Source organism: Elephas maximus, chromosome 22, assembly GCF_024166365.1.
Source record: "Elephas maximus indicus isolate mEleMax1 chromosome 22, mEleMax1 primary haplotype, whole genome shotgun sequence".
NCBI classification, from domain to species: domain Eukaryota; kingdom Metazoa; phylum Chordata; class Mammalia; order Proboscidea; family Elephantidae; genus Elephas; species Elephas maximus.
Window position 1 is genome coordinate 12,227,143 of NC_064840.1, and position 144,179 is coordinate 12,371,321.

The 144,179-nt window shown below is 46.4% G+C and overlaps 1 protein-coding gene across 10 annotated transcripts; it reads right to left on the reverse strand.

Annotated features, from left to right (window-relative positions):
* Positions 1–11,221: 11,221 nt before the first annotated feature.
* TBX5 (T-box transcription factor 5) lies at positions 11,222–120,620 on the reverse strand. 10 transcript variants are annotated; one of them, XM_049865239.1, is made up of 10 exons: positions 70,465–71,135; positions 69,031–69,087; positions 68,623–68,807; positions 66,818–66,912; positions 64,542–64,661; positions 63,585–63,732; positions 59,493–59,645; positions 45,250–45,341; positions 25,453–25,679; positions 11,222–13,885 (listed from the first exon to the last, which is right to left on the reverse strand). In XM_049865239.1, exons 3-10 carry the CDS (start codon positions 68,767–68,769, stop codon positions 13,308–13,310), a joined length of 1,560 nt encoding a protein of 519 aa, XP_049721196.1. In that variant the 5' UTR covers positions 68,770–68,807; positions 69,031–69,087; positions 70,465–71,135; the 3' UTR covers positions 11,222–13,307. The 10 variants fall into 10 exon arrangements, with proteins under 10 accessions (XP_049721196.1, XP_049721191.1, XP_049721198.1 ...); XM_049865234.1 differs by having other exon boundaries at positions 69,031–69,344; XM_049865241.1 differs by lacking the exons at positions 69,031–69,087; positions 70,465–71,135 and adding an exon at positions 120,550–120,620.
* Between the last annotated feature and the right edge of the window lie 23,559 nt (positions 120,621–144,179).

Consider the following 144,179-nt stretch of genomic DNA (forward strand, 5'->3'; position numbering starts at 1 on the left):
AATTAGTGACCAGCCCTCTCCCACCCTCCCACCCTCCCTCCTCTCGTAACCACAAAAGAATATTTTCTTCTCAATTTAAACTATTTCTCAAGTTCTTATAATAGTGGTCTTATACAATATTTGTCCTTTTGCAACTAATTTCACTCAGCATAATGCCTTCCAGGTTCCTCCATGTTATGAAATGTTTCACAGATTCCTCACTGTTCTTTATCGATGCGTAGTATTCCATTGTGTGAATATACCATAATTTATTTAACCATTCATCCGTTGATGGGCACCTTGATTGCTTCCATCTTTTTGCTATTGTAAACAGTGCTGCAATAAACATGGGTGTGCATATATCTGTTCGTGTAAAGGCTCTTATTTCCCTAGGATATATTCCAAGGAGTGGGATTCCTGGATCGTATGGTAGTTCCATTTCTAACTTTTTAAGGAAGCGCCAAATAGATTTCCAAAGTGGTTGTACCATTTGACATTCCCATCAGCAGTGTAGAAGTGTTCCAATCTCTCCACAGTCCCAGGGCACTCTTTACTTTCGATAATTCATTGCAGTGGTCACATAGAACTCACAGACATTACTCACCATTAAGGGGTTTATTAGGGAAGTAACAGGTTACAACTGGGGGTCAGGATCAACAGGCCACAACTCGGGGTCAGGATCAGGAAGCATGTAGACAAAGCCTCCTACATGCAGGACAGCTCTCTCCGCTCCCTTTGTAGGGCTCCCCTCAGCGCCCTGAAGAGAAGATTCTCTCACTCACCTCAGGACAGGCCTCCTCTCTCGGCCTTCAGCCCTCGGCCCTTGGCCCTGCTTAGGCCTGGCCTCGGCGCTGTTTGAGCAAGCATTATGAAGCTCTTGAGCTCCACCGATTAGTGTCCAGAGGTACCCCACTTTGCCAGCAAGCCTTCTGCCTTAAGGCACTCAGCTATCCTGCTCCATGGGTTGCCATACCCACTGTAGCTGGCTCTCTCAGTGGGCCGACTCATATCTGTCTTCTGGCTCTGCCGTTTCTCGCTGCTGGATTCTGCCACGCTTGCTGCTGCTTCTCGCTGTCTCCAGTGTTACAGCTCTCTCTGTCTCCTGGGTCTAGAAGGTTCTCAGTGCAGGACCCTGGGTCCAGAGGACATGCTCCACTCCTGGCTATTCTTCTTGATGGTAGCAAGGTTCCACCTTTCCACCTCTGGGATGGCTCATTTTAAGCCTAGTGGGATGGCAAAACTGACCAATTCCCTTATTAAGGTTCCATACACTTTATTTGCATGGTCCCACCCCTTCAAGGGTGTCATGCACCTTATTTGCATTATTAGTAAGTTCTCTACCCCCGTTGGTGGGCCACAAGCACCTTATTTGCATAGCCCCACCCAATCATTTGGTGGGAATTACTAGACCATGGCGAGAAAGGCCATATAAAAGCCATCCACGGCACCCCAATCACCCATGGTGCACGGGTTTCAGCAGAGCTTCCAGACTCGGACTAGGAAGAAAGGCCTGGCTACCTACTGCCAAAAATTAACTGCTGAAAACCCTGAGTCAGAGAATATTGCCCAAGACCTCACTTGCTTGCTTAGGATGTGTCATCAGGACTAACTGATCACTGGAAAAGGACATCATGTTTGGTAAAGTGGAGGGCCAGCAAAGATGAGAGAATCCTCAGTGAGATAGATTGACACATGGCTGCAACAGCAAACCCAAACATACCAACGATCGTGGAGATGGAACAGGACCAGGCAACATTTCATTCTGTTGTACGTGGGGCTGCCATGAGTTGGAGCCAACTCCATTGCAACTAACCACAACAATGATAATCATATAAAGTGACTATCACATAATCTGCCCTCACTAAGTGAGACTACGGAAGCAGTCTGGACCTTGAATCCCAAACTCAACTGAAGTTCATGGCAAAGGAGGAGCAGGGTGAATGAAGTCTTTGACCTTCTCCCTTCCCCACTTCTGAAGTGGCTGCCTTGATGCAATGGGATAGAAATTGGTTGGGAGGTTTGGCACTTCAAAAACAAATGGAGATCTCCTAAAAACTTTTTTTGGAAACCCTTGATCCCCCAAGCCAAGGTCTTTGGGCCAAACATCTGAGGTAGTGGATCTAATCGAATGCAATCAATGACCTTCAGACTTTGCAATGTCATTAGTGTATGCCTAGTAGAGGAAGGAAAATGGAGGCCTGTTGGGAGAATATAAAAAATCAGTCCAAATGAGCAGGTGCCACTTTATCTCTCTTGGCCCAGTTAGCACTGACATCTATTTTTTATTTTTTATGTGGGGTGCGGCTGGTGAGTCGGGAAGAAAAGAGAGCTTCATTATTTGCTCTTTTCTAGCTCTTGGAAATATCAAGAATACTTGGCCCTTGAGACAAATCCCAGCTCTGGGCTGAAAAGCTAAATCCAGATATGTTATATATTTATTCAAGGCAGCAATTGGCCAGGAAACGACTATAAAACACACATTTTGAATAAAAGAGGGAGATTTATGGTGCATTTGCGAATCTGAGTCATATCTCTCTGCCTCCCTGAGGCCAGGATCCCTTAATCACTAACATACCCCCAGCTTGTACACTCGGTGGGCACAGAATTGCTTCCTTCTGGTCCCATCCCAGCAAAAGATGTGTTGGGAATTGTGCTACTTTATCTGACAGTCAGTAAATGAATTGCCAATTCATTCTGAGCTGAGATGGGGGCTGGTTTTTTCCTTGGGAAGGGAAAAAAAGTAGGGGGGGGGTCCTTTCATATGTATCTTTGATCAGTTGGGGCTTGACAAATTATTTTCCTAGGAATTTCTCTATCCTTAATGCCACGGGGAATAAATGGATTTACTCTAAAAGAATAGCTTTTATGTTTCAGAAATTAGAGCAATGTAAAAGCTTTCCGTGAGTCCTTTTATCTCCTTTCCTTCTCTCCCTTCCACCCTATTTTTCTCCAGGGAAAGGAGGCAGGTAGCAGATAGAATAGAGAAAAGCCACTGGCCTTGGTAGGGTTTCTCGTTAGTTATTTCAAGTCTTATACAAGCAGCTAAGGAGCCGGCTCTGTGGTTAAGCGCTCAGCAGTTAACCGAACGGTTGGTGGTTCGAACCCATCCAGCAGCTCCATGGGAGAAAGACCAGGTGATCTGACTGGTAAAGATTACAGTCTAGGAAACCCTATGGGGCAGTTCTACTCTGTTACGTGGGGTCGCTATGAGTTGGAATCAACTCCACGACACCTAACGACAACAACAACACACAAGTAGCAGAAAAACAGCTCAACCCCTGTATAGAACTGATATTGAAAAAGCAAAGGCGGTCTTCTGCTCCATGTTGCCCTTGTGGATACCTGGTTTTTGTCCTCTGGAATCATGTTTTAGGGGCCAACTTTAACCTAAAGAGTATCCGAATTGTGTTTCAGCAGGATTCAGCTACACTGCAACGATCTCATCCCTGGGGAGTTAGACGTTCACCTACCTGAAGGCAGAGGGCTGGACTAGGACACCTCTAAGTTATTTCCACATCAAGGTTATCAGTTATGGTACAATCCTGAAGAAATTGAATGTCTTGAAGAGATAATGGTACAGGACTGCCATGAACAGTTGGACAGGATGTGTACTGCCCAACTCCAAGGGGCACCATTCCGATAGATTATCAATGTGAATGATGCGCCCTATGGTTGTGCAGTGGGCAGCCTATATAACTGTGCATGCAAGCTCTGAAAGGGAGAGGTGACGGGAAGATTAGAGAAGCATAATTATAACAAAAGGATAACCTTGGGGGTTGCCATGAATTGAATTGTGTCCCCCAGAAATGTGTGTCAACTTGGTTAGGCCATGATTCCCAGCATTGTGTGGTTGTCCTCCATTTTGTGATTTTCCTAGGTGTTATAAATCCTAATCTCTGCCTGTGGTTAAAGAGGATTAGGGTAGGATATAACACCCTCGCTCAAGTCACATCCCTGATCCAAGGTAAAGGGAGTTTCCCTGGGGTGTGGCCTGCACCACCTTTTATCTCAAAGAGATAAAAGGAAAGGGAAGCAAGCAGAGTGTGGGGACTTCGTACCACCAAGAAAGAAGCACCAGGAGCAGAGTGCGTCCTTTGGACCTGGGGTTCCTGTGAGGGGAAGCTCCTAGTCCAGAGGAAGGTTGACGAGAAGGACCTTCCTCCAGAGCCAACACAGAGAGAAAGACTTCCCCCGGAGCTGACGCCCTAAATTTGGACCTCTAGCCTATTAGACTGTGAGAAAATAAATTTCTCTTTTGTTAAAGCCATCCGCTTGTGGTATTTCTGTTATAGCAGCACTAGATAACTAAGACAGGTTTCTAAGTGGAAAGAACTACAACAAGGTTTCGTTAGGGGCTAGACAGAATGAGCACCAGTAGCTTGTCTGTTTATTTCTCTGTTCAAGATTCTCTCTCTGGAGGGAAGAGTCATTTAGCCTTTGCTGGGTCAAGGGCTCGTACCCCCTTGTCTGACGGAGGGATAACTCTTGGATTAACAGCTTCACTCTCTTAGTTTGGGTTTCCCCAAAGCAGACCCTGAGACAAGGATTTGGATACAGTGGGGTATTTGAGTGATGAAGTAGGAAGTGAGATGAGGAGGGGAAGAAAGCCAAGAAAGTGTATGCTAGTGAGTGGGTCACCTCTGTGGGCAAATGGGGCTCTATCCTGCTGAAGACCCTCTAGGAGACTATGTAGCGCACACTCAAAATTGTCCCGCCAAGCAGAGAGGAAGCTGAGGTATTTATACACCAACTTCTGTCCCTCATTGCTAAAAAGGCATTCCCCCAAAATGCACTGCTGTCAAGTCAAGTCAAGTCAATTCCGACTCATAGCCACCCCGCAGAGCAAAGCAGAACTGCCCCATAGGGTCTCCTAGTCTGTTATCTTTATGGAAGCAGGCTGCCACATCTTTCTCCCTCTGAGCAGCTGGTGGGTTTGAACCACCGACCTTTCAGTTAGCAGCCAAGTGCTTTAACGGCTGTGCCACTGGGGCTCCGAGAGACACGCCAGGGGACGTTAATTTCTTGGCATGTATAACCTACCACCCACACAGGCCAAGAACACACCTGAAGCCAGACAAAGACCTTAGGCAGAGAGACACAAATGCTTGAAACAGAAAGCATATGTGTGTATACAGGAACTATCTACTGAAGTTGCAGGAGACCTCAGGATGGGCCCAGAGGATAAAGCCAGGACTCTGCCAGCATCTGCTATACCCACCATGACCACACATGATGAAGTAGAGATAAGGCCCCAAAAGGAAGTTGGGTTTCCTTCTCCAAAAGAAGGAGGAATGGATACAGGGACACAAGACAACAAATATCCAACACGTGAGGGTTACAAAACACAAATAATTTTGTCCAGGTTTTTGCCCCAGATCTACCACTAAGTAACCCCTGGCCAAGTCACTATTCCTGCTTTGGAGACACCCAGGCCTCAGTTTCCTCTTCTTGAAAGAGTACTTACATCCGGCATTCCCAGGACTTCAGAGATAAAAACGGGGGCTCCTCTCATGTGGTCCAGGGTGACCAAGTAAAGCAGAAGATTTTGTGAGCTGATCTTAGGCACAATATGCCCACTGAGTGTCTGATAAACTCTATCAGATTGGGACTCAGAGTCCAGGTACGCCTGAGCTTAGAGTTCACCTGAAAAGAGGAGTTGAAAAAGACAAAGAAGGAAGCCAAAGACTCAAGGAAGAAACTATTTGTCTATAGGACAAATAGTCTATACAAAACCACAGCCTCATCTACCCTGAGACCAGATGAACTAGATGGTGCCCGGCTACCACCACCAATCATTCTTGTCAGGGCCGCAATAGATGAACCTTGATAGAATGGGAGAAAAATGTGGAACAGAACCTCAAACTCCTTTAAAAAAAAAAAATCAGACCTGCTGGACTGGTTGAGACTAGAGGACTCCCCAAAACTATTGCCCTGAAATACTCTTCAAACCTTGAACCGAAACTAACTCCTGAAGTCACCTCGTAGCTAAAAAACAAATTGGTTCAAAAAATGAGTAACACCCACAAGTACTGTGCTCCTTTAAAAAATCACCTATATGAGACTAAATGGCCAACAATTACCTTAAAACAATGATGAGAAGGTAAGGGGAAAGGGAAACTAGATTAATGGAAATGGAACAACCAGAATGGAAGTAATGAGAACGCTCACCCATTGTGAAGAATGTAACCAATGTCACTGAACAACTTGTGTATGTAGAAGTTGTTGAATGGGAACCTAAACTGCTATGTAAACCTTCACCAAAAACACAATAAAATATTATTTTTAAAAGAGAGAGAGAGAGAAGGAGCTCTGATGTGAGTGTTGGTGTGGAGCCAGGAGACACAGGGTGGGTAAGGAGCGAGTTCTGGCTTCCTGATGGTCCACCCAACAGGCATTTCCCTTGCCTTATCCAATGAGCACAACCATGGAGTCATTTATTAATTCATTCATTCAAGACACAGTTGGTGAACACCTTCCAGGATGAAAATATAAGCAAACAAGACTGGAAAGTTCTCTGCCCTCACAAAACTCCCCTGGCCCCAGGAGAAGACCTCCAGGAATAAACTTCAACCAACACACCAGGCTTTTTCCCTAGAATTGCAGTTCTAGGAACAGGGACCAAGTAAGCCTAAGAACCCTAAAGCTAGCATATTTAGAAGGGTTAAAATGCATGACTGCGTTTACCAAGTGATAGAAAAATGCATTCTGAGGGCCAAAAGAGAAGGCGCTAAATCACCAGCTTTTTGGCATGATGGATATCACTATGGCCTATCTGTTGTCACGGAGGATGCAGGGTTGATAACCACTTACAAAGTCAGCTATTTAAGTTATGTTTGAGATGATGTCTGAGAGGGTCGTGTGTGGGACAGCTGTGTTTTAACTGTTGTTGAAGGTGATGATGATGATGGTGATTTCCTAGCCCCTACTGAGCTTTTGGGTTTTTTTAACCGAGCTTAAGGAGCCCTGGTGGCACAGTGGTTAAGTGCTCAGCTGCTAACCAAAAGGCCATGAGTGTGAATCTAGAAGCCACTCCTTGGAAACCCTATGCAGCAGCTCTACTCTGTCCTATAGGGTTGCTATGAATCAGAATCAACTCTATGGCCAAGGGTTTGTCTATTTTTATTTTTTTTTACTGAGCTCAAGGCTAAGGAGGAGATTTTGCTAACAAAATAGGAGGAGGAGTGGAAAAGAAAGAGGAAGAAGAATTAATACCAATAATAGTAATTCATCTATTTAAAAGCTAACATTTATTGAGCACATCCTCCGTGCCAGGCACTGTGTTAAGTACTTTACGCTCAGTGTCTCACGGAATCCTCACTGGGACCCTCTGGGGCAAGTACTGCATTAATTTCACAGGTGATTAAATGGAAGGCTGAAGAGGTTAAGTGAGCCACCCAAGGTCACAGAAGCAGTAAGTGACAGATAAGTTTATAACTCAGGTTGGTTAGATGTCAAAGGTGAGGTTCTTACCAGTGCCTGATTCAATGTGTGTGTGTATTATATATATATTTAACAATTCGACCCAGGACAATGGCCTAACGCACCAAGAGAAAGCAAGCAGTAATCCCAGGAATTGCAGCTAGAAGCATCCAGGCTTCTCCTTGTTTCTGAGGCAGAGTATCCTGTGATTAGCAACCTGCTGAAGGATTGGTACCCAGCTGTCACTGACCAGGCCAATGTCACCTGTCATTGGATCTCTATCCCTTCATCCTCAAAGTAGACAGGAGTATCCCCACCTTCCTTACAAACTCGTTTTGTTTGCCAGAAAAAACCATTGCCATCGAGTTGATTCCAACTCATAGTGACCCTATAGGACAGAGCAGAACTGCCCCATAGGGTTTCCAAAGAGCGGCTGGTGAATTCAAACTGTCGACCTTTTGGTTAGCAGCCGAGCCCTCAACCACTGCGCCACCAGGGTTTCCATCCTCATTTTGTTTAGTAACCAAAATATAAACTAGATTTGATTATATATAACCTCATATGCTTGCAAAAGCTGGACAATGAAAAAAAGAGTCTGAAGAAGAACTGATACATCCGAATTACGGTGTTGGCAAAGAATACTGAGTATACCTGGGTTGCCAGAAGAATGAACAAATCTATCTTGGGGAAAGTACAGCCAGAACGTTCCTTAGAAGCCAGGAAAGAGAGACTTTTTCTCCCTTAATTAGGACACGTCATCAGGAAAGATCAACCACTAGAAAAGGACGTTATGTTCAGTAACGTAGAGGGCCAGTGAAAAAGAGGGAACCCCTCAATGAGATGTGCTGACTCCATAGCTGCAACGATGGGTTCAAACACCCCGATGATTGTGAGGACGGCGCGAGACCCGGCAACATTTTGTTCTGGTGTACATAAGGTCACCCTGAGTCGGAGCCGACTCCATGGCGACTAACGACGTAACAACATTCCTACTTACAAACAGAATCCAGCTTCGTCACAGAAAATTTGGCAACTATCCAAAAGCATAAAGACAATTTAAGCGCCCGGAATCCTGCCACCGTTACCATTCTTATGTACCCTAACGGTGTGTTTCTGCTCTCTAAGCATGAAGGGATGAAGGTGTCGTTAATAAAACTGAGAAGCTGAGTGTATCTTCAACTATCTTCACAAAGGTGTTTTTGAATGGCCCCGTGGCATTTCATTGTATGTGCGTACCCTAATTTTTTAAACCAACCCCATATTTTGGGAGTATTAAGGTTGTTCCCAATAAGTATGCATGATTTTAAAAATCCATGATCTAAAAAATCATGAGGAACTTCTCAGTCAATTAATCTTTATGCATATCTCCGATTACCTCTTTAGGGCCAGTTCCTCAAGGTGGAATTACCAGATAAATGATTAGCACATTTCTAAGGCTTTTGATATGCTTTGCCAAACTCTCCTCCTGAAAAGTTGAGATTATTTTCATTCCGATCATCAGTTTATGAGATTTCCTATTTTCTCGATCTCTCGTGATCAGCAGGTATTATTATCCTCAAATATACATTTGCTAAACCAACAAATAAAAAACGATATTTAACTAGGCTTTCATTGCTTACGGTCTTTCAAGCGTTTTATAGAATATCTACTGTGTTAGGGACTTTACTGGACACTCCCACTGATACTGTCTCATTTAAACCTCACAACGGTTCTTTGAAACAGGTAGAATATTTCCTTCAATTAGAGGAGGAAGCTAAGGCTTGAACAAACTTAGGTTTCTTGTTGAGCTCTGCCATACACCAGCTGTGTGATCTTGGGAGAATTCTCAAACTCTCTGAGCCCAAGAATACCCTGGGGATCTCCCTCTAAAAGTCTTGGTGATCCTTCTGCCCCATAACTTCAAGGCCTATACTCAAGTGGCCAGTATTGGATGAGGAATCTGGAAGTACTCAGTAACATCCCTCTCTCAGGTGCCAAGAAACCTACCAGTTCAACCATCAGCATCTGTTCTCTCCAGCTACAGGAACTAACTGGAAAGGAGCCCAACACGCTTCACAGGTGCTCAACAAATAAAGGGTAAGACCTTGATACGTGTTTGTTGAATAAATGAATGAATGCAGACTAGGTGATTTCAACCCACTCATGGACCTGCAACTCATTCCTTCCCCACAGTTTCTGCCTCAGGGCCTTTGCACATGCTGTTCCCTATGCCTGGAATGCTCTTCCTCCCAACTGCTCACCTGGCTTATTCCTATTCATTATTCAAGGCTCAGAAGATACCATCCCAGATCAGGTTCGGACCTTGTCTTATCTCTTCATGGCACTGTGCATGCTTAGTTCATTGTTCTTCCCACCACTGCAATCCAGTGACTATGCAGGTGATTACCTAAGGGTTGTTTCTCCCACTAGCACCTGGGTGGCACAAACAGTTTGCGTTTGCCTACTAACCAAAAGGTTGGTGGTTCGAACCCACCCAGCAGTGCCATGGAATAAAGGCCTGACAATCTGCTTCCATAAAGATTATAGCCAAGAAAACCCTATGGAACTCAGTCTACTCTATATCATGTGAGTCAGAATTGACTCAGTGGCAACGAGTTTGGTTTTGGTTTTTGGCTCCTCCCCCTAAACCATGAGCTGCACGAACGCACAGCCCCTATCGACTTGTTCACCACTGTGTCCCTAATATTTACCACGTCCCCAGCCCAGAGCAAGCACCTACTAAATATATTACAGAAATATAGTAATTTATGTTTTACTTCTTGGCATCTACACATGACAAACCTACACAAACCTTTGGATATTACATCCTTAAACCTACCAAGTCAGGGAAACGATCCATTACAACCACTGTTTGAAACCCAGAGAGGCTAACCTGTGCCTGCCCATGGGATGAGAATGTCCCTTTTCTGATTTATTTGTGCAACTTGCTGTGAATGTTTTTGATGGTTTTCCAATGGCAGCAACTATTTCAGTTGCGGGGGGGGTAGGTACTAATTTGTTATTTGGATGATGTTTTTCTGAAAGAACAATGCTGATGAACTGTCTTGGATAGGTGGTAAATTAGTTCAAGAGGTAATTTCTTCAAAGGCAATTTTTTTTTTTTAAACTGAACCCATGAGAATAAATGTGTATTTAGAGTACAATCAGCCCCCATTTGGTGAAACTTGACTAATTCAGTCTCTGAGGGGACAGAAAGACCATTGACCTAGTTTCTCCCCTGTACTTGAAAGAAGTGGAATTACCATTTCTTTATAATTAATTCACACTTCTAGGGATATTCTTCACTGAGGAAAGGTCCCGGGAGGACCTGATGAAATGAATAATTTGCCATCAGTAAGCCAAGTGTCCCCATTTCAAGGGTATGTGGCATATTTGATGGTTCCTGATTATCCGAGGGGTGTGCAAATGGAAATTATAAAAATCATTTCTCATTTGCTCACCAATTTGCTGCTCTGTTCTGCCTCATATGTGTTACTGACGACAAACTCACAAATCCTAGATGTGTGGGTTTTAAATAAATATCTGGTCCATTGGTAAACCATAAAGTTGTTTGCATTGGGACCTCAAAACACTAGATTCCAGCCATTGATTCAAAGAAGGAGACCCTTCAGAAAATCAAGAGTTAGGTGCTAGATACAATATGACCAACCTTGTCTTTTCAGTCAGTTGGGGTTCCTAGTGATATTTTTCTTTTCAAAGGCCACCACATTGTCAGCTAAAACAAATCACTTCATTCGGGGGATAAAACCCAGTGGATAAATATATTCAGCTCCATCACACCCAAGTACAATGGATTCTAAATACCCCTGAGTTCAGCAGGAGAAGGCAAACAGGGTGAAGAATTCATGTGCAAGACAACAGCCCCATGACATCTCCTCAGCCAAGCAGTACCGGCTGCTGTCAAGTTGACTCTGACTCACGAACACCCCATGTGTGTCAAAGTAGAACTGTGCTCCAGAGGGTTTTCGATGGCTGATTTTTCAGAAGTAGATTGCCAGGCCTTTCTTCCAAGGCACCTCTGGGTGGATTGGAACTGCCAGCCTTTTGGTTAACAGCCAAGAACCTTAACCTTTGTACCACCTCTATCTAATTTCCCCTCTATTCAGTCTAGAAAGAACAGGAAGAAAAAAAGGGGAGGGTATTCAAGGCCCTGGTACTTTTTTAAGCACATGGTCTTTATTAGGCATTAATTGGCACACAAATATATGGAACGAGTACTTAATTCTCACCCTCCCCCCTTAGCAACATACAAGAAGACATGGTTGCATAAAGACACTCACGTACAAACATACACTCTCTCACATACTTGGACGTACGCAGCCTCGCATATTACCCTGTTCTCTTTATTAGGGTGAGTTTAAAATTAAAATGAAAAAAGAAAGAAAGAAAGCAAAGCACAATTTGAAAGAAAAAAAACGCAAACTTGGTTTTGAGTACCAATAAAATTAAAAGCTCTTGGCCAGCTCCCTTGCTGGATTTCATCTCGTGTTATTACTTAATTAGAACTCCTTATTTATAAATAAATAGTACCAGTAAAATATTACATCTGAAGAACCCTGCAATAACGTTTCACTTACACACTTTTTTTTTTTTAATACTGCTTACTGCTTTCAATAAACACAGCTTTGTGTCAGCATTTGGCGTCCACGTGAGTTTTTGGAGAGAAGCCGTCAGTGAGTGGGTCTCGCCTCTTCTTTTGGAGTTTGCGTTGCATCCAGGTTGGGTCTTCGGTGATGGAGAATTGGAAGCTTGGGGCTGGCTTTGTGTTTTATCAGAAAGAATATTTATTTTGGCTTTTTCACAACTCTTTTCAACACAAGGCTTGCTCCCCGCTTATCACAGTTCAGCCCCCATGTAACCCGGGGCTTTTTAAGTTTTTCAAAGCAGGCTTTCCGGTCAGGAAGCTATAGGCCACATCTTAGCAACAGACGGGTGGAAAGACACAGAGCTGAGGAGACGGGCTGAATAAGATACGGGGCCAGATGGAGTCCAGTGTTATCCTGACTCCATCGGGGAATAGAGGGCCAAACAGAGAGCCATGTTGACGGTGAAGGCAGGGCAAAAACGAAAAGAAGCTGGGGCGTAGGGGACCTTTTCAGAAACATTCCACGGCAGAGGTAGGTACTTACTTCTCTTAGTCAAGGGAAAACCAGCTGCCGTCCAGTCAACGGCAACTCAGGGCAACCCCATGTGGGTCAGAGTAGAACCGGGCTCCACGGGGTTTTCAATGGCTGAGTTTTTGGAAGTAGATCACCAGGCCTTTCTTCCAAGGTGTCTCTGAGTGGACGCGAACCTCCAACCTTTTGGTTAGTTAGCAGCTGAGTGTGTTTCATCATTTGTACCACCCAGATGCTCCAAATCAAGGGGAGGGTAGAGAATTTAGGCTATAGGGGTAGTTTATTGGGGGAGGGGGAGCCCCACAAGTACATATTTTGAAACACACTTGCCTCAGACCTCCCCCGAAATAAGGGACTGGGTCCCATTAAGATAATTGAAAGAAAAAAATATATTATTATTTATTATATAACAATGTCAACATTAACACCAAGACAGGCAAAAGAATCCAACTATGAGCTGGGAGGAAGCACTCGATGAGGCAAGACTCTGGAGATCAAAGGAAGGAGGCGGGAAGGGCGTCTCCGGTGGTAGGAACGTGGCTGGTGACGAGTGCGGTGGTCACAGGGGGTGAGAGCCATCTCCTTTTTGTTTGTTTTTTTAAGTTTTGAGACAAAACAGCAAAGTCATATTTTCTGAATTGTGGTTTCAAGCGACTGATTAGATCAGCGTCCAGGGGTCTGGAGTGCAGACGTGAACATGGGGTGACATGAAAAATCTTGTCCGTGGGGTTCTCCGTGCTACTGTCTCTGTCTCTTTCTCTGGCAAATGTCTGTGGTGGAGCAAGACTCGCTCTAGCTGCTGTCACTCCACTCTGGCACCATGCCAACTCCGTGCACAGAGTGATACTGGTGTGGGGACAGTGTCCTCGGCACGCTGTGAGAGTAGAGGAACTCGGGAGGCTGAAGGCCGCTGGGGGACTGGAGGCCAGTCTGCGGCCCACACTGCCTGACCACAGGCTGGTGGGCCACGGAGGTCTGGTGCTGGAACATACCCTCCCCGAGCTGTGGGGAGCCGTGGTTGGCCACGCCAGCCAGCCGGGGGACCAGGGGCCCCGAGGTGAAGTGAGCGGAGAAGTGCTGGTACGGCAGCCTGTCCATGGGCTGCACCGTGGTGACGGTGCAGCTGCTGTAGGAAGGCATGCCTGGCCATGTGTTGCAGCTGATGTCCTCCAGGCTGGGCACCGGCTCGCTGGGCGGTGCCGAGCTGGCGTACATGCAGGCCTGCCGCTGGGCCGACTCAGTCCTGTAGGAGGCGCCCAGGCCCTGTTGCTGGGGGTAACTGGTACGGTAAAAGGGGTCCTCGTCACTGGGCGACGTCTCCATGTAGGGCTTCTTATAGGGATGCTCTGTGGTGGAACATTCTTCATCTGCTAAGACAGGAAGAAAGAGACCAGTGAGGCCAGGTTCAGCCGCCAGAAAGCTCGAGGCTGGGAAGGCCATTTGGCGAAAGAACTGGAGAATAAAGTCTGGGAGAACAGCTCCAACCTCCAGTCAGATAAAAAGGGGTAGACCGTAATGGTTAAGGTCCTGGACTATGGAGTTCTAGGCAAACAATTTGACCTTTCTGAGCTCAAACTCTTCATGTGTGAAATGGAAAGGATAATTACAGTCCAGGGCCCAGGTGCATGAAAACATTCAAAGAATACTAATTATTATAATTCTCTTCCCTCCTCCTCAGAATGTAAATTCCATAAAGGCAAGACCTCGTCTGTCTTCCAGTTCCAGGTGCTGCTGAGCTGACTCCGACTCATGGAGGTCCCATGCGTGTCAGAGTAGAACTATGCTCCACAGGGTTTTCGAGGGCTGATTTTTCGGAAGTAGATCGCCAGGCCTTTCTTCCGAGACGCCGAACCTCCAACCTTTAGTTAGTCAGCAGCCAAGCATGTTTACTGTTTGTACCACCCAGGGACTCCTTGTCTGCCTTATCCATCATTATATTCCCAGACCCTGGAACACACTATACATAGTAATAATAATAATAATAGCAATAATAACTGTAAATGCAAACACTTACATGGTGTTTACTCTGCCTGGCACTATTCTAAGCACTCTGTATAAGGTAACTCATTTAATCCTCACCACAACCCTATGAGGTAGGACCTATTATTATCCCCATTTTACAGATGAAAGAAGTGAGGCACAGAGAGCTTAAGGAACTTGCCCAAGGTCTTACATGGCTGATAAACTGTGGAGTCAGAATTAGAACCTAAATAGTCTAGGTACAAAGTCCTTGCTCCTCAGAGAAGATGTCCTTGCTACACAGATAAGAAATGCAATAAATATCTGTGGGATAGATGGATGGGGTGGGTGGGCCGGTAGAAGGATGGGTGGGTGGGTAAGTGGATGGTTGGACGGGTAGGTGGGTGGGTGGATGGATGGATGGATGGACGGATGGATGGATGGGGGGGTGGGTAGGTGGGTGTGTGGATGGGTGGATGGGTAGATGGATGAATATATGGATGGATGGATGGACGGACGGATGGGTGGGTGGGGGGATGAATGGATGAGTGGACGGATGGGTGGGAGTTTAAATGAATTCCCAAAGCCCCTCCTAATACCCAGTACACAGTTAATGTTTGTTGAATCAGTACAAATTAATGCATTGCTGCTTCCTGGCTAAGCAAGTTACTTCCCTTTTCTATGCACTAGTTAAGCCCTGTCCAAAACAGTAGTGTAGGACAGTGGAGATAGTTCTGTCCCTGAAAGAGGGTCTTCCTTAACCGTTTTGACATCACTGACTCCTTTGTTGCTGTTCTTAGGTGCCATCAAGTCAGTTCTGACTCACAGCAACCCCATGTACAACAGTGCACATCGTCCTTGTCCCAGTCCATCTTTGCAAGCCTCTGTATCAGGCTTTTTATTGGGAACCTGAGCTGTAAGCAAGGGAGGCTGACACTGCGACTAGAAGAAGCCCCTTGAGGATGTACCGTATTTTTACGCAAATAACGCCTGTATTGTATTTTTGCCATCCGCACAATCCCCTTGCCCTGGGCTGTTTTCATAGGAAAGCTATGCCACGCATTATGTATGTGGGCGCATTGTTTGCAAAAATATGGTAAAGCTAAGATGTCATTTACTCCACAGTAAATCTTATGGTTTTGGATTGGATCCCCAACCTGGATAGGGTAGCTTGGGGTGCATTCCACCAAACACCACCTTCATCTGCATCATTCTCCAAGTATGATTACCCTCACAGGTAAGTCAAAAACCTCCCCAAACCAAACAGCAGGAAGCAAATCAATTTTCAGCTAGACTCTTTCTGGGACACATCTGGGACCCACAGGATACCTACACATCTGAAAAAAAAAAAATGAAAAATGCAGTCACTCTCCCAGGTGTCATGCCAACCATCCAGATGTTTGAAAACATCCAGATGAGCGAGTGGTCACATTTTCCACCCTTGAACTGGGCAGTTTTGGGGGGATCTTGGATACATAGCCACACTCAACTTGTTTTTTGTCCTCGCTATCACCTCCCTTGGTTCCTCTCCTCCTAGTCTTCTTCCCACCCCCTAAATTCATAAATCTGAATTTTTCCATTGTTGCCGGAATCATAACCTTTGGGTTTTCCATTTAACCAGGGCGTTCCCCTTTTCAATAATAGAAAGTACAGCTGCAGGGTACCCTTGGCAAGAGGAAAAGAAAAAAAAAAGGGGGGCAAACTAATTTGGAGTTTCAGATTCCCTTCCAGATTTGTTACAAGTTTAAAAGGAAAAGAATAACATGAAAAAGGCCAGAGCACATTTTGGAAAATCGTAAAATTACACATTCCAGTCTTTAATACCCCAACAAACTGACGCAGGGCCCTAAGAGAAACTGGAGCCTACTTATTGATAAAAGTGGGTTCTGAGCCATCTCAAATTCCTCTCGGGCCTCATCACCTCGTAAAGAAATTCCAGAACAAGGACCCAAATTTCAGGTCGTTCTTGATACATGCTCTGGATGTAATCTCTCTGTGTTGTTTATCTGGCTTTGCTTTAATTTCTTTCTTTTTATTAGCGGCCCGGTAATGTTCAAAAGCAGAGACTTCTCTCTTCAGCCAAGTCATATTGGACTTCTGTGGCTGGGGAATGGGTTGTAGTCAAGCACCAAGCCTTCTAACAAGATGAGCATACAACTCAGTTTCAGAAAGCTGTATGTTAAGAGCGATTTGTTATATTCCAACTCTCCTGAACCCAACCGAGTCTCTTTGATGGCAGTAAAGCTCTTTCCTGATTCCAACCACTGATGACTGCATAAACCAAACACCAGTTGCTATCAAGTCAACTGTGACTCATGGCAACCCCATGTGTGTCTGAGAACTTTGCTCCATAAGGTTTCCAATGGCTGATTTTTTAAGAAGTAGATCATCAGGCCTTACTTTGAGGCACCTCTGGGTAGACTTGAACCTTCAACCTTTCAGTTGGCAGCTGAGCAGGTTAATCGTCTACACCACCCAGGGACTCCAATCATCCAATCATTGTACAGCACTGTGAAAAACCCTGGTTCCTTGCATTTTTCTAGATGCTTTTGATTCTGGATAAAGTGGCCTTGACGATGAGTTCAGAGCACAGGTTTTAGAGCAAGAGCTATGGCTCTGACGCTCACTGCCCTTGGGTGAATCACTGGACCCTCCAATCTCAGCGGTCTTGACTATTAAGTGGGAATAATATCAACATTTCTTGTGAGAATAATGAGATGATAATAAGTTCAGTCTAGTTTCTTCCATCTTCCTTGCACATAAAGTGAGTGTTCAAGTCTTATCTGTCCAAATAACCCTGGTCTACTATCCTTTGCTGCTTTTCCCTCTTGGGTGACTTGACAGATTGCTCCGAGAAAGCCATCTGGTACTTGAAGTTTTTTGGGGTGGATAACCGGAAAACTCACACAACTGCTTTCTAATCATTCATCCCATTGAGCAAATGTTTTCACACTTCCAAAATGGGTCACTTCCCTTGCTGGTTGAGTTAGAAGAAAGACTGTGGTCTTGGCTTCATGGAGACTCTGGCGCCCAGAGTGGTGAACGGTCACTCCCTAGCTGAGTGACCTTCAGCAAGTCAGAATCGGGACTGGAATTCAGGTCTCCTGACTCTCAAAACAGTGGTCTTCCTGACAGATGCCCCTAGCCTTTCAGCTTTCATGCAGCCCATTGTGTTCAGGGGACATAAAAAGGTGGTGACCTTTGACCCTTATGGATTGGCTAATTGATTGATTGCTTGATTTTGTGTGTGTGTGTGTGCGTGTCCCCATGCCCTTAGTTTAAATGGCAATGGGAAAGACTGGAACGGTATTGTAGGCAGATTCTCGACTGAGACTCAAAAGACAAAAGACACTGCTTCAAATCTCAGTTAGCCACTATCTGAAATCAGTAACTTTATTTATTTGCTTATTATCTGTCTCCCTCAATTAAAATACAACTTTCATGAGAGCAGGAGCCTTTTCCATCTGGTCCTACATTGTATCCCAAGCACCCAGCACAGCGCCCAGTACAAAGTGGTTGCTGTTGAGTCAACTCTGATTCCTGGGGACCCATACGTGTCAGAATAGAACTGTGCTCCATAAGGTTTTCGATGGCTGGGTTTTGGGAAGTAGATCACCACGCCTTTCTTCCAAGGCACCTCTAGGGGGACTCGAACCTCCAAACTTTCAGTTAGCAGCCAAGCACGTGAAGCATTTGTACCACCCAGGGACTACAGCACATAGTAAATACTCAATAAATATCTCTTTGGTGGATGAATCCTAGATCTGCCACTCACCAGCCACATAACCTTGAGAATCGAACTCATTCTCTTAGTCCTCTGTTTGCTCCCAGCAAAATAGGGGTGAAGGACATCCCCGCAGCTCAAAGACTGCGGTGAGCATGTCGTAAAGGAAAAGATGTAAAACTGCTCTAAAAAGGCAAACAGCGATGAGAAAATGCACCCTGCAAAACCCTTTACGATACAAAATTCCCCTTTCCCCTCCCCATCTCTGACTTCCCTTTGAAAATCCAACTCAGTATATGGCTTTGCCCTATAATCTTTATTTGAGTTGCCTTTGGTTTCAAAAGTGGGGAGTCAGGCTGGGAGGGGTGAAAGACAGACAGACAAGCGCACTCCCAGGACCCTGGATCCGGATTTGATTGAGTGGCATTGATAAAAGCCCTTCCCGGCTTTTTTGGCTCCATCCATCGGCAGAGATAGTTTGGAGACAGCCAGCTGCAAACACAAGAGAGCCCTCTGGCCTGCCTGGCCCTTTGACATTTCAGTGGGCCTGACTCCTAGACACGCTGGACAGGAGGCAGACAATGAGGGGAAGTCAGATAGTGGAGCAGGCAGGGGCCAGGGGGAAACCACCCAAGGAGTTATCACTTAGCGGGAATCCCAAACTGGAAGGAAACCTCCGCTGATTCCTTATCACTTTACAGTGTGGAGGCTGATGATGAATTGCTTTTTGTTGTCTCTGAGGCGGGACAGACGGAGCTTGGCTGGAATGTTCCCTGTCCCCAAGAGCTCCCTTTTGCGGGTGGAGGGAGGTGAGAAGGGCAGAGGTTTGGGGATGGCTGAAAGAAATTCTGCAGGGTGCACAGCCTTAGTGTGAATTTGGGACCAGGCCCCGCAGTAGCTGGATGACTTTGGGCAAGTTACGCAATCTCTCCCAGGCTCAGTTTCTGCGTCTGTGAAAAGGGTTAGTTCTTCACCTCCTTATCTCCAACCAGGCGCTAAGGCCCAATTCCGTCCACATCCCTGTCTTCTCCCCACACGCTGGTCTGAATCATCATCACCTCACGCCTCTGACTCCCCAACAGTCACACATCAGGGTTCTGGCATCAATATTCGTCTCCTCCAATCACAGCATAAAAACAAAACCCGAATTACAGCACTCACATGTTTAAAACCCTCAGCCCTCCAATGGCTGTCTACTGGTGTTCAGATAAAATCTGAAGTCCTTCAGGTGGTCTGCAAGGGCTGGCAGGATGCTGGCCCTGCCTTCTTTTATTGTTGCTGTTAGCTGCTATTGAGTGGCCCCAAGTCACGGTGACCCTGTGAACAGCGGAACTAAATGCTGCCCAGTCTTGCGCCGTCCCCACGATTGCGTACAGATTGGACCATTGTTATTCACAGGGTTTTCAGGGTTGATTTTTGGAGGTAGATCACCAGGTCTTTCTAACTAGTCTGTCTTAGTTTAGAAGCTCCGCTGAAACCTGCTCAGCATCGTGGCAACACTCAAGCCTCCACTGACAGCGGGGTGGTGGCTGCACTTGAGGTACCTCCCTCAAGTCTTGTTTCCCACCTCTTCCCCCTTGCTCTGGGCTCAAAGCACCCCATACTTTTGTTCCTTCCCCAAAGGCAGAAAGTTCCCCCTTTGCCCGAGGGGATCCTTTCTTCTATGCCTGAAAACCTACTCACTGGTATCTGCAAGACCTTACGCAGAGTGAGATTAGTCAGTTGCAAAAGGACAAATATTGTATGAGACCACTATTATAAGAACTCTAATTAAAGTTTAAACACAGAAGAAAATATTCTTTGATGGTTACAAGGGTGGAGAGGGAGGAAGAGGGATACTCACTAACTAGGTAGTAGACAAAAATTTTTTTAGGTGAAGAGAAGGGCAACACATAACACAGGGATAGTCAGTCCAACTGGACTAAACCAAAAGCAAAGAAGTTTCCTGAATACAGCCATATGCTTCAAAGGCCAGAGTAGCAGGGATGGGGGTCTGGGGACCATGGTTTCAGGGGACTTCTAGGACAATTGGCATAACAAAATGTATTAAGAAAATGGTCTGCATTCCACTTTGGTGAGAGGCATCTGGGGTCTTAAACGTAAGCAAGTGGCCGTCTAAGATGCGTAAGTTGTTCTCAGCCCACCTGGAGCAAAGGAGAATGAAGAACACCCAAGACACAAGGTAAATATGAGCCCAAGGGACAGAAAGGGCCACATAAACCAGAGACTACATCAGCCTGAGATCAGAAGAACTAGATGGCGCCCGGCTACCACCAATCACTGCCCTGACAGGGAACACAACAGAGAATCCCTGATGGAGCAGGAGAACAGTGGGAAGCAGATCTCAAATTCTCATAAAAAGACCAGGCTTAAATGGTCTGGCTGAGACCAGAGGGACTCTGATGGTCATGGTCCCCGGACCCTTTGGTAGCCCAAGATTGGAACCATTCCCAAAACCAACTCTACAGACAGGGATTGGCCTGGACTATAAGACAGACAATGATGCTGGTGAGGATTGAACTTTGTGGCTCAGGTAGACACATGAGACTATGTGGGCAACTCCTAGCTGGTGGTGAGATGAGAAGGAAGAGGGGGATAGGAGCTGGTTGAATGGACACAGGGAATACAGGGTGGAGAGGAGGAATGTGCTGTCTCATTAAGGGGAGAGCAGCTGGGGGTGCACGACGGGGTGTGTATGGCTTTTTGTATGAGAGACTGATTTGATTGGTAAATTCTCACCTAAAGCACAATAAATAAATTTTAAAAAAGAAAAACATGCCAAAAAAAAAAAAGCTACTCACCTCCCCTCTTTTCCTACTCAAATCCAGCTCTTTTTGGATTTCAGCTTAAATTCTTCCCCGACCCCAGGCCCCAATCTGACACCCTAGTTTGATATTTGTTAGCCCTTTGAACACCTCCTTTAAAGCATTCAATCACAGTTTTAATTAAATGGCTACAGTTAGTTAAGGGGCAGTGGTGGCTCAGTGGTAGAATTCTCACCTTCCATGCAGGAGACCCAGGTTCGATTCCCTCCAATGCACCAGCTACCACCCATCTGCCAGTGGAGGTTTGTGTGTTGCTATGATGCTGAACAGGTTTCAGCCGAGCTTCCAGACTAAGACAGACTAGGAAGAAAGGCCTGGCAATCTACGTCCAAAAACTCAGCCAATGAAAACCCTACAGATTACAACGGTCCAATCCACAGCTGATTGTGGGAATGGTGCAGGACCGAACAGCGTTTTGGTCCATTGTGCATGGGGTTGCCATGAGTCATGGTAACTTGATGGCAGCTAACAATAGCAACAACATAGTTCGTTGTTTGCAATGGTGGGAGCTTCATAAGGGCAGAGGAGGTGGCTACCTAACGTTCTCCGGGCACTTAGACGTGCGAGGCACTATTCAAGGTGCTTTACATGGATTATCTCATTCCCTCTCGTAACAACCTTATAGTTTCGGTGCTATTGTTATCCCCATTTTGCAGAAAAGCTAGTTGAGGCCCAGAAAGGTGAAGCCATTTGCTCATGGTCACATAGCTAAAAAGTGTCAGCTATTGGAATTACTACTGCACTGAACCAGTCTGCCCTCTATCCCCGACTCCAGCATCCCCAGTGGCCACGCCATGTTGATCTCATGTTCTCCTGACACTCCTGCTAAGTGACCCATGAAAGTCAACAGCTCACAGAATCAAAAGACATTCATTAGCCTTTCGTTCAGAGCCTTCCACCGCATCCTTCAGGAATGCGTTTTCAAAAATGCCACTGTAAGTATCAAATCTAAAAAGCGCCTTGAAGCTTTTTAACTTTTTCCTCTCCTTCTTTTGGTCTGGCATTAATTTCATCAACAGAGCTCCCTAATGCAAAACTTGTGAGGCTTGACATGGCCCCCAGAGCAGACTCTCGAGTGAAGGATGGTATTTTGAGATAGTAGCTGATAACCAAAAACAAACAAAAAAAACCAAACCCATTGCTGTTGAGTCGAGTCTGACTCATAGCGACCCTATAGGACACAGAATGGGATGCCCCATAGGGTTTCCAAGGAGCAGCTGCTGGATTTGAACTGCCGGCCTGTTGGTTAGCAGCTAAGCTCTTAACTACTGCACCACCAGGGCTCCTAGTAGCTGACAAGCCAAGGTAACAGGCAGTATAGGGTGATGGTTAAGGGTACAGGCTATGGAGTCCACAGACCAGGCTTAGTTTTGAATCCCACCTTCAAGACCTACCATGAGTCATTTCACCTTCCTCAGCTTCCCTATTTGTAAAGTGGATTAATACAGTCTTACAAGAAATACAGCCAGAATGCTCCTTAGAAGCGAAGATGGCGAGACTTCGTCTTACTTACTTTGGACAGGTCATCAGGAAAGACCAATCGCTAGAAAATCCTTTTCTATCAGGATTGACATCCTGTCAATGTTTGGTAAAGCTGAGGGTCAGTGAAAACGAGAGAAACCCTCCATGAAACGACGCAAAAGCCACAACCACGGATTCAAACATACCAACAATCATGAAAATGGCGCAGGACCAGGCGATGTTTTGTTCTGCTATACGTAAGGTCACCATGAGTCTGGGCTGACCTGACAGCAAGCAGCTAACAACAGCAGGAGCAGGAGGGCTATTAACAGCGTTGTTGAGAAGGTTTTTTTAAATATAATATTAATAAATAAATATAACATAAAACAGAACCTGTGAGCAGAGACCCATGTTCCATGGGCCGTTCTTAACCCCTGCTTGAGTCTGAAGAGGCAGCCATGTTTGCTGGCATCTGGTCCCCAGCCCATCCTGCAGCAAATATGCTGGGACTCAGGCCAGGGAGCCTATTCAAGTGATATTGTTCAGGCCCTCAAGCTCCAGGGAGTTTGAATGGGCTTCAGGCAAGTCTGGAAACCTCCGCCTCTCCCAGGTCAGTGCCCCAGCCCCATGCTTGGGCTTGAAAGCACAAGCTCAGTAAATGTCAGGTTGTCAAACTGTGACTTTCCCCGTGTGACTCCAGCTGCATGCTGGGAAGGCCACGAAGCATCCATTTCTATTGGTTCTTATTAATGATGTGTGTGTGTGTGCGTGTGTGTGTGTGTGTATTTTTAAATAAGGTCCAGGTGCCAGGCACTGAACTCACAAATTAGTCACTTTAACTACTGAAGTGGTAAGATACAATACCAAAAACCAAAAAACCAAACCTGTTGCCGTCGAGTCGATTGTAACTCACAGCGACCCTATAAGACAGGGTGGAACTGCCCCATAGGTGGATTTGAACAGCTGACCTCTTGGTTAGCAGCTGTAACTCTTAACCACTGTGCCACCAGGGCTCCTGAGGTATAATAGGACACTCTGAAGATGAAAGTCTGGGCCTTTTAGAACAATAACAGCTATTACTTATGAGTCGTCCTTGTACTAAATACCTAAAAACCAGCTGCCGTTGGGTCCACTCTGACTCATGGTGACCCCATGTTGGTGTCAGAGTGGAACTGTGCTCCACAGGGTTTTCAATGGCTGATTTTTTTCAGAAGTAGACCGTCAGGCCTTTCTTCTGAGGTGCATCTGGGTAGACTTGAATCTCCGACTTTTCGGTTAGCAGCCGAGCATGTTAATCCTTTGCACCACCCAGGGCCTCCATGCTAGCCACACAACAAGCACAATTTCATGGCATCAGCACACCAAGACTATGAGATGAGTCCTACCACGAGCCCTAATTTACAGGTTAAAACGCACACACACCACGGAGGCTTAGAGACGTTCAGTATCTTGCCCCCATCACGGAAGTTTGCAAATGGCGAAGGCAGGATTCAACCCATTTGTCTGACTCTGGAGATCATGGGTATAAGCACTAGGCTACACAGTCCCCTCTGTGTCTGTCTTCTTGAGCCCTCTCTCAGGTGAGTAGCCTTCTCCTCGTTTTCCCAGAGACTAGCTTTCTGGAACTAGACCTGTCACTTACCTGATCATAACCAGTTATCAGTTCCCACTGAGTCGACTGTGACTAATAGCCACCCGTGTATATCGGAGTAGAACTCTGCTCCATAGGGTTTTCAGTGGCTGACCTTTTGGACGTAGATTGCCAGGCCTTTCTTCTGAGGCACTTCTGAGAGGGCACTAACCTCCAACCTTCCAGTTAGCAACCGAGCAGGTTGACCATTTGTATCACGCAGGGACTCCTAACCAATCATAGCTACTACTTACAGGGTACTACCAATACCAGGTGCTCTAGGAACTCATCGCCATTTACAGAGCAGGAAATGGAGGCTTAGAGAGGCTAAGACACTTTCCTGAGGTTTCACAAGAAGCTGGTAACAGAGTCAAGATTCGAACCCAGCCCTGCCTGGCCCCCATCACTCACACCCTCCCCACTGCACCAGTCTGCAGCTCACACCAGGCAATTGCTCTACGAGCTGAACTCAAGCAAACACCCATGCCAACCCCTTCAATTCTGGCTCACAAAACAGTCCCCAGAGATTTCCCTTTTTTAAGGCAGTTCCTTTGGACTCAGATGACTTAGGAAAAAGTCACTAGTTCCTTATTTGGCAACGGAAATCACGGAGTGCCCCAGACACCAGCACAGTCTATTTAAAGAGGGGATGGGAGGGAAAATTTCAGTAGTAATTTTTTTTGGAGGGGGGGCAGTTGATCTGGAAAGGAAAGAAGAGTTCAGAGTCCATCCCGGGAGAAACGCAGGCACGTATGCCAAGGAGGTGTGTACAATTACAAGGAGGTTCCTCGTGGTATGGCTTGTAACACAGCCAGGGACTGCTGGGAGCCACCTCCCTGTCCACTAGCAGGAGGTGACAAAGTAAACTCCCCTTCAGCCTTCTAGGTGATACTCACTCGTCAGCAATTAAAAAGAATGAGATAAGTCTAGGTCCGAGAAAAGCTATCTAAAACATATTCTAAGTGAAAAAAAAAAAAAGCAAGTTGCAAACCATATACATCATGATGTCCTTTATATCTAAAGAAAGAACAAAATAATGTGTGCCTGTGTGTGCATGTGTGTGTGTATGTGTGCATGTGCATGGGTGTGCACATGAATAAAATGGGCCTGGACATTTCAAATACATTTCCTCTAAGGAAGGGGCTGCAATTGGCGGCAGACATATCAAGGGAGCTTTAGTTTTACCTGCAGAGTTTGCATTTCTTACCATCTCTATGTAGTCTTGGGCTGCTTCCATTTTTTAAATAAATTAGTGTAGTCCTGCATACTTATTTTCTTTAACCAAAAGAAGGAAGAGAGAAAGGAAGACGCAAGACAGGCAGGGGCTGTCACACCCACCTTTTCTCTTGGTGCAATGGTAAATTTGGCTGTGCTCCTGGGACAAAGGGTATGGGTTGGGTGGGGGCAGAAGGTCCTGGGAGGTGCCGGAGACGCCATTCTCGCACTGATACTGGCTCCCCAAGTTGGATGAGGTGGACAGAGCCCGGGACTCGCTGCTGAAAGGACTATGGTTGGAGGCCACTTTTTGCCTCACTGTGCTCCTGGGAACCACAGGGTATTCTTTACTGAAAGAGAGAAGATGCGAAAGGAAGTTTATCAATGCCCTGACACAGATCCACCCACTAGCCAAACCTTGGCTCAAAGAATCCACCAGAAAAGTCACAGGAGAAGAAACAAAAAGGTCTTTGATAAGCAATGCACTCCAGTTATATTCATGTACACAAAATGCCATGGACATAATATTTGGGAACTAACTTTTCATGTCTTATGCATTAGGCAAGTAGGTTTATGAATAGTTCTATACGTATGCAGAAAGGTGAATGTGCACTCCCAGCTAAAAACCCCTCTTAACATTAAATAAACATATGTGGCATTTTGGGTTATTTCAACTTATTCTATAGATACTTGGACCCGCTAGTTCCCTTTCTGGCGTAAAAACTGAAGTTGTCAATGATTTCGTTCTACTTGGATCAACAATCCATGTCCATGGAAACAGCTCTCAAGAAATCAAACGATGTATTGCCATTGGGAAAATTTGTTGCAAAAAACTTTTTTAAAGTTTTAAAAAGCAAAGACGTCACTTTGAAGACTAAAGTGTGCCTGATCCAAGCCATGGTCTTTTCAATTGCCTCATATTCATGAGGAAGTTGGACAGAAGAATTCACGCGTTCGGAGAATAACTGTTACCGTGTGCAGGGCTGATGGAAGGGTGATTTGGCTCATTCTTTCTGGAAGGCAATTTGACAGCATCCGTTTTCACAATATACAACAATTTGGACCTTGCAAACTGATTACTATGAATTTGCCTAATAAGCTGTCCTAGTCAGTGTGTAAAGACATACTTGTAAGGATTTCCTCTGAAGCACTGTCTGTAACAGGGAAAAGTTAGAAATGACCTAGATGTCATCATCCATAATTCAGTAAACTGTGATAGAGCTAAACAATGAAATATTATGCGGCCTTAAAAAAGAATGAAAAGGCTGTATATGCATGGATATAGGAAGTTGTAGAAGCTAAGTTAAGTGGAAGAGGCAGGACGCATAACTTGACCTAAACTATGAAATGATTGCCACTGGCTACTTTTGGTAAGTAGAACTATGGTAAAACTTTTAGATCACTATTTACTTTGTGTCTATCTGTATTGTGGTTGTGGATGTTGTGTGCCATCCAGCTGATTCCAACTCGTAGAGACTCCATGTGACAGAGCAGAGCTGCCCCATAGGGCTTCCTAGACTGTAATCTTAACAGGAGCAGGCTGCCAGGTCTTTTCTCCCTTGGGGCCTCTGGGTAGGTTCAAACCATTGACCTTTTGGCTAGCAACCAAATGCTTAACCATCGTGTCACCAAAAAACCAGTTGCCGCTGAGTCAATTTCAACTCATAGTCAATTTTAGCTATAAGTCAAAGTAGAATTGTCCCCATAGGGCTTCCAAGGAGCAGCTGATGGACTCAAACTGCCAACCTTTTGGTTAGCAGCCGAGCTCTTAACCACTGAACCACCAGGGCACCACTGTGTCACCAGGGCTCCTTATATCTGTATTACTTGACTTCTTTTTTTTTCCACAGTGGGAGTTTATGAAGTCGATACAAACATTTCCATGTTGAATAATAATAATAATAAAGATGGATGGGGAGGACTAGGCATTTGGTGGAATATACCCACAAGTAGAGCAAATAGTTACAGGGTCCTGGAGTGACATGTGGCTCCCTCCAGTGTCCCCATTCATCCTCCCATGCCCCTCACCACCATGGCCCCTTGGGTGAAAAAGGCAATAGAAACAGAGCTGAAAACCACACAGCAGCCCTGCTTGAAAGAAAAGCAAAAAAAAAAAAAACAAAACAAAGATGAGGATACTCAAAGCACCCCCTCTCCCCCCAGGGGGAGTTACTACTTTAAAGTGTTAAAAAACAAAGATGTTACTTTGAAGACTAAGGCACAGAAACGGGCAGAACAAGATTTGAACCTGCTCTCAGGTCGTGTGTAGACCCAGAAAAGCTGCTGCCTCTGGGGAAATACGCATTCTTCATAAAACCTCAGAAATGAGTTCTCTACCCCCATCAGCCCATGGCACGTGCAGCTCAATATCCACTCAAATCCTGTGAGCTCAGATAAGGCTGGTTGCCTAGTTAAGCCTCAGTTTCCCCATCTGTAATATGGGAAAATACAGAAAGCATTTAGAGAAGCCACAGGGTTCTTCCCTGAGACCCCCAGAGACCGTCTCTTCTCTGAACAACCCACCAGATTCTGATTTCCACTTAAGCATCTAAGAATCAGGGTTCAGTAAAAAGAAGAAAGGCGTTGGAATCAGGAAGTTACATGTTCTACACCAGATCTGCTGTCTACTAGCTGTGTGACCTTGGGCAAGGCACTTAACCTCTCTGAACTTCAATTTCCTCATCTGTAAATTGGGAAGCTCACAAGACTGTTGAAAACAATCCAATAGAAAGTTGCACCTGGCACGCAGTAAAACTATTGTTATTGCCTTAACAAAACGATATGTGATGGTTTCAGCCCATAAAATTTCTCAGCAAGAAACAGTTCTCTAAGCCTCTCTCCTTGACTTGGAGATCTTAACTGGGGGTGGGGGGGGGGTGGGGGGGTGGGGGGGGTTTAAAGGTGTGAACTTGAATTTGAATTTTCATTAACCTCTAATTGAAATTTAGCATCTCCTTCCATTATGCAGTTAATCAACAAGCCACAGTGATATTAACAGCCCTAGTGACTGTTGAGCCTAGTGGCACAGTGGTTAAGTGTTCAGATGTTAATTAAAAGGTCGGTGGTTCAAACCCACCAGCTGCTCCATGTGAAACAAATATGGCAGTCTGCTTCCATAAAGATTTACAGCCTTGGAAACCCTATGGGGCAGTTCTACTCTGTCTTATAGGGTGACTATGAGTCAGAATTGACTTGACGGCAATAGGTTTTTAGTGATTGTCAATAAATAGAAATCGAATAATTTCTTATCACATTGCAGTGGTTGCACACATCTACAAATACCATTTATGCTCATTGCTACTTCCAAATTACAGTAGTTTTAGGCCTGCCACTAATTCCTGTTGCATAAGGAAGTTACAAAGTACACATATCATTATATCTCCATTTAAAAAAATACTTCGATAACTATATTGAATATGGAGCCCTGGTGGCACAGCAGTTAAGGGCTTGGCTGCTAACCAAAAAGTCAGCAGTTCGAATCCACTAGTCATTCCTCGGAAACACTATGGGGCAGTTCTACTCCGTCCTTTAGGGTGGCTGTGAGTTGGAATCAACTTGACGGCAATGGGTTTAGTTTCTTTTTTTTAATTCTGAGAAGGGGTCCATAGGCTTCACCAAACTGCCAGAGGAGCCCATGGTACAAAACAGGGTAAGAAGCCCTGCCTTCGAATGAATATATATATCAATAAATTCCAAACTTCAGTCGGTCACAATTTTTGCCATGACCCAGACCATCTATTCTTCAACAATACATTTTTTTAAACTGACTTTTTTACCCAGATACATTCAGCCTCACTCTAAGCAATAATATCTGTGCAATTATGGGCTTGTGGTGCTAATTACAGTTCTTCTAATGTAACGGAAATAAATACTTAGGTTTTAAAATCAAAGAGCACACCCAAAGTCATCCCAAATACATACAGCTGTACTTATCAGTCACTGTCAGTGACCCTATGAAAGAGATACTGTTGTGGTTCCCATTTCACAGATTAGGAAACTGAGGCCCAGGGTCACAGAGCTGGAAAGAGACACAACCAGAATTCTAACTTTGACAGTCTTCTAAAAAAAAAAACAAAAAAACTTCTATACAATCTCCTAATTGGTTGTTCCGTTTTTTTTCAAAAGTAATATGCTTTTCAAAGACGAGAAGGCAGGAAGGGACAGGAAAACTGAATGAATGGAAATGGGGAACTCCAGGTCATGAAGGGGAGAGTGTTGACACATCAAGGGGTTGGCAACCAATGTCAGAAAACAATATGCGCATTGTTTAACGAGAAACTAATTTGCTCCGTAAATTTTCACCTAAAAAAAAACAACCAAAGCCAAACCCGTTGCTGTCGAGTCGATTCCAACTCATAGCAACCCTATAGGACAGAGTAGAACTGCCCCACAGAGTTTCCAAGGAGCGCCTGGTGGATTTGAACTGCCGACCTTTTGGTTGGCAGCCGAACTCTTAACCACTATGCCACCAGGGTTTCACCTAAAGCACAATTCAAATACATATATATGTATGTATATATATATGCTTTTAGCCCACAAGCAGCCATCCAAGATACAACTATTGGTCTCTATTTGTATGGAACAAAAGAGAAAGAAGGAAACCCAAGAGTCAGAGGAGGAACAGAACTACACAGCTGATTGTCTCCATGAACCACACCTCCTCTACCTTGAAACCAGAAACACCAGACGATGCCTAGCTACCACTACCGAATGTTTTGATCAAGAATGCACTAGATGGATCCCAATAGAAAAGCAGGAAAATGTGGAACAGATCTTCAAATTCTTGAAGAATCCAGACTTCCTGGGCCTATGGAGGCTGGAGGAGTCCCCGAGACCACTACCCTGCATTACTCTTCAAACCTTGAAGCAAAATTATCCCCTGAAGTCACCTTTAAACTAAGCTACAGCTCAGCCCCCAAAATAAAGATTGTCACCCTTGAGTATTACGTTCTTTTTTAAAAAATTATCTGTATAAGGCCAAATGGACAACAGCTATTTTAAAGCATAGACGAGAAGGTCCAAGGGCTGGGAGTTTAAGTCAATGGAAGTGAAGCAACTAGGACAGAAACAACGCGAATATTGGCACAATGTGAAGAATGTAACCAATGTCACTAGTCATTATGTTCAGAAACTGAGGAATGGGAGCGGGTTTTGCTGTGTATATTTTCACCAAAAAGAAAATAAAATATCGATTAAAAATAACAATAATAATATTCTCTTAGGGGACAAGGATTTGGGGCCCAAGGCTCCCTCCCCACTTCCTCTCCCGCTCAGGGGTGTGATGACCTCCACCCTGCATCCCTGCCTTTGCCTGTCATGTGGAAACACGTCATAGTGGTCAGGCAGGGGACGCAGAGTGTCTGCCAAGTTTCCGTGAGGCCACAGACACCCTCACGACACCCTGGAGTCTCCTCGTGGAGTTTTGCCCTGGCATGTGACATCTCAGAACTCAAGCTGGAGCCACCCTAAGCAGCCACACCAGTCAGGCTATTCCCCTGGGGCGGGGAGGCTGAATGCAATGAATTAGCTTTATAGCTCTTGCTCTGTGGTTCAGGATATGTAATGGAAAAAAAAAGAAAGAAAGAAAAATAATAATAAAACGTAAATGTTGTCAAATCTCTGGCCATTCTATTAAGGTCCGCTGACTTCTGGTCTGTCAGAGTTCCCAGAGGAAGGGAGAAATCTCTTTTATTTTTATATTTTTAATCGGGAATGTTTTGTTTTGTTTTAATTAAAGAAAATAACACCAGGAAAAAAAAAAACTGTTGGCAGAGGGAATTTACAAGAGAATGTATCAATGGACTCCGTGGAATTAGCTCCAGCACTGCCAAATTGCAAAATTACTTCCGAGCAAGGCCAAATCCTGCTTTTGATTACTAACACTCACAGAAGTGACAAGACAGTAATAGTCTAATAATCACTTGCCCTTTACAGCTTGTCCCTCTCTAAAGAGCTCAAAACATCATCACCAGTCATCAACGTCTTTCTTACCAAAAACCAAACCCATTGCCATCAAGTCAATTCCAACTCATAGTGATCCTATAGGACAGAGTCGAACTGCCCCATAGAGTTTCCTAGGTTGTAATCTTCATGGGAGCAAATCTCCACATCACTCTCCCAAGGAGCCGATGGTGGGTTTGACCCGCCGACCTTTTGGTTAGCAGCCGAGTGCATAACCATTGCGCCAACAGGGCTCCTCTTAAAGTCTCTCTTAGGAACTGAATGTCCACCAGCCCATTTCAGAGGTGTAGAAATAGGGGTGTGGGAGTGTGACATGACTTCTCCAATGGTATGGGGTTATAGAGGCAATGGGAAGAAATGTTAGAGCCGAACAACGGTGGGGTAATTTCCACTGGGGTCATTGATGGAAGTGAGACATATGAGGTCAATATGGCAGAGATCTCTAAAGTCTTTGTGATGAGAAGATCCAGTATGTTCCTCTACATCTTTAAGAGCATCGGTGAAGAAGGTAGGGCACAAGTGAATTAAAGTCAAAGTTGAGAAGCACCTTGTGTGTCTGGGAAGAGGGGCAGCAACAGAGGACTGCTGCTGCTTCTTCCTCTTCATCATCATCATCATCCATAATTTTCTTGAAGTGCCTCTTCATGTTCCAGACAAGCAGCCCTAGTAGCACAACAGTTAAGCACTCAGCTGCTAACCCCAAGGTTTACAGTTTGAACTCACCCGGGGGCTCCACGGGAGAAAGACCTGGCTGTCTGCTCCTGTAAAGATTACAGCCTGAAAGAACGAAGAAAACTAAAGATACAAGGGAAAGACTAGTCCAAAGGACTAATGGGCCACATCTACCACGGTCTCCACCAGACTAAGTCCAGTACAACCAGATGGTGCCCGGCCACCACCACTGACTGCTCTGACAGGGATCACAATAGTCAGTCCTGGACAGAGCTGGAGAAAAATGTAGAACAAATTCTAACTCAGGAAGAAAGACTAGACTTGCAGGCCTGACAGAGCCCGGAGAAACCCTAAAAATATGGCCTTGGGACACCTTTTAGCTCAGTAATGAAGTCACTCCTGAGGTTCACCCTTCAGCCAAAGACTGGACATAGGCATAAAACAAAACGAGACTAAAGGGGCACACCAGTCCTGGGGCAGGGGCTGGAAGGCAGGAGGCGACAGGAAAGCTGGTAATAAGGAACCCAAGGTTGAGAAGGGAAAGCGTTGACATGTCATGGGGTTGTTAACCAGTGTCATAAACAATGTGTGTACTGTTTAACGAGAAGCTAGTTTGTTCTGCAAACCTTCATCTAAAGTACAATTAAAAAAAAAAAAAAAGATTATAGCCCAGAAAACCCTATGGGGCAGTTCTACTCTGTCACATGGGGTCACTATGAGTTAAAATCAACTCAGTGGCACCTAACAATAACAATATTCCAGGCACAGTACTAAATGCCTTATATAGCATTCCCTTATTTGATCCTGGCAAGAGCCCCACTTCATTGGAATGATTAAACTTAGAGATGCAGAAATTGAGGCTCAGAGAGGTTAATCAACTTGCCCAGATCACACAGCCAAGAAGAGGTACAGCTGAGCTTTAAACCCAGGTCAATCCTATCCTAAAGTTCTTGCCAGCTAACTTATATTTGACAGTAAGGGACTGTTGCCACCATCTGTTCAGGCAACACAACCATCCTGTTGCATATAAAGCATCCTGTTGACAACAGACTTGGACCTTTCCCAGGCAATGTCAAGATCAGCCCATCAATCGACTGTATGTAGAATCCCGCTGCTCCCTGCAGAAACAACCAGCTCCCCGCACGCTGTGGACACAGTTGGGAGGCCAGGCTCTCCAGACACACACAAGCAGGGATCCTGATTACCCCGGCTCGCTCTGGGTGTTGGAGCCCTCGGACCAGCTTCTCCCCGGCTTGCCCCCCCCCCCAACCCACATTCTGATCCACATGAGCCAGTGCAATGAATGACGCCATTGTCGCCGGGTCTGGGTTGTAAAACGTTACAAGGGAATATTGAAATCCATGGCCAAACTGCATCCTCAAGCGGCCGCCAGCTAACGAACGCCCCCGAGAACGTTTTCAACCACAGCAGACTGAATTGGCCTTTTCACGGGAGCAGGTGGCAGGGGTGCTGGTGGGTTGGGGGGGGTTGTTTTGTTTTGTTTTCCCTTAGCGATGCTTACCCAATTTCTGGCAGCCTTTTTCAAACAACTAAGGCAAGGCTAGCGACTGTAAAACCCTGTTCTCATGGAGCAAATGTCTCCTCTCGCTCGCTCTTTAATCTGTGATTAAAATTTAAAAAGGGGCCCTGTGCTCCCTCAAGGGCTTTCTCGATTTATTAACCTCCTAATACACTTGGGGAAGTTATTCTAATCTAACGTGCAGGGACCCAGCAGGGCTGAAGAGGGCACAGGCCGGCAGTATTTGGCCCAGTGCAAATAATAAATAATGGCTCACTCCTTCATGTCTGTGAAGAGCTTTCCAACGTTACGCAGCTCACACCCCACCAGCAAGCTGGGGAGGAACACAGTGAATGCTCTCTGTTCCATCTCTGGTGAGAATATAAGGGCACAAAGAGGTTACATAAATTTCCCACCATTGATTCAACCAGGTCTGTATGATTTGAGGGACACCAAGAAACCCAAAGACATCTCCCTCCTCTGGCCTTGAGCACACATTCTTTGTGATAACCTTGGTTTGTGGCCTTGGGTCCCGTTGTTAAAGTGCTTGTTGTTATCAGTTACTGTTAAGTCGGCCCCCGACTCACGGTGACCCCGTGCACAATGGATTAAAACACCACCTGGTCCTGTGTCATCCCCATGAATGGTTGTGGATTGGACCATTGAGATCTATTACAGTTTTCATTGGCTGATTTTTGGAAGTAGATCAGCAGGCCTTTCTTCCTAGGCTCTCTTAGTCTGGAAGCCCTGCTGAAACCTGTTCAGCATCATGGTAACACACAAGTCTCCAAGGACGGATGGGTGGTGGCTGCACCTGAAGTGCACTGGCCGGGGATTGAACCCAAGTCTCCACATGGAAGGTGAGAATTCTACCACTGAATAACCAATGAGTGGGTCTCAAATTGGCTGCACCTGGGAAACTTTAAAAGCTCCTGATACCTGTGCCCACCCCCCAGAAAGCCTGATATCATTGTTCTGGGTGCAGCCTGGACATTGTTTTTGTTAGGTGCCGTTGAGTCAGTTCTGACTCATGGCGACCCTAGAACATAGCGACAACAGAACAAACATTGCTGTGTTTGAGCCATTGTTGCAGCCACTGTACCAACCCATCTCATCGAAGATCTTCCTCTTCTTCGCTGAGCCTGGACATTAGAAGTTTCAAAACCTTCCCAGAAGGACGAAGCCTTACCCAAAAGAGTACACACTGCTTAATTCCATTTTTATAAAAGTCTATAACAGACAAAACTACTCTATGGTGGAAAATATCAGAACCTTGATCACATCTGATGGGGAGGCGGAGGCAGGGATTAACCGGAAAGGTATGAGGGGATTTTCTGGGGTGATGGAAATGGATATTTAGATAGGGGTTCAGGTTTCATGGGTATATGGATTTGTCAAAAAGAGAGTGGTGTACTTAATATTTGAACACTTCACTGTATGTAATTTTTATGTAAAATAAAGAATCATAAAGAAAAATTGAATTTTAGTTAATGATGTGCTTGCTAGAGTGTTTAGGAGGTGAAATGTAATGTCTGCAACTTATTTTGAAATGCATTAAAAAAATAGGATGGATGGATGGATGGATGGATGGATGGGTGGGCGGGTAGATGGGTGAGTGGATGGGTGGGTGTATGGGTGAGTGGGTGGGTGGATGGACGGATGGGTGGATGGATGGATGGATGGATGGATGGATGGATGGATGGATGGATGGATGGATGGATGGATGGATGGATGGATGGATGGATGGATGGATGGATGGATGGATGGATGGATGGATGGATGGATGGATGGATGGATGGATGGATGGATGATGGTTGGATGTACAAAGGCATGGATAGATATGCGATAGAGCAAATATATAGCAAAATATTAATTGTAGAATCTAAGCAGTGGGTATATGAGCTTCCCTCTAGTATTCTTCCAAATTTTCTATGTGTCTTAAATTTTATAATAAAATATTGTGGGTATTTCTCTGGATAATTGTAATGTTCAGCCAAAGTTGGGCATTATGTAAACAGTTGTCTTTCTATGCAAACCACTCAGAAGAGGGGCTCTATGTGCAGAAAATAAGGTCATGTGCTCACATACATGTCCTTGCTCATTTTCTGGGGCCATGGGATTATCCAAGTGTGACCAGGAGATACCTCCACCAGAATCACCTCAGGGGACTTATAAATGCATAGTTCCTGGCCCCCACTAAAGCCACTGTCTTAGAATCTCTAAGAGTGAGACCACCAAATCTTCCCTTTTAACAAGCTCCCCCCAGGTAACAGTGACAGCTACCGAAAGACAGAATTCTGATTAAACTTGGATGAATAAGTGGTTTGCTCATAGGCATGTCCCTGAACAACACATGCCAAGGGAGTGAGTGGGGGGAGTAAGGGATAGGGACAGTATTGCAGGTGAGTAGGGAAGGAGGCGCCGTTCTGAGTATCCATGTCCTTGCAGACAACCATGATCAAAGATGGAAGGGAGGAACCTTCAGACAAGCCTCTGCTTCACAGCTTCACCTATGTGGGTTCAGCCTCCCAAACTCAACCCCTCTCTTGTGTGACATACACACAGACTGCCATGGAGGAGACCATGTGGCTAGCCAGAACGACAGCAATAAGTGGGAAGTCCATGCCATCTCCAGAACATTGTCTTAGAAATCAGCTCTCAGTAACTGGATGTTAGTGAGACTGCCTTTAACCACCATCATGAGACTACAGAGCCTTCAGTTTGAAAAAAATGATCACTTGCAGTTATGAGCTAAAAATTCTTTTAAAATCAGGAAGTAAGGGATAGAGACAGAGAAGGTTCAAACCAAAGGATTTTAACCTTTCAGGGGAACAAGAAAAGCCCTGGTGGCATACTGGTTAAGTGCTCAACTGGTAGGCGAAAGGCTGATGGTTCGAACCCACAAGTGGCTCCATGGGAGAAAAGACCAGGCGATCTGCTCCCATAAAGATTATAGCTTAGGAAACCCTATGGGGCAGTTCTACTCTGCCCTATAGGGTTGCTATGAGTCAAAATCGACTCAATGGCACCTAACAACAACAACAGGGATCCAAGATGCCATGAATCCCTTGAAATTGTTGGAATTTTTTAAATCTCTTTATTGTGTGCTGTTCAGAAGTGAGCATCCCTTGCTTTACTTGGATTTTCAAAAGGAAGTCTTAGACCAGATCAAGAAGCCCCTCCTTAGAAGGGCTCTAGTTGAGTGGCTCAAAATCAAGGCCAGCCAAAGCAAGGTATCAGGGTAGCACTTTCTCCCAGTACATCAGCGGCCCACTAAAGGAAAGAGGAAATGCAGGCAGCCCCAGTATTTCCATAAAGATCTCTGAACCCATCACAGTTCCCTGAAAGAGATACAGCCACCAAAAGGTAGCCTCCAGTAAAACCAAACTCATTGCCATCGAGTCAATTCTGACTCATAGCAACCCTACAGGACAGGGTAGAACTGCCCCATAGGGTTTCCAAGGAGCAGCGGGTGGATCCGAACAGCCAACCTTTTGGTTAGCAGCTGTAGCTCTTAAACACTGTGCTACCAGGGCTCCGGTAAAAACCAAAAACCAAACCCATTGCCGCTGAGTCAATTCCAACTCATAGTGGCCCTAGAAAACAAAGTAGAATTGCCCCCACAGGGTCTCTAAGGAGCAGCTGGTGGATTCGAACTGCCGACTGTTTGGTTAGCAGCCAACTCTTAACCATTGCGCCACCAGGGGTCCCAGTAACGCTCCATAAATACTGCTCATAGCCAGAGGATCAGGCATTGTTCATTGCCACTCAGTGCAAAGGGAAGAAATAACTGCCAAGAAGACCTTTGCTGCTCCTTGTTGGAATTCTGGGATTTGTCTGCTGTTACAAGAAGACAAGTGGCAGCCTAGTAGGGGGAAGGGATCTTCTCCATCCTAAAGAAACCAACTTGCAGCCACACCTCTGTCCCTTAACTATCTGTGTGGCCCTGGACAAGCCAGCCTGGCCTCTGGTTTCATGAGGGCAGGGGCTTGGTCTCAACACCTAACAGCAGTCGAGCATCACTCGGGGCCAGACATTGTACTGAGGCCTTCCCTGTGTGCAGTTTTAAAACATGTCTGCACGCTTTTTGGCACTCCTTCTATTTTTTTTTTTTTTTTTCTATTGAGAAGAAGGGTTCTTGTCCCTTCTCACTGAACCTGGGCCGACCTTAGTGAGTCACTTTTAGCCGATAGAACATGGCAGAGGTGATTCGGCATGATACTTGGATCCACGATCAATGCCCATGGAAGCAGCAGTCAAGAAATCGAGTGACGTATTGCACTGGGAAAATCTGCTGCAAAAGACCTCTCTAAAGTGTTAAAAAGCAAAGATGTCATTTTGAGGACTAAGGTGCACCTGGCCCAAGCCATGGTATTTTCAATCACCTCATCTGCGTGTGAAAGCTGGACAAAGAATAAAGAAGACCAAAGAAGAATTGATGCCTTTGAATTATAGTGTTGGTGAAGAATATTGAATATACCACGGACAGCCAGAAAATGGACAAATCTGTCCTGGAAGAAGTACTGCCAGAACTTAGAGGCGAGGATGGTGAGACTTTGTCTCACGTACTTTGGACACGTTATCAGGAGAGACAAGTCCCTGGAGAAGGATATCATGCTTGGTAAATTAGAGGGTCAGCGAAAAAGAGGAAGACCTTCAATGAGATGCACTGACACACTGGCTGCAACGATGGGCTCAAGTATAACAATGATTGTGAAGATGGTGCAGGACCGGGCAGTGTTTCATTCTGTTGTACATAGGGTCACTGTGAATCGCAACCGACTTGGCGGCACCTAACAACAGCAAGGCGGGCCAGAAAGAAAGTCCTGGTGATCTACTTCCGAAAACCAGCCAGTAAAAACCTTAGAGATCACAATAATCTGATCCACAACCCATCTTGGGGATGGCGCAAGACGGGGCAGCATTTTGTTCCATGGTGCGCGGGGCTGCCACGAGTCTGTGGGCGACTTAACGGCAGCTTCAACGACAACAACAGACTATTTTCAGCAGCAGTGAAGCTCCTAAACACTTGTGACTAGAATGCACTTTCCTGTGTCATTTCTCAAACTTCTTTCAAGTACACATTACCTTGATGATCACCAAATCTTCATACCAGCTTACTTCTGTTCAGTTCATATCTCCCCTTTAATTAACTCTCTTCCCTCTTGCCTGCCTTCTTTCCTCCCTTCTGTCCTTCCTTCGAATTTAGTCTCCTTCTAAGCAATTACATCTACGAAATCACACATCTCGTGTGTTCATGTGTCCAGGTACCAGGTAAAATCATCTCATTTGTCGCCAGTGTAGTAGTACTGAAACTTGGGAAACATTGGCTTGGGAGTAAGATTGTTTTAATCTACATATTACCCTTTCTAAATAACCCTGACACATACTTTGATCAGTCTGCTAAAAACCAAAGAAACCAAACCCATTGCCTTTGGGTCGATTCCCATTCATGGCAACCCCATCTGTTATAAAGTAGAATTGCTCCATAGGGTTTTATTAGCTGTAATCCTAAAAAAGCAGATCATTGGGCCTTTCTTCTGTGGACCCACTGGGTAGGGTCAAACCATCAACCTTTAGATTAGTAGCCAAGTGCAGACAGTTTGCGCCACCGGAGATAGAATTTTTAAATTATTTTGTTTTGTTTTCTTCTCTGTGCTTTTCTGTACCTCTCTCGGTTTTACGATAAACACTTACTTGCTTTTGTAACTAGAAACCATAAATGAATGTTGGAAAATAACTAAAACATCATCTGCATTTTCTAAACATGGAGAGTGGGGTGAAGAGAGATTGTGGGGAGCATGCCCAGACATTCCCCAAGCTAATCCATGAGTGGGAACCATGGTGGCGTAGTGGTTAAGAGCTATGGCTGCTAACCAAAAAGTCGGCAGTTTGAATCCCCCAGGCTCTCCTTGGAAACTCTATGGGGCAGTTCTACTCTGTCCTATAGGGTCACGAGTTATGTCCGTGGATAACTGTGAGTTAATGCTTAGCTACTCTGTAACCCCACCCTCCCCTCCTTCTTCCGTTTGTTGGAGACGAAGGAAACTTCATCCCCACCCCTCCATCCCCACTTTTCTCCCCAAGCCAGCTGTCACGGGGTGTGTGTAGGACAGGAAACAGGATTACAAGATTGACAGTGAGTCTGCCGTTTCAGCCTGGCTGTTATCACAGCAGACCCCTGAGAGCCATGGTCCTCACTTGTCACTACTGACTGCAACCTGGTGGCTGAGGACATGGTCCAGAATATTCTGAACTAGGGCCACAGTGGAAATAATAGGCAGTTTTCCCCCAAATCAGGTAAATTTTATTGTGCATGTACTAGGAACCAAGCCCTCTTCAGGCATTTGCTCATGTAATTTTTACCACAACCCTAGAAAGTAGAGGCTAGTTTTATGCCCATTCTACAAATGGGGATACTGAGTATCCATAAGGGTAAGTCACTTGCCCAAGGTCACATGCCAAAAGATGGCCAAGCTAGGATGGAAACCCACGTTTGTCTGACTCCAGAGCCTTCTATCTGAGCCACTCAGGTTCACTTCTACTACTGCCCAAAGGTCATTTCTAGAAAAGGGGGCAGATGACCCCGTCCACTCCCCTCACCTGGCCAGTGGCTAAGTTCAGGCTTCTGGTTCCTTAATGCAACCTTAACATGGCTACGAAGATACAAGTGGTTCTAAAGCTGGAAGTTTTGATCCAACATGTCACTTGCTGAGTGCCTACTGATTACCAGGAGTCCCCGAGGGTAGCACAGATGGTTAAGCACTCAACTACTACTCGAAAAGTTGGTGGCTCGAACCAACCCAGAGGCACCTCAGAAGACAGTCCTAGCGATCTGCTTCCAAAAGGTCACAGCCTTGAAAACCCTCTGGAACACCGTTCTACTCTGACACACAGGTTAGGAAGTAGAATCAATAGGACGTGGCAACTGATTAAGTTGGAGGTAGAGGGAAGTGATCCGTGATACCTTAAATGCATTATCCCATCTGCTCTTGACCTTGTGGGGAGAAAACCAAAAACCAAACCCAGTGCCGTCGAGTCAATTCCGACTCATAGTGACCCTATAGGACAGAGTAGAAATGCCCCATAGAGTTTCCAAGGAGCACCTGGCGGATTTGAACTGACGACCCTTTGGTTAGCAGATGTAGCACTTAACCACTACGCCACCAGGGTTTATGTGGGGAGAAGCAGGCATGAATAAATAAACTCATGGACACCAGGCTTGAAAAGCGTGATTTGCCTCCTGCTCCTTTACCTATAGAAGGATGTGACCTTTACCTGCAGAAACTGAACAGACTGGAGCTTTAACAATGACTAAGCTGACGAGGTTATAAATAACCATCGAAATCAGAATGGGATGGAATTTTGAACACTGCAGGAATAAAACTTGGTGCTCCGAGCCTAGGGCCACAAATAATTTGACCCTTCTCAGCTAAGATGTGATGTTTGCTTCTGCTGACGATACGGCTAAATCAAACTCCAACTTAATAAGCCGAAAGCCAACATTTTTTTAAAATAATAATTTAAGAACTTGGTTATTTTAGCCACAAGAGCGTCTTAGGTATGAACTGAATTGTGCTTGCCCAAAATATGTGCTGGAATCCCAATCCCTATTTTAATTAAATGCAATGTAGTCACCTTCCATAAAGCAAACTAATGTAACGTAATCAATCAGTTGAGGTCACACCAGTGTAAGGTGGATCCTAAACCTAATCACTTCTGAATTATAAAAAGAACAGCATAGACACAGAGATGCACACTGAGATGGGGAAGACAGAGACCCTCTGAGGACTACAGAGCCAGATGAATCTAAAAGCCCAGGAAAGCCAAGGACTGCTGGCTACCGGAAGCTGAAATAGACAAAGAAGGACCTCTCCCTAGAGCCACATTCTGAATACGGACTTCTAGACTCCTAAACTGTGAGAAAATAAGTTTCTGTTCTTTACAGCCATCACTTGTGGTATTTCTCTCATAGCACCCTAGGAACAGACCATCAATTGCTCATATGCAAGTTCAAGGTTCAAGTTGAAGCTGAAGAAAATCAGAGCAAGTCCAAAAAAAGAAAACCAAACCCATCATTCCTGAGTCAATTCCGTCTCATAGCAACCCTACAGAACAGGGTAGAGCTGCCCCATAGGGTTTCCAAGGAGCAGCTGGTGAATTCGAACTGCCGACCGTATGGTTAGCAGCTGAACGCCTAATCACAGCACCACCAGGGCTCCGGAGCAAGTCCACAAGACCCAAAATATGACCTTGAGTATATCCCACCTGAAGTTAGAGACATCTCAAGACTAGATCTGACACACTGAACACTAATGACTGAAAACCAGACGAATTGTGGAATGACATCAAGGACATGATGTATGAAGAAAGCAAAAAGTCATTAAAAAGACAGGAAAGAAAGAAAAGACCAAAATGGATGTCAGAAGAGACTCTGAAACTAACTTGCTGTTGAACATTGAGTAGCTAAAGCGAAAAGAAGAAATGATGAAATAAAAGAACTGAACAGAAGATTTCAAAGGGCGGCTTGATAAGACAAAGTAAAGTATCATAATGAAATATGCAAAGACCTGGAATTAGAAAACCGAAACGGAAGAACATGCTTGGCATTTCTGAAGCTGAAAGATCTGAAGGGGAAATTCAACCTTCAAGTTGCAATACTGAAGAATCCTATGGGCAAAAACATTAAATGATGCAGGAAGCGTCAAAAGAAGACGGAAGGAATACACAATCACTGTACCCAAAAGAATTGGTCGACATTCAGCCATTTCAGGAGGGAGCATATGATCAAGAACCAATGATACTGAAGGAAGAAGTCCAAGATGCACTGAAGGCACTGGCAGAAAACAAGGCTCCGGGAATAGAAGGAATACCAGTTGAAATGTTTCAACAAACGGATGCAGCGCTTGAGGCACTCGCTCATCTATGCCAAAGAAAGGTGATCCAACAGGATGTGGAAATTATCGAACAATGTCATTAATATCATACATAAGTAAAATTTTGCTGAAGATCATTCAAAAGCTGTTGCAGCAGTACATTGACAGGAAACTGCCAGATATTCCAGCCTGATTCAGGAGAGGATGTGGACAAGGGTTATCATTGCTGACGTCAGATGGATCTTGCCTCAGAGCAGAGAATACCTGTGTTTTATTGACTATGCAAAGGCATTCGACTGTGTGGATCACAACAAATTATGGATACCATTGTGAAGAATGGGAATTTCAGAACACTTAATCGTGCTTATGAGGAAACAGTACACAGACCAAGAGGCAGTTGTTTGAGCAGAACAAGGGGATACAGGATGGTTTAAGGTCAGGAAAGGTGTGCATCAGGGTTGTATCCTTTTACCACAGTTATTCAATCTGTCTGCTGAGCAAATAATCCAAGAAGATGGACTATGTGAAGAAGAATGCAGCATCAGGATTGGAGGAAAGACTCATTAACAACCTATGATATGCAGATGACACAACCTTGCTTGCTGAAAGTGAAGAGGACTTGAAGCACTTACTGATAAAGATCAAAGTTACAGACCTCAATATAAAGAAAACAAAAATCCTCACAACTGGACCAATAAACAACATGATAAACACACCTGAAGAGTGCCGGTACGTGCACACACCTGAAGAGAACGTCACAGTTATTTTTAACAAGCATGCCAAATTAGATCTGGTAACCCTGCTGTCTAAAAACAATTTCCACCGCAAGTATTTCTAAAAATTTCTAAAGCCACTGTTAAAACCACAAAACTGCTGCCTTTCTCTCTTCTTCTTTCTTCCATCTCTTGTCTTTTTTGGAATGATTATGTCCATCTGCTTGAGTCTCCCTTTTCATGCCTTCCAGAAAGGCCAAAGGAAAACATCCTAAATAACCTGTCTTTATTTGGAAACACTAAACTCACCAAAAGGATCCCTGGTGGGGCAGTGGTTAAGTGCTCAGCTGCTAATCAAAAGGTCAGCAGTTTAAACCCACCAGCCGCTCCGCTCCACGGGAGAAAGATGTGGCAGGCAGTCTGCCTCTGTAAAGATTACCGCCTCGGAAACCCTATAGGGCAGTTTTACTCTGCCCTATAGGGTTGCTATGAGTCGGAACCCACTTGAAGGCAATGGTTTTTTTGTTTTGTTTTGTTTTTGGATTAAACCCACCAAAAGGGGGGAAAAAAAATGAAAAGGGATCAAGATGTATTTCTAATTCTCTTGCCATCTGGTAAATTATTTTGGAAGCCTGTGAAGAGACAGAGAGGATGCCTGACAAAATTGGCAATGCTTGTACAATCCTGTCCAATCGGACCAAATTCCCATTTGCTAGAGTCCCTTCTATTCATCATATCAGCGACTGTGACCACAGGATATGTAAAAATACCAAGGAGTTTTTAGCACCCACTTCCAATCTCCCAGTGCCCTGGAAAACACATGGTGTTACGTCTGTCTGTATTTTACCCCCACGAAATCAAGTCATTAACTTCCTTTTCATTTACCAAGAGCAGTTGCCAAAAAAAAAAACCTTTCATCACTTGTGGCTCTGGGGAAGAAAGAGAGGGGGACTTCAAGAGGAAGAGAGAAGGGGCTTGACAAAGACAAAGGAAGAGAGAGGAGGCTTCACTGAAGGCAAAGGAATAGAGAGTTGGTTTCATGAAGATAAAGGAAGAAAGAAGGGGCTTGACAAAAGGAAAGGAAGAGAAGAAGCAAAGAAAAAAGAGAGAGTGGTAAATTTTGTGGTCTGGGCAGGCGGAGGAAACCCTGGTGTCGTAGTGGTTAAGTGCTACGGCTGCTAACCAAACGGTCGGCAGTTCAAATCCACCAGGCACTCCTTGGAAACTCTATGGGGCAGTTCTACTCTGTCCTATAGGGTCGCTATGAGTCTGAATTGACTCAACGGCACTGGGTTCGATTTGGTTTGGACAGGTGGAGATCACCAAACTCCCTTGCACCTTTCTCATTCCTAGAAGATATACTCTCCAGGTTGTCTGATAGGGCAAACCCCAGGTGACGATTATCAGAAAGTTGGCTTGGAATGAGATCTTCATCCTCAACTGCCTCTTTCTTGATGGGTAACAGGGCCCCTTGCTCTGATGCCTGGCGTTCTACAGCCAAGAAGGCTGATGGATGGAGGCACTAGATTGTTACTGGTTCACCTGCCCTGTGTGAACAGGAGTGGGGGATGGGAAGGACCCCTGGTGCTGCAACAGTTAAGCACTTGGCTCCTAACCAAATCCTGGCTGTTTAAACCCGCCCAATGGTTCTCTGGGGGAAAGACTTGGTGATCTGCTTCCATAAAGCCTAGAAAACCCTATGGGGCAGTCCTACTCTGTCACTATGAGTTGAAAATTGACTTGATGGCAACTAACAACAATAAAGATGTTCCAGGTTCTACACTAGGTGTCTTATACGCGTTCCCTCATTTGATCCTGGCAAGAACCCCATTTCACTGGAACGATTAAACTTACTCGTTGCCATTGAGTCCATCCCAACTCATATCCACCTTATAGGACAGAACAGAACTGCCCCATAGGATCTCCAAGGAGTGGCTGGTGGATTTTGAACTGTCAATCTTTTGGTTAGCAGCCAAGTTCTTAACCACTGCTTGAACTTAGAGATGAGCACATTGAGGCTCAGAGAGGTTAATCAACTTGCCCCAGATCACATAGCCAAGAAGAAGTAAAGCTGAGCTTTAAACCCAGGTCGACCCTATCGTAAAGCTCTCGCCAACTAACTTATACTTGACAATAGGGAGTGATACGGAGCGGGGAGTCTAGGAACCCATTTTCTTACCTCTGCATTCGTGACATTCTGTGTAACTCCATGTCATCGCTGCCCCGGAATCCTTTGGCAAAGGGATTATTCTCGATCTTTAATTGGGTGATCTGAAGGAAGAAGAGAACAATGATGTTCACTTGATTGCTACAAGATGACCCCGGGACATGAGTACGTAATAGCGGTCACAGAAACCCAACTTCTGGCAACCCAAAGAAGCAAATTAAGCCAGTCACGTCAACAGGATTCACCACTTCACTGGAGTGAAGGCTTTGAAAAATGTCCTTCATCAGACTGCTTTTAAAAGGGGAGGGGGGGAAAGCTGGATTTGGTTTGCTCGTTAATTGGATGCGTGCACTTGAATCACTCCAGCCATGTTAGGTATTTTGGTTTTTTCTTTAATCCTGGCATTTTGTGTTTCAAACACAACGAGGCCTCCACACTTGGTCCCTCCTCCCCTTTGGAAAGTTGTGTATGTTGGCGTGGTGGTTTCATGTCTGAAGTGTGGTAATGTCCATTGGAAAGGGTCAGTCTAGCCACCTATTTCTGGAGAAAACACGTTCTGGTTATTGTTTCCAAATACCCCGGCTTGTCTCATAGCTCACTTCATAGTTTCATAGATAGTCTGCCAGCTCAGGTGGGAAATGGAGCCTAATAAACACCAGGAAATGCATATATATATGTCCTTGTCAGGTGCCGTTGAGTCGGTTCCAACTCACAGCTACCCCATGTACAACAGGACAAAACACTACCCGGTCCTGCCCATCCTTACAATCGTTGCTACGTTTGAGCCCATTGTTGCAGCCACCGTGTCAGTCCATCTGGTTGAGGGTCTTCCTCTTTTTCACTGACTCTACTTAACCAAGCATGGTTAATACTCGCATGAGTACTTAATGTAGAAATATTCGTGTAGTATTTCTAAACCCATTTTTAAAACCAGGGCTCCATATAAAGCCAAAATCCAAAAAATAATAATAATAATTTAAGAACTTAGTTATTTTAGCCACAAAAGTAACTTACTAACCCACTGCTATGGATTGAATTGTGTACCCCCAAAATATGGTGGCACAATGGTTAAGCGCTTGACTGCCAACCGAAAATCAACTTGATGGCATCTAACGACGACAACTATATGTATGCATACACACATACATACATATATACACATAGCTATAGATTGAAAAAACAAACCCACTGCCATCGAGTAGATTCCAATTCATAGCGACCCTATAGGACAGAGAAAAACTGCCCCATACCGTTTCCAAGGAGCAGCTGGTGGATTCGAACTGCTGACCCTCACTCACACACTCTCTCTCTCTCTATATACAATTATAACATATATAATAGCTATCACCCAACTCCCAAACTCTACAATTTCCTAAACAAGGAAGATCAAACCCTCTCCTTGGGACATCTGCATTGCAATGAACAAAGCTTAGGAACAGAACAGGGGTTTCTGAATCTTTTGGTTTAAGACTCAGACCTTTAACAGAAACCACCAGCACACATGGTATTAGCAGGAGTGTGCAGGAGCAGACCCAGGTGACAGAATGCATCCACATGGAGTTCGTACACCATGTATGTACTGTGAACTTCATGTGCTACAAGTGTTCCCTAAAAGTCAAGTGTAAATGGAATTTTCGTATATTGAATCGCTTTAGAGGCCCAGGACAGCATTAATCATGTTTTAGTCATTCAAGACTCATCTTTTCAATCACTGTTATATCTATCTAGCACCTGTGCACTGATTTGCTTAGCACTACTGTTGAAATCAAACTACTTTTTACTTAAACTCTTTCACACAGAAATATTGTATCATCTCTATATTGGACAACCTAGAATCACTTGCTATTCAATAAAAAGAAAATGATACCAAATTTTCAAATATGGAAATCTTGGACATTTTAAGTATATTAAATTTTCTCTACTGGTCTCTGGAGGAAGCTCTACACCCAAAACTTGCTTTTTCTTTGTGGCAAAGGGAGATGAGAAGCTTTTAGGAAGGTATTTAACACAATGGAGCACAAACAGTTAACGTGTTTACTGCTAATCAAAAGGTTGGAGGTTCAAGTCCACCCAGAGGTGCCTTGGAAGAAAGGCCTGGCAATCTGCTTCTGAAAGATCAGCCACTGAAAACCCTACGGAGCACAGTTCTACTCTGACACACATGGGGTTTCCAAGAGTAAGAGTCAATTCGATGGCAACTGCATGTAGTACTGAGTTAAGACCCCTGAGAGAAGAATAAAAAGATAATTGAAAAGAGAATCACTTTCTCTCTGCGATTCCACCATATTCGAGTACCCCCAAAGTCATCTCATTGACCACCAGCAGTACAGTTCTAGACTTTGAGAACCTGTGTAGAATGGGAGTTAATGCATGTACCCCATAAACTTGTCCATTTGTGAGGGAGGCGTTCCAGCATATTCTGTGTTTTGGAAGAGATGGCTGAGAAGGTTTCCTTCTAACCCCAAGATTCCATGATAAACATAAAATTACTATATGTACGCATATGTGTGTATATTCACAATAGAAATACATGTATAATTAACTTTTTAAAAAATACATCTGTGGGTATGCGTGTATACATACACCCTCTCTCTGTTCATTTAGTTTTATGGACTCATTCCTGCAGGTTTGAGTCTGTCTGGGCTCTTCAGAATGAATAGAAAAGTCTTTAAAATTCTTCTGAAAGACAGTCTTAATAATGCATATTCCTGAGTCCAGTTCTATTTTAAGAGTCTAAAAGTCTATCACCTAATGGAATCTGCCTTTCCCACTAGGGTTTCTGGGGAAATAAAATACAACTCAATTAACCATAAGTCTTTTTTAATAAAATTCTCAAAATTTAGGTAAAAATTCTCAAATTTTAAGTAAAAATTAGATCACGTAAAAAGGGGTGGATGTTACTTCGCCACAAAGAGAAATGAAGTCCTGCTACATGACACAACATGGACGAACCTTGAAAACGTTACGCTGAGTGAAATGAGTTGGTCACGGGGGCAAATATTGTATGATCCCATTTATATGAAATAGGCAACTGCATAAACAGCAAAGCCTATTAATGGTTAATGGGAGGCAGGAAGGGGTAGAAGTGGACTCATTGATTAGGGGGCACTAAATTCTGTGGAAACCCCCATGGTGGTTAAGACCTACGGCTGCTAACCAAAAGGTCAGCAGTTCAAATCCACCAGGAGCTTCTTGGAAACTCTATGGGGCAGTTCTACTCTGTTCTATAGGGCCGCGATGAGTCGGAATTGGCTCAATGGCAATGGATTTTTTTTTTTTAAGTTTCTGTTGGAGCCCTGGTGGTGCAGTGTTAAGAGCTATGGCCACTAACCAAAAGGTTGGCAGTTTGAATCCACCAGCCGCTCCTCAGAAGTGCTATGGGTTTCTGTTAACACTGATAACATGATAAATATAATCCATGTCATGGAATTATACACATAAAAATTGTTGAACTGGCAAATGTTTTGTTATATATTTTTACTACAATAAAAAAAAGAGCAGGAACCCGGCCCTTCCCCCCACCCCGCCACAGTCACTGAAGCAGGTCCCCAGAAACATTAAAGAGAATGAAGGTGAGGCATCAGGCTGAATTATCACCTTGTTTTTTCATGATGTCACTGCCCCACCAGGAGTTCATGACAAAAAACTGCCCCAAGGAAAAAACAAAAAGAATGTAGGCTTTGACAGATGTTTTTTATCAGCTAAAACCATTTGCTCAAACCCATTGCTTATACCTCAGACAAGTTTTCTACTACCTACCTAGTTCTCGCGCTTATCACCATAGCTTTCAAAAATTGGATTGGATATGATAAGCACAGTTTGCTATATACTCTATTTTTACACAAATAATATGCACCTTCTACATTTGTTTACCAGCCACACCCTCCTCCCCACGAGATATTTTCATCATCACCGCTATGCCAATTTTTTTAACATGTTGCTGTAAAAAAAAAAAAAAAGCATAGCGAGTTTACAAAAACACCTCAAGGGGGGAAGCTGTGGTTAGCAAACAAACGTAGAAAGCGTGCATTATTTGTGTAAACACAGGAAAACACTTAGCTGAGCTGATCTTCCATATATCTTACTGTGTAGACTGAGCATATATGTTTACAACCAAAAAGCTACGTGTTGTCAAGTCAACCTCAGCCTATGGACACGGAGTAGAACTGTGCTCCATAGGGTTTTCAAATGGCTGATTTTTTTGGAAATAGATGACCATGGCTTTTTTCCAAGGTGCCTCTGTGTAGGCTTGAGCCTCCAAACTTTAATTATATGCACCACCCAGGGACTCCACATATGTCTACAGGACATAAGAATCACCCTTGAGAAATGTTAACATACAAGCTTATCTGCAGGTAAAAAAGTCAGTTTGACTTTGTTTACACCCAGTCACATACGAAAACCCTGTCTATGGAATTCCCTCTTAACATGCTGTGTGTTAGCTCATAAGTACCCAAACTGATACACCTGGGTGTCGAAGTTCTTCCAAAGGGCCCCACTGAAGCCACCTCTATGTGCCATACAAATATACTCCCCTCAAATCACCACAAAACTGGATATCCGGAAGTGGGGGAAGGGAGAGCTAGGGGTGGGAGAAAGCAAATATAAATACCAGTTCCAACCGGTGAGACAGAGGTTGTAAAAATTAATGAGAATAATTGTTGTGAATTCTTGCTTTTGGGGGGGAAAAAAACCTCTCATGAGGGCCAAAAATCTTAATTATTTCTCTCTATTAGGGGTTCATTTCCTGGTCCCAACCAGAAAGCTCATACCTCATAAATATAGGCTCCCTCCACAATGATTTAAGCAGGAGTAAAATGCCATTTAATGGCAATGTCAGCTAATACCGGGGGACAGACATGTTCGCATACACAGCCATTGTTGCAAGAGCAGAGAAATGCAATGCCCACGTGACCTTTTTTATAACACCTAAATATTTCTAGGGATTTCTATGGGAGCTGCTGACAACCGCAGCGTCAACCTCACAAAAACGTGTTTCACAGAGTGAGCATCGCTGGGGAAGATTTGGAGTTTTCAAATATCTTTTTCAAGCTGTCAACCATCTGGGGAAATAACTCCCAAATCCAGCTCAGGATCACAGCTGGGCTGAGGAAATATGTCGCGTCATCAGGAGTCCTGTGGTATACGGGCTTATGACTACAGGGTATGGGTAAGAAATGAACTCAGCCACATACCTGCCTCCACCTGGTACCTGCATCCATCCAAGTGAAGAAAGATAACCCTGAAGGCATGGAGCCTTTCTGACCAAAAATTCTTGGCTTGTATTTTCCCAAACTGCCCTGGCCAATGTATCCCATCAACTGCTTTCCTTTCCCACTTCATTTGTCCACAGCGTGATGCTAGACAAATAGAGTCCTTCCTGAACTGAAGACCTGAACAGGGAATGAGCTAGCTAAACCACGAAGACTGGCATCTGTAGTTGTGTTTCAAACACAGTAATAAGAATTTATTTAAAGCCCATCCCTTCAGATACTGAAATAGTCAAGGAGTTCCATTTGGTAGGTAAAGAGATTTCCATCTTCTGCACCTTTGATGGAGTTGGCCTGTTAGTAAATGGATCAGTTAAGTAATCAATCAATGGAATGATTACTCATAGGCTTGGTACTTACTCTGGGCCAGGCATAGCACAACACACTTTCTATGATCTTTCCCATTTAATCCTTACAATGCCCCTCTGAGATGGGTTCTATTATTATCCCCATTTTACAGATGGGGAAACTGAGCTAAGTAATTTGTCCAAAGTCAAATGGATTTGAACCAGGCAGTTTGCCTCCAGAGTCCATACGCCTAACCCCACAAAGTGGTGCATAAGAGCTTGGCTGGGTTCTGCACATGAAGTCATGAGTCTAAACACCAGACCAGGTGGGACAATAAAGTAAGGAGACTGATTCCACAAATCACATACAATCCTGGCTGCTTATTTCAATCACACATCATATATCCATGAGGGGAATGTTTGCAGGGGCCTTGGACTTGACTGCTTCAGACTTGCCCTTGACAAAGAAAAAAAGGTGCCTTTTGGTACTCTACAAATAAGAAATGGGGTAAATTCCATATGGGGTGTGTGACAGACAGGTGTCTCCCATGTCTCCCCTCTTCTGGGTTTCAAGAAAGCTGTCAAGCTAGCTGAAAAGACCTTTATGAACAGTCCAGCTGGGCGCCCTGACACAACTGAGAAAAAAAAAAAAACACACACACACAATTTCTGTGTGTGAACCCTTTATGTGGTCCTCAAACCCACACACACCCAAACGAGTATTTGGTGACATGCATTTTCAGACCCATGTGCATTTGGGCACAATCCGCTAAATGTTCCCCATGCTCACGTACAGACTGTATGAAGCAGGCAATCATTCATGCACAATTATCATTAAATATACTGACCGGGGAGATAGTGTTTTTTAATAGAGATTTTCGGGGGTGTTGGGTATGATCATGAGTGACTGATGACAGTTTTATAGGTAAATACATATGTCAGATTTATCAAATTGTATACTTCAAGTACATGCTGCTGCTGTTGTTGTGTGCCGTTAAATCAATTCCAACTCATAGCGACCCCATATGAAGGAGCAGAACTGCCCCAGAGCGTTTCCTAGGCTGGAATCTTTATAGAAGCAGATCGCCAGGTCTTTTCTTCTGCAGAACAGCTGGTGGGTTCAAACTACTGACCTTTTTGTTTGCAGCTGAGTGCTTAACTGTTGCACCACCAAGGCTCCTTCAAATATGTGCAGTTTATTTTATATCAATTATGTCTCAGTAAAGCTGTGGAGTGGGGGAAGGAAGAAAGAAGAGAGAGGAAAGGAAGGAGGAGAGAGACAAAGGGAGGGAGAAAGAGGGGGGAGAGAGACAGAAGAAAAGAGGGAGGGAGAGAGAAAGGAAAAGAAGAAAGAGAATACCTAAGAGTGTGCTCCTGGGACCTAGCCACCCCTAATGGCCGCTGTCTAAGACCACAGCTACACAGAACCCAGGAATTTCCCCTCGCAAAAGGCCTGAGCACCCACAAGTTTCTTGGCAGCTCACATTCACATTTCCATCCCTTCCTGACTTTCCTATATGAACCTGGGCTTCCCTGGGGGAAAAAAAGAAAAGGATCTGATATATTTTTGGCCCCTCTGTCAGGTCTGGGAGCCTCTAAGCATATATATATGGGGAACTGAACTTCCTTATTGCTATTTTTTTCCTGTGACCGTCACCACAAAGTTAAACATAGGTTTACAGCAGACACAGGGAAACAGGTTTCCAGCAGCCAGACTCAAATCAGCCGGGAATATTTTTACAACTTGCAGGGCGTTTGACCTTAGCTTTTTTCTCAACAAGTCAGGGGATGGGGGGTTGTGGGGAGAGCCTCAGAAAAATCCTCCTTCCCGTTCAAAGAGGAATTGGGAAAAATATCAACGAGGAAACAAAGAACCTGAATGACACTATAAACCAACTAGACTCAACAGACATATATAACACTCTTCCCCCAAGCAGTACAATATACATTCTATTCCAGTGCACATTGATCATTCTCCAGGCTAGACCACATTTTAGGTCGCAAATCAAATCTTGATAAATTTAAAAAGATTGAAATCATACAAAGTATTTTCTCTGGCCACAACAGAGTGAAGCTAAAAATCAATAACAGAAAAAAACCTGGAAAATACACAAACGTATGGAAATTAAACAACACACTATTAAACTATCAATGGGTCATGGAAGAAATCAAAAGAGAAATCACAAATTTCTTAGAGCCAAGTGAAAATGAAAAGTACGACATACCAAAACTTATGGGATGCAGCAAAGGCAGTACTCAGAGGGAAACTTATAGCAATAAATGCCTACATAAAAAAAGAAGATCTCAAGCTAACAGCCTAACTCAACAACTCCAAGAACTAGAAACAGAAGAGCAAACTAAGCCCAAACCTACCAGAGGAAAGGAAATAACAAAGATCAGAGCAGAAATGAATAAAATCAAAACCAGAAAAACAATAGAATCAATAAAACCAGAAATTGATTCTTTTGAAAAGATCAATAAAATTGACAAACCTTTAGCAAGACTGACAATGAAAGATACAAACAACCAAAATATAAAAAAGGAAGAGGAGACGTTACAACTGACCTGACAGAAATAAAGAGAATTATGGCAGAATATTATGAGTGACAGTATAGCAACAAACTGGATAAGCTAGATGAAATGGACAAATTCTTAGAAATACACAACCTACCCAAACTGACTCAGGGAAATAGAAAGTCTCAACAGACCCATAACAAGTGAAGAGATCAAATTAGTGATCAAAAACCTTACAACAACAAAAAAAGTCCTGAACCAGATGGGCAATTCAACCAGACATGTAAAGAAAAATGGACACCAATACTGCTTAAACTCTTCCAAAAGATAGGGAAGGAATACTCCAATTCATTCTATGAAGCAAACATAACCTTGATACCCAAACCAGACAAAGACACCACAAGAAAAGAAAACTACAGACCAATATCTCTTATAAATACAGATTTTAAAATCCTCAACAAAATACTAGTGAACAGAATCCAACAGCATATTAAAAAAGTCACATACCATGACCAAGTGGGATTTATTTCAGAAATGCAGGGATGGATCAACTTAGAAAATCAATCAACATAATACGCCACATCAACAGGACGAAAGAAAAGAACCACATGATCATCTTTATGTATGCAGAAAAAAGCATTTGATAAAATCCAACGCCCTTTCTTGGTGAAAACTCTAAAGAAGACTGGAATAGGGTAGAAAACCAGAACAAAAAGAAACAAGGAACTGAGAGCAGAATGGGGAGAGTGCTGACACATTGTGGGGAATGAAGCCAAGGCCGTGAAACACCATGTACAAACTATAAAACGAGAATGTAATTTGCCCTGTAAACTTTCACTTAATGCACAATTTAAAAAGAAGAAGAAGATTGGAATAGAAGGGAAATTCCTCAATATGATTCAGGGCATATGTGAAAAGTCAACAACCAACGTTATACTTAATGGAGAAAGACTGAGAGCTTTCCCGGTGAAATCGGGAAGAAGACAAGGGTGCCCACTCTCGCCACTTCTATTCAATATTGTATTAGAAGTCCTAGCCAGAGCAGTAAGACAAGAAAAAGAAATAAAATGTATCCAGATTGGAAAAGAAATAAAATGATCTCTATTTGTGGATGATATGCTCATATATATAGAAAATCCCAAAGAGTCCACAAGAAAACTTCCAGAGTTAATAGAGGTATTTAGCAAAGTTGCAGGGTACAAGGTCAACAAACAAAAATCAGTTGGGTTTCTACACACCAGAAATGAGAAATCTGAAAGGGAAATTAGGGAAACAATTCCATTTACAACAGTGTCTAAGAGAATAAAACACCTAGGAATAAATCTAAGCAGGGACGTGAAGGACTTATACAGTGAAAACTAGAAAACACTGCTGAGAGAGATTAAGGAAGATTTAAATAAATGGAAAGATGTTCCCTATTCATGGATTAGAAGACTTACTATTGTTAAGATGTCAATACTACGCAAAGCGATCTATAGATTCGAGGAAATTCTAATCAAAATTACAACAGCCTTCTTTACAGAAATAGAAAAACCAATCCTCAATCCTCTGCTTTACATGGAATGGCAAGAGGCCCTGAATATCTAAAACAACGTTGAAAGAGAAGAACAAAGTAGGAAGACTCACACTTCCTGATTTTAAAACAGTACTATATAGCTACAGTAATCAAAATAGCCTGGTACTGGTATAACAATAGACACGTAGACCAATGGGATAGAATTGAGAGTCTAGAAATAAATCTACACATCTATGATTTTTGACAAGGGTGCTAAGTCAATTCTATGAGGAAAGACAAGTCTGTACAACAAATGATGCTGGGAAAATTGGATTTCCACGTGCAGAAAAATGAAACAGGATCCATGCATCACACCATACACAGAAACAAATTCAACGCCCAAGAGTACGGGCCCTGGACACCATTCTAACTCAGAACTGAAGCCGCTCCTGAAGTTCACCTTTCAGCCAAATATTAGACAGGCCTATCAAACAAACAATAACACATATGAGGAATGTGCTTCTTAGTTCAATCAAGTATACGAGACCAAATGGCAACACATGCCAAAAGCAAAGACAAGTAGACAGGGAGGGATAAGAAAACTGGATGAATGGACACAGGGAACCCAGGGTGGAAAGGGGGAGACTGCTGACACATTGCACAGATTGCAACCGATGTCACAAAATAATTTGTGCATAGATTTTTTATGCACAAATTAATTTTCTCTGTATACTTTCACCTAAAGCACAAAAAAATTTAAAAGAGTTGTTGTAAAAAAAAATTCAAAATTGATTAAGGACCATATGTGCAAACTAAAACCATAAAATTCTTAGAAGAAAAAGCAAGGGCAATGCTGTTAGGCCTAGCTTTCAACAATGGATTATCTAATATAATAACAAAAGCACAAATAGCAAAAGACAGAATAAATAAATAGGACCTCATAAAAATTAAAAACTTTTGTTCGTCAAAAGACTTTACAAAAAAAGTAAAGACAAACTACCTACTGAGAGAATATCTTCGGAAACCATATATCCAACAGGAATCTAAAAACCAATATATATATAAAACTTTGACAACTTAACAACAAAAAGACAATCGTCATAAAATAGGCAGAAGACTTGAATAGATGTTTCACCAAAAAGTACATTAAAATGGCCACCAAACACATGAATAGATGCTCAATGTCATTAGTCATTAGAGAGAAGCAAATCAAAACCACAATGAGATACCATTTCACTCCCACCAGGATGGGTAAGACTGAAAAAACAGAAAATAAAAAATGCTGGCAAGAATGTGGGGAAGCTAGAATCCTTATTCATTGCTTGTTGGAATACAAAACATTACGGCCATTGTGGAAAACAGTGTGGCAGTTCCTCAAAAAACTCTCAGTAGAGCTACCATCTGACCCAGCAATTCCACTCCTGGGTATATACCCGAAAGACTTGAAAGCAGAGACTCAAAAAGAGACTTGTACACCAATGCTCACTGCAGCACTATTCGCGATAGCCAAAAGGTGGAAATAACCTAAGGATGCCCATCAACAGATGAATGAATAGACAAAACGTAGTACAGACACACAATGGAATCCTACTCCACCAGTAGAAGTGATCCATGCTACAATACAGATGGAGCTTGAAGACATTACGCTGAGTGAAATAAGCCAATCACAAAAGGACAAATATTGTATGACTTCACTTATATAAAAGGACAAAAAAAGGCAAATGTATAGAGACCAAAGTTTATTAGTAGTTACCGGGGTGGGTGGGACATGGAAAAGGGAGGGTTAACAGTGATGGAAAAATCATTTTGATTAAGCGTAGGGTTACACAATTATTGTACTTGCTGTCAATAAGCTGCATGCCTGTAAAAAGGTATGAATTGAATTGGCAAAAATTGTGTGATAGATATGTTTACAACAATAACCAAAAAAAAAAAAAAAAAACCAGACTAGCTGCTGAAGCTGCTTATGTACAAGCAAACACCTCATGGGATTTGGTTCCTTGATTTGGAGGTTTAGGGTCATGGTTTCATGGGACATCTCAGTTAATCAGCCTAATAACGTGTTTAGTGCTTCAGTTCTAGCTCCTGGCTCACTGCGCAGTGCCTGGAGTCTTGAAAGCTTGCAAGCGGCCATCCAAGGCACAACAATTGCTCTTTATTCACCTGAGCAACACAGGAAGCAGGAGGGTCAGGGACAGAAGGAGGATATGGAATGTGTGGCTAATTGCCTCCATGAACAGCAGCATCTTTTGCCACGAGACCGGAAGAATTGGATGGTGCCCGGCTACCATTACCGAACATTTTGAGCCAAGATTCCATAAAAGAACCCTGGACAAAAGGGAGAAAATGTAGAACACAACTTCAAATACTCAGGGACTCTACACTTTCTGGAGCCATGGAGGGTGGATGAATCCCTGAAACTACTGTCCTGAGATAATAGTTAAACCTTAAACCAATAATAACCCCTGAAATCATCTTAAAACTCAACAACAGTTTAGCTTAACTAGTAACGTCTGCCTTGAGCATTGTGCTATTTTAAGAACTATCTCTATGGGATCAAATTGACATCAGCGGCTAAAAGATTAAATAGGAAACTTAGGGGGCGGTGAGTTTATGTTAACGGGGGAGGAACAATTCCGAAAAGGAGAGTGAAAATGGAGGCATAACTCGAAGAATGCAATCAATATCACCAACTGTACTGCTGAATTGGTGTATGTTTTGCTGTGTATACCCTCAGTAACAACAACAAAATAAAATTTAGGAAAAAGGAAAAAGGGATTGTGTTTGGGGTAGTGGGTTTTCTTCTGGAAGGAAGTGTTTTCAAGACCCAGGTTCCCTACCAGGCTGAGAGTGACTTAGGAAACATCATCCATCATGGCTTGGCCTGGTCACTGACAACCTGAATTTGGAGATTACCCACAGCATTTGGTAACAGTCCAACTTCATGGGGGCCTTGTCTGCCACCCACCCTGCATTGCAATGACCTCCATGGAGGGACTGGTAGTTTTGGGGTGCTAAGCTTGCCTCTCCCCCTTCCCTAGTCTCTCCTGCCTGGCTCCCTAGCTCCTGCAGCTCCCCTGCCCTTACCTTGCAGATGGGAATATGAACTGTGGAGGGAGAAGGGCGCTCCCATCCCCCACATCCATCTCTGTAAGTTGTCCACATGACCTGCACTCACTGACCCTATAGGGACCCCTTCCTTTCGTCTCCCATTGCCATCTAGCCCAAAATCACTGCCTATTACTCCTATATAGTCTACAACCCCACAGAGCCAGCAGCTCCTCCCCAGCCCCTATTTCCAGTTCACTTTATAACAAGACTTAAGAATTGTTTGATGACTCCTCCTCTCCAATAAAACAAATCCACACGCACGCAAGTTTCTTGAAGGACAGAACAGAACCCTGACAAGTCAAGGCAAGCCATTTCTCCTGCCAGAAAAAAGAAAAGATAAGCCCCTAACCTGCAGTTTGTCTTTTAATCGTCTAAACCAGGGCCTGAATTTTGAACAGCCTGGGTCTGCCATTTACACAATCCATCTGGCACCATGCACCTCTGCACCATGTTCTCCCAAATAACGCACGTGTGCCCCGTCACAGGACTCCTGTGGCGTTTGTGCCTCCGTGCTCCATGCTGTGGTTTGCAGGGTTTTGTTTAAGCACCGGTGGCATAATGGCTAAGAGCTCATCTGTTAAACAAAAGATCAGCAGTTCGAATGCACCAGCCGTTCCTTGGAAACCCTAGAGGGCGGTTCTACTCTGTACTATAGAGTTGCTATGAGTCGGAATTTATTTGATGGCAGCAGGTTTGGCTTTGGTTGGGTTGGGTTTAAGTCCTGGGGGCAGCGTTCTAGGCTGCTCGCTTTTTTAGGCTTTGTTTTACAATGCAAACCTCGTTTTAGTATGTGGTTTGGGGTCAGTAATAACTGAACTGAGCCCTGGTGGTGCAATGGTTAAGAGCTCAGCTGCTAACCAAAAGGTTGGTGTTTCGAACCCACCCAGCAGCTCCACAGGAGAAAGACCTGGACATCTGTTTCTGTAAAGATAACAAAAAAAAAACAACCCAGTGCCTAGAAAATCTTCCGGGGCAGTTTTGCTCGGTAACATGAAGTCACTATAAATTAGAATCGACTCAACAGCACCCAACAACAACAACTGAACCAACTGGTGAAGCATCGGGACAGCCCAACACAAGGTTTCTTGTCCCTTTGCCACCTGCCAGTTGTGAGTCGAGGTGCACCCAGGTGGAAGGGAGTAGAGGGGAGGAAGAGACTGAGCCCCAACAGAAAAGGGTAGACCCACAAGGGGTGGCACTGGGGCCACTCTTTCCCCTGACGAGGACACGGAGTCAGGCAATAAGGTGATTTTTTCCTTACTGACCATGTCATGAATGCAATGAAATTCAGTCTTATTGCACTTGGATGTGCGGGCATCTGTAGTTGGACCAGTTCACTTTCTAACTGTGGAGTGTGTGTGTGTGTGTATGTGTGTGTGTGTGCAAAACAGTTGTGCCAAGCCCATGAATGTAATACAAACGGCTGCAGTTCTGTCCCTACCCAAGTGCCCTCGGTGCCTGCTGCTTAGCAAGAATGAAGCCACCATTAAGACATAAAGTTTCAGGCAGACACCCCTGCAGACACAAGCAAATGAGCAGGCCAGCCCCAGGTACACGGTTCCCGGGCGTCCAGCTTACCTTGTGGTTCTGGTATGACGTTACAGCTATAAACGCAGTCTCAGGAAAGACATGGGTGCAGAACGCTGTGTTTTTTGAGCCAAATCCATTATTTTCATCCGCTTTCACGATGTGTAGTCTGGGCTGGTATTTGTGCATGGAATTCAGAATAATCTAAAAATAATCACATAAAAAGAAAATGAGATTGTCAGAAACTCAAAACCCCAACCCCCAAATTAGCCTCGTTACAGGCTTTCAAAAATAGCCAGATTTTTTTTTTTCTCTCCTGTTTGGAAAAGGGGCCCGTGATTTCATTAAAAAGAAACATTTCAAAAATGACAATTTCCAACCAAAAAAGCCAGGGTAATATTCCAGGAATCTACCCAAGGCACACAGGGCAGTAAATCAGGAGTCTTAATAAAGTTTGCTTAATAAATTAACTCCCTGCATACGGCACTTCCCGCCCCGACGGGAGGGAAACAAGTCTTTAAAGGAACCAGAGACCCCAGGAAACCTGGCTGGCAATTTTGGAATGGAAAGAAACAAACACATAAATAAACATACAAATAAAGCCTACAAATAAACCCCCAAAACTCTAACTAAAGGCTTCAAGGAAAGGGACCCAGCATTTGCAGAACTGGGCTAAAAAAAAAAAACCACGGGCTCTCTGCACAGCCTTTTCCGGGGACTCCAAATGTCCAAGTAGACTCGGATTCTTGGCCCTTTGTTCAGGGAACAGGCAAAGAGAAGTCAATGGAAAAAGAAGATACAGGTGCGGGGTGGGATGCAGGACTCAACAAACTTGCCCTGGTCCCTAAAGATGGGGAGCAGTGGGAAGGAGGCACCCACCCCCCACCTCCACCATCAAAGGAGAAGGGGTTGGCTACCCTCAACTGAGACTTCCTTCCTCCAAGTTTGTCAACATTTCAGGACCTTCCACTAGAACTGTATCAGGGCTGGCCCCAGCCAGAATTGCTCCAAACGGTTTGGGGGGAATTTTCCGTTTCTCCTTTCTTTAGGGGTGCTCCCAGGCAAAGTGGCATCTTAGCTGCTGTGTTTGAGCTGTTGTTACTACAACCACTATTTTTATTATTCTGGAGTCCCTGGGTGGTGTAAACGTGTAAGCGCTAGACTACTAGCCTTGACTACTAAGTAGCCTTGGTGACTAGCTGAAAGGTTGGCCGTTCGAATCCACCCAGAGTCGCCTTGAAAGACAGGCCTGGAGATCTGATTCTGAAAGGTCAGTCTTGAAAACTCTATGGGGCCGTTCTATTCTGCACACATATGGTCACTGTGAATCCAAATCAACTGGAAGGCGGGCAGCTAACAACAACTATTATTATTATGTTATCAGGAACTCCAAGCCCCACATCTTTGCTGAAACCAGAGCTATTTACAGGCGATGCGACTCTTTCCTAATAAAACCAGGCCTGTTGGTCTAATGACGTCTCCGTTTTGATAGCCCCAGCAGGCTGTTAACCCTAATATTTATCCAAACGCTCCGACGCAAACCCACCGAATGGGCAAATAGCCCCGTTTAACCGCCTGGAAATCTGGCCTGCTTTTTCCCCAGGACCCTAAAATGAAGCGGTGGAGGTCATCTCCTTGTCTTTGATTATTTGCATTGATGACCCGGGGGCAAGACTCTTGGGTCGACCCTTGAGACGGGCGGGGGAAGGGGAGGGGAGCCGCGGCCCGGCCGGGGGAGGGGCGACAAACTCGCCGCCCCCGGCTCCTGGACCCCGGGCTGCGCGCTCTAATCTCCGGCCGCCGGGGCCGGCCGCCTCCCTGGCCGATAGCGACGCCGGCCGGGGCGGCGTGGCGACAGAGAGACGCAGCGGGGCCCCGCGGGCCGCCGCAGCCCCCGGCCGGGGCAGCCATCGCCCGAGCTTAGCCAAATTGCTTTGACGGCCAGGGACGGTGTGGAGGCATTAGCGCGAGGGCGATCTAATGGCTCCTAATTCCATGAGGGCGGCTTCGAGTGAAAAGTCCGAGGTTTGGGGCGGGAATGCGTGGCGGTTGGGAAGTCAGGTCAGCTCAGAGCACCTCGCCCCCTTCCCTGGGCTTGGAAGAGTCTGAAACTGGCAGGGATGGGAGCTCCCCAAACAGAACTGGGTTAGGGGGATGAGCACCTTCTCCAGGTGTCTTCCCTAGGAGTCCCAGCCCAGCCCGACCCCAAAGGCACACCCAGAGCAGCGGCAGAGAGACAGCTAGGAGCTGAAATGGAGCTGGAGGACGTCTCTCCCGGCCACTTACACCTAGGGTGCAGGTTCAATACTGACAGGTACCCAGCATGCCACCAGTCAGCCAACCCCACACAAGCTGAGGTAGTTTCTGCTCCTGGATGCACTGGCTAGAAGGAGCTGCCGGCAACCTGGTATGGGGAAGGAAGCCCTGCGTTTTCCCAAGTGTGCCCTTTCTGCCCTTTGGGCACCCTCGCGGTCCACAGAAACGGAATGGGCTGTCTCTCTTCCCCAGCTAAGCAGCAAGCAGCAGTTCAGCCTCCGAGAAAGCCAGGTGTAAGACTGACATCAGACACAGGGTGGAGAGCCACACAGTCCTCCTCCCACCCCAGGTACCTTGAACCCAGGGCATTAGCCCTGAGGCCCTGCTTTTGCAGATTTCTTATTTGTACCTTCACAAACCATCCTGCCCAGGGGTCAAATCCCTTGCCACCCAGCCTTCGCCTTTCCCCAGTTTGGGAACTGTTGCTTCTCTCTGAAAAGATGGCCTCCTGAGACAGGGAGCAAATTTGGAACCAGATTTAGTCTCAAATTCCTGTTCCCACCTACATGCTGTATGACCCTGGGCAAGTCCCCTTCCATGCTCCCATTTACAAGAGCCGCGTGCTTCTGTCCTCCCCTCCAGGCTGCTGCAAGGAGCCAACAAAAAGGTGAATGGGCCGACAGACATGGTGGGATCTGCACGCTAAGTAGGCTCTAGACGGTGAATTCCAGGAGACAGTGCTCTGTCCTGAGAATCAACTGTCTTCAAGAAAGTGATTTAGGAACATTTTCCAAAAATCAAACCAGCTAATTGCTGTTGAGGAGCTAGCCCAACTTTTTGTTAAAATTTTTGGGAGGGTGTGAGGGGAGGCAGGCAAGATGGGACCCTAAAAGCTACACATTCTCTCCCCTTGGGCCGGGGCTGCACACTTATCCTCACCGCTACACCAATGTGGATGCAGCTCCTGGGGGTGTCTCTCCTGAGGCCAGTCTAGACCCCAGGTTTAGGGTCCTGGTCCAGGTGTGCCTACTCTGGGCATGGTGCTGGAATGGGGAAGTCTGGAAGTTGGAGAAAACGGTATCAAACTAAAAGGGGGCACTGGGAGCAGAGCTCTCTTCGCATGGGCTGATGTAAAAGAGGGGACAGGTGACCTGGGGTCTCCCTCACAGCTGGTGTACCCCAATAATAAGGCAGTTTGGAAGAAGGTAGGGGAAATTTGTGACTCCCTCCTGGCCCATCCTCTGTGTGGAGTCTGTGCTGACCACCTGCTGGGCTAGAGGGTCCATGTTTTCTGTAAGACTGAAAAGAGCCCTCCGCCCCTAATCCCAGATAGAGCTGGAGTGCAGACCTGGGTTCACAGGTCCCAGCGTCTGACTGGAGTGGGCAGCCCAAGTCACCCCACGAGCCTCCTCCCTCAGCAGAGGGTTAGGGTGCTGGCATGAGGGACATAGGGTGAGCCAGGAGAACCAGGTATCCTATCTCCAGCCACCAGAGCAAGAGAGAATGAAAGCATCGTGGGACAGCGAGTCACAGGAAGGGCTGCCAAGGGACGGTGACTGAGTGGGAGAGAGGTGGAGACAGGGAGGAGAAGTAGTAAGAAGAGAAAGTGAAGGGAAAGCTGAATTCCAAGGTGAGAGAAATAAGAGAAAAAGGGAAGACAGAATTGATGAGAAAGGAGAGGGAAAAGGGGAGAGAGGGAAGGCTAGATCAAGACGGTAGAGAAACAGACCAAGGAGGGAAAATGGAGTTAGGAAAAGGAGAAAGGCGGGCTCAAGGAACAAAGAGAAAAAAAAAAAAAACCAGGAGAAAAAAGGAAAGGAAGAGGAGAGGGGCTAGAGGGAGAAGGCGTGGACCCCGGACCGCGGGTCCGCAATGTGCGGTACTTACGTGCCCAAACGGGTCCAGGTGGTTGTTGGTGAGCTTGAGTTTCTGGAAGGAGACAAGCTGCCGCATCCAATGCGCCCCGGTGGCGGGCGAGTCCGGGTGTACATAGAGGCGGCCGGGCATGGCAGGCTCCGCTTTGCCGGTCACAGACCTAGACCAAGGAGAGGTGTGACCCGCCAGTCAGAGCGACCCAGAGTTAGTGCACAGCGGTGTGGCTGGTGAGGGCTGCCGAGTAGCCGCCGAGAATGATCTGGAAATGGCCTGACCATCGGGTCTTGCCTGGGCATGTGTCTCCGGCAATCCCAGGGGCCACAGGGCGCCTGGCGCCGGTGTTCAGGCAGCCCGTACCTCGCACTTTTTTCTTCCACCTAATTCTTCCCCCAGAAGCAGGGGCGCTGCGGGGCCTTGCAGTTTCTCACTGCATAGGAACAACCAGCGGGTTCTGGAAGCCCGGACTTGCAAAAAGTCTCAAAAAACTCCTTCAGGGCTTTCAAAGGGGACGTCTGCACTCCTGGCAGCCACAAGAGCAGTCTAACCGAGGAATGGGCCTCTCCTCTCTTGCCTGTTTAATTCGAATTCCACGGGCGATTTTGCAATTTCATAAAAAGGCGTCTTCAAAGCAGGTAACTCATAAAAAATAACTATAAATGGCTTTATGCCCCCAGAAATACCTCCAGCACTTGGTAACAATCCCCCTTTTTAAAAACCCACAACCCATAGATACAGCAACTTGTGTAAGCACCTCACTTCCTCTGAGCCTCAGTTTTCTCATCTGTAAAATGGAAGCTAATGGGTGTGTTGTTCCTTCTTCTTGCAGTTGTCAGGAGGATGCTATAGATAGGCACACAAAAGCCTCTAGCACACAGTAGGAGCTCCCAACATGTTCATCGGTTGCATAGAAGGGGATAGTTTGGTTTCCACTTTGCTCCCTGCCCTTCCCACCTGCCACTGCGGGCCTACCATTTATTATCCGCGAACTTGTATCTGTGGTCATCGGCGGGAACGATGTCCATGAGGAGAATGTACTTCGTTTTGGGGTTCAGGCCAGTCACCTTCACTTTATAGCTGGGAAACATCCGCCTAGGGAAGAGGAGGAGGGAAAGGGACAGAAAGATGGAGAGAGGGAGATTGATTGCATTAATACCAAAATTCTGACAAGTGCGTCCACAAATTTTAATGAGAGGGGCGATTCCTTGCGGAACATGGAAGACAAACTGGTCCCCGCTCCGCTATCGTCAAGATCCATCCCAGGTTTCCCTTGGAGTTAGGGGAGGAAGAAGGCAAAGGTATGAGAAACAAGAAGGCAGGCAAACGGGTGTATCTGGGAGGAAAATAGAAACCAGGAGGCAAGCGCTTTGAAAGAACTGGTTTTGAAGAAGGCCTCACTCTTGCTCTTTTCAGAGCCAGGCACTTATTTTGGGGGGCGGGGGGGGGGACGCAGGGGCTATTAGGTACAGAGCTGCCTCCTCCTCGGCTCCGCCAGGTGTTTTTGCCCGTCCAGCGCTGCGGTGTCACGTGGACACCAAGTTGTTCGCTCCCTGGACATGCACGCGTGGCTTCACGTCCGTGGGTGCGCACCTGCCTCCTGCCCTGGCTTTGGTCCCCCGGAAGTGGGGGACTTTTGCTTCCCGGAACAGCTCAGTGGCTGACCTCTACCAGGAGTCTCAGGCATTAGTTTCTTTCTAAATGTCTCAACCACTCCATGGAGCCTGGCACTCTTCCTCGGAGAATTTAAACTTCTTCGCCCTCCGCAAAGGATTTGGTTTCAGACAGGATTCGGTGGTTAGAAAGACCGCGCGCGCCACGGAATTACGCTGAATCCGCGACCTGTCCGCGCGCACCGGCGCACTCCAAAATTCCCATCCCGCCTCGAGGGATCCCAGAAAGCAAGGCTGGCCTGGGGCGGAAGAACAGGTCACCGGGTCGTGACTCACTCCGGGATGGCGGGAAGAGGTGCGTGGAGGCCTCTCCCCTCAAGCCACGGAACCCAAGCCTTGCGGTGTTTGCCCGGCACGCCTGGAGGCGGAGGCGCAGGCGGCTTCGCAGGCCTTTTATAGTTAAATTCTCTCCGCTCAGGCTGGGAGGGGGGGAGGGTGTAGGAAGCACCGACCGTGTCTTTCCTTCCTCGGCGAAAGGGGAAGAAGCCCTCATTCGCTGGTGTAAACAGACGCGCCTCCTGGTTCATCAGGCCTTGGGGCGGGGGAAGGGGGTGGGGGGAGCAGACATTGTTTAATTTCAAATAATAATAAATGTCACTGTTGCCAGTTTACTGCTGGAGGCTTCAGCTGGAGACCTGGGGGCGTCTGGTGAGGCGGCTCCACCCTCCCCTTTCACACACCCGGTGGCTTGGGCCTACCGGCCTCTTTCCGGAGCTTCATAAGCCTGCTCAGAGCGAACACAGGGTTCTCAGACTTTCGGGACGCAGAGGACCAGATAGGACAAATAGAGATGTGGCAGGGATGTCCTCAGACCTGAGTGCACACGCACGCGCACACTCGCACACACATTTACAGAGCAGCAGGACTTGGCCACCCCGCCCCCATCAGTCTAGCATTTTCAGCTAAGACTCCTCGAGCTTTTAAGAGGAACTCCGGGGTGAGTGTCCCGGCGAAGCTGCCGTGTTTATCGGTGTCTGTATATAGAGCCCGGCCGAGCCCCAGTTCAGTTTCAAAGGCTTCGCCTGCTTTCTATAAACAATGAAAGAGGTAGCGAATACATTCAACGATTCGGTATTTGGCCATCGGGTGGGACCTTGGAACCACTCCAAGGTCACGAAGGGTGGGAAGCGGGAGCAAAGAATCAAGTCCGAGACCGGGTGAAACCCAAAGCCAGTGGCATCTACAGGTCTCCTCTGTGCCTCTGTATTTTTCCTTTCTCTCCCCACTTATCCTTCTCTCTTTCTCTCATTACTAATCCGTCCAGATAGCATGGCCTCCCAAGCTCTTTATTCTTCCTAAATATAAGGTGGAAGAGATGCCCAGTTTCCAGAGTTGAGGGTTTCAGCCATTTCCCCCACCTGCTTCAGATCAGTGGAGAAGTCTCCTACGCCTTTCTTAACAGAATTGGGTCAAAGAAAATGTTATCCCGTCCACCACCACCCCCTTCTACCCCCTTCTCTTCTTTCTCTCTGTTCCCTCTCCTTTCCCCCTTCTGCTTTGCTCGCCTCTACCATCCACCTTCATCTTTGTCTCTCCCACAGTGTCCCAGTGTCGCCTCCACGAGAGTGACCACCTCACCTTCCAGCCTTGGTTATGATCATTTCCGTTCCCACTTCGTGGAATTTCAGCCACAGCTCTCGTTCGTGGAGAAATACCTTGATTCCTTCCATGCCCTGTCGGAAGGAGAGACAAGTCAGGCCTGGACAAAGAGGGGCAGCTGAGGGCCTTCCCTTGCCGATGCGGGAGCCCCGATTGCCCTGGAAACACAGAGCCCTGCTCCTTCTTTCCTCTGGAGTGGTGTCAGCTGGAAGGCTGCAAAAGGGCCCAGCCCTGCAAGGCAAGGGGGCTCTGGAGCCAGCAGCAGACTTCCTCAGAGTCCCTGTGTCCGCTTAGCCTGGGAGGAGGTCTGCAACCACTACTTGATGTCCTCAGGGTACTCTCCTTCTAAGCCACCCACAGAATGCTAGAGAGTAATTCCCTCCATCATCCAGGGTTCTCTGGAATGGCCGTGGGGAGGATGGGGCTGAGAAAAACTCCAGGCCAGTTTCCATTCGCTTTAGCTGAGAAGCAAGGGGTAAAAAAAAAAAAACTCCACCTAGAAAAAAAAAAAAAAACCCCACTCAGGATATCTTATGTAGACACCCAGGTACCTATACAAACATTGTATATATGCGTGTTTATTCACCACGGTGGGTGAAAATATGAGCATCTGTGAAATCTTTTTTAAAAACTAAGAACATTTATATACTATGATAGAGTCTCTAAGGCCAGGACAAAATTATTCTCAGTGTCTATACTAAAAAGCTTTCCAGTCCTCCTCTATACAGCTCTGTTCACTCGGAGCTGTTTTGCTTATGCAGCACTAGCCGAAACCATTTAACTATTCCACTTTCAACTAAAAGTTATTTTACAAAACCAACGCAAAAAACATTACATACAACGTCTCCGTTTTGAAATGGTGTCTAACCGCCTAATAAGTGGGTTTGCTTTTCCTTAAAAAAAAAAATCTGTTCGTTTCCCAAATATGTGCCCACACTCTCGCTGCTTCTATACAAAAATATACACACATTTCCCCAAGGTGTGAAGGGCAAAGAGAGAGAACAGGAAACAACCAAGAAGGACATGGAATTCCCACCAATGAAAGGTTTTCGCTATACCCAAGTACCTCTTCTGGTCAATTCATTCCACTTAGCGCCATCTGACACCCTATCTAAAAATCATCAGCGTCTACAAGGCCACCCCCGAGCACCAAGTGTGCAGGAGTTGAGGGGGCAGAGCATGCGGGAGGCTCCACGCTCCGCTTGGGCCCAGCGCCCAGCCAGGCGAGCCCGCGGCTGCGCGGTCCTCCCCACGCAGCCTCACGCGCTCCCAGCCGCCGGGAAGGACGTGCCAGCCGGCCAGGCCCCAACCTCAAGACAAATGGTGGGCCGCGCAGGGCTGGGCCAAGGCGCGGGGGAGGCGGGTGCAGGCGAAGGCTACCAAAGATCTGAAGAGGGGTCAAACCATCGCTCACGCCGCCCTGAAGCGGCCGCTGACCCGGCCCTTAATGAGCTGCTTAGGGCCGAGTCTACACGGAGTGCCCCGGGAAGGAAATTATCCGGGCGATTGTTAGCTAGCCCCAAATAGCTGAATAATTGAGGTTTCTCAAAAATAATTAAATATATCTCCCGAATCCCCTTGCCATCAGAATAATTGCCACAATAAGGTAGATTTGGTATTGGTTTTGGGAAGGCAGGGCCGGGAACAGTGGGAATAAAAACAAAAGGAGATAATAAGAGGCCACGGGCTTCCTCCCCGCCCTCCCCCACATCCCCAGAAGGGGCTGTGCTCCTCCACAGGCTTCAGTCTCTGTAAAAGGACTCCGAGGCTCAAGGTCTTCTTACCTGCTGGGTGAAGGCGGCCTGCGGGGACGAGGGGGACTTGCTGGCGGCCCCTAGAGTGCTCTCGGGTTTCGAGTCACAGGGCAAGTCCTTCGACTCTGGCTCCAGAGGTGTGTGTGCCAGGCCAAACCCCTCGTCTGCGTCGGCCATAGTGCGCCCGGGGCCCTGTGCCCGCGCCGGGTTCTGCTCTGAGGGCAGGGAGGAGAGAGAAGCAGAGAAAGGGTTGGAGAGCGTCGTTCTAGCGGCAGGAGGGACAGTTTGGTCCCCGGTTACCAGCGACCAGTACCTCCGTACTCTGCTAAAGGAGACTGCGGAAAGGCCTGTTGCTGTTATCATTACTACTATTTTATGACCACGCACAATCTCTTGCAAAAAGCCCCGCGTCAGACCCGGAGGAGGCAAGGCCCGCACCTCTGCTGCGCAGGCTCCCCGCGATAAGAGAGCTGTCCGTCAAATTTGTCTGGACTTCTGGAAGAGCCAATAAAGATAAGGCGTCGGTATTTTTGGAAACCATTGGGTACGAACCAAACACAAAACAAAACAAAAACCCAATGTCCTTTGGAGATTTTTTTTTCTCTTCTTCGAATTACAGGAGGCCGTCGGAGCTCTCTTTGTTAAACCCGGCTAGAGGAATATTTTTCTGAAGGAGGCAAAACGCCTGAAATAACCCGCCTCTTGCAAAACCGAAAACATACGCTGGGAAAGATGTGCCCTGTCCGGAGCCCCTGTGCAAAAGAGAACGGGCGTTCATTGTTTCTCAGTTACAGGCCTTAAATTTAAGTCCTTTAAAATTAAAAGCCCTCCCTTTCCCCCAACCTTAAGCAAGAAAGGTTAAAAAATTAAAATCAGCCAAACAGAAAGCCGGGCGAGGAAAGGAAAACATCTTCACAGAAGATGGCAAAGAGACGCGCGTCTGGCCCGCGCTCTGCAGCCAGCCGAAGCTGTGCGTTCTCTCTGCTTCCTAGGCTCTCTAAGCCCGGGGCGGGCATTTTGTCGAGCGGCCAGGCCTGGAAGAGCTTCTCCGAGTTTCGGCCAGGCCTGGTTCACTGGGGCTGTAGAGACCTGGTTACAGGTTGGCAGGACAAAATCAGGTCTCAGACATGTTATCTGGATCCGATGCAACGCGTAGAACCGCCAGGGTTTGCGGGCACCCGGAGTTGGAATAAGCGAAATAACAGTTACAGAAATGTTTAAGCCCGGATGAGCTTGCCTCCTCTCTGATCTCCTTCCAATCTCCTCCACACTCCCAAGTAGGGATTTTCCTTCCGAAAAACCCAGGAATGCCGTGAAGAGGGTGCAAAGGATGGTCCCCCAAATCTTAAATGTCGCCTAAGAGAAAGCCTGGACCCCGCCCCCCGATTCTGAAGACCCAGAAATGGGGCCAAGGAGAAAGCCAGCTTCTGCGGCCCAAGCCTCAGGCAGCTTGCCTCACCTCGACTTGGGGATTGGGGAGGTGGTGACCAGAGCCCAGCAGTCTGCTGGCAAAAAGAAAGAAAGCGGGGGGCTAGCGCCCCCACATGAGCTCCCATTCACTGCTGGCCCCAGGGAGACTTCCACCCCCGGCCGTCTCCAGGATCCCGGGGAGCTCGAGGCTGGCGGGGGAGCTAACAAGATGCGTTGACAGAACCAGGCCGCGCGTCCTGCAAACCTCCACGCTGCTAGCCCAGCCGCGGCGGCCTCTCGGCTCCATGCGCTAGGGAGCTCCCGGCCGCCTGAAAGCTCTGCCAGCCAGGCACCCCTATAATCCAGGACCAGGCTGGAGTCCCCCCATTTCGCGCCTCCCGGAGCCGATCCAGCAGGCGGGCTCCATCCTGAGCCTCCCGTGCCAGCCGCGGGGCGGGTTACCTCACTCGGTGAAGCCGGCTCATTCACCGCATCCACGCTTGCTCCTAGCAGGGAAGCCGGCGGCGAGGCGGGGGCGCGGGCATGGTGGCTGCTGGGTTATGCTGGGGACTGCTGGCCCAGGCTAGCGGCTACTGCCGCCTACAAAGGAACACCCACCGCTGGAGCCTCCGCGGCGACTGCCCACCTCCAACACACCTCTTCTGCGCTCGCGCTCCCTGAATACTTCCAAGAGGTCAGGCGCCAGAAAGGTTCCAGAGGACGCGAAACAGCAGCCTCCAGGACACCCGCAAGGGCAGAATCTCAGGGCCCCCCTCCTCCCTTGCACGCCCAGGGAGGGAAAGTTGGGAGACGGGAGGAAGCCGCGGGAATGGTAGAAGTCGTTTCTGAACGCCGCTTTCAGGGTTAAAAGTTCTGGAATCCGAGATCGCGGTAAGAGGCTCTCTCTCTCTCTCTTTCTCTCTCTCTCTCTCTACACACACACACTCTCTCTCTGTCACTCTCTCTCTCTCTCTCTCTCTCTCTCTGAGAAATACAAGCAGACTCAGCTGAGCGCAGAGACGCTAGGCTGCCTGATATTTGCAAAGCACTGAAATCGCCTGTACAACTAGCTGGGAGCTCGGACTGCCCGCCGCCTCTCTTTCTCTCTTTTCTCTCTTCCTCTCTCCCTCCCTCCCCCACCACCTTTCCCACCAGATTTCCCTAACTCTCAAACCACAATGCGACTCACAAACCCAGACCTCAAGATCACCCCCTCCTCCCCACCTCTTTCCCCACCTCCATCCATCTCCGCTTCCCCGAGTGCGCTGTAGCTGCAAAAATCCTGCACAAATCATCGCAAACCCGATCGGCTTCTGCCCGGGAAGTGATCTCGGTGTCGCGAGCTGTGCAGAAAGCCCAGTCTGAACACAGTACGTGTACAAGCACATACCACACTCACACACACACACAGTGCGCCTCAGCTGCCTCGCCCGCGTTCTCTCGGCGGCGCTGACCTCCCGGCAGAGAGCAGCATGACCCTGCCTGGCTGGTCCACGCTACACCGGGCCGGAGCTGGCCGCCCTGACGTCTCCCTCCGCCCCACTCATCACCCCGACTCTCAGAGACACTGGGGTGAAGGCGGGGTGAAGGTGCGTTTGGAAGGGAGCCTGAGATCTCTCCATGCACCCTCCCCAACCCTCCCCCGCATCCGGCCACCAGACCTCCTGGGTTTGAGCTGTACACAAGGCAGTATACGAAAATAACCAAACAGTCATTGGGGGCTGCCTGGGGTTTTCGTCTTCACTTGGCTCCTCTCCCTGCCCTCCCCCTCCCTGAAACGTATTTTGAGGGTCGAGTTGAAGAGGTCAATAGAAGCGTAAACACACGATTTGTAGCGTCTCCGCCTGCGAGGAGCCAGACTGGAGCACCACATATTGGGGGTCGGGCTTGGAATAAATGTCAGGGGTCTCATTCCATGACCCACCCTCGTCTCCCGTACCCCATGTCCCTGTTCCTTTCCGGGGTCCTTTAGGGACTCAGGCCTGCGGATCAACATCTAGGGAGAAGGATGGAGGGAGAGAAATGCCCCCGAGGTCAGCAGCCGCCTCCTACAACCCTGTGGCGAGTGGACTGTCCAACACTGAGCGGTGGCACATCATGGGAGAAAACCGGCCAGCTGTTTGGCTACAGTTTTCCCCCGCTCCACCTTCCAGGTTTGTTTTCCAACAGACTTTTGCCAAGGCAGTTTATTTATTTGGAAAGACACCCTCACTCTTTCACAATATCAGCTGGGCCGCTTTGGGGCCTGCTAGCGATGCAGAGTCCGGCCTGCGACAGAAAACAAACGTGGCTTCAGGAGCCTGGATCCCCGCGTGTCTGGTTCAGGGAAGGGAAATCTAGAAAAATCTCTCCAATCCCTTTAAATTCTCAGAGATTTGTGGATAAAATAAAGTCCCATAAATAATCTTCAGGCACCTCCTGGGACGGAAAAGCTGGATTCCTCTAAGTAATTGTCCAGCCAGATTCGCATAGTTGTTGAAGGGCCGCACAACGCGGACTGGTGCCGGTCACCGAGCGCCATCAGGATTTAAACCTTGCGGGTTTAAAACCATTCTTGCCAGTTGACACGCAGAGGCAAAACGCAAGAGAATACATACATTATTTCGACCCTGAAAAGCCGCAACGAGGGCGGAGGAAATTCTAGAGGGACGAGTTGGGGCGGGAAGCAAGGGCCACAGCAGGCCAAGTGCCGAGAGAAACCTACTACCGCCCCGCTCAGCTCGCCAGGGCGACACTCACCTCCAAAAATCCCACCTCTTCTTTCCAGAGCAGAAGCCAGGAGTGGCACCTCGCTGGGGAAGAGGGCGTTCAGGTGAAGAGCTTGAAAAAGAACCCCCAAAAGAGATCCCTTTTGGGCCAGGCCTCTTTCCAGGATCTGTCAAGACAAGCCGGTACCTCCCAGCTCGAAGTTGGTTTGTGGTCTCCGACAAATTAAATATTACTGTTTATTACCAGGCATACCCCAATAAAATAAAGAGTCAACCAGGCGATGTGGACTATCTCACCAGCCGCTGCACCTATAGGACTTGGAGACGTCACGAGTCACGCAACTGGCCCGCGCGCTGTCATGCTCGACTGGGGGGCAGCGGCAGGAGGTTCTCTTCTCTGCGTGTTCCCTATCAGTCCTGGGTCTGTACAGGACAAGTCCCGGACGCCTAGGCCCAGGAATAAATAAAGAAATAAACAAACCCGGCGCTCTCCGGGGAAATGGGGGTGGCAAACATCAGACACAAATAGAGCCAAGATCAATTTTCTTAGGGAGGGAAAAGGGAGGGGGGCTTTGGGAGAAAGGGAGGTAGAGGTCCACCTCAGCCCCCGATTGGGAAGAAATCAAGCTTCTCTGGAGAAATGAGGACTCTTGCAGAAGGCAAGAAATTATTCCTATTATTTAATCATTATTTCTTCCGAGAAAGCGCTCTAGATAAGTGAGCGTTTTGGCGCCCTCCTAGCTGGTTCTACTTGGGGCGTGATAGCTTAGTTCCCTGGCTTGCAGACCTGTGTAGAAGTAATTACTGGGTTATCGCTAGGAGGGAGAAAGGCAGTTGCCCGAAAAGTTTCTTGCTAAGAGAAAGGCCATCCTTCGAATATTCCATTAGCTGGGTCCCGGGCTGCGCTTGGTCCAGCGTGGCCCCGCGGGGGTGCGGTGCGAGTGGGTGGTTGAGGGGGTGCTGGAGAGGGGTAATTTCTACAGAGAAAAATTACAGCGCTAGGACACGCAGCAGAACAAGGTCCTCTATTTTGTTTTGTAGTGAGTCTGATTATTACTTGTGGTCTGATCAATGGACATAATTTCTAAGCAGCCGATGGCGGATGAGCCCAAGCTTTTGCGCGCTGCTGCCAACGGGATCGGTTCAGTTGCGAAACGTACCGCGTAGACGCCTCTGGCTGCGCGGAGAGAGGAGCTAGGCTTGCCCAGGTCGGAGAGAGAGGGCCGGGCCCTCCAGAAGCGTAAGTTCCCCGCCAAGGGGCCCAGGCAGAGCCGGACGTCTGAGTCTGGACTTGCCCCCAGCCTTAGGGTTCAATCCCGGGTGTTGCCCGCGCCCAGCCCCCAGAGTTTTCGGAAGCATGGCCTGGCTCCAGGCCCGTCCGCCCGGGGCTGGAGCTGCAGCGAACTCGGCAGGAACGCGGTCGGCCAAGCAGCCTCCGGAGCCAAGGTCAGGCCCGCGGGGAGAGTGGGCGGTGGCTTCCAGCTCCGGCAACGGACGCCCGGGCCATCACGGCTGCAGCCCGGGCCGCTTCCAGCGAGCGGAATCCGCGTCCCTCCTCTCGGCCTGGCCGCGGCGGCTTCCCCGAGCTTAGCTTTCGTTTCCCAAGTTACTAATAATGATCTATTCCCCAATCCGAGGGTCGTTCAAAGCAGTGTTTGCTCCCAGTTGCCAAGAATGCAACTCGAAATCCTTCTCCCCAAGTCTCTAGATGAGCTCCGATTTGACCTCTGGGCCAAGGGGGCCGGGAAGCGGAGGCTGCAGCCCAGCCAGGGCTGGAAGGGGAAGGCGAGACTCGAGCTGGGAGAGCTCCTCTCCGCTGACTCCTCTCGCATCCTCTGCTTGGCCCCACAACGACCGGGCCCAGCTGGCAGAGGCGTCTGCAAGCCCAGAATCCCAGGCCCGCTTTCTCATGCCCTCTGGAGCCCGCACTGGGGATGAAGTAAACTGAAGACCTCCAACTAGATTTGAGTATCCCCATTCTTTCCCTCAATCATTTGGCAATAAACCCGACAGCCATCTGCAATACACAACCCCCCTTCCTTTTGGGGGGTGCACTGGCTCTCCCCCACAACTGCTCCCCAGTTCGATTTTCTCCTGACAAGTATTTTTCTTTCTTTGGAAAATCCCGGCCCGAATTTTGACACTGCAATGGACCAGGAAGCAGGAAAGTAAGAGTATTTAAAAAGTCAAAACAAAAGAGAGGAACACTTGCTGTTATCTTTTCTCATTCATTTTTTCCCCTTGTTTTTAACAATGTTGCACCCAAAACTACCATTATTTCATTCCTCTTAGAAGAGAACTCGCTCATTCCCTCTATTTCTCTCCCTATGTGTGTCAGCCTGACCCGGGTCTCCACTGGGGGCAGAAAGTAGGAAGAAGTTCGAATGGGCCTGGGAAAATTAATAAGAATTACAATAGTAAAAAGTATGAAAAAAATGAACTTCGACCAACTCATTTTGCAAAAGAGTCAGTCCGAGGGTGAGAAGTTCCCTCGTTTCTCAGGGGGTCAATTTTCCTCTTGCCTGGTTAAATCTGACTCCATTATTTTTTTCCAAGGCCACACATCTCCATTCCCAGTGTCTTATTCAGCTCCTAGCTTTTTTCCGTTCGACTAGAAGTATCTGCAAAGATTGCTGGCTGTTATTGTTATTATTATTTCCGTATCCACTATTCTCTAATATGCCCTCCAAGAATTATTGCTGCTATCCTTATTCATGTTGGTGGTGTTCCGTGTGTTTTGGACATATTCCTCTGCCCTCCCGAAGTTTGGCGGGTGAGATTTTTTCCTTGGTGGGGCTAATGAGACCAGAAATGAAAGAGGAAGCCTCACTTCAGAGGCCCGGCTGATAACAACGCTGGGAGCCTGCAAACTCCACAAAGCAGAGAAGGCAACAGCAAGGGATGTCTGGAACAACGCAAAGGGGGCCATTGTTTGTGGCCCCCTCCAATTCCTGTGGGAGAACAGGGTGAGGGATTTAGGATGAGAGAACCTGCAGCTGCCTCTTATCCCACTAGCCTGCAAACATCAACCAAATCTGCCGCCCAGAACCCTCCGAAAGGCCTGGGGCCATATTCACGGTGTCTACACCATCAGCCTTTGTCCAGCAGCCACAATAGGTGTGGGGTAAAAATATACCGAAGTCCAGGACTCTGCCCCTGTATGATAGAGACTTAAGCTAATACCTCCAGTCTGGGGTGCAGGTGGGGGCCTGTCTGGACATCCCTCCCTCACCTCAAGGGTGCGATGGAAACTTGGGAGCCTGCCGCTCTCCGGGGCTCTGGAAAGACAAATTTTCTTTGGCAAAAGGAACGGTGTCGCGCTGTCGACACTGCTGACTATTTTTCTTGTTCCCTCACACACAGAGGGTTGGGGGGGGGGGAGAAAAGAAAGCAAGGGAAATTAAATCCACACGTGCTAAGCCCGCTCAAAGGGCCAGATTCAAAACCAGAGACGAAACTGTGACTCCAGTTCGGGCTGCACCAGGACCCCTTTCCAGCCTGCGCGTCCACTCAGAGGAAGGCGTCCCCACCGGAGAGAATTCGATCTGATGTTTCATAAAGGCTTTATTTAAGGCGGGGGGAGGGACGATATTTTCTCTGGGAATCTACGCCAAAGAGATTCCAAGGACATAGCAGCTAAGAGAACAAAGGAGATGGCAGTTGGGAGAACAGTGATGCCCTTAAATAAACTCAGGTTGGTATCTCCTAAATCAACTCAAAGATGCAGGCAACTTTCACCCTAGGGCCAAGTGAGCCAGGCCTGTGATTCTGGAAGTTCCTGAGGTCTGGCCAGGCTTCCGGACTTGGGCCGCCTACCTGGGTCAAGAGAACCCAAAAAAAGCTGTTTTACTGACGCTGGAATGACCAGCCAAATCTGCCTGGCAAACCCAGCGTCCTTCCCTCCTTTCTTTCACAGCTTCTAGAGAAACTTTCCGAGAGAAGCCCCCAGCTGCAGAGGAGGTCTGCACAACGTAGGGGAGGGGGCCACCCTGCCTGGAGCTGCGAGTGAAAACTCTAGTAATGACCTTGAGGAGGTGAAGGGAGGCGGCTGGGGATGCGGGCGACGAGCGCCGCCAAACCCCAAACTGGAAGGATCCGTCACCAAAACGATTGCTTGGTCGAGACCCATCATTTTTCTTCCCCTTCAGCCGCGAGCACCCAGCCGGGCTCCTGTGGCCTCCTGGCGCTGGCTTTCCGGCCTTTCGGGGGGCAGCCGCGACCGAAGGAACCTGAGGCGGGGACCCCGAACTCCTGGCTCCCCCGCCACAATCACACCCGGAAGACACGGGCGAAACTGACAGGGGCTTGCGGTGGAAAAGTTCCTGGCGATGGCTTCCGCCGGGGTCCTGTATTTCCTAGTCACCATGGCAACTCCAGAGTCACGTCGGACGCTCTCAACAATGGGGCGCCCGGAAGACAATCGCGCAAGTTTGCGTGTACTCGGAGGCGCGAAACGCGCTTCCTCTGGTCGCGCTTGGCTTTCCGGAGCCTCCCCTGTGGGTTCAGCCCAGCAGGGACTTAATACGCCCCCTCCCTTTAAAGGAGTCCTGGTGGCGCAGTGGATAAGAGCTGGGCTGCTAACCAAAAGGTTGGCAGTTCGAATCCACCAGCCGCTTCCCGGAAATCCTCAGGGGTGGTTCTACTCTGTCCTATATGGGTCGCTATGGATCAGAATCGACTTGACAGCAATGGGTTTGGTTTGTTTTCCCCCTTTAAACAGAGGAGAAAACTGAAGCTTGGCCGGGTAGACCCCAGTCTTGAGCAAAAGCCCGCTTCTGAATTCAGAGCGGTGACCCCTGAGCCCTTTGGGCTCAGCCCGCGTCCGGAATATCTCAGCCAGAGACCTGGGATTTCAGAGTCGCTAGGTCTCTTCACACCTACTCGTCATCCTCATCTGAGCCTCCGGCGTCCCTCCAGCAACGCTTTCTGTTGCCTAGAGTCACTGCTCCTATACAGCAGGAGGGAAGCCTGGGACAAGAAACTGTAGCATTGCTGTCTGCAAAGTCTCACTGAGGGAGCGAATAAATCATAGTCCTTTTTCTTTAAGAGAAATATTTTTTTCAATGCTGGATGTAATATAAATAACCTTAAAATAATGTTAGTATTTCTTGGTTACATTGCTTTCTTCCTCAGCTTGCATGGGAAAATGGTGCCCTTCTTTTTAGGGGAATGGGAATCCGACATGCTGGTGACTTTCCTATTTGCAGTTCACAGGCAGCAATGTCGGACCCCAGCTACTGTCAAGGAAAGAACCCTGTTCACCAAGTGCTACTCTGCTGGGTCTGCCCAGCTCTGCAGAGACTGAGGGAGCTAGAGAGAGGGCCAGCAGAGACAGGGGAACCAGGCCCAGGAGTTCGTGTTGAGCAGTGAGCTTTGGCCAGGATGGCAGTAACTCTTCTGGGGTCCTCCAAGATCTGAGACCACCAACTCCACCCCTCTCCCAGCTGGTCAAGAAAGACCACACTTCACTTCCCTTCCCCTTCTTCAAAGGCCCATCCAATGTCCCCCAAACTCCTGGCTAGCGGTGCACTGCCCCAGCCACACCTGTCCTGTCCAGAGGCAGCCCAGACAGACTCCTTTCCCATTCCCAAGCCCCGCACCCGGTCTTATTCCCTCTCCAGCATTTTGCATTAGTATTTTCAAGAGAGCCCTACTTGTGTCTACACAGCCGCAAAGAGACAAATGTGGATGCTTTAGCTTCAACATCTCTATTAGTTTTTGAGGTGCCATTGTAGCGAACATTTATCATGGGCCAGGAGCTGTCGTATCATTGTTTCTCTGGTTCACTGAGTCCTCAATAGCTCCAGGAGAAGGGGGCTCAATCACCCCGACTTCACAGAAGAGACTTCTAGGCTCAAGGAGTCAAGGTCATGGCCTAGTGGGGCCAGGATTGGAACCCAGGCAGCCTGACTCCAGAACTCAGGAGCAGACAGGGCTTTACAATCAAGCCAGGGAAGCGAAGGGCATGGGGAAAGAGGTCTGTTGCACTGGGTGAGTGCAGACAGCACATTTTAAACACCTCAAAGCTCCTTCAGTCTGAAACTGGAGGCAACGGCTCCTTGAGCTGTAGATCTCTCTCTCTTCTGGTGTCTCTATCGCTTCTTCCCACTCCCACCTTGGAAACTGAGGACCCAGAAGAAGGCCTGTAGGCAGATAATAATTAGGATTGGAGGAAGGACTGCAAGACACTGGTGCCCTCCTTTCCAAACCCTCAGTGCTCTATTCCTAACCCATTCTGTTCCCAAACCCTGGCCCATCTTAATCATGGCCTCGAGCTATACATGCTGTCCCCAGGAAGGAGGAGGGAAGGAAAGTGGGGGTGGAGAGAGGGGTAGGATGGAGGGGAGAGAGTAAGAGAGATGTGCCTGCTCCATTTTTTGAAACAAGTAATTAGGTTCAGAGAGGGTGAGGACTTGCCTGGGGGGTCACACAGCCCCTGCTGGAAAGGCACCAGCCTCTTATAGTTCCTTCCACTCTGGCGCCTTCAGGTAGAGCCTGAGTGGGAACTTCTTAAGTCTTCCTAAGTCCATGCAGAGGTTGTGCTCAGTATACTCTCAGGGTGGAGAAAGGTGTGAGGCCCTGCCCTTCTCCCACCTTTGCTCTCACCACTACAGGTGGAGTGCGCTTTCTGTGGCTGTGAAGCTCCCCCAACTCAAGATCCCAGTAAGCATCTCAGCAAGGTTGCAGACCTCTTAGGGGCTGCAGGCTTGGGACACAGAGAGACCTGCCACTCGTGCTGGCCCTGGTCCTATAGCCTGGCCCACTTGAGCCCCTCACTTTTCCCTCTTCTAGGCCCTTCTCCCTGCCACCTCCTGAGCCAGCGCCGCTGCAGCACTGGCTGCAACATGTCCAAGTTAGGAAGGGAAAGTCATCCTTAGAGGGAGGGGGATCCCAGGAAGGGCGTCCCAAAGAGAAGTACAAGGGTTCCCATTCTCCAAGGTCCTTCCTTTCCATTTCCACCACCTGAATTCTGCCAGCCCTAGGGGCTTCAAGGAAGTGATACCTCTCGCTCTGCTTAGAAATGCCTTCTCCCTCATGGCTGCCCCATCTCCAGGATCCTTCACTTCCACCCCCAGCATGCTGGTGGACAGATACATGCTCAGTGTTTTGGGGTTGCTCCACTCCTTGCTAACAACAGCTCCCCAAGGGCTCCTAGTCCTCACCAGAGAGTCTCAGTGCAGGCTCCATACCCAGGAGGGAATGCCTGGCCCCTAACAACTAAGTTCGCGACAGGCAAGGGCCAATCCTCTCGATTTCCAAGTCCCAGGCTCCACGTTTCTCTTTTTTTATTCTTGTAAAACTACAGCTCACACAACATTTGCCAATTGAACATTTTTCATTTGTACAATTTGGTGACACCAGTTACGTCAATCATGTTGTCAAACCTTCACCAATATCCACTGCCAAATTTTCCATCACCATAAATAGAAACTCAGTGCTTCATCCACAATGATTTCTCCCTTTCTTCCTCCCTCCTGCCCCTGGGAACCACTATTAAACTCTGATCTCTATACATTTATCTGTTCTGGGTATTCCGTATTTACATAGCTGTCCTTTTGTGATTGACTTACTTCACTCAGCACAATGTGTTCAAGGTTGATCATGTTGTAGCATGTATCAGGACTTGACTTTCTCTCTATGGGTGAGTAATAGTCCATTGTATGGATACACCACGTTTAGCTGATCCATTCCTCTGCTGACGGACAGTTGGGTAGTCTCCATCTTTTGGTTCTTGTGAAAAGTGCTGCACTAGACATTGGTGTACATGTGTCTGTTTGTGTCTCTGCTTTGAAGTCTTTTAACAGAGAGCCTGGATCCACAGTGCCCGCCTGCAAAGAGGCTGGGCTGTGTCTGCTTTCTGTGTGGATGAATCTGAAATTACTCTGTAGCCGCTCCTTGTGACAGTGTGTCATTTGAGGAGTGACTTTGTATGTCTTCTGTGTGCTACAGTATGTGTGTGCTATTTTATGTACTTCCTTGAGAGGGCGTATTTTTATTTTATTTTTGATTCTGCATTATGTAAAAGTTTACAGAGCAAATTAGATTCCCACTTGATAGTTTGTACTTTAAGTGTTTCATGGCCTTGACTTCATTCACCATGATATGTCTCCCCATTTCCATCCTGGGTTCCCCACTTCCTTTGGTCCTGATTTTCTACCCCTCCCTGCTTTCTCGAGAGGGTTTTTTTTTTTTTTTTTTTAATGTATAGACGTTTTTTCTGTGTACTTCCTTATGTGAAAACGCCCGTGAGCCTGGGGTGTACAGGGCCTGAGTGTGTGTGGTAGGTGCTTATGTGGGTATGTGTGTCACTGCAGAAGGCCTTGCCTTAGGTACAGAGGGAATTTGCCTTCAAGGCAGCTGCCACCCAAATGCAGGTCTAATGGTGTCCTGGGCTCATAACCCAGTGCTCAGCTCCCTTCCTTTTTTATTGGCCACTTTTATGATTATTATTTTTACCACCAGCTCCCGCAGAAGCCAGCCGGCCTGGGCCCCCTGGAAGGCAGTGGCAGCTCTGCCATTCTGCCCAAGAGGCCAGAGGGGCTGTCTGCAGGCAGCCTGGACCTTCAGAGTCTATATTTGGAAACGAATTCCACAGCCACTTCCTGGGAACTGGGTGAAAGGTGCCTGGGCATGGAAGGATGGTGTTGTAAATGCAGCCCCCCACCCGTGCTCAGGGAAAGCCCCTGCATGCTGGATGTGTCAGGTACAAGAAATGTGCTGAGCGCAAACACAGGCTGGAATAGGAATACACACCTCAGCAGTAGCAGAGACACCCTGACTTCCCCTCCAGGCAGAGTTAATGATGCTGGTAGTGAATACACAGGCTTATGAACCCCACCCACTGGCCCATAGCACCCCTTCTGCTGTGCACACACTTCCAGCACACACCCAGAAGGGCAGGGGTGCTGACCCTAAACTCACTCATGTTTACTTCTTACAAGATTTGACACCTAAGGGATCTGACAGCTGGGCACCCAGCCTGGCTGCCCCCAAGCACCTCACCCCCAGGGAGCCCATGTCCCCCAAGTCTCCAGGCCTGATGGGCTCTGTGGTGGGCCTGTGGTGCCAGGCGTCTGGGCCTGGGGCTGCACCACAGCACATGGAGACCTCCCACCTTGGAGCGACCGTTCCATCACCCACTCCTGCGACCCTGCAGACGCCTGCCCATGTGGTAGCTCCGGGGGCGGGCAGGGAGCAGAGCACCACAGCACTTACCTGGGAGGCCAAGCGGGTCCCTCCACCAGCCCTGCACTTGGAGCTGCACTGTGTTTGGGTCTGGACAAGGCCACATCTTCCCCATGGTGCTAGAAGGAAGGACCAGCCCTTGCTGACACTGGCCCTCTGTCCTCAAGGGTTCAAGCAGCAAGATGCCCCAGGCCCAGCCACTTGGGAGTCACTTGTAGTATACACAGCCATGGACCGTCACCCATTTCATATCCAGGTGCAGCATTCTGCCTCTCTCTCACACACACACACAATCACAATCAGGCACTGTCACCCACTGCATATGTGGGTTAACAATTCTGCCACACACACAGCACTTGCCACATTCATCTCACATTCACGCACTCACATAGGCACACTCACATAGCTACACGCACACTCCCACACTCAGTGTGAACACAGCCACACATCCACATCCACGCAACACACTGCCATTCTCATGGCCACGTGCAGGCAACACACCACATGAACACACTGATGCAGTCACACACACACAGCATGCATGCGCCACACACACCCCCTCAGAGTCACTCACAGCCACATACAGGTGCATAACACATCAGTACTCCGACTCAGTGAGACACACACAAATACCCGTGCACATTCCCACGCTCATGGCCTCACACGAGCTCACCCCAGCACATGCCCAGAAATCTACTTCTATGGGATCACGTACACACACTTTCATACTCATCGTCCCACAAAGGGTGCACTACATGTCCACACCAACTCGGACACGTACAAACCCCATCATAGTTAAATACAACCACTCACAGGCTCACACCCACACATGTGTGAGCACTAATTCAGATCCACATATATTCACCATCGATCACACTTGCCCACAGCTGTGGCACACCCCCAGTGCAGTCCCTCCACTCAGAGTGAGATGCCCACAACACAACCAAGGCCATGTGCACACCCACGTTCAGTGGCTACACACGCACAGCCACTCACGCTCACTCACATGCTCCACTGTGCACACGTACCTTCATATATAATCCCAAGTCAGCCACACAAACAATTACGGTCATTCACCCATGCACTTTTGCACACTCGCGTGCACACGATTATAGTCATCCACACTGAATCACACACACTAGCACTTGCACACTCATACACTTCCACCTGGCTAAGCTCACATCCATTCACTCACAATTCATTCAGTCACTCGTGTCCCCCACAGCTCCCCACACTTGCCCTGGGACCCATGCGTCTCACGTACCCACACACACAGGGCTGGGCTGCCCCTGCCTAGCCTGGCAGAAGCAACTGGGTGGGCATGATCAGGAATTACTCACTGATGTCTGGGGTCTTAAACACTAGCAAGAGGCCATCTAAGATGCGTCATTAGTCTCAAGCCACCTGGAGCAAAGGAGCATGAAGAACACCAAAGACATAAGGTAAAGATGAGCCCAAGAGACAGAAAGGGCCACGTAAACCAGAGACTCCATCAGCCTGAGACCTGAAGAACTAGATGGTGTCTAGCTATAACCGATGACTTCCCTGAGAGGTAACACAACAGAGTATCCCTGATGGGGCAGGAGAACGGTGGGATGCAGACCTCAAATTCTTGTAAAAAGACCAGACTTAATGGTCTGATGGAGACTAGAGGAACCCCGGAGGTCATGGTCCCTGGACCCTTTGTTAGCCCAAGACTGGACCCACTCCTGAAGCCAACTCTACAGACAGGGATTGGCCTGGACTATAAGACAGAAAGTGATACCGATGAGGAGTGAGCTTCTTGGCTCAGGTAGACACGTGAGACTGTGTGGGCAGCTCCTGTCTGGAGGGGAGGTGAGAAGCCAGAGGAGGACAGGAGCTGGTTGAATGGATACGGAGAACACAGGGTGGAGAGGAGAAATGTGCTGTCTCATTAGGGGGAAAGCAGCTAGGAGTACATAGCGAGGCGTGTGTAACTTTTTGTATGAGAGACTGACTTGTAAACTTTCACTTCAAGCACAATAAATAAAAATTTAAAAAAGAATATATTTTACCTCATAAAAATACCTCTGTAACTCCACAATTTCGGAGCATTTGTTTCACTTTGCGAGATCAAACATGTCCCTGGTTTGAACTGTCTTAAACCTTCAATAAATCTCTTTCCTTTGGCAGGGGCGGGAATCACTCACCAAGCAAGGTGAGGTTCATGTGTAGAGAATCCCTTGGCTCCACAGACCCCACCCAGGCTGGGGATCGCCAATTCAGGAAGAGGAAGGACATGGGGTTTTGCAGTCAGGGGTGAGCAAGAGGCGAGGGAAGAGCCTGTCTCTAGGTATGTACACCCTCCACCTGCAGCCAGGTCCTTCCCAGGCCACCTGTCAACCTTCCCACTGAGGTCCCTGCACTTGGACACAGACCCAATCCACAGGGTGGGACCTTGGCAATAATCAGACCAACTCTTTCATTTTACATATGAGAAATCTGAGGTCTAGAGGCAGGGGTAAGGAAGTTCCTCAGGACTTCAGAGCAGAGCTAGGGCGGGCACCCGGGTCTTCTATCTCCAGTGGCTACCACACTGCATTGACCTCTTCAAGGTCATTGGACCCCGCCCCCGACCCTTTCAGCCCATTTGCCAGACCTAAGGATGCGTGAGGTCTTTGTCAGTGAGCAAAACTGATGTCCCATCCCTGCCCACAACCCTCCAAATGGCTTCTCAAAATTCTTAGAATAAAATCCCAACTCTTTACCATGTCTTGAAGGTCTTGCATGGGTGGGGCCCTGCCTGTCCCTCCCACTTCTGTCCCCCTTTCTGCCTCCACACTCCACCTACCCTCTCCTCTGTTCCTGAGTTGTACCAAACCTTGTTCCCACCTCAGGGCCTTTGCACATGCCATTCCCTCTGCCAGGAATGCTCTGTTCCCAGCTCCTCAATGAGGCTGCCCTTGACCATTGCCCATCCAAGTTCTTGGTCTCCTTCCATCCCAATGACCATCCCTCCCATCACCCTACTTTATTTCCTCCATAGCACTTACCTCCACCTGAAATTATTTTGCTCATTCATTTGCTTGTTTCTTCATCTATAAAGTAGGGGTGACAATGGCACCCAGAGCAGAGGGATTTTGTAGGGGTTAAATGAGTTACCAGACATGAAGCTCTTAGAAACACACCTGGAGTGTAATGAGCATAAGGCACTAGCTCTTGTGTTTGTTATCTGCCTATTGATTGTGTTTCCGCACCTGACTCCAAGCTGTTGAGGACATCGTGCCTTGGCTTCAACATGGCGCCACAAGCATTCAGGACAGTGCCTTCCGCAGAGACGGTGCTAAATAAGTATCTGGGGAATAAAGTCTATGAAGGTATTATAACTGATGGACTCAGACCTAAGGATGTGGAGGCGTATACTGTACATGTCAATATACATGTCAATATATACTATATATATGTATATTTTTTTATATGTATATACATATATATATATTCAATATATAATGTTGTTATGTGTCGCTGAGTCCACTTTAGACTCATAGCAACCCTGTGTGACACAGCAGAACTACCCCATACGGTTTTCTAGGCTGTAATCTTTATTGGCGCAGATCACCAGGTATCTGCTCCCATGGAGCTGCTGGGTGGGTTAGAACCACCAACCTTTTTGGTTAGCAGCCGAGTACTTAATTATTGTACCACCAAGGTGCCTTATTCAATATATACTTTATACATATTCAATATATACTTAATATATATACACATATGCATAATATATATGTTCAATATAAAGCATATATATTTATACATATATATATACACGCACATATTCTTCATGAGCCCTGGTGGCATAGTGGTTAAGAGCTTGGCTGCAAACCAAGAGATCAGCAGTTCAAACCCACTAGCTACTCCTTGGAAACCCTATGGGGCAGTTCTACTCTGTCCTATAGGGTCATTATGAGTTGGCACTGACTCGATGGCACCTAACAACAACAAATTAAAAAAAAAAAAACAAATACATATATATTTTTCAATACATTATATATATATATTCAATATGGAGCCCTAGTGGTGCAGTGGTTAAGAGCTCTGTTGCTAACCAAAAGGTTGGCAGTTCGAATCCACCAACCGCTCCTTGGAAACCCTACGGGGCAGTTCTACTCTGACCTACAGTGTCGCTATGAATCGGAATCGACTCAACAGCAACAGGTTTGATATACATATATATTTGGTATGTTCAATATATACTTTATATATAATACATATTCAAAATATACCTTATATATGTATAATATAGATATATACATACATTCAATAAAGCACGTAGAACTATAAAATTCTATAGCCTGACTGGTAATAAGTTTGGAGGGAATGAAACCCTCCCTGCAGCGTATTTTTGGCTTTGATGCCCTGAGCAGCCCCAAGTTCCCGCCACTCTGACCATCCTTCCCTTGTTGTCCAGGCCTTTCTTTTGTCCACCGCCTTTCCCATCTCTTCCCAGGAGCCTGGAGAAGGAGCCAGCACATAAGTGAAAGTGGTATTTTTATAGGCTGATAATAAGTATGCTTATCTAGAAGGCTCTGTCCCATCTCCCCGGGTGCCCCTAACTGGCCTTACGCCCAATGCCGCTCCACCAGGGCTGCGGGCACCCTGGAAAAGGTGGCTGGAGCCACTCTCCCCAGTCTTCCTGTCTCTGTTGATTTCCCTTTCCCGCCTTTCCCCTCTATGAGTGCTGCCCTAAAGGAAATCTTTGCCAGAAGGATCTGAGGGGTCAGGAGGGAGGTGAGAGGCATTCAGGGGAGGGATGATGGTGAGGGAGGGGTCTGGACTTCCCCAAGTGGGTTTGCTATGCCACAGTTTAATGATGTCAACTATATTAAATTCTATACTCTGGCAGCCTCTTAAATCCGTTTATGGCCCGTGGTAGGCCCTGAGCTGTAATAATAATAAACATAAAATAAAGGATTTATGCACCCAGGGTGTGGACCCGTCGCTGGCAGAAGAGAAGGAGCTGTTTCTAGCTGAGCCTGCTGGCTTGCCGCCCACCCCCGGACCTTCTGTTTTCCCTGGGTGGAGGCTCCCAGGGGGCAGGGAGGAGGAGAAGTGGGCTGCTCTTGGGAGGGAAGATTTAGGAAACTCGGAGAAAAGTCAACTCAACAGACACGTTTGCGGGCTTTTCTCACACCATTTTATCCAAGCCAAAGTCTTCCTACTTCTGTCTTTTGGAATCACGGAGAAGGATGTTCTCGGGTTATAGTCAACCTAGATCCAAAGCCGAATTGTGACAGGGAAATGAAGATAGAGCAAATAATGGGTGGGAGATGCCCAGAAAAAAGCTGGACGTGGTGGCTAAGCTCCCGGGTGTTGATTGAATCCAGCCCCTCCACTTCCTAGTTGTGGGAACCGAGCAGGTCTCTTCCCTTCTCTCAGACCCAGTTTCTCAATCTGTACAATGGGTCTTATAAGTATATTAGCCTCAGGTGTTGTTATAAGGAAAAATTAAATAAGATAATATACGTCCGGCATCTGGTGTTAGCCTAGAGGTGGGCTGGACGGATGGTACCGTTCTGAGAGTGTCAGTTCTCTCAGGGTAAGTAGAGAGAATGTTCACTGAAGGCCCAGCCTGTGGTGGGAGGAGGTGGCGGGGGAGGGAGGAGGGCAGGGACTGGACTCAGCAGCCATGTGTGTAACTGGGGCCCTGGAAAGTGTCGGGACTAAGTTATCAGTATCTAGAAGAAGAAGCTGGGCACCCTCTAACCTAGGATTCTGGAGGATGGCAGAAGGGGGCAAGTTGTGTTCATGGTCTTCCCTGAAGGGTTCAGGCGCCCTGACCCCAGTTCCTAGGGGGCCAAAGGACTGTTCTTTTATAACTTCATTATGGTAGGGCAGAGGCACTCATGGCAAAGTGGTTAAGCACTCAGCTGCCAACTGAAAGTTCAGCGGTTCGAACCCAGCATCTGGTCTATGGAAGAAAAGACCTGGTAATCTGCTTCAGTAAAGATTACAGCCTGCAAAACCCTATGGGACAGTTCTACTCAGTCCTATAGGGTCACTATGAGTTGGAATCGGCACATGACACCAACAGCATGGTAAGGCATGGGCTCTCTCTGTGATGCTTGCAGCCATTCATCCACATCTCTGCTCAGCACTTGTTGTTAGATGCCTTTGAGTCGATTCCGATTCATGGTGACCTGACGCACAACAGAATGAAATGTTGCCCAGTTCTGTGTCATCCTCACGATCACCGGCATGTTCCAGCCCACCCTTGCAGCTATTGTGCCAGTCCATCTCACTGAGGGTATCCCTTGCCCTCGCTGGCCCTCTACTTCACCCAACACCATGTCCTCTCCCAGCGATTGATCCCTCCTGATGACATGTCCAAAGCAATAGAGTTGGGCAATGTTCTATTGTGATGTATTAGGTTTTCATCGACTAATTTTTGGAAGCAGGTCACCAGTGGGAGGGAAGATCTAGGAAACTGAGAGAAAAGTCAGTTCATAAGGGGACAGCAACTGGTTTTTGTTTTTTAAGTTTCTGTTAGGAACCCATTGCTGTCGAGTCAATGCCGACTCATAGTGACCCTACAGGACAGAGTAGAACTGCTCCACAGGGTTTCCAAGGAGCAGCTAATAGATTCAAACTGCCGATCTTTTGGTTAGCAGCTGATCTCTTAACCACAGCACCATGAGGGCTCCAGAAACCTTTGGAAATGGATAGCGGTGAGGGTTGTACAACGTAATGAATGTAATTAATGTCACTGAATTGTATGTGTAAAAAATGATGAAATGGCAAATGTTTTGTTATATATTTTTACCACAATTAAAAAAATAATAGTATGTGTCAGGTACAATGCTTGGCACATAGTGAGCGCTCAATAAATATTGCTGATTTGCTCCCATTTTTCCATAATCCTTGCTTTAATCTCCATTTCGAAGGATAGATAAATACTTGACACACTATGGTATATGGCTTCGGGGCCGAGACTCATTGAGCCAGGTAAAGCACCCCAGAACTTCTGCTGCAGGTAAGGCAAGTCTCTGGGGAAAATGTTGGACATGTTTCTTTGGAAAGAAGAAATTTTCAGAAAAGACACCAGCTTCTTCCGTATTCCCAAGGACGCGTCTGTCATGTGGCAGTGAATAAAGCTGGTATGGATTGACTTGTGTGCCCCAAAAATGTGTGTCAACTTGGCTAGGCTGTGATTCCCAGTATTATGTGGTTGTCCGCCATTTTGTGATCTGAGGTGATTTTCCTATGTGTTGTAAATCCTACCTCTATGATGTTAACGAGGCAGGATTAGAGGCAGTTATGTTAATGAGGCAGGATTCAATCTACAGGATTAGGTTGTATTTTGAGTCAATTTCTTTTGAGATATAGAGAAGCAAGCAGAGAGGACAGGGACATCATTACCACCAAGCAAGAAGAACTAAGAGGGGAACCTTGTCCTTTGAATCCGTGGTTCCTGTGCTGAGAAGCTCCTAGGCCAGGAGATTGATTACAAGGACCTTCCCCCAGAACCGACAAGAGAGAAAGCATTCCCTGGGAGCTGGCACCCTGAATTCGGATTTCTTCTAGCCTCCTAAACTTTAGTGAAAGAATAAATTTCTGCTGGTTAAAGCCACCCACTTGTGGTATTTCAGCCCGTGCCTGATGCTGTGGAGTCAATTCCGACTCATAGCACTATGTAACTGAAACAGAAGCTGAATATGGTAAAAATGTCTTCAGTAGCTCAAAGACCAAAACAAGGGCATTGGTTCAAAGCCCTGAAGGTATGTCGGGCACTGTTTTACAAAAACGCACCTCTAGGGCTGTCCCAGCCCAACTTTCCTCCCCCACCCCTACTGCTTGTAAAGTAGCCATGCCTGGATTTATACGAAGAGACATTGGCTCATCTCCCTGGGAGATCCCATAATTTACCTGGAACAACTTCAAGGAAGATGCTGACACAGCCCATTACAGATCATGGGAACAACATCCTCTTCTCCCAGGAGTGTCAGTCTCCACTTACTTATACCCATTGCCTTTGAGTCGATTCTGGCTCATAGCGACTCCCTAGACTGCCGCATCTTTCTCCTTTGGTGCAGCTGGTGGGTTCGAACAGCCGACCTTTCTTTTTTTTTTTAATAATTTTTATTGTGCTTTAAGTGAAAGTTTACAAATCAAGTCAGTCTCTCACATAAAAACATTATATATCCCTTGCTCCAACTACATACTCCCGATTACTCTCCCCCTAATGAGACAGCCCGCTCTCTCCCTCCACTCTCTCCTTTTGTGTCCATTTCACCAGCTTCTAATCCCCTCCACCCTCTCATCTACCCTCCAGACAGGAGATGCCAACATAGTCTCAAGTGCCCACCAGATCCAAGAAGCTCACTCCTCACCAGCATCCCTCTCCAACCCATTGTCCAGTCCAATCCATGTCTGAAGAGTTGGCTTTGGGAATGGTTCCTGTCCTGGGCCAACAGAAGGTCTTGGGGCTATGACCACCGGGGTCCTTCCAGTCTCAGTCAGACCATTAAGTCTGGTCTTTTTATGAGAATTTGGGGTCTGCATCCCACTGCTCCCTGCTCCCTCAGGGGTTCTCTGCTGTGTTCCCTGTCAGGGCAGTCATCGGTTGTAGCTGGGCACCACCTAGTTCTTCTGGTCTCAGGATGATGTAGTCGCTGTTTCATGTGGCTCTTTCTGTCTCTTGGGCTCGTAATTACCTTGTTTCCTTGGTGTTCTTCATTCTCATTTGATCCAGGTGGGTTGAGATCAATTGATGCATCTTAAACAGCCGTTTGCTAGCATTTAAGACCCCAGACGCCACTCTTTAAAGTGGAATGCAGAATGTTTTCTTAATAGATTTTGTTATGCCAATTGACTTAGATGTCCCCTGAAATCATGGTCCCCAGACCCCTGCCCCTGCTACGCTGGCCTTCAAAGCATTCAGTTTATTCAGGAAACTTCTTTGCTTTTGGTTTAGTCCAATTGTGCTGACCTCCCCTGTATTGTGTGTTGTCTTTCCCATCACCTAAAGTAGTCCTTATCTACCATCTAATTAGTGAATACCCCTTTCCTACACTCCCTCCCTCCCTCCTCTCGTAACCACAGAAGAATGTTTTCCGCTCAGTTTAAACTATTTCTCGAGATCTTATAATAGTGGTCTTATACAATATTTGTCCTTTTGCAACTGACTAATTTCACTCAGCATAATGCCTTCCAGGTTCCTCCATGTTATGAAATGTTTCACAGATTCCTCACTGTTCTTTATCGATGCTAGTATTCCATTGTGTGAATATACCATAATTTATTTATCTATTCATCCTTTGATGGGTGAACCACCAACCTTTTGGTTAGCACCCAAGTGCTTAGCCACTATGCCACCAGGGCTTCTCGTTTACTTATATCAAAGCCTTATTTCCCCTCCACACCTCCGAGAAGGAAATCAAACTGTAGGGGGGTGCAGTATATCAGGAGACCCTGGGTGGGTTATTAAGCAGTAATGAGGAACGCATTGCCCAGAGCCGACTTGAAGTTCCCCTCCTGCTGGATTATGAAGGGAGTTCAAAGGATGGCCCTAACGCCAAGGTGGCTTGCTCAAAGGTTGGGAAATCTGAAATGGAGCCTTTCATCTCTGTGTCCACATTCCAGCTGAAAGTCATTACCATCTGCTGGGACCTGGGAGGCTGCAGGGTTGAGGTGGTGGTCACTCATAGCCACCACGGCTCTATTTCCACATCTCAGTAGCCCTGGGCAGAGTTGCCTGGAAGGAAGCATTCACAGGGCCACTCACGCATTCGGCGAGCATTTACTTAGAATCCAATATAGTCACACCTCCTGGTCCATGTTGGAAACCCTGGTGGCCCAGTGATTAAGTGCTGCGGCTAATAACCAAAAGGTCGGCAGTTTGAATCTACCAGGCGCTCCTTGGAAACTCTATGGGGCAGCTCTACTCTGTCCTACAGGGTCGCTATGAATCGCAATCGACCCGACGGCAATGGGTTTGGTTTTTTGGTTTTGGTCCTGGCTTGGGTACTATCTAACATCTCATTTCATTGGCATGGAGGAAAAAGAACAGTTAGGCTTTTAGCAGGCTCTGGTGATGAAGTGGCTAAAGCAAATGGCTGTTAACCAGAAGGTTGGTGGTTCGAAACCACTAGCAGCTCTATGGAAGAAAAGTGTAGTTGTCTTCTTCCGTAGAGATTTACAGCCTTGGAAAGCCTATGGGGTCACTATGAGTCAGAAACAACTCAACGACTGTGGGTATTTGTTTTAGTGTGATGTGGGTGAGGCATTGGCAGTTTGGTGGTAGAATTCACACCTTCCATGCGAGAGACCCGGGTTTAATTCCCCACCGAGGCACCTCATGTCTAGCCACTGCCTGTCTGTTAGTAGGCTCTGGGTGTTGCTATGATGCTGAACAGGTTTCAGCAGAGCTTCCAGACCTACATGGACTAGGAAGAAAGGGCTGGTAATCTACTTCCAAAATCAACAAATGAAAACCCTATGGATCACAACGGTCTGATCCGCAACTGACCATAGGGATGGTGCAGCACCAGGCAGTGTTTTGTGTTGTGCATGGGGTCTCCATGAGTCGGGGACCTCGTGGAGGGCATTATCGTATAATGGCTCAGAGCATAAACATGCAGACTTTGGTGACCATGGGTAAGTTACTAAACCTCTCTGAGCCTCAGTTTCCTCATCTGTAAAATGGACACAACAGCACCTACCTTCTAGCATAGCCGAGAGGGTTGAATAAGATGGTGCATGTATGACACTTAGCACACCACTGGTCACCAGATACGGTTGTGTTACTGTTCTTTTTCTATCTGGTCCGTGGGCAGAACTGCTTCCCTTGACCCGAGGAAAGACGTTTAGGACTTTTAAGGGGGGAAAACACCAATCCTAGAGATGTTGTTTCCTAGCTTCGGCGACTTTCTCTGAAAAGGTGAGACTGTGAACACCCACCATGCAGGGCCATTGCAAAGGTCAGCAGTGAGGCTTGGGGAATGACTGGTAGGGGGGAAAAGCACAATACCTGGAAATCGAGTACAAACGCACTCATAAGTGGCAGATCTGATTGAGGAGCCCATGGGACTGAATTTACCAAGCCTTAGTTCACTACTATTCCCTTCAACGCCCTGCTTTTAGCTCAAATATGGGCACTTAGTGAACGCCCCTCTGGTCTACGTCTGAGAGCTTCTTCTCCACTCCCTTTCTCTTGACCGACTGAACATTTAACAGAGCCAGATCTGAGACATACCTGGAATTAACATGCTTTGTTGCTGTTGTTGTTAACTGCCATCGAGTTGGCCCCCGGCTCATGGCGACTCCATGCACAACGGAACGAAACGCTGCCCCGTCCTGCACCATACCCATAATCAGCTATAGGGTGAGCATTGTGATCCACAGGGTTTTCACTGGCTGACTTTCAGAAGTAGATCACCAGGCCCTTCTTCTTAGTCCACAGTAGTCTGAAAGCTCTGCTGAAACTTGTTCAGCATCATAGCAACACACAGGCCTCTACTGACAGATGGGTGGTGGTTTAGTATGAGGTACCTGGGCAGGGAATTGAACCCAGGTCTCTCATACAGGAGGTGAGAATTCTGCCACTGAACTGTCAGCGCCCCCATCTTATTCCAAAATCAATCCCCAGGGCTACCAAAGCAGGTGCTTGCAACTTAAATACATATTGGCTGAGTGCCTACTAGGGTTCTGGAACTATTCTTGGTGCTGAAGTTATATTAGTGACCAAAACAAACAGAAATCCCTGCCCTCATGAAGCTCATATTCTAATGGAGAGGTGATCAACCATGAATGAAGAAATAGAGGCTTGCACAACTCAATGTCAACTGCATCATTCCCAGCTTTTTGTGCAGATCTTTATATGCAAAGTCAAGTGTGGAATCTACTCATGTAGAGAGACAGATAGAAATAAATAGCTTGAGGTAAAGAAACGATTTGAGAGCTGGCAATGTACCAGCAACAACACCCTGTGAAAAAGATACTGTTATTATCCCTGTTTACAGATGAGAACACTTGAGGCTCAGAGAATACAAATGGCTTGATGTAATAAAGAATCACTTCAGGAATAGGGGGAGGAAACGGAATGTGTGGCTCATCGCCTCCATGAGCAGCCACCTCCTTTGCCAGGAGACCAGAACTAGATGGTGCCTCGCTACCATTACTGGACATTTTGATCAAAGATTCTATAGACGAATCCTGATCAAAAGTGGGAAAATGCAGAACAGAATTTCAAATTCTCATGGACTCCACATTTTCTGGTGTCATGGAGGCTGGATGAATCCCTGAAACTACTGCCCTGAGATAATTTTTAAACCTTAAACCAAAAATATTCTCTGAAGTCTTCTTAAAGCCAAACAATACCTTAACTAGTGAAGAATGTCTGCCTCGAGCATTGTGCTCTTTTAAGAACAGTCTATAATGGATCAAAGTGACAACAGCAACTTGAAAGATTAGATAGAAAACTTAGGCTCAGTGAGTTTATGTTAATGAGGGAGGAACAACTCAGAAAACGGAGGTGAGAATGGCTGCACGATTCAAAGAATGTAATCAATGTCACTGAATTGCACATGTAGATACGGTTGAGTTGGTATATATTCATCTATGTATATTCTCAACAACAAAATAAATCTTTTTTTTTTTTTTTTAATTCAGAATCACTTCAAAACTCCAGCACAATTGGTGGGAGTAAATGCAGCCTGGGAGTAAAACCTCAAATAGTGGAATGGATTAGAGGGTATGGAATAAAACCAGACACGATGGAGTATGGAGCCATGAAAATGGTTTGAAGTGCAAATGATTAAATGAAAGAAACCCGGGGTCTTTACGGTTTTACAGGAAGGCTGCCTTCCTGAACAAATCTTAAAAGAGCGACCCACATCTGTAGGCAGATTTATGGAAGTACATCTAGCTGAAGATAATCTAAAATAGCCTGTGGGTTTGAGGTAACTTGGAGCAGTTACATGGCATCTGAAATCCCACCAGCCCCAAAGACTTGACCACGGACCCTCAACCAAGTGAGAGCCAGTCAACACAGGACACTGAATGAGCTTTCTCCAAAGCCCCTTCCATGAGTTCATGGGAGCCAAAGTCTCAGAGTAATGCCATGTTAGCTGTCTACTAGGAAAACCTTTACCCGCCAAGGATTAAACACTGTGATGGTAAAAATGTGCACAGTAACATCAGACAAACTCAATAAAGAGACGTTTCCAAAAGAGCTATCTGTATTCCTCAAAAGTGTCAAGGTCAAGACAGACCAAAAAAACCCAAACAAGCCTGAGCTACTTCCAGATTAAAGGAGATGAGCCATGTGACTAGTACACGCAGTGCATGATCCTGGATTGGGTTCTGAACTGGTGGGGTGGAAGGGGTGGGAGGGCTATGAAGGAGATTATGGGGCAACTGATGGAAATGAAACGTGGACTGTGAATTTGATAATAGTATTGAATCAACATTAAATCTTTTGATTTTAATTACTGTGCTGTGGTCATATAAGAATACTCTTGTTCTTAGAAAATATGTGCTGTACTATTTAGAATCAAGAGGAACAATGTCTCCAACTTACTCTTGAATGGTTCATTAAAAATTTATATATATATATCATATTTAGTATATATGTATGCACCTATATGGAGACCTGGTGGAGCAGTGGTTAAGAGCTACAGCTGCTAACCGAAAGGTCAGCAGTTTGAATCTCGATGGCAATGGGTTTTTTTTTGTATGTACATATATAGTATATATAGAGTATATTCTCTGAGCCTCAAGTGTTCTCATTAATAAACAGAGGATAATAATAGTGCTTATTTCATACATTTTGTGTGTGCATATCTATATATATATAGAGAGAGAATGATACAGCAAATGTGGCAAAACAGAAATAATTGGAGAATCAAGGTTAAAAAAAAAGGTTAAAGGTATATGAAATTCTTTGTACTATTTTTGTGATTTTTCTGTAAGCTCAAATTGATTACAATATAATAGCTACAAAAATAATCGGGTCAGCTTTCTCATCCCACCCATCCTCTTCGTCAGGCTTAAAAAAATAAAAAGAATACACTAAAAGCATCGCTGGGAAGATAACAGACAAGTTATTATTGAAAAGTGGCCTGGCAGGGTACACGAGCAAAGTGTTATCAACACAGTTAAGAACGTGCATTCATCAACCCAAACGGGCTGAGAGTACCATGCGAAGAACGGGAGGAGCGATGGATTTCTTCTACTCTGCAACACGTGGGGTCACCGTGAGTCCAAATCGACTCCGTGGCAACTGGCTTGGCTTAGCTTGGCTGCTCGTCTTTTATTCTTTAAGGGCTGTGCGTGAAAGAAGCCACAGACAATTCATATTTCAGATGCCTCCCAGTTTCCTCCCCGGTAAAATGGAGACAACAGCGCTTCTCTTGTAGCTGTTGTGAGAGTTAGAGGCAGAAACCATGCAATATTCAATATGCCCGGGACAGTGTAGGTGCCTGACAATTTCAGCTATGCATATCATCATCATCATCCTCATTCTTGACTTAAAAGAGGAATGAATGCTGGGCAGGAGTGATTCTTAGATGACTGGTAAATGTGTTTTTGAATGAACGTACTGAATAGAGTCAGAGATGGTGTGTTACTGTGCCTACCACATAACCTGGAGTCTGCAGTGACAATTTCTGAGATGAAGATGGTATCTTAGACATGGACTGAGGCCCGAAATCCCCACTGAAACAAGGCCCCCAACAACAGAAGGGTGGCTGCATTCTCCATCGCGTACCTCTGAAGAATCTAAAGAAGAGAAAGAATGACTTACCATCTTAAAGAAGCCATCATTTGTCCTACCAACTTCTCTGAATAAGTGGGAGGATCAAATAAACTGACCACAATGGTTACCACAACGGTTACCACAACGGTTAAGTGTTCGGCTGCTAAACAAAAGGTCTGTGGTTTGAACCCACCAGCGGTTCCACGGAAGAAAGATGTGGCAGTCTGCAGTCTGCTTCCGTAGAGATTTGCAGCCTTGGAAACCCTGTGGGTGGCTGTGAGTCAGAATCGACTCCATGGCAGTGGGTTTGGTTTGGTTTAGGTATGCTATCTTTAGGTTTGTGACAGTGTAAGGTCTTGGTTTCCTCCATAAACTGATTTAGGTAGTAGAAAGATGGGGGGGGGGGCGGGGGAATTACACAGGGACAACTCCATCAAACCATTGTTTTACAAACAGTTGCTTGGTGGAAATCAATCAGTTGTTTTCAAAATAACTTGCCCGACCACATTTAGTGTCTTTCCCTTGTCGATCCACCACCACTGCCAAGCTATTCAAACCCCAAGTTGTGTTTAAAATTTCATCCATCCGTTATCAGCTAAATTCAGCTTCTTTTTATGTCAAAAATAGCTCCCTGGTAGCTTGAGTGAAGCCAACTGGCTTCTCTTCAAACTGGTTTGTCTGAGGCTGGGGCTGCAGGAAGTGCCCCGGTCCTGCTCGGAGCAGACTCCATTGATGTCAGCTGGAGTTGGGCCATTTTCATTTGTTAATAAAGTTCCAGAATCCTTGATGAAGAACTGATGAAAGGTGCTGGCTGCTGCTGGCTGCAGGCAAACAGTGCAACAGAGCCTCGGGGGAAGGGAGAAAATCAGAATTCAACTTAACCAGATCTTCAAACCTACTTTTTCAGCCAAGTCCTAACGGTATAATGGCTGGTTTCATTTCTCAAGGCTGATGATGTGGGACTAATGGGGGAGAGAGAGAGCCAGAGAGAAAGATAGATCGACCCAGAGAGTGCAAGACTGAAAAAGCAAGGTGAGCTATGAAAATAGGTGCTTAGAGTTAAGCATGCTATTTTTAGACTCATTCTGTACATTGTATATTTGCATAAATCAGCTAGAAGAATGGACATTACCCAAAGATGGAAAGGAGAGTTGTATCCCCATGTGGGCAAAAGGTGAGTGTGTTTTCAGTTGTATGTAGGGTAGTCGTATCATGTTAGACAGAAATATGGCTTTGTTGTTGTCTTTATTTGGAGAGTAAATGGGATTTAAGGAAATGTGTCTGGGTGCTAGGAGTCCCTGGGTGGGCAGACGGCTGATGTACTTGGCTGCTAACCGAAAGGTTGGAGATTTGAGTCTACCCAGAGGCACCCTGGAAAAAATGCCTGGCAATCTACTTCCAAAAAAAAAAAAAATCAGCCACTGAAAACCCTATGGAGTACAGTTGTACTGTGACACACATGGGGTCGCCCTGAATCAGGTTCGACTCTCCAGCAACTGGTTTGGTATGGGTGCTAAGTTGGCAAGGGATGGACTCTGGTGGCTTTTTAATGTATTTGTAAGAATTTGTGTATTACGGAAGTCATTGTTCCCAAATTCAGTCATTGTTGAACTCACTTCATGATTTTGGCATCATCTCTATTTTCCTTTTTATTCACTTTTCTAAACCTAGATACCCATTTTGGCCTCATTCTAAGCAACTATGAGTTTGGTGGGTTAACTATATATATATGTATATTTATAATATACATTAAAATAAACATATAAATATTAACATTTTTCTTTTAAAGTTCAGCTGGGTGTGCCTGAACTTATCTCGAGAATGACTAGAGTATAGGACATTTTAGGGTAATGACTGAGAGCCTAGGGTTTGGTGTCAGCCAGACCTGATTTAAATCTCAGCTCTGACATTTAGTAGCTGTGTAACTTTGTGCAGATTACTTAACCCCTTAGTGCCTCAGTTTATCCATCAGTAAAATGGGGACAATGATAGTGCCACTTATACACGGTTGTTGTGAGAATTAAATCAGGTAAAGTGTTTAGCATCGTGCCTACAACATGGTAAGTACTCATTCAGTAATTAAAAGCATAAAGCTCTAGTTTCTTCTTCTGGTGGTTGGCCAGACACACACACGGGCTCAGGCTGTATTTAGATCTAAGGCTTAATGATGACACAAACCACAAAAAAATAATAGTGGAGACTAGATGGAAGCAATTCCTCCTCATGGCCTTCTTGGCAAATTGACTGAAATGTTGTCATCCAGGAATATAGTTATCACACAGAAAGGGTGACTCATCCTTGATGATTCTAATCCATCATGATTTTTAGCTAAGGATTCTAGGATTCTGCAAAATGCAGTCATTGAGTTTCAACTAATAGAGACACAACTCGTACTGGCTTAAGCTAAAAATAAATAAAAGGCATGGGTTGCTGGTTCATGAAACTGGCAGATTTAAGAGTAGACTGGCTTCAGGCATATTTGGATCAAGGGACCTCAACAATGCTTCTTCATCTTTTGGCTCTGATTTCCTTTTTTAATGAGGCTGAAATGCACTAAAGAGTTTCTGACATATGGTCATGTCCAGACGCATGGTTCAAGATCAGTTAAATTTGCCCCTTTCCTCATTGTCAGATGATTCCAGATTGGCTACTGGGCCTGAGAAATTAGTGTTCATCTAAGAATCTGTTTTCAACTACTCTCTCTTGGCAAATAAGCCACTAGCCCCCCACCACCACCACCTCCCTACCACAGGTCCACCCACCCCTTTCTTCTAATCACCAACTAGATAGTTTATAAGGTTAATGAACTCCAAAAACATCCCTTAATTGGAGCATTGAGTTTCTGTTTTTGGCGATGGAGCATCTGGCAATAGATACAGGTGATGTTTGCACAACATGGTTAATGTAATTGAAGTCAGTAAACTGTACATGTGAAAAACATTCGATTGGCAAATGTTGTGTTTTACTGCAATAAAAAACATTCCTGATTACACACTAATAATTAGTCTCCATAGGCTTCACTCCCAACAAGCTATAAATGCAGTTGGCAAGGTAGGGTAAAAAAAAAAAAAAAAAAAATGTATGCAGTGTTATTTACTGTTGCTCACATAAGATGGTGTGGGATGGTGTCTTAGTCACCTAGTGCTGCTATAACAGACATACCACAAGTGGATGGCTTTAACAAACAGAAATTTATTCTCTCATAGTTTAGTAGGCTAAAAGTCCAAATTCAGAGTGCTAGCTCCAGAGGAAGGCTTTTTCTCCCTGTCAGCTCTGGGGGAAGGTCCTTGTCATCAATCTTCCCCTGGTCTAGGAGCTTCTCTGCGCAGGGACGCCGGGCCCAAAGGATGCACTGTGCTCCGGCACTGGTTTCTTGGTGGTATGAGATCCCTGTCTCTCTGCTCGCTTCTCTCTTTTATATCTCAAAAGAGGTTGATTTAAGACACCACCTAATCTTGTAGATTGAGCCCTGCCTCATTAACATAACTTTCTCTAATCCTGCCTCATTAACATCATAGAGGTAGGATTTACAACACACAGGAAAATCACATCAGATGACAAAATGGTGGACAATCACACAATACTGGGAATAATGGCCTAACCAAGTTGACACACATTTTGGGGGGACACAATTCAATCTGTAACAGGTGGTTTGATCACTATGGAGGCAGTGGTCAATGAAGGCTCATAAAGATGGGCGAGGTTGGGCTGGCCCTTGAAAGCTGAGAATAGGTGGAGAAAAGAGGAAAGGCTATTTCAAGCAAGGAGGAAAGGCTGGGAAAAATCAAATGACATTGTATTATAGTAATGTGTAATAATGTGTTTTTATGTCCATCTCCTTATTAGATCCTAGGGATACCATTAAGAATAGGGGCTGGGCCTTATTCATCTTTGTACACCTATTGCCTAGCATAGTGCCTGGCACACCGTGGTCCTATAGTACTAACATAGCAATAGTAGGATGAAGGTCCAACTAATAGAAACACAATTCTACTGGCTTGAGCAAAAATAAAATAAAATAAAAGGTGGGAATTGTTGGTTCATGAATCTAGGAAGTCTACAGGTAGGTCAGCTTCAGGCATATTTGGGTCAAGGGAGCTCAACACTGCCTCTTCATCTTTTGGCTTTGCTTTCCTCTTTGTTGAATTCTTCATCAGATAGGATCTTTCCCACATGGTAGACACTGGCTGCTTCAGGCTTATGTCCTACCAGCTCAGCCACCCAAGCAGGAAAGGGAGATTTTATTCTCTATTATTACCAGCAAAAGTTTTGTGATGGAAACTCGATGGACTTATTTGAATCACATGACCATCCTAGAACTAACCATAGTGGTCATGGCACTGGAACATGCTGCTTGATCAGGTGTTGGCACCTGTGCCCATCTCTGAGCAGGAGTTTGGGGTCAACTCTACCCGAACCGCTGAGAGTGGGGGAGGGGTCAGCTCCCCAAAGGGAAATTGAAGCATAAGAGGAGTCCCTGGGTGGTGCAAATGATTGAAGTGCTCAACTGCCAACCAAAAGTTTGGAGGTTCAAGTCCACCAGAAGTACCTTGGAAGGAAAGGCCTGGCAATCTACTTCTGAAAACTCAGCTGTTGAAAACCCTGTGGAGCACAGATCTCTGACACAAGTGGGGTTACCAAGAGTCAGAATCAACTCAGTGACAACTGATGCCACCTAGTAGCATAAAAGGAATGAATGCTGGGCAGAAGTGATTCTTGGATGATTGGTAAATATGTTTTTGAATGAATATACTGAACAGAGTCAGAGATGTTGTGTTTCTGGGTCATCGAGGGACCCAGAGAGATAAGAAATGGAAGAACATGAGGGTTTGTCATGGGAGAGCATTTTGATAGGACCTAGAGCGTTGCCATGTGCCTTCCAGTCGATTCCAACTCATAGCGACCCTATAGGACAGAGTGTAATTGCCACATAGGGTTTCCCAGGCTGCGATCTTGACGGAAGCGGATCACCAGCTCTTTTCTCCCTTGGAGCCACTAGTGGGTTCAAACCACAGACCTTTTGTTTGGCAGCTGAGCACTTAACCGTTGTGGTAACCATTGTGGTCAGTTTATTTGATCCTCCCACTTATTCAGAGAAGTTGGTAGGACAAATGATGGCTTCTTTAAGATGGTAAGTCATTCTTTCTCTTCTTTAGATTCTTCAGAGGTATGCGATGGAGAATGCAGCCACCCTTAACCTACCAATATGATGTATATTAATAATATAACAGGTGTTAAAAAGAAATCCCTTCTGTGGACATACTACATTTTGTTCATTCATCTGTTATGGACATTTAGGTTGTTTTCACCTTTTGGCTACTATGAACAGGGCTGTGACGAACACTGGTGTACACACGTCTGTGTGTGTTCCGACTTTCAAGTCTTTGGGGTGCATACCTAGACGTGGAATTGCTGGATTGCATGGTAATTCTATGCTTAACTTTTTGAGGAACCGCCAGGCTCTTTTCCAAGTCCTGATCCATGCTACAACTCGGATGAGCCTTGAAAACATCATTCTGAGTGAAATAAGTCAGTCATAAGAGGACAAGTATTTTGAGTCCACTTATAGGAAATATCTAGAATAGGGAAGCATATACAGCTCTAAGTTCATCAGTGGTTACCAGGGGGTGGGCAGGAAGGAGGGGAAAGGGGGACTTATTGCTTAGGGGACACTGAGCTTCTGTGTCCCCTTTAAAAGTGGATCACGGTGATGGCTGCACAACATAATGACCACAATTAATGTCACTGAATTGTACACGTGTAGAAGGTTGAAATGGCAAATGTTTTATGACATATGTATTTACCATAATGGAAACTCCGGTGGCACAGTGGTTAAGAGCTACAGCTGCCAACCAAAAGGTTGGCAGTTTGAATCCACCAGGCACTTCTTGGAAACCCTATACGACAGTTCTACTCTGTACTATAGGGTCGCTATGAGTTGGAATCAACTGGACGGCAATAGGTTTGGGGTTTTATTTACAGCAATAATAATAATAAAACCTTTAACATACTTCATCTCCTAAGAAGACATAATTTTAATTAAATTTTCCTGAAATGTTTTGTGTAGGTATCCAACAGAAAAATGTCTTTTGGATGCTCAGCCAAAAGTAAGGTACAAAAAATAATATATTTAAATATAAAAACCAAACCCGTTGCCATCAAGTTGATTCCGACTCATGGTGATCCTATAGGACAGAATAGAACTGGCCCCATAGGGTTTTCAAGGAGCAGTTGGTGGATTTGAACTGCTAACCTTTTGGTTAGTAGCTGAGCCCCTTAACCACTGCTCCACCGGAGCTCCATATTGAAATATACTTCAGCATTTTTATTTTCAATAATTCAAAAAGTATTCATCTAAGAACCATCTACATGAGACTGCAATGACCACAATAACTCTAAAGCACAGATGAGAACTTGGAGGGGCAGAAAGTAGCCACTAACAGTGGTGAAACAATAGGGGCAGAGAGAGTGAGAATGGTGACACAACGTGAAGAATGTAATCATTGTCAGTGAACTCTGCGTGTAAAAACTGTTCAAAAGATGTATGTTTTGTTGTGTGTAAGTTCACCAAAAATTAAAAAAGAAGACACTCTTTGAGAAGTCCTATCCTTCCAGGAAACCCTAGTGGTGTAGTTGTTAAGAGCTATGGCTGCTAACCAAAAGGTCGGCAGTTCAAACCCACCAGGTGCTCCTTGGAAACTTTATGGGGCAGTTCTACTCTGTCCTATAGGGTCACTATGAGTTGGAATCAACTCGATGGCAGTGGGGTTCTGGTTACCTTAATGTTCACCAAATCTAAAATCAATAAAGAGTTGAATACCTTGCATATCACATTTTCAAGTCTAAACAAAGATCGATATGAAATACTAATTTGATGGGAGAAAAAGTATTCATCTAGTCATCTCCTCTGCCTACCCCCTGCAGTCTATGTTGCTTCATAGTAGCCTCATCTTTCAAGAGAAGAAAGGGAAGACAGCTGGAGACCTAGACGCCCCGAATGATCTACCTAGGGCCACATAGAAGTCAACGGTTGGCCCAGAATGGTCCAGCTCTGTGTTTTAAGTTTCTGCCTCATTTTGCCCCCTCGGGGTTGTTTGGTGTGGTTCCATATTTAAAAATATATTTTTAAAAATGAACCATCGAGCTACAAAAAGACGTGGAAGAAGCTTAAAGGCATACTGCTAAGTGACAGAAGTTGGTCTGAAAAAGCTACGTATTGTCTGGTTCCAACTATAGGATGTTCTGGAAAAGGCCAACCTGTAGAGAGTAAAGATCAGTTGTTGCCAGAGGGCAGGGATGGCCAGGTGGAGCACAGGGCATCTTTAGGGCAGTGAAACTATTCTGCATGATATTGTCATGGCAGACACATGACATTACGCGTTTGTCAAAACCCATAGGACTGTACAACGCAAAGTGTGAACCCTAATGGAAAGTATGGACTTCAGTTAATAACAACATCTCAATATTGGCTCATCGATTATAAGAAATGTTCCGCATCAATGCGAGGTGTTAATAAGGGGACAAACTATGTGTGTGGGGAGGGGAGAGGGGATGTATATGAGAACTCTGCACTTTCTTCACAATTTTCCCATAAACCCAAAACTGCGCTGAAAAAATAAAGTGTATTCAAGTGTAGAAAAAAAAAGTGTTAATTAAAAAAAAAACTAACATTCTTCTTGCTAATTTTCAAGCCTATAAAATGAGACAACTAAGAATTGTTCAGTTCAATCTTAAAGATCATTTTTTATTTGGGGAATGTTTATCATTGATTAGGGTCTGGCCAACATCACCACAGTAATAATGCAGTAATAACTTTCCTATCACTAAATATAACAGCTAGCCGTTATTCAGTGCCTACCAAGGGCAGCCCTTTAATCTCCTCCTTAACCTTTATGAGCTAGCGCTTATTTCCCCATTTTACAAATGGAAAAACTGAGGCTCAGCAAGGTGAAGGCTGCTCAAGATCACATGTGCAAACTTGACTTTGAAAAGATTTCATAAAGTCAGCTGGGTGCATACCCTCAGTCCCGGCAATTCTACCTTTGGGTCCACTCGAGAGGAACTCTTGCACAGAGAATAAAGGCTGGCACATGGGAAGAAGCAGGTGCAAGGATGTTGAAGGTATCACTGTTTGTACGGAGAAAATCAGTGTCCATCCACAGAGAAATTAACCTTGGGCTAATTACTTAACGCTGTGTGCTTCAGTGTTCTTATCTGGATAATGAGGGTAACAAAAGCAGCTGTCTCATAGGTCTGAGGATTACAGAAAACGTTTTGAGCAGTATTTGGCACATTGAAAGTGCTATGAATGTATTAGCTGCTATTTTTATTATATAACCACTCTGATGTAGCAATCAAAACTATTTAAATAATATATTTTCAAGTATATATTATACCTATTTACCAATACAAATTAAACTCAGACTGTTGAGTGAGACAAACCAATTATAGAACTGCACATGTAGCATGAGATTTGTGCAAATTAAAAAATACAAACCCCAAATTTTCTATTCAAAAATTAGAAAAGTATAAGAGTGTGAACTGCAGCTATTTACCAAAATTAAGATGTGGAGTGAAGAGAAAAATATAGGGGGATGAGGCCAGAAAAGGGAAAAAGCATTTCAATTTTATAATATTTTACTTCTGTTATACAAAAAAAGAGATTTGAGGCAAAAATGACCCCATATTAATATATGAGTTGGAATCAACTCGATGGCAACAGGTTTGTTTGGTTCGGGTTTATTCTGGGTGAAGGCACACAGGTATTTGACATATGAATCTATGTGTTTTTCTTTATTTGAAAACTTTTTTTACATGTCTAAAGAAAAATCCCACGAAGTTTATGTTTCTGCTGCTGTGAGGAGCTCGCACTCAGGATATTTGTGATCTTACTATCCTCCTATATTTTGGCTTCTTTCCTGGCAGGGCGGAAGGGTAGATTTTATTTGCTAACGACCAAAAAGGAAAAGCTTCGTTTCCCATCCGACTGTGATGGTAAACAGTGAGCTCTGCAAAGCACCATGAAGTCATTTTCAAAACACATCTCTAGGGAAGAGCCCAGAATTCATTGTTGTCACTGTAAGGTACAGAGACCTTCACCCACACCCTAGGGTGCAGATCCCAAGTGGCCAAAAGCACTCCATTCCCAACCAGACCATACACCCTTTCCAAAGAACGCAGGGGAAAAGCAGTCTTCCAATGGTCACACCATACTTTATGCAAAGTTAGCATCCAGTTGAAGTAAACACTGCTCAAACACACTTACAAAGGGGGATGCGTGCTTATCAGAAGAATTCATTTTAAAAAATCAATAGATAGATTATAGCTTGCACAGCAGCCTTAAATTTGTAAATGCCAGCATGCTTTTTTTCTTATGTGACTACAACCATTTTCAAGCTTAAGGCAAATTTTCTTCCTTATTGAGGTCTACCCACACAGTGGCCAGGCTCTAGGTTCAGACGTTTTCCTCAGCTGCTCATGTATCTCACACACACACACATACACGTGGACACACACATGTGTATACACACACACGGTCATAACAGAAACATCAGTTCTATTTTATGCACCACTGCTCCCATCTCTCTTTTTGGAAGATGCCAGGGTTAAAGAATTTTAGCATCTTTTCCCTTTTCGGAAAGTTGTGAGCTCTAAGACACTCCCTCTGATGGTGAAAAGCTAATGCCTCAGCTATTTTTCTAGCAAGAATCTGAGCCACTAACCTACACTGTATCAGAAAGGAACCTGGTGAGGGAGAATGGGGCAGCAACACATAGGAAATATAGTGGCATAGTGGTTAAGAGTCTGGCTGCTAACCAAAAGGTCAGCAGTTCAAATCCACCAGCCGCTCCTTGGAAACCCTATGGGGCATTCTACTCTGTCATATAGAGTTGCTATGAGTCAGAACTGACTCGACGGCACCTAACAACATCATCAACAACAACAACCACCACCAACATTTTTTTACAGTAATCATGGTTAAAGAGCCCCTGGGTTGTACAAACAGTTAAGCTCTCAACTACTAGCCAAAAGGCTGGCGATGCGAACCCACCCAGAGGCACCTTAGAAGACAGGCCTGGTAATCTGTTTCCAAAAGGTCACAGCCTTGAAAACCCTATGGAGCAGTTCTACTCTGCACACATGGGGTTGCTATGAGTCGGAACTGGCTCGACAACAACAATCATGGCTAATATTAATTGAGTGTTTTCTTTATGCCAGGCACAATCCAAGATGCCTTGCATGTTTTATCACATTTAATGCTCATAGGAAACTTTTGAGGCAGGTCCTAGTATCAACCCCATTGTACAGATGAGAAAACCAGGAACAAGTAGTTGAGGAACTTGCCCGAAGTTACACGGCTAAAATGCCATGGGCCAGTATGTGGGTTCTGGCACCTGGGTTCTTACACATTAGGCCAGGGCTACATATTGAATCTAAAAGGTTACAACTCAAAAAAGAAGGAATTAATCATGGATAGATTATATTCAGAAAATGTACAAGAAGAGGGCCACCACTGGAGTTGCCTCAGAAGAAGGAAGCCGAAGGACCAGAGAATGGGGTGTCCTGGGTTCAACTGTGTCCCCCCAAAATATAAGTTCAAGTTCTAACCCTATAATCTCAGAATGTAACCTTACTCAGAATAAGGGTCTTTGCAGATGTAATTAAGGTAAGAATCTCAAGATGAAATCACCCCAGATTAGGGTAGGCCCTAAAGCCGATGACTAGTGTCCTCAGCCAGAAGAGAAGAAAGACGCAGAGAAGACAGGCATGTGAAAACAAAGGCAGAGATTGGAGTGATGCTGCCGCCAGCCAGGAAATGTCTGGGGCTACCAGAGGCTGGAAAAAGCAAGGAAGAATCTTCGCCTAGAACCTTCAGAGGGAGTGTGGCCCTGCCAACACCTTCGTTTCAGACTTCCGGCCTTCAGAAGTCTGAGAGAATAAATTTCTATTGTTTGAAGTCTTCAAGTTAGCGGTAATTCCTTACAGCAGCCCTGGGGAACGAATACAAGGGGTGACAAAGACTTATTTTCACTGTGTAACTTTTTAATAGAGTTTCAATTTAATGTTTTTACAATATAGAAAAATATATGAAACTACCCATACTGGGCATTGTGGATGTTCAGTGTCTTGGACGTCCTGGATGCTTAAAAGCTATTTGCTGACTTGGCCATGGGTTAGTTTCATCTATCCGCCACCCCACCCGCAAAAAAAAAATATGATTCCTGGCATCTTCCTGGGTGTTGTTTGGGTAGCAAAGGAATGCATTTGAAGTTTGAAGGAGTCACAGGCAGAAGCCCAGTCCTCAGATAAGAGGAAATTTAGTAAGGTCCTCAGCTCCTGTGTTTAAGGGCTCCCTGCAGGAATCTTGGCCCCACCATCCAGATCCTAACCGGATTTTTTCCAAAGCCAAATTCTCACACCCCAATACCTTTCAGGGCTTAATACTGACTCCAGGAATGAGGGAATGAAGGGAGACCTGCTAGGATTTATGGGAAGTGCTGTAGGACCTGCAAAGAGGGAGCAGGACTGAGGACCAAATTGCTCTCGAAGCGCTTAGTTCACGGGTGGGTTTCCTATGAGATCTGGGACACCTGCGTCACCTAATTTCCGTCTCAATCGTCAAGTCCATTCTTCAATGCCATCTGCTACCATGCATCTGGCAAGTGGTCTTTGGGTTTATGTTAGAACCAGTTGACCAGTCTCGTGTTGAACTTAGCTGGTCTCTTCCAAGCATTTTGTATTCCACTGGGAGTGGTGCCGTGAAAATTAAGGGATGGGAGAGGAGCTGGAGAAGTTGGGAAAAGGAAGGAGGAGAAGGGGAGGAGGAAGGGGAAGTAGGGGGCAGTTAGATTGTGACGATTTGATTTAGGAATCAGAGCATCTGGGTTTTGAAAGCTATCTTACTAGATATGTGAGCTTGGGCAGGAGATTTTGCCTCTCAGAGCCTTGGTTTGCAGATCTGCGAAATGGGGCTAAAAGTGCCTGTCTTACAGGGCTGATGTGAGGGTGAAATGAGGTGTTTTTAAAGTGGTTGGCCAACCTCTGTATAGGGTACGACTTCATCAGATGGTGACTATTATTTCAAAAGGGAGAGGAGACGGCAAGAAGGTAAGAAGAGGGCAGGAAGGGGAACAGGACCCTGAGGACAGACACTGTTGTCCATTATTTCTTCAATGTCTTTTAAAATTATTTTTGGCATAGATAAGACATGTGACAGGAAAAACCTGAAAAAGGACAAAACGGTATATGGTGAAAAGAAAATTTCCTCCCCTCAGCCGTTTGGTTAGCCTTTCAGGAGATGACCACAGTAACAGTATCTTGTATACCCTTCTGGAGAGTCTATACAGTAAAACCTGTGAAAGGCAGGAACCTGTCAGAGAAGGAAAATGCAAATTTTTCCACTCATCAAGAGTGACAGAAAAGTGTAAGACCGCATCCTGTCAAAGGCAGAAAACTTGTGAGACCGGGAAAAACAAGGCAGTCCCGTTGAGTTCCAGCTCTCAAAGGTTTCACTGCACATGAATATAAACATACACACATACCTATATACACGCACATATGCACACACACTTATTTCCTCTGGCAAAGAGTAGCACGCTATACACAGCATTTTGCCCCCTTGCTTTTAATTTTATTGTTTTTTACTTATATCCTTTCCTGTCTGTACATACAGGAAGCCCTCAATCTGTTCCATGGCTGCTTTTACCACAGTTTAACCAGATCCCCCAAAGATCCATCAGGTTGTTTTTAAACTGATGGATTGTTTTTGCTACTACAGCAATGTTGCTTTGGATGTCCTTAGACGTATGTCACTTTGCATTCATATGATTATGTCTGTGGGAGCAAGATCTAGGAGGAAAATTGCTGGGTCAAAGGGTTGTGTTTTTATAATTTTGATGGCTATTACCAAATTGCTCCTCAGCGTGGTGTTAACCATCTATCTTCCCACCAAATGGTTAATGTTTGGTTGCTAACTGAAAGGTCGGAGTTTTCAGTCCACCCAGAGGTGCACCCAAAGAAAGGCCTGGTCATCTACTTCTAAAAAAAATCAGCCACTGAAAACCCTACAGAGCACAGTTCTACTCTGGCACAGATGGGGTCTCCATGAGTCTGAATCAACTGGATGGCAGCTGGTGTTCCCACATGCTAACCACCTCGGATGTTAATTAAATACTTTCATCCTTTTTTTTTTTTTTTTTTCCTCCTTACCAATCTTCTTGCTGGCTTCTCAGCTTCTAGCAGGCTGGGCAATCAAAGGCTAGAGAACAGAACTCTGCAGCTAGCTGCCTGGGTCACTGCGGAAAGCCAGACTTAACGAGCATGTGCTCAGGCAAATGAGCTGTGAGTCAGCTACCAAGATTTCTCCCCTGAAGTCACCCCCTTGATCTGCGCACAGGAGAGCCTGTTTCTCTCCATCTCTAGAGGCACACCCCCCCCCACCTCCCCCTCAGGGAGCCTCTCCCCTGCACGAGCCTACGATCGCCTGGTGTTACCGCAGGCTCTGGGATGTCAACATTTTCTCCTCTCTGGTCTGAACTGCAGACGGAGCTGAAGGTCTGGGAGGAAATGACCTCTGATGAATAAGGGGCTTTAGGAAGGTGGGTGGGGGTGGAGGCTGCCCGTGGGGGCAGGGTGGTCAGATGTTAATATTCTCATCACTTAGGAAAAGGGGCAAGAGTGTAGAATTCCATCACTCTTTATCGAACCAAAGAAGCCAAACGGTTGGAAGATGAATGTTGGTGGCTCTGACCAGCATATTATGGAACATGCGGCTTTTCATTTGGGTGTATTTATGGGGTTTATATTTACCTATTAAATATAACAATGGATGAACAGCTGTTGAGGAGGGGGAGACCAGGGCTCACACGGGGGAAAAGAAAATACAAATCTGTTGTACAGGAAGGGAGGTAGGTGGTGTCAGAAGGATTGGAATCTTGGGTGGTTTGTTTGTCTTCTTGAAATTCTTGCTAACGCTTGGCAAGATTTTCTCCTGGGCTCCCAGAACAGACAAAGATGGAAATCAAATGCACAGATGGTGGTATGCACACGCAAATGGTAAAGTCCGGGGGCACCCTTGATAACTGGATATTTCGCCCCTTCCAATTGGGCAGTCCGGCTGGCCATGAAATGTGGACTACTTATTAATCTCCCAGCCCCCTTCCCGCTCCAGGACGCCCAGACGCATAGAGGCTAGTGCTTAGCAAATGCAGGACTTCTTGACATGGCCATCAAAGTGTTCTCCTCCTTTCTGATTCTCCCCAGGCCAGTGTGACCTCCTTGTAGTTGGATTTGCCATAATTGAGAAAGCTTAAGTTCAACCACAGCCCGTTTGGGGCCTAAAAAGTGGAGAACTAATAGTAGAAAAGGGGGGGGGGGGAGAAAGAAAGAAAACCTTGCCATCAAGTAGATTCCAGCTCATAAAAAAGGAGAGCAAAAGTAAAGGAAGAGGAGGGATGGAGGCTGGCAGGGAGGAGAGGAAAGAGGGGTGAAAGAAAGAAAAAAATGAAAGAGAAACATATGGAAGAAAGAAGACAGCAAGAGAGACCCCCCAAAAAGCTAAACGATGAGAAAGGGTAACAAGCAAGAGAAGTTTCTGAACTGCAGTGTTTCTAAAATTCTTTCCAACCAACGTTCTGTATTCCGACTTTGCAGGAGCGCATATACCTAACCTCTCAAACAAGCTTTTGCTCTTAGCTAGACATACGAAGGAATCTTCCATTAAATCCAGTTAGCGATCCGGAGTTTAAAAGGCCGCCTAAACTGGGGCTGGAGAAAGGAAGGCAGCTACCCTGGCTCCCGCGGTCCTGGCTACCAGATCGTTGGGCCTTGAAGCGCCCGAGGCCAAAGCCTAGGCCGGCTTTTTTTCTCTTAGGCCGGTGAGGCCGACTGGTTTGGGCCAGAGCCCTCGGCCCGAGTGGTGGCCCTCCTTTCCAGCTCCTCGGAGCCCTGGCTGGCCTGACCTAGGGAGAGAGAGCGCAAAAATGCAGGGGCGCCTCGGCCGCGCGCGGCACCCGGCTTCTAGCTCAGATTGGAAACCCACAACCAGCCTTGCCCGACATAGGCCTCTTTACAACACAAACGTATAATTTACACATTTTGATTCCGCCTGTAATTTCGCCCTCCAAGCTCGGATGCCATAAAACCCGTGGGGCCTGGCAAAGAGATCCCCCACCCCACCCCCAAGGCCCCAGTTCTCCCTAAAGTTCCCGGCACTGCTACAAATAATCGCGTGGAAGGCGGCCAAGAATAACTAGAAAATAAACCACAGCTCCCCCAGCCCTCTGAGCTCAGGACGGCGGTCCCTCCAGGCCCCACCTGGCTCCCCGGCTGAGAGTGCTGCCCGAACCCTGGAACCGTTCCTAGAGTTCTACTCAAAACACGATGACCGACTGGCCGATGTCTCCCCGCCTTCCCTACCGGGAAAACTGTCAGGTTTCCGGACCTGTATCAGAAACAAAAGAAAACAAAACGCAGCCTCCTTGTGGGTTTTTAAATCTCACCTAAGCGCAGGGATTTTGTACACAGGAATATGTACAAGGACATAGGAGACTTTACGCTCCTCCTAACATCCTTAGGTCTGTCCGCGTGGGTGTGCCAGGGGCTTTGCAGGAGAGCATGTAGCGGCGGTGTGCACTTAATTCACGTGTGTATATAACGAAGTGTATGCGCGCTAATGTCTGTGCAAAGATGATTTTTATGCGTCAATTATCATGGCTCGGAATGTGACAACAGCACATGCAAACAATTGTCGATGTGCGAATAATTCCCCTGTCATATGCCGATGATTTGGGGGATGCAAGTACCTCTCGGTGCATATAATTTTGTGGGCAAATCGTTCCGTGTGTGCAAGTGATTCGATGTGCGCTCTAATGATTCCACTGCTGCCATTGCGTGGGTGTGTTGATGCCTTTAGAGGACCCAAGAAAGGGCTCAAAGAAATCTTTCCCGTTTATTTGTCGGCGCGCGCATCTGCAGTACTGGCCAAAATTCCGGGACGCAGCCGTAAAAGCAAAACATCCCTTGCTTCCTACTGTGCCATCTCCCCGCAGACTCTGCTGCTCCAGAGGGTGGGAGGAGGGCGTAGATGTTTTCCGTACCCTTTTCGCCTCCCCAAGCTTCCAGCTCCGCACCGCGTCCGGCGCGTTCCTGCTAGCCGACTTCACTGCGTGGAGCTCAGCCGCGGATTCCCTCCGACGCTGATGGTTTCGTCAGCGCCCTGCTGGCTCCTAGCTGGCGCTAATGAGCAGGTCGTACCTTCCCAGAGTCTCCCAGCGCCCCCAGGAGCCTCCGTGAACCTTTCCCCGCCGGCCGGGCACCGCCGACCCTGCGCAGCGCCACCGGGAGAAAGCGAAAGTCCTTGCGTTTTGCCAAGCGCTCCCGCTCGCTAAGAAATTCCAATCAGCAACCGCTGAGAGAAAGCTGGGATACAAGCCCATGTGTCCCCACCACGGGCACTCCAATGGAGAAGCATGTCCTGGCTAAGGCAGTCCTTCCCAGAGCGCACACGTGTGCCCAGAATTATAATACAATATAACACATCGTAATATCGGATATTATACTGCGTTCACCTTCCGTTAGTATGTGTATATTGTGTTAGGCTGTGCTTATGTGTTTGTTACGACGTGCTGCGATATCGTATCTCTCAATTCCGCTACCATGTGCCACGCACCTCCTTGCTCATTTAATTCCCACAAAGAGCCTGTGAGGCAGGACTCTCCTCCTTTCTCCCACTGCGCACGTGAGGCCCAGAGAGGGGCAGGGCTTGGATTCGAACCTACAGCCTGAGAACTGGCATCTGGGTAAGAAGTAGACAACCACTCACACAGCTCAGGCAGGAAGACAGCCTACAGCACACACTGCTGTTTTTGCAATAGCCCAACAATGTAAAAGTATTTTATTACGTCCGCACTGCCGCCAGTCGGCAACCCTCAGGCTGTGAACTATGCGCGGGCAGCGCTCCAGACCTAAGGGGGAGACGGAACTGGGGCCCCCGCGTCTTGTTCTGGCCACCCGCTTTTCCCGCCCCCTTCACTAGCTTCTTCTAACAGCTCTATGCGGGAAGTACTGTTATCATCACATTCACAGGTGAGACGGAGGTTCAGAGAGGTTAAACTGCTTAGCCAACGTCACTCAGCAGGTAAGAAGGGAGGATCAGCCCAGGTATCTGGGCTCGGATTCTCAATTTCCATAACTCATTTCCCATCACTCTCCGAAGTGCCCTCGGTTTAAATGGAGTCGGAAGGTCAGTCCTGGGCCCCCAGTGGGAAACAGGTTCTAGTGACCGTATTCTGAAACTTTTGGGGGTTAGTAACGTCCCAGGGGATCCGAGGGAAGTTCTGAATCACCCGTCCACGGGGGAGGAGGCCCATAAACCCAGAACAGAGTTCCTGCAATCAGGGCCTAGCTGGAACCTGGTTGGAGACCCAAAGCCTTCCTCCCTGATAGAGACAGAGCCGAGGATGAATCCTGGATATACTGGAATTTTCCCCTGTCTTTCAGACCTGGTGCTGGTGGGGGGCGGGGCCGGGACGTGGACGGACACTCGGGACACAACCACCGGCCAAGTGTTTAATCCCCCGCTGCCCCAGTTCTCAAAGTCAGGGGTCACAGTGCCCTCGAAAACATTCCCAACCACTCAAGGACGATACCAAACCCCAATCCTCAAGGAAGACACACCACCGCCTCCTCTGCCGGAGTCTTTAGCTTTCTTGCCTCCAAGTGGAGCTCTACACTGGCGAAACTAAGAACAAGAGAAAGGAATCAAGACCCCGTCTGGCTGGATTATTCGGACTCTCCTCCCTGCCTCCCACCCCCAGCCCAGGCTTTCCTAATTGCATGGACGAATTACTCGGTTTTCTAGTGTGGAGCCAGCCAGGACACCGGAGAAACCCTCACCGCTGCAGGGCCCTTGAGGGAAGGAAAGGAGTAGAAATTGGGACCTCGGCGGCACACACACACACACACACACAAAACGGTATCCTCTCCGGGAAGGTTCTGAAGGGCGTTTCCGAGGCTGGAAGAGTCGACAGAATCGCCTCTAACCCTGGCCCGACTCCCCTGTCGCCCGGTTAGGCAGCAGCGCGGTTTGAGAGACGCTCGGTGGCTAAGTGCTGGGATGGAGTTGTTTTAAACAAACAAACAAATACTCCTCCCCCCTTCAAGAATAAAATGTGTCTATCTACATGTTCCACCAAAGAATGGAGATTAAAAACACAGAAACTTTTGGCCTACCTTTCCCTTTCCTATATACACTTAATTATCTGCATATTTTAGAAAGTTAAGAGTTCTAGTGTCTGGATGACCAGAAAGATTGCTTTTATTCTCTCTCTGTGTGTATGTGTGTGTATGCTGGAGACACCTGACTCAGTTTTTGAAGCTCATTCCCAGGCTGTGAAAACACCTTCGAAACTCCGTCGCTTCAAGCTCTGAGAAGAGAGGCCTCACCACCCTCATTGCCACACCCGAATCTCTCTTAATCCCTCCATCCCAACCTCTAGGCATTGGGAACTTTGGCAGAGGGAAGAAAAAAAAAAAAAAATCGAGAAGTATCCGGAAATTTCAAGAGAGAGTGTACCCTTTGGAGTCATAACTGGAGAATGGAAGGTTTATTCGTGTTAATGCAATCTGGACAACCGCCCCCGCCAAGAGCTGATTTCGACCGGCGGGCAAATCCTGGAAATTTTGGATAATTTAGTGTAACATCTGCTTAATTGGCAATTTCGCACGGATGATTCAAGACACACATAGTGGGGGGAGGAGGGTTGTAGCTAGGCGGCAGTTTCAAGCCACGGTAAAGAAGTTTCGTTTAGTTTAGCTTAGTTTTTCGTTTTGTTTCAAGTCCAAAGGCACGGTTTGGGCTGGAATTCCAGCCTCTGCCACACTCACGGGGCACGGCTAGACAGGGTCTGAAGGCTGCCTTTTCTTCGTCCTGTGGCCACTTTTCTCATCCAAGCCCCGGGAGGGTTCCGCGGGGCCGAAGTGGGGGCCACTTGGAGAGAGGCGAGGCTCGTTGGGCGCGCGCGCCGGCTGAATGTGCCCGCGCGAACCCAGAAAAGATGACGTAAGTGGCGCTGAAAAGCTCTGCTGGGCCGAAACGCGCCTAAATAAAGGGTCCGCCCGCAGCTAGGGCCGGGGGGGATTGCCTCACACTCCGGAATCGGGCCCAGACACGTTTAGAAATGTTTTGCTGGACGCCTGCCCCGCGAGGGCGACAGCGGCCGCCGGCGGTCTGGGCGAAGCCGAGTAGCTGGGCACAGGCTGGCGATGAGCAGCGCCACAAGCGTCCTCAGTGGGGGAGAATGTCTCCTTCCTTTGCCTGGTTTTTGTGCCCTCCACGTTTGCGTGCCCGCTGGAGCCAGGGCTCTGCGGCGCCCCAGCTGTGATCAGAGAAGCTTTAAGAAGCGTACAGGCAAGAGCTTGGCACGGAAGGAGCCACTGTTGGTTTCAACGTAGGTCTCTCCCGCTGTCGGTGGGCTCCACCCTGCAGAAGACCGCCTTGGTCACAGCTGGGTCCCCAGGTTCCAGAACATAGCCTAAAACTAATGGCATATGTGTAGAATCACTGATTGAATCCAGAAGTCTGGCTTCAACGCGAACTTCATCATTACTCCCTGTGTCCCTCCGCCTGTGTCCCCTCTGTAGGATAGCAGGACAGTCTTGTGGTCTCTGCCAGGCTGACAAACTAGTCATCTCAAGTGATAACCACAAAAACATCTGTGTCATTGAGCACCTACACTGTTCTACGAGCTTAGCATTCATTTCTCCCAACCACGAGGGGTGAAAAAAAGAAAAAAATTTTTTTTTCTTTTTTGATACCATTATATTCCCATTTCACTGATGGACAAACTGGAGCAAATAGGCTAACGCAGACAGCATAGCTCATGCCGGGTTTTCATCATCGTGTAAGTCCTGTATTTCGGGTTCTTGCGTCCCTCCAGGGCGGGGGTGGGTGCTGGCGCCATTTCGCCAGTCTCTATGACAATGAACATACAAATCTTCCCAGCAGCAGGGAGGGTTCAGCCTTTGCCTTCTCTTCTACCCTAGCCGTAAACTTGGGACCAAGCCCAGGCACTTGCGGAAAGCTGGAACTTAGACGTACAAGTTTGGGACCCAGAACTGCCTGGGCGTCTGTGCTTCCGCGCCCGTACTCTTCAGGCGAGAAGAAAAGGGTTTGTCTGCGACCCTGCCCAAGACGGAGCACAAAAGACTTAGAATTTTCCTCGCACCTAAGAGCCTATAGTGTCCGTAGTTAATGGATGGAGCCCATACATTAGGGTCCCAAGAAAGGTCACTCCAGAGGCGGATGTGTCCGACCTGAGACCATCTGCTCTGTGCCGCGCGCCCGACTCGCGTCTTTACGCACAGGCGCAATTGGGCTGGGCGCTTTAGCGCAAACCCGGATCCTGCCCGCAGGGTCTCCAGTTCCGCCCGGCTTTGGCCACAGTACACTAGTCAACTTAATGAATGGAGAGAGAAAAGTAGGGGCGGGGAGGAAGGGGGCATCGTGAAGGGGGTGAAATACCTTGGAAATAATACCCCAAGAGAAGGAAATATGGACTACAGTTTATCAGCACCCCCGCCCCCATTGCCCGCATGTTTAAAACCCCTAAGTAATTTTAGATTGTGTCTTCAGTTAATATATCTCTCTCCCTTCCCCGCGGGCTGACAGAGAAGCGCCATTGCTGCAAAATGTCTGCAAAATAGGGCCTTTAAGAGTTTCCACATTGTTTAGCTACACAAATGTGTTTGTGGTTCCTGAGGCCCTCCCCCACCCCCACCCGCCTCCGAATCTCATTTCACTTTATGACTCCAATTGTTTGAGGATGCCCGCGCCACATAAATCCTGCTTCGAGATTAATCTCTGCTCGCTCGCGCGGGGCGCAATGATTTTTTTTAGTTCTTTAAAAGAGGACGCCGGGCGGAGATTTATTAACAAGGAAAAATAGTTTATTTTTATAGTCGACCTCGGAAAGGTGGGGGCGGGAGCGGGCCAGGGAAGGGGAGTAATTCAGATGGATAAACAATGAGGCTGAGAGGGCTGGGGGCGTTAAAGACCACTTTAGCTGTGCGTCGGCTGGCGACTTGAACTTTACTCTGTGGCTACCCTCAGCACGTCTGTGGGTGTGTAGAAGTGGGTCTGTGAGGACCAAGGCAATCGGGAGGGGCGGCAGAGTGGGTCTGCGGAGGGATTGTGCGCGTGTGCACGTGTGCATGCCACAGGACCACATACTCCGGGGACAAGACTCCTCTGAGATACAGTGCCGATACCAGTCTCCTCCCAGGGGCTGTGATCTTCGGGTCAAAGTGGAGGTTCCTGAAGGTCTGCAGACAGTCAAACTGATCAGCAAAATCGTATCCCTTGGTTGTTTTTCAGGAGAAAGTCCATAGCTTCCATCAGCTTCTCCGTGGATGCCTTGCCATCCAAAAGATTAAACGCGCACTAATTAAGAGCTAGGTTCCTGGGTGGCACAAACTATTTGCACTGGACTCATAATCTAAAGGAGCCCTGGTGGCACAGTGGTTAAGCGTTTGGCTGCTAACCAAAAGGTTAGCAGTTCAAATCCACCAGCTGCTCCTTGGAAACCCTATGGGGGCAGCTCTACTCTGTCTTTACGGTCTCTATGAGTCGGAATCAGCTCGACCGCAACGGGTTGGTTCGTTTGTTTTACTAACCTGAAGGTTGGCAGTTTGAACCCACCAAGCAGCGCCCCAGCAGAAAGGCCTCTGGATGTGTGGTTTGGTAAAGGTTACAGCCAAGAAAACCCTCCTCTGTAACACATGGAGTTACCATGAATTAGAATCGACTCCAAGGGTTTGGTTTTCGGTTAATTAAGAGCTACCCAGTCTCTTCACCTACCCAGGCTGCTGGAAGCTACACACACCCCTGGTCCGTTTTTGTTCTCCAAACCAGTGTGGCATTTGCCGTTAAACGGCCACAATAACCCCGGAGCCACCACCTTAATCTAGTGCATTCTGGAAGCCAAATTCGGCCACATTTTGGGCTCCTGATACTCTCTTAGGATTCTTAGGAACATTAGATCAAGAATCAAGGGGCAGGAAGTGTGTTCAGCTTCCAGCTGGCCGACTGACCTTGGGCAAGCCACAACTCCTCTCTGGGCCTCAGTTTCTCTTTAAACTATTGGAAGGGACATTTTTGAGATGGCAGGGGGACGCCCGCGCTCAAAGCTCTTTTACAGCCTGGGGGGTACATGTAGGGGGTACACAGCACACCAAATCTGTATTGTTCCACCTTCCACCAAGGGTAAAGGCTCTGAGCCCCTGCGGGTGGGGTGGTTCTTAACCCCTGGGGGGAATCATGGACCCCACTGAGAAAATGACACAAAGATGAAAATTCTCCACACCAAAAAAAAAAAAAAAAAAAAAAAAGGCATAAACACGTAGTTTTGCATATAGTTTTCCGGAGTCCTGGGACAAATGAAAGTCCTTGCCGAACGGAAGAGATGACACGTAAAGCCTAACCAGTGCGTTAGGAAAGGGTCCCAGCAAGGCCAGAGTCCCCCTCAGCGTTCCCAAGCGCGCAGAGCTGGGTAAGAGGAGAGCGCTCCTCCTCTGATTCGCAGACGCGGGCGCAGCCGGAGACCGCTCGGCACCGGGGCGTCTGTCTGTCTGCGCTTCTGCTCGCGGGTCCCCGGCTGCCGGGAGTGGACTCCATCGCGCATCGCTGGACCAGCGCGAGGGCGAGCAGTGAGCCCTAGCGACGCTCTAGAGAGCACGCGCTGGGGGGCCGGCTCTGGCCGCCATCTCCCAGTGGCCCAGCTGGATTGGGGTGCTGGGGTGAAGGCCTCAGAGACGCACTTGACTGCTGCCTGCAACCCTTTTCCGCGGATTTATGCCCCTCGCCGCCATTCCTTCCCAGACGCCTTTGCCCCGGGCACCTGCTCCCAGCCAAAGCGGACCAAAGTTCACCGTGTTTGACCCCGCCCGGACCGCCTTCCGGGGAACACAGGCCCAACCACCCAGTGGAAATGTCCAAAAACAATAAAGACGGCCAAAAAGAGAGCGTTTTATATTTTAGAACGCTTTTTCCAACTCACCATTTTACTAACCTTCCAACCACCCGACTTAGTAGCTATTATAATTTCTCCTTCCAAGAGGAGCAGGCTGGGCTCAGAGAGGGTAAGCAACCAGCCCAGCAGGGACCAGTAAAAAAATGGAGACTCTGTACTCCCAATTCAGGGCTTCAGACTGTCCTCTGTCATTTTCTATTGCACCAAAATCGGCTTCTTACAACAGGCCCCATCTCAGCACACAGCACCCCAATATGCTCGCTACTGGATGTGGATCAGAGTGCGCGAACCACGTTATCGCTCAGGCCCAGAGGTCTCAGGCCGAGCTGTGGGGAAAAGTGACAACGGGCCTCAGGCGTAGCCTGTGCTCCACGCGACAATTTGGGGTGCACACACTGTGTCCCCAGAGCTTTCCTCCGCTCTCCCGGCCCCTGATGCATCCCCACCCTCCAGCCCTGAAGCGGCGCACGGGTTGCACTGACCCCTACCTGCTATTGCGCCCACCTCCTCCCTCCCGCCACAGAGAATGGGTCCCTGAGGGTGAAGGCCTGTCCTGCGCTCGCACCCAACCCTGCCTGCCGCCTTACCTGGGCGCGGGGAGGTGAGGCCTGCACTCGGCGACCAAGCGCGGGCGCGCGGGCACCGGGACGCGGGCCGCTCCGTCCAGCATCCGCTGGCCCCGAGCCGCGTTTCCGGTTGTCGCGCTGGGCACCCCCGAGTGCGCCCGATAAGCTATCGGCCGGGCTGGGGAGGGGCGGTCAGCGGCGAGCCAGGGCACCTCGGGCGGCTCCGGGCTCCCGGCCCGGCTGCCTGCCAGCAGCCGCTCAGGACAGCGGCGAGATGCCTGCCGAGGTGTTTCTGGTTACAATCACCTCACACACAGGCCTGCATTCCGCGCCCCCCCCCCAATCCTTACCACCAAGTTTGAAGTCACACCTTCTCCCGGGCTGGGGAGCTTTGCCGGGGTGGGGGGCATGAGGCTGTTAGTCTAGAGCTCCGCAGGCCCGTAGAAAGGGATATTTTTGGTAGTCAGAAAATCCGTATTGCGTAGATAGATGTCCCTCACCCCCTCTCCATCTGCCAGGAGTTAATTTTCTACCAGTTTAGCCAAGACTGCTGCTGTGTGTTCCTAATTATTTTCTGGAGAGGCTGGAGCACACAGCTGAACAGATTGAATTTTTGTTTGTTTGTTTCCTCTTTGGAAGATGGAGGTCTTACAGGGTAGGAAAGGTTTCTCCAGAGAATGCTAATCTAGGCTCCTAAACGGCCTGAAAAATGTCAGCAACAATAATTATATGGTTTAAAAAACAAACAAAAAACAGTTGCCATCCAGGCCACTCCACCTCATGGTGACCCCTCGTTCCGGTCGTCAGAGTAGAACTGTGCTCCGCAGGGTTTTCAAAGGCTGGTTTTTCTGAAGTAGATCACCACGTCTTTCTTTCCAGGCACCTCTGGATGGACTCAAACTTCCAGCCTTTTGGTTAGTAGCCAATCAAGTTAACCATTTGCACCATCCAAAAGTCCAGATCATGTAGTAAACCAAAACCAAACCCATTGCCATCCAGTTGATTCTGACTCATGCAATTCCACAGCACAGAGTGGAACTGCCCCATAGGGTTTCCAAGGCCACAGCACAGAGTGGAACTGCCCCATAGGGTTTCCAAGGCCACGGCACAGAGTGGAACTGCCCCATGGGGTTTCCAAGGCCACGGCACAGAGTGGAACTGCCCCATGGGGTTTCCAAGGCCACGGCACAGAGTGGAACTGCCCCATGGGGTTTCCAAGGCCACGGCACAGAGTGGAACTGCCCCATGGGGTTTCCAAGGCCACGGCACAGAGTGGAACTGCCCCATAGGGTTTCCAAGGAGTGGCTGGTGGATTGAAACTGCAGACCTTTTGGTTAGCAGCTGAACTCTTAACCACTTCATCACGGGGGATTCAGATCATATAATAAAAAAAAATGTATATAATAAATATAATAGTCACCATTTATTGAGTGCTTGTGTGTTTTAATCCTTCAAAAAAAAAATCTGTGAGGTAGGAGCTATTATTTCTCCCGTTTTACAGATGAGTACCCAGAGGCTTGAAAATGTGAAATGACATCCCAGTGTCACACAGCTGTAGGAAGACCAGCCCCAAAGGACGCTCCGTTTGCCTCACTCACTGCCCCCCAGATGCAGAGTAAACCAGTTGTCATAGAGTCGACTCCAGCTCATGGCGGCCTCAGGTGAGTCACAACTGAGCACTGCTCCATAAGGTTTTCACTGGCTGATATTTTGGAAGACGATCACCAGGCCTTTCTTCTGAGGTGCCCCTGATTGGACTCGAACTGCCAACCTTTTCAGTTAGCAGCTGAGCACATTAATCGTTTGCACCACCCACGGACTCTGATAGACTTGTGGCAAGTCTGTGCCTTACCGTAGTGGGAAAGATGCCCTCACTAGCTTGCTTTGGGCAGCAGTCTGGCACCCAAGGGACAAGCAGTCAGACCCCAAAAGGCCCCATGCCAGTTCTTTCCTGCCTTGTGAAATGATTCATACTGGAGAAGAATTCCAAACAGAAATGGCCCTTAACTTGCCCTGGAGTGGGACTTGGAGGAATCCAGCTAAACTCATGTTCCCAAGCTTTGGTAGGAATTGCAATCAAACATTTGGACTTCCCTGCTAGCCCAGTGTCCCAGGGGCGAAAGCGGAGGCTCCAGCCAGGCTCTCCGGGCTGGGAGTGTTTTTCTGTCTTAAGGCCCGGGAGCCAGAGCCTTAGCCTACCTCTGGGGTCACCACAGGTTTGGAGGAACCTCCCCCCATCTGGAGAACAGGGCCGCCCAGGATCCACAGAGCAATTAACCTCACCCACCCTTTCCCTACCAGTTTCCTTAAAATAAATGTGACAAACGTTAGCCTAATGATCTGCGGGGGAAGGTCTATATGCTCAGGACTGTAACACATGGCTCCCTGCCTCCCCTGACCCAGCAGCCAGTCTCACTTCAAAGAGCAGCCTGGCTGGTGATCTTCCAGGGGTTTCCGGGATTGCAGGAAACAAACAAACAATCAACCAGCTTCCTCGGGGCAAGATAACAGCCACAGACAGTAACACTAACGATGATAATGATGGTGATGATGATGGCAGCCAATATATATTGACCACACGTGTCAGGCTCCGTGCTCAGAGCTTTGCACCCAGTAATCTGCTCTTTGCAACGGCACTTCAAGGCAGACAATACAGTCACCCCATTTTACAGCCAAGGACCCCGAGTGCTGAAGTGCGGTGATCACAGCCCCACAGCCTGGATTTAGAACAGTAACAACAACAGTAATAGGGTTTTTAAAAATACTAAATGCACCTGATTAAAAAAAAAAAAGTCAAACAGAAAAAGAGTATGCAGTAATCCTTCTACTCCCCTGGAAACCCTGGCGGTGTAGTGGTTAAGAGCTACGGCTGCTAACCAAAGTGTCAGCAGTTCAAATCTACCAGATGCTCCTTGGAAACACTATGGGGCAGTTCTACTCTGTCCTATAGGGTCACTATGAGTCTCGGTGGCAATGGGTTTGGCTTTTTTTTATCCCCCTTGCCCCCACCCCCACCCCACACCATCGATCTCAAAGTTCCCTCTCTGTGTATCTTTTTAGGTATAGTCTGCGTGTATATGTATATATATATATGTATTTATACAAAAGCCTCCTTTAAAAAATTGCAGACTGAGCTCACACTAGAAATGAGCCCTGCACCTTGCATTTCTATCATCTTGTTAATTTCCTGATGCATCTCCAAAAGCCTGGGCTGTTTTCATCTCTGAGCACTGTACAGAAAAGGAGATTTTTTGCCAAACAAAGAAATTGGACGTTGGTAGGGCTAGTTTCCTGGGGGATGGTGCAGTGTCAAGTTTTGCTCCGGGTTATTTTAGCTGCTTAGGGACAGAAATGGGGGTGGGGGAGAAGGAGAGGGAGAGAGAGGATGTTAGGAAGCTCGCCGGCCCTTACATTCCAATCAGAGATAGCAGATGTCCCAGGAACAGAACATGCTCATCCGCTCTTGGCACGGGGGCGTCACTAGACTTGCATCTCAGGGCAGGAGATTTTCAAAGCCTTAAATGGTCTCAGAGATGGGGCAGGAACATATTCACTCTCCCTTTTGTCCAGAGGGGCAGGCAGGCTTTTTGGGTGCAGGGTTGAGCAACAGAGGACCCTCTGGACAGCAGCAACTGGGTGATGAGCCTTGCCTATTTAGATCTGGGCTTTGCATGTGGTCTTCCCGCCAGGGTGGAGGAAAGTTCATTCTGTTCCTCTTCTACCCCTGTCCCCAACACGGTCACTACTTAGTATCTTCTCCTTTTCTCTCCTCCCTTCCTTCCTCCATTTCTTCCTTCTTTTTCCTTCCTTCCTTCCTTCCTTCCTTCCTTCCTTCCTTCCTTCCTTCCTTCCTTCCTTCCTTCCTTCCTTCCTTCCTTCCTTCCTTCCTTCCTTCCTTCCTTCCTTCCTTCCTTCCTCCCTCCCTCCCTCCCTCCCTCCCTCCCTCCCTCCCTCCTTTCCTTCGTTCCCTTCTTCTTTCCCCGCTTCCTTCTTTCCTTCCCCTTCTTCCTTCCTCCCTTCCTTCCCTCCTTCCTTCCTTTCTTTCTGTCTCCACCTGTTTGCCACTGTGTCTTCTCCTTACAGCCACCTCTCCCGTTTCTCAATCTCTCTTTTTCTCCTACTTGGGGACGGGGGGAGTATAATGAGAAATACAAGCCAAGACTCTGAGGCCTTCCAATTCAGGGGCTTTGGGGACTGATCTTTACTGAAACAGAAAGCCTCACTTTTATAATACTGGAGGGAGTGCAAACTCGAACAAACCAACCAGGGTGCCTTGGTAGTTTGCAATTTCTTTTAAAGGTGCATACATGACTGCTTCCCTCCTAAAAAGATTTTCTAAAGAAATTATGGGAAATGCAGGCACCCGTTTGTGTATAAGAATGTCCACAGCAGTGAAATATATAACCACAGTTAAAAAAAAGTGAAGAGCTTAGATGTCCAAAAATAGGAGATTGGTAAAATTATATTTGATCTATATATGGAATACTATGCAGCCATTGAAAATCCAATTTTAAGTGAGAAAAGTAAATTAAAAACAGCATGCACTTGATTTATTTTTTAAAGTAACATCGATCTTTTATTTCATTTTCTTTATATGTCTGTGTTTGCACGGGTATGTTATATACACATTGAAAAGATGGTATATATACATCAAGGCGTCAACCCCGGGAGGGAGGATCGCAGAGTTGTGCAGGGTTTTTACTGTTCTCTACCCTTCCAGCAAATGTCCACGGTTTAAACTCAGTGATAAAATGATGGTGGTTCATTATACAGTGAAACCTGTAAGGCCCAGAACTCAAGGAAACTGCCTTGAATTTTCCACCTTTGACAGGGTGCAGTCTTACCACTTTTCTCTAGCTCATTTTAGAGGAAAATATTTGACTCTTCCTTCTCTGACAGGTTTCCGCCTTACACAGGTTCCAGCTTTCACAGGTTTTATAGGACTATTCTTTCTACTTTGTATCTTCAGTTTTTCCCTAATACAGTGTTTTAAATGTTTGCAATGATACACGGTCCTTTTGTGGTTAAGTTAAAAAGACACAGTTCATTTCCCCTTTGGGGTTCCTGATTTAGAGCTTCCCCCAAACTTCCTTTGCAGCCTAGATTCTGAATTCTGGAGATTCATAAATCCAGACAAGGAGCCCTGGTGGCACTACAGTTAAGAGCTCAGCTTCTAACTGCAAGGTTGATGGTTCAAACCCATCCAGCCATTCTGAGGGAGAAAGACCTGGTGATCTGTACCTGTAAAGGTTATAGCCTAGAAAACCATATGGGACAGTTCTACGCTGTTACTTGGGCTCACTGTGAGTTGAGAACGGACTCAACAGCACACGACCACCACCACAGCAGCATAAGCCCGGATGATACCCTGTGCACCTGAGCAGAGCTGGGGTAGGAAGAGAGGGGTTGGGTCTCCTACTTCTACTTCCAATAATGAGCCGGGCAGGAAGACCCAGGGAGGACAGGAAAGGATGTGAAGTCTGGGGAAGTCGATTAGGTCGGTTTGCAGTAAGAGGTTATTCTGAGAGGCCAGGAGTTAACCCAGGGAGCCAAGGAGAGTGAGAAGAATGGCCTTTTAGACTTAGGGGACATTTGGTTGCTATTATGAATGAACAAACCCAGAGGAGCTGAAACAAAAAAATGGCGAACTTGGGCATCGCAATGGGCTGAAGAGGGGCCCGGTGACCCTGGGGCTAAGTGATTCCAAATGGCCTTTGAAACCTTCTGACAGTGAGGCCACTGACACTGGATGGGATGGGGGAGCACAAAAGTCCTATTACAAAGGGGTTGAGGTTCTAGGCAATGAACCACTTCTAGATGTGGCTTATTTGTGGCCTCTCTTGCCTAAACTCTTAAAGGACCCACCAGAAGGAGATGGTCTTGCCCACTAACGCAAATCAAGGCAAACTCCCGGCCATCGAGTAGATTCTGACTCACAGTGACCCCGTAAGACAGAGTAGAACTGCCCCCATAGGGTTTCTAAGGCTGTAAATCCTTACGGAAGCAGATGGACACATCTTTCTCCTGCGGAATGGCTGATGAGTTCGAACCGCAGACCTCGTGGTTAACAGCCAAGCGTTTAGCCACTGCACCACCAGAGCTCCTCTTCTTGTCCACTAGGCTGTAGAAAGCCTGCACGCTGACTGTTGAGAGAAGAGAAGTGATGAGGAAAATTGTCACACGTGGGAATGGAGCCTGTTGGCTTAGTAACAGGAGTCCCTGGGTGGTACAAATAGCTAAGCCCCTCAGATGCTAACTGAAAGGCTGGAGGTTCTAGTCCACCTAGAAGCACCTCAGAAGAAAGGCCTGGCAATGTACTTTCAAAAAATCAGCCACTGAAAACCCTATGAAGCACATCTGACGTACACGGGTGGCCGTGAGTCACAGCTGACTAGACGGCAGCTGATAACTGGTTATGACGGGTTAAGTGAGAGGTCTAGTTCCAGAAAACTAGTCCCTGGGGAAACGAGGAGAAGGCTACTCCCCCGAGAGAGGGCTTGAGAAGACAGACACAGAGGGGACTGTGTAGCCTAGTGCTTATACCCCTGATCTCCAGAGTCAGACAAATGGGTTGAATCCTGCCTCTGCCGTTTGCAAACTTCCGTGATGGGGGCAAGATACTGAATGTCTTTAAGCCTCCGCTGTATGTGTGTGTTTTAAACTGTAAATTCGGGCTCCTGGTAGGACCCATCTCATAGTCTTGGTGTGCTGATGCCGTGAAATTGTGCTTGTTGTGTGGCTAGCATGGAGGCCCTGGGTGGTGCAAAGGATTAATGTGCTCGGCTGCTAACCGAAAAGTTGGAGGTTCAAGTCTACCCAGATGCACCTCGGAAGAAAGTCCTGACGGTCCTCTTCCGAAAAAAAATCAGCCGTTGAAAACCCTATGGAGCACAGTTCCACTCTGACACCAACATGGGATCACCATGAGTCAGAGTCGACTTGATGGCAACTGGTTGGCAATTAGCAACCAGTATGCCAGCCTGTACGCTCCCAGAGACAGGACCTTCCTCTGGTTCTGTATAGCCAGCTCCTCTGCAGTGCCTAGAACACAGTAGCCACTAATAACCACTGGACATACAGACAAATTAATCAATGCTCTAATCATATAATGGTTTGACTTTACTCAAAATGGCCCAACCCTATTGCGGTCTTTCTCAAGGGGTGCCTCTAGGACCACCTGCTTCCCAACATGTGGCCTGTTGAGTGCAAACACTGATCCCTGAGCCTCACGCCAAACTCACGGAATCAGAATCCCTGATCTGCAGCATCTACATTTTTAAAAATCACCCCAGGCGAGTTGTATGCACCCCACAATGAGAAAACTGCTGCAAGCACCATTGGCACTCAGTTTTAGAAGAAGACACAGAGACATAGAGAAGAAAATGGTTGTACGGAGTCAAGTAATAATATGACATAAAATGTTACTCCTACCATTTATTTTGCTGTTATTATGTAAAAATGATACCTACTATTCATTTCCGGTTTCTTATGTGTCGGACACAGTGTCTCCAGGGCTACGTCTAGGTTATCTTGTTTAACCCTCAAAGCAACACCTTCAATAGAGTGTTGACCCGTTCTACCAGTCGCAATCGAGTCAACTCTCCAACTCATGGCAACCCCACGTTTGTCAGAATAGAACTGTGCTCCATGGGGTTTTCAAAGACCGATTTTTTTTGAAATAGATCACCAGGCCTTTCTCCCAAGGCACCTCTGGGTAGACTCGAACCTCCAACCTTTTGGTTAGCAGCCAAGCATGTTAACCATTTGCATCACTCAAGGACTCCTTATTTTGTTGTCGGGTGCCATGTAGTTGATTCCAAATCATGGTGACCCCATGTGGCAGAGTACAACTGCCCCATAGGGTTTCCAAGGCTATAATCTATACGGAAGCAGATTGCCAGGTCTTTTTCCCGTGGAGCTGCTAGATGGGCTTAAACTGTCAATCTTTTGGTTAGCGGCTTAGTATTTAACCACTGCGGCGCCACCAGGGTTCCTTATCCATTTTACTAGAGAGGAATTTTTGCATAAAGAAGTGAAGTGGCTTGCACAAAGTCACGGACCTTTCAGTAACAACGACAGTAGCAGCAGTAGCAGCAGTGTCAATAACAACAGCACCCAGCATTTGTTGAGGGCACCTGGGAGCCAGATGCAGTGCTGAGTCTGGATTTTTAAAAATTTCCTTGAATCCGTGTAATTTAGCTTCATTACATGTTTTACGCTTACATTAGTGTAAATACAAACCGTACAGACACGTTTACATTAACAGAACCCTTACATTACTTTCTTAAATAACTTTTTATTATCCCCATTCTGTAGATGAGCAAACTGAGGCACAGAGGGGTTCACTTTGCAAGGCCACAGATCCGAGAAGCAGTCATGGTACGATCTGACACCAAGTCTTAACTTTTAAAGTTAACTTCAAGACGTGGCGTGGGGCTGGGGCTGTTTTCTAGCTGAAGCCCGGAGCTCTGTAGTCATTTGCTTACGCAGATAGATATTTTTAAACCTTTGATGAGCTTTTAGTAGAGCAGAAGATAGAGATATGCTTCGATGAGGTTTAGGGTGTTGGTTTTACGGGACATAGCAGCTAATTGGCCTAATACCATTTTTAGCGCTTCTGTTCTACCTCTTAGTTCATTGCATAGTGCCTGGGGTCTTAAAAGCTAGCAAGTGGCCGTCTAAGTTACCTCAATTGGTTTGCGTTCACCTGGAGCAAGAGAGGAAGAAGAAGAGTCAGTAATAGGAGGAGTAAATCAAATGCATGGCTGATTGCCTCTGTGATCAACTGCCTCCTTTGTCATGAGACCAGAAGAACAGGATGGTGCCAGCTTTGATCAAAAAACTTTTGATCAAAGATTCTGTAGAAGGATCCTGATCAAAATGGAGAAAATGTGGAACAGAATTTCAAATGCTCATGGAATTCAGACTTTCTGGAGCCATAGAGGCTAGATGAGCTCCCAACATTATTGTCCTGAGATAATCTTTAAACTTTAAACCAAAAATATCCCCTGAAGTCTTCCTTAAACCAGACAATAAAGAAAAAAAAAATTTTTTTTTTTTTAAACCGGACAATAAGTTGAGCTTAATTAGTAAAGAATGTCTGCCTGGAGCATTATGCTCTTTTAAAGAACTATCTACATGGGACCAAATAGACAACAGCAACTCGAAAGTTTAGAGAAGAAACTTAGGGGTAGTGAGTTGATGTGAATGGTGGAGGAATAATTCAGAAAAGGAGTGAGAGTGCCCACGCAACTTGAGGAACATAACCAGTGCCACCGAATTGTACATGTGGAAATTGTTGAATGGGCGTATGTTTTGCTGTGTACATTATCAACAACAACAAAAAATAAAGTGATCTAAAAAAAAGAAATATGCTCCAATGTTTCTGAGGAGCAGAGATGAGGCAGAACAAAAATTAGGGATTCTGGATGTTAGCCCTGAATTTTTATCGGGTCAGCTCTTACTCAGTTTATCCACCTATTAAATGGGGAGATAGGCCCCTGAGAGGGGTTCAGCAAGTTTTATATGGGAGAAGACTCAAGGAACTATTAAGGAAAACAGCAATGGCCCAGGAGTCGAGAACCCCAAGTCGTGCTTGAAAACATTATGCTGAGTGAAATAGGTCAACTGCAAAACGGTAAATGATGTACGAGCTCACTTATGGGAATTATGCAGAATAGGAAAATGAATAGAGACCAAATTTCTATTAGTGGTTATCAGGGGCTGGAGGTAGGGGGAAGGGGTATCAAGCAGTAAGTTTCTGGTTATGGCAATGGGAACTGTGGCAATGACTATTGGTGACGGTTGTACAACACGATTCATGTAATCCCTACCACTAAATTGTCCACATGAAAAACATTGAATTGGCAAAGTCGTGTTATATATAATTTTATAAAAATAAAAAGCAAGTAACGGAGCCTGGCTTCTGATCTCAGAGCTACACTACGTACCTTAGCTAGTCAGTCCCCCTCTCTGGGCCTTAGTTTCCATGACTGTACAGTCAGTCTGAAACCTTATGTTCTTGAACCCTACCTTTCAGGCCGCCCTCCGGTGCAGGCTCTCCAGGAGCCCTTTCTGCTACTCAGAAGCTCAGTTCTATTTTATTTCATTGTGGTGAAAATAGACACACCAAACCATTCAGCGGCACAACTTCCACATTTACAATTCTACGACATTGATTACATTTTTCATATTCTGTGACTATTCTTGCTACCTTTTTCCAAAATATTCCACCACCGTTAGCATAAACTGAATGTCCCCAAACAAAAACTCCCCTACTCCCCCTCTCTCCCACCCCTAGTAACTATGAATAATCTTTGATTTGTATCCAAAAAAAACCCAAACCCGTTGCCATCGAGTCCATTCTGACTCATAGCGACCCTATAGGACAGAGTAGAACTGGCCCATAGAGTTTCCAAGGAGTGCCTAGTGGATTCGAACAGCTGACCTCTTGGTTAGCAGCTGTAGCTCTTAACCACTATACCACCAGGGTTTGTATATATGTACTTATTTCATATAAGTGAGATCATTCGCTACTGGTCCTTTTGCAACAGACTTATTCTGCTTAGCATGACGTTTTCAAGGAATATCCATGTGGTAGCAGGAAGCTCAGTTCTTATGGCAAAAAAAAAAAAAACCTAAGGAGATTTAAAATTAAGAAGATGCCGCAACATACAAGTAGACTTGAGGAGTTTTCCCAGGTCATTAAAAAGGGAAAATCGGTCTCCCTAAGAAAACAAATTCTCCTCTCACTGTAAGTGTGGGTTATCAATCGGAATTCTGATGACTTTGGGGCTGACAATTTTAACAACCACTTAAGTCTCACCCTGAGCCTTTTATCTGAGTCCTACACAAACATTGTTAAACACACAAGCCGAAGCCCGGGAGAATGGTATCATCCTGGAGGGGAGAAGACCCAGGGACTGAAACGTTCCCAGTCTACCTCCTCCTACTCTTCCCTCAACAGAGCTAATCAATGGCCTGGCTAGGATTAGAATTAATAAGTCTGGACTCTTGCACTTTTGACCTAGCTGTTAGATAGCAATTCCTTTACCTAGGCCATAGGTTATTAGGCATGAAGAGTCAATGTGATAAATTGACGACGTTTTATTTATCTAAAATTTGAAAGAAGTGGTGTTTATTTAAAAAGAGAGGAATGCAATTTATAAATAATTTATTTGCACAGCCTGAATCCTTACTGGGGGAAACGAATAACTAGACAGAGTTGCTTATACTTTACTGATGGCAAAAATAAATAAATAAGTTGACCTCTTACACCTGAATTTTTCTCATCTTTTTCAGTCTCCTTGATGCCTAATTGGATGGCATTTCCACTCACTGGTTCTAAGAGTTTACATTAAATCTCACGGTTGAAAATGGTTTTCTCATTGACCACGAAGCAGTTCATCTTAACACTATCTGTAATTCTGCAAAGGCGGAAACAGCGTAATCATTCCGAAATTGAAAATGGGTTAAATAAATTACAATTGTTGTTGTTGTGTGCCATGGAGTTGATTTTTGACTCATCGTGACCCCATATGACACAGTAGAACTGCTCCATAGGGTTTTCCTGGAGCTTCTGGGTGGGTCTGAACTGCCAACCTTTTGGTTAGCAGCTGAGCACTTAGCCGTTGCACCACCAGGGCTCCTCAATAAATGATGATACGTTAGCAAAATGGACTATACTCTGACATCCGTGATGTTACAGAACTCTGTTTATACACACACGTTCTAAGTGTTACTAAGTAAAAAGGAGGCTACAAAATACTTTGATTGCCTGTTCTTCGAAATAGCCCAATGTTATAGCGAAACAACAAGAGCACACGCCTTTGACCTAGCAATCCCGCCTCCGAATGCACTTGCAAATTTGCACAAAGGTAGATCTACAAGGGTAGTCATTACAGCATTGTTTAGAATAAGATTGGAAACAACACAAACGTCCAACAATAGGACATCCATAATCTTTACAATGAAATACTCTGCAGCCAGTAAATGGAGGAAAAACTCTTTATGTGCTGATGAAGAGCCTTGGCTGTAATGCTAAGAAAAAAGGCAAGACACAGAAGAGCAGACCTAAAATGCCTCAAAGGGTGTAAAAAAATGACAAAGACACCCCAGGAAGTGAGGGTGTTATGGTTCCTCAGGAGGGGGTGGTAGGTGGTACCAAAGGTGGGAGGCAGACTTTCCACTTGACATACTTCTAGCTGTTGAAATGTGAGCCACGTGGATATTTTTCCTATAAAAAATAAATTAAATCATAAAACAGTTACAAATCTGTACGTCTAGAAGAATGTTTGTAAGGACGTATACAGAGTTGGTTATGGCTGGATGGTTTGAACTGGGTGTGCTTTTACACCTTTCTTCTTTAGGCTGTCCACACTTTCTGATATTTCCTAAGTCAATGTGAAAAGAGCTCTTTTATGGATTGAAAAAAGAAAGGAAGGAAGGAGGGAGGAAAACGAATTTTTCCCTTCTTCACCCTCGATGGGATGGATTCCTTTACACGGGTATTCAATATCTCTGAAGTAAAAAAAAAAAAAAAATCTCTGAAGTAGTCCTCGTAAAATGGCTGGGGATGGTGGAAGGCAGGAAAAAGACTAGTAAAAATAGAGGCTTATGGGCATTTGAGTGGGATGAGAAGGACTTCCAGGTGTAGGAAAGCCAAGATTTAAGAAGGGCGAGGGGCGTCTTGCACCAGGAAAGAGGGAGATACACCTCGGAGGGTTGTGGTCTTTCTCTGAGCCTCCCCACGGGGGGACCCAACTGTCCAGCGCTCAGAGTGAAAATGGGGAGAGGTGAGAAGCCATCAGGATCCCCTTTGCAAGAATCAGGAACTCGGAGGTCAAAGGAGGCCTTTCAAAGGTCACGGAGAACCAGAGAGAGGAGATTACTAGTTTCCCTTCTTGTCCGACACTCTTTCCTTTGCAAAGATAATGATGATAAGAAGAACGGCTAATTGCAATCCAATGCTCACCCCACAGCAGATCCAGGGGAAACGCACTACGTTCATTATCTTGTTTAACCTCATACGTTGCTCTGAGGATTGAACAATGTAATGCCCCTCGGGCAGTGGACAACCCTTGAAACTGTCCGTGGTTACACTCTCTATACTCATCGGTTTTTGTTAGCTGCTTTCGAGTTGATTCTGACTCATAGTGACCCCATGTGTGCAGAGTAGAACTGTCCTCCATGGCATTTTCAAAGTGTGACCTCTCAGAAGCAGATAGCCAAGCCTGTCTTCTGAGGCGCTTCTGAGTGGGTTCGAACTCTCAACCTTTTGACTAGTAGTTGAGTGTTTAACCGTTTTCATCACCCAGATGTTAGATCTAAGAGGTAATTGCTTGCATTTGTCTATTGTAGAGGCAGTGTTTGTGCCTGTCCATATCTGCTTATATATCCATTTTCAGCCGGCTGGCCAAACCTCCAACAACACCTGAAAAGAGTGTCCTCTTCTTGCTCATGAGCAAACTGGAATCATCAGAGAATTAATGTTTCGCTCCCACCCTCAGGGCATCCCTCCATCAATGACCAATGGAACTTGGTATATAAGTACTGCAGCTACCTCACCTCTCAGGTGGGTTAACTCTGGGGATTGCAGTCTACACTGGCTCCCACAGTTCCCAGTGGGATTTAGCTCCAGTTGTCCACAGTGCTAACTTGCTAGATTATCTGCCCTGTGTTGGCTTTTCCCCTCCCCTGCCCCACTTCCCCACTCCTCTACGATATTTCCTGGGATTTCCTTCCAAACACCATACTTGAACTTGAAGCCTTGTTTTAAGACGTGTTTTGGGAACCCAGTTTAAGGTATCTACTGTAATCCCATCCCATGCCCTCTTTTGGAAAAAACTGCTTTTCTCTTTTGCTTCCTCTTTGTAATAACTTTCATCAACAGAGCTTTTCAAGGGCTTCAAATCTTGTTCACATCTCTTATCTCAACCGAGCTTCCCCCAACACCATGAGACAGACATGCAGGGATTACCACCCACCCCTTTCTTTTACAGATAAGGAAATTTAGACCCAGAGAGACAATGTGATTTCCTCAAGAACACACACAGCGAGGAAGGGCCAGAGCCCAAATCTAAGCCTTCCAATTCCATCCTTCACTGTCTGTCCAATGTACTATTCTGCCTGTCACTTTTTTCATAAGAATGTCCTCCATTAATATATCACTTCATATTTTTTCTGGGTATTATCTCGTGCAAACGTCACAGCAATCCTGGTATTATTATCGTTATTTCAGATGATGAACCTGAAACCCAGAGAAATTAAACCACTTGTCTAAGATCAGTTACCGTCAAGTGATTTTAGCCTCATGGTGACCCCATGGGGGTCAGGGTAGAACTGTTCTCCGTAGGGTTTTCAATGGCTGATTTTTTGGAAGTAAGTCACCAGGCCTTTCTCCTGAAGTGCCTCTGGGTGGACTTGAACCTCCGACCTTTTGGTTTGTATTAGAGTGCATTAGCCTTTTGCACCACCAGACAAAAGGGGCTCCATTTGTCTAACGTCACCTGGTTAATAAGAGTTCTTTTGTCTCTAGGTCTAGTTCTTGTTCTATGGCCCCAGGTTATCTCTCTTCCTCTTTTCATTTGCCTATTTTCTGGGCCATGAAAAGGCAACTCTGGACACAGAAAAGCTTCACAGGAGTCCCAGAGTTAATAAATTATTGGGTTAATCCCTGACATCAAGTTGGTCCATGTCACTTAGAGGACAACGTGAACTCAAAAAAAAATCAAGGAGAACCTTGCCCTGACCTTGGTGTATTTTATGGCAGGGGATCAGTGACAGTTGAGAACTGGGCCAAAGCCTCAGTTCTTGTTTCCCTGATCTGTCTCGGGGGAGGTAAGGAGGTCTTTGGACTTTGGAGGAAGAGATAACTATAAGGACTGACGACCATGAGTTCACAGCAGTGTGAGAGAAGCAACGGTCAGTCTGCCCTGTATTGCTTCCATCTTGGTCATCCAGTGCTGCTGTAACAGAAATACCACAAGTGGATGGCTTTAGCAAAGAAAAATTTATTCTCACAGTCCAGTAGGCTAGAAGTCCGAATTCAGGGCACTGGCTCCAGGGGAAGACTTTCTCTCTCTGTCAGCTCTGGAGGAAGGTCCTTGTCATCAGTCTTCCTTTGGTCTGGAAGCATCTCAGCGGAGGAACCTCAGGTCCAAAGGATGCTCTCTGCTCCCAGCGCTGCTTTCTTGGTGGTATAAAGTCCCCCTGTCTCTCTGCTCACCTCTCTCTTTTATATCTCAAAGAGATTGGCTTAAGACACTATCTAATCTTGTATATTTCATCAACATAACTGCCACTAATCCACTGAATTTCATCATAGTGATAGGATTTACAACACACAGGGAAATCACATAAAATGGTGAACGACCCCACAATACTGGGACTCATGGCCCAGCTAAGTTGACAGATATTTTGAGGGGACACAGTTCAATCCATGACAGCGTCCATGAGCAGAATGATGTTGGCCTCTTGTAGTGGTCCTAGTGGTCCATTCTTGAACACCCATTCCATTCCCCAGCTTGAAGGTCAATCATTCTTAGCCCCATTCCCCTTGCCAGTGATTCATTTAGTAAATGACACGTAACCCAATTCTGGCCAATGACATTAAGGAGCAATTTGCTGGGAGGGGCCGTGGGAGCAGTAGCTAGCTTCCAAAAATGTCCTGCCCAGTAGATCATGCCATCTCATCCAGTATTCATGCCCTTGTATGCCTCCTCCCCTTGAACCTAGGCTGTCCCTGTGATTTACTTTTGACTCATGGAACGTGGTGACAGTCATGCTGTTTGACTTTGAGGCTGGGTCATAAGAAGCCTTGCAGCTCCCACCTAGACCTCTTGGCACATTTGCTCTGGAGGAAACCAGCCACCATGTGCGAAGTCTGAGACTGCCACGCTGCGAGGAAGCTCAGGCTAGCCACATAGAGAGGCTTCGTGGAGAGAGAGATGCCTGGTCTGTTTGAATCATCCCAGTTGAGGCACCAGACATGAGAATGAAGAAGTCATCTTGGACATCGAAGCCAGGTGACATTCAGATGACAGTCAGCTGTCATCTGACTGCAACTTCATGAGAAACTCCCTGCCCAGCTAAGCCCACTCAACCCAAAGAACCATGAGAGAGAAGCTTCTGGGGAAAGCTGCCTTGCTTCCCAGAAAGAGGTAAAAAGATGACCCCCGTTCTTCCCTCTGGGCATGTCCGGCCTGGATGCAACTGACTGAGGAACGTAGAGGATCCAGTTAAAGGCAACGTCCACACACCAAGGATGGCAGAGCAAAGAGGTGGGAAGAGCATGAGTCCTTGATGACAATGTAGTGCAGCTGAATCGACCAGCCCTGAAACCCACTGTCTTAGTTATCTAGTAAGGCTATAATAGAAATACCACAAGTTCATGACTTTAACAAACAAAATTTTTTTTTTTCACAGTTTAGGAGGCTAGACGTCCAAACTCAGGGCACCAGCTCTAGGGGAAGGCTTTCTCTGTCTGCTGGCTCTGGGGGAAGGTCCTTGTCTCTTTTCAGCTTCTTTTCCTTGGCGATCACAGTGATCTTCATGTGGCATGGTGTCTATCTCGCACCATCTCTGCTTGCTTAATATGCTCCTTTTATATCTCAAAAGAGATTGACTCAAGACATACCCTACACTAATACTGCCTCATTAACATAACAAGGAAAACCCATTCTCAAATGGGATTATAGCCACAAGCACAAGTAAGTTAGAATTTATAACACATATTTTGGGGGAGACACAATTCAATCCATAACACCCAACATATCTTGGACTTCTTGTTGTGGAATATAATGTCTTCATTGTCAACACCAGTTTGAATCTGGGTTCTGTGTTACTTGTAGTCAAAGGGGTCCTAACTGATTCACCCCTAGAGTAGGGAGTCTGATCTGGGCTAGAAGGCATACAGGACAGGGGTTAAGTAGGCTGTCCTGGCTTTCAGTATGGGCTCTGCTACTTCCTAGCTGCATGGTCTTGGCAAATCACTTAATTGCCCTCTGAGCCTCAGCTTCCTCATCTATAAAATGGAGTGAATAATACTGCCTACCCCATGGGGTTGCTATGCTGTTGTTAGGTGCCAGCGAGTCAGTTCTGACTTGTAGCGACCCAATGTACAACAGAACGAAACACTGCCCGGTCCTGCGTCATCCTCACAATCACTCGTTCAAGTCATCAACTGGGATGACTTGAACAGACAAGGCATCTCTCTCTCCACGAAGCCTCTCCATGTGGCTAGCCTGAGCTTCCTCGCAGCGTGGCAGTCTCAGGGTAGTCAGACTTCGCACATGGTGGCTGGTTTCCTCCAGAGCAAATGTGCCAAGAGGTCTAGGTGGGAGCTGCAAGGCTTCTTATGACCCAGCCTCAAAGTCAAACAGCATGGCTGTCATGCTCATTGTTGCAAGCACTGTGTCAGTCCACCTCATTGAGGGTCTTCCTCTGTTTTGTTGACCCTCTAGTTTACCAAGCATGTTGTCTTTCTCCAGGGACTGGTCCATCTTGATAACATGTCCAAAGTATGTGAGACGAAGTCTTGTCATCCTCTCTTCTAAGGAGTATTCTGGCTGTACTTCTTCTTAATGTGTTTTTAATGGATGTTTACAGCTGTTTCTTCTCATTTTGAGTCCTGCCGTATCAGCAAATGAATGTCCTGAAAGCTTCACTCCATCCACAACATTAAGGTCAACTCTACTTTGAGGAGGCAGCTCTTTCCCAGCCGTGTTTTCGGTGCGTTCCAACCTGAGGGGCTCATCTTCCGGCACTCTATCAGACAATGTTCCACTGCTATTCATAAGGTTTTTGCTGGCCAATTTTTTCAAAAGTAGATCTCCAGATCCTTCTTCCTAGTCTGTTTTAGTCTGAAAGCTCCACTGAAATCTGTCCGTCACAGATGACCCCGCTGGTATTTGATATACCAGTGACATAGCTTCCAGCATCACAGCGACACGCAAGCTTCTGCAGTACAACAAACTGGCAGACAAGTAGGGTTGCTATGTGGCGGGTCAATTGGACACATGTATATAAATGATTTATGCCAAATGACTGGTAATAGACACACAGGTTACATGAGCCATGACTATCACTAATGGAGAGTCCCTGGGTGGTACAAACAGTTAAGCGTTCAACTACTAACCGAAACATTAGTGGTTTGAGTCTACCCAGAGGGACCTCAGAAGAAAGGTCTGGTGATCTACCTCCAAAAGATTACAACCATTGAAAACTCAATGGGCCACAGTTCTACTTTGACACAAATATGGGGTCTCCAGGAGTTGGAATCTACTCGAAGGCAACTGCTTTGGGTTTTTTTGGTTATCACTAAGGTACTATCAGTGCAGTGGCTAAGAACTATGGCTGCTAACCAAAAGGTCAGCAGTTTGAATCTACCAGCCATTCCTTGGAAACCCTATGGGGCAGTTCTACTCTGTCCTATAGGGTTGCTATGGGTTGGAATCGACTTGACGGCACTGGGTTTGGTTTGGGTAAGGCAAAATTCAGACAGATTCTTCCGTTCCCTGGGTCTCCAATAGCTCCGGCACCTCTAGGGCTTGGTAACTTTCCCAGGAATCAGCGTGTGAAGGGTCTCATGAGAGCACATGTGTCCCCATCATCATCCCAGAGCTTCCAGGAGTCCAGGGTCCACCTGAACACATCAGGGCCCCACAGATTCCTCCTCTCCACACACTTGGTTCTTCATCAGCTCAGGGGCGTCATTGTCTTTGAAGTTGGGCTGTCACACCGCCTGTTCTCAACTGGTTTGAGTTTGAAGCTGACGAAAGACTTCTCTCTGTTACATTTAATTTTCCTCTATAAACAGAAGCTCATGCATTTTAGCTTGCAGCGGAGCAAAGGGGAGCGGAGGCTTGGCAGGGCTCACCAGGCTTTGTTTTCATCAGAAGCAATGACAGCTCTCCTATGTGTGGAACATTCTAGAGTGTTTTAATAAAGTGTCTGTGGCTTCTATATGTACAGTGGAAATAACTGAGGGAGGGCTGACCCACCTCTGGTTGCCTTACTGGGTGGATGGAAACTAATAGTCGTTTGAGAATGTTCCAGGTGCTTCACGTACGTAAACAGGTATGCCGGATGCAAAAAATGGCAAGAAGCGGGAAAAACCAAGGCTGATATTAAATGGGAGGATACCAGTTCTATTGTGTCTGTTATTATGGCCAAAATCTGTTTGGATTCATTACCTACTGTTAAATACTGTAGTTTGAAAATCACCCCAGGGAAAAACTCTTTTAAAAGCCATAACTGTTCCCTATCTTTAGAGATGGAAACATTGGTTCAACTTTAGGCCTTGGGGAAATGACCAAAAAGAATGGAAAAAAAAATTTTTTTGTGTGGTTTTAAAAATTCTATTATTTATTTCATTATTGTATTTAGATGAAGGTTTACAGAACCAACTAGCTTCTCATTAAACAGTTGGTACACTGTTTTGTGACATTGGTTACCAACCCCATAACATGTCAACACTCTCTTCTCAACCTTGGTTTCCCCATTACCAGCTTTCCTGTTCCACCCTGGGACAGCCCTTGCCTCTGGGCTGGTGTACCCTTTACTCTCATTATGTTTTATGGGCCTGTCTAATCTTTGGATGAAGGGTAAACCTTAGGAGTGACTTCATCACTGAGCTAAAAGAATGCCCAGGAGCCATACTCTCAGGGTTTCTCCAGTCTCTGTTAGGCCAGTAAATCTTGGCTTTTTTTGTGAGTTAGGATTTTGTTCTACATTTTTCTCCAGCTCTGTCTGGGACCCTCTATTGTGATCCCTGTCAGAGCAGTCAGTGGTGGCAGCCGGGCACCATCTAGTTGTGCTAGACTCAGGCTGGTGCAGGCTGTGGTAGTTGTGGTCCATTAGGAGAACATGTATATTGTTGAGTGTGATTGAGCTGGCACTGTGCTTTTGAGGTTGCTTGCTTTGGGGCGGACGATAGAGGTGCGTTAGTTTTACAACGGCAATGGCACCATATTTTGGATTGACCTGTAAGGAGGAGTGTTTGGGTTTTTTTTAATGATATTTTATTGTGTTTTTGGTGAAAGTTTACATAGCAAATTAGGTTTCCATTTCACAATTTCTATACAAATCGTTCAGTGACATTGGTTACGTTTTCCACAGTGTGCCAACATTCTCATTATTTCTACTCCGGTTTTCTGTTTTCATTAGTTTCCCTGCCCCCTTACATTCTCTTCGCTTTAGAGTAAATGTTGGCCATTTGGTCTCATGTAGATGATTTTTAAAGGAGCACAGTACTCACGGGTGATGTTGTTTATTTTATGGGTCAATCTGTTATTTAGGAAGGTGAGAATGGTTGCACAGCTTGACAAATGTAATCAATATCAGTGGACGGTGCATGTAGAAATTGTTGGATTAGTGTATGTTCTGCTGTGTATATTCTCAACAACAAAACAGAAAAATTACTTAATTAAAAAAAATTGCATTAAAACATTATTTATCCACAACATGGATGAATCTTGACATTACATTGAGTGAACTCAGTCATAAAAGGACAAATACCATATGACCTCATTTACATGAAATAAGCAAATATATAGACACCAAAGTTTATTGGTTCCCAGGGGCGGGTGGGAGGAGGAAAGGGGAAGTTTTTGCCTGGAGGGCATTGAGTTTATGTTAATGATGGTGGAATGTTTTGGGAAAGGTTAGGAAGAATGGTTGCGCAACATGAAGAATGTAATCGATGTTGCCGAATTGTGCATGTATGAAGTGTTGTAGTCATGAATGTTTCAGTGTGTATATTTTCACCATAATTTAAAAAAAAAATTGTTTATCTTCTTACTGAGTATTTTGGCGCCCCCTTCAATAGTGTATCGCATTCCCTTCACCTAGTCCTGGCCCAGCATCTAACCCAAGTTTGCCTTATTCCTTTTGCCTTGGGATAAGCAGAGCTGGCAATAACCCATTAAATAACCCAGGCAATTACCCATTAAAGGGTTCACCACCATCCTCCCTCACCTCACCCACATATTTAACACCATCTTTTACCCACTAAGGAACCACAATGGAAGACACAGCCCAAATTTAGAACATGGCGGCTTGTGGTTAATTAGCAGCCTCCCCAACTGAGAACTCAGTATTTACAATCCCTGCCTTGATGGGTGGGTCCATACCTCAGGCTGTCTTGACTCTTGTTAGTGTTTTTAAAGTAGCTAAAATACTCATAGATTCTCCAAATGCTTGTCTCCACTTGTGACTCTTGAATTTTTTTTTTAATTATTTACATATGTATACTTTTTCTCAGCCATAGTACAATTCCCATTGCTGTCTAGTCAATTCTGACTCATAGCCACACTATGGGACAGGGTAGAACTGTCCCATAGCAATCTTTTGTGTGTGTGTGTGTGCTTTAGGTGAATGTTTACGGAGCAAATTAGTTTCTCATTCAACAATTTATACACAAATTGTTTTGTGACATTGGTTACAATCCCCGTGATGTGTCAACACTCTCCGCTTCTCTGCCCTGGGTTCCCCATTTCCATTCGTCCTGTTTCCCTGTCCCTTCCTGCCTTTGCATCTTTGCTTTTGGAGAGGTGTTACCCATTTGGTCTCATTTACATGGTTAAGCTGAGAAACACGTTACTCACTGTGTTATTGTTTGTTTTATAGATCTGTGTAATTTTTGGCTGAAGGGTGAACTTCCGGAGCGACTTCAGTTTTGAGTTAAAGAGTGTCTGGGGCCATAGTCTCAGGGTTCCTCCAGTTTCTGTCAGACCAGTAAGTCTGGTCTTTTTTTGTGAATTTGAACTTTGTTCTACATTTTTCTCCCACTCTGTCCAAGGCCCACTATTGTGATCCCTGTCAGAATGGTTGGTGGTGGCAGCCGGACACCATCTGGTTGTTCTGGGTTCACACTGGTGGAGGCTGTGGTACTTGTGGTCCATTTGTCCTTTGGACTAACACTTTCCATGTGTCTTAGGTTTTCTTCACTCTCCTTTGCTCTGGATGGGATAGGACCAGTAGATGTATCCTACGTGACCACCAGCAAGGTTTTAAGACCCCAGATGCTGCTCAACAAGGCTATAATCTTTAGGGAAGCTGACTGTCACATCTTTCTTCTGCAGAGCAGCTGGTAGGTTCAAACCGTTGACCTTCTGTTAGCTGCTGAGTGCTTAACCACTGCACCACCAGACTTCTTATAACATAATTAAAGAGTATTAACTCTTTTCTTCTTTTTAACTTTTGGTGAAAATATACACAACAAAACATACGCCCATTCAGCAATCTCTGCGTGTACAGATCAATGCCTTTGGTTACATTCCTCACATGGTGTCGTCATTCTCGTGATCTCTACCCATATGGGTTCACCACCATTAACTTTTACTCTCAATGCCCCTTAAAGTTCCATCTGGCCTTTAGAGTTACTGTTGTCAACTTGCTCACATGGACAATCCTTTAAAAGAGCGAAATGAGATGTTCGAGGCCGACATTCTTTAGTAATTGGGCTAAACTCTTTTGTTATTCATCAAGTTCTTGCTCAGTTCCTTCTAACCTGATGGCAGCCACCTTCTCCCTTTCCCCCCATCCCTAAATGGGGTGTCATGGGTTCTCCAGACGTGTTTCTCTGCCTGGTTTCGAGCAGGGGAACAGACACGAGATTTGACTCTTTAAAAAAAAAAATGTGTTTTCAGTGAACTTTACACAGCAAATTCAGTTCCCATTTACCAATTTTGACACAGATTGTTCGGTGACATTGGTTACGTTTTTCACAATGTGTCAACATTTTTATTATTTCCATTCTGGTTGTTTCTTTTCCAGTAATCTCGTTTCCCTGTCCCCTTACCTTCTCATCTCTGCTTTAGAGTAATTGTTGACCATTTGATTTCATATAGGTGATTTTTTTTTAAAGAAGCCCAGTACTCACAGGTTATATTCTTTATTTTATGAGACAATCTGTTATTTAGCTAAAGGGTGACCTCAGGGCACAGTTTTGGTTCAAGGTTTAAAGACTATCTCGGGACAATAGTCTCAGGGAGTTCCTCTAGTCTCAACTGGTCCAGGAAGTCTGGACTTTTTAAGAATTTGGGTTTTGTTCCACAATTTTCTCCCCTTCTATCAGCATCCATCTATTGCAGCTCTGATCGGAATGGTTGGTAGCAGTAGCTGGGTACCATCTAGTTCTGGTCTCAGAGTAGGTAAGGTTTTGGTTCATGTAGATTATTTGTCCTGTAGACTAGTTTCTTCTCTGAGTCTTTGGTTTCCTCCTTTCTCTTTTGTTCTGGACAAGTAGAAACCAACAGCTATATCGTAGAAGGATTTGACTTTTTTTTTATCACTGCTCACTCACCTGACGTTTCCTAGCTCTTATGTGGAAGAATTGTTATTCAGTTCATGGGGTTCTATTTCTCACGTTCCTAAAACTCTCTTGGAGTATAAAAGAAGAGCCTTGAGAAATAACTGAATCAATCCCACACTTCTTAACTCTGGGCTCAAATTCTGACTGTGCTGCTGTGGGTCTTTAGACAAGTGTCTTAACCTCTCTGAACCTCTGTCTCTTAGTTGTGATATAAGGACACAAATAGTATTAACCTCATAGGGTTGTTGGGACAGTAAGTGAGATGATGCCTATGAAGCGTGTAGTTCTTGGAACAGAATAAGAGCTTGATATCTACTAGTTCCAATGGCTATTTTGGGGGCCTCATCTCTGAGAACCTGTAAAAAGCTATGAAAGAGCCACAGAAAAATATACATAAAATGTTTGCGTTCTTTTGCATTAAAAGATATCAAAATGAAATATGTCTGTTTTCTTTTTCCTCATCCATGTTGTTGTGTGCTGTCAAATCGATTTTGACTCATGGTGACCCCATGTGACAGAGTAGAACTGCCCCATAGGGTTTTCTAGGCTGCAATCTCTACAGAAAGAGATTGCTAGGTCTTTCTCCCATGAAACTGCTGGGTGGGTTCAAAGCACTAACATTTCCGTTAGCAGCTGAGCCCTAACCATTGTGACACCAGGGCTCCT

Bases quoted from the DNA above. Each gene is read 5' to 3' on its own strand.
- TBX5 (XM_049865231.1), bottom strand. From the start codon at position 68,955: ATGATAACAGCAACAGGCCTTTCCGCAGTCTCCTTTAGCAGAGTACGG. The intron at 64,662-66,817 runs GTGAGGTGGTCA...CCTCTTCCCTAG, and splicing joins ATCATAACCAAGGCTGGAAG to GCGGATGTTTCCCAGCTATA. The intron at 45,342-59,492 runs GTAAGCTGGACG...TTCTTCCTTCAG, and splicing joins CGTCATACCAGAACCACAAG to ATCACCCAATTAAAGATCGA.